Source organism: Anoplophora glabripennis, unplaced genomic scaffold (assembly GCF_000390285.2).
Source record: "Anoplophora glabripennis isolate ALB-LARVAE unplaced genomic scaffold, Agla_2.0 scaffold466, whole genome shotgun sequence".
Taxonomy (NCBI): Eukaryota; Metazoa; Arthropoda; class Insecta; order Coleoptera; family Cerambycidae; genus Anoplophora; species Anoplophora glabripennis.
The window spans coordinates 231246-375424 of NW_019416918.1; the positions used below are offsets into that span (position 1 = coordinate 231246).

The 144179-nt window shown below is 32.5% G+C and overlaps 4 protein-coding genes across 4 annotated transcripts; 3 read left to right on the top strand and 1 right to left on the bottom strand.

The window, feature by feature from the left end:
- The first annotated feature begins 2793 nt into the window (after positions 1–2793).
- LOC108910150 (branched-chain-amino-acid aminotransferase, cytosolic) lies at positions 2794–101061 on the top strand. Its single transcript, XM_018714677.1, has 7 exons — positions 2794–3081; positions 24292–24432; positions 69510–69719; positions 69929–70159; positions 88720–89023; positions 91538–91692; positions 100383–101061. The coding sequence occupies exons 1-7, from the start codon at positions 3058–3060 to the stop codon at positions 100569–100571; spliced, it is 1254 nt and encodes a 417-aa protein (XP_018570193.1). The 5' UTR covers positions 2794–3057; the 3' UTR covers positions 100572–101061.
- A 23848-nt stretch (positions 101062–124909) lies between these two features.
- On the top strand, positions 124910–126109 carry LOC108910151 (cytochrome b561 domain-containing protein 2). The gene is made up of 2 exons (XM_018714678.1): positions 124910–125337; positions 125548–126109. The coding sequence occupies exons 1-2, from the start codon at positions 125044–125046 to the stop codon at positions 126082–126084; spliced, it is 831 nt and encodes a 276-aa protein (XP_018570194.1). The 5' UTR covers positions 124910–125043; the 3' UTR covers positions 126085–126109.
- A 281-nt stretch (positions 126110–126390) lies between these two features.
- LOC108910149 (zinc finger protein 699-like) lies at positions 126391–133563 on the top strand. Its single transcript, XM_018714676.1, has 4 exons — positions 126391–126534; positions 126591–126686; positions 130912–131033; positions 131083–133563. Exons 2-4 carry the CDS (start codon positions 126660–126662, stop codon positions 133196–133198), a joined length of 2265 nt encoding a protein of 754 aa, XP_018570192.1. The 5' UTR covers positions 126391–126534; positions 126591–126659; the 3' UTR covers positions 133199–133563.
- A 5758-nt stretch (positions 133564–139321) lies between these two features.
- LOC108910153 lies at positions 139322–139967 on the bottom strand. Its single transcript, XM_018714680.1, has 2 exons — positions 139624–139967; positions 139322–139570 (listed from the first exon to the last, which is right to left on the bottom strand). Exons 1-2 carry the CDS (start codon positions 139830–139832, stop codon positions 139465–139467), a joined length of 315 nt encoding a protein of 104 aa, XP_018570196.1. The 5' UTR covers positions 139833–139967; the 3' UTR covers positions 139322–139464.
- Between the last annotated feature and the right edge of the window lie 4212 nt (positions 139968–144179).

The following is a 144179-nucleotide window of genomic DNA, read 5'->3' on the forward strand; positions in this document are numbered from 1 at the left end:
TAAAAAAAACCCAAAATACATCCTTTTTCATTCACAATTTTACAAACTTTCTATCCGGGAGATGACAGGAGAAGAACGGAAATTTTTACTCGAAAAAATTCACGAGGATCCACAGTTCTTATCAAAAACCAACTAGACGGATAAGTCTTAAGTTTACCAGAGACGGTGTAATAAATCGAAGGAATATGCACTACTGGGCCCGTCAAAGTCCACACGTTATAAAAGAGGCACACCATCAGGATTCTTTCCGTGTCAACGTATTTGCAATGATTATGGGCGACCAAGTTCATTACGAAATTTATAATGAAAACCTAAATAGCAATATCAAAGATATCTGCAACTCCTGAGAAAGACTGTCGCAAACTTGTTAGACAATTTCCCGTTGAATGTGCTAAATAGTTGTTGGTATCAAATGGATGGAGCTCCAGCACATTCTACCCACGAAGTATGTCGAGAAGTAACAGGAAAGTTTGGCGACCGCTGGATTGCTAGTAACGGACCTTGAAGTTGGCCGCCTGGATCCCCTGATCTGATACCTGTAGACTTTTTCCTGTGAGGACATATAAAAAGTCAAGTTTACTCCAAACCTATTCTCAGCATGGATGATCTCCTAAATAGAATTAGGATTAGTTTCCAAGGGCTCCATTACCTTAGAAGTGCTAGTGTTAACGAAGTGGAGAAAAGAGTGCTAAAGTGCCTAAAACAAAATGAACGTCATATAGAATATTTAAACCTTTAATTAATATTGGCTTATTTAATAATTTGTTTTTAGTCATCATAAGTATAATTTCTGAATGGCAACATTCTTGCTGTTAACTTTCCCAAAACTCAAAAAGTTTGATTCAATCTTCCTATTTTTTTTTGTCATTGCTGGTAAATGAGGATATGTTTCATTAAATGTGCGGCATGTCCTGTTCAGAACGTTGTTACATTCGCCATGAATAAAAGATAAGTTTAAAATATCACTATTCGAATAATTATTCGCTTCATCCATTTTTAGGAACACAGAAACGTCAGTGAGTCTTTTTTTGGTGCTTTGAGCGCCCCGAAAAAAACCCTGATGCGATTTTCGGCTCGTTTACGCGAATTTTACAGGAAAACTCCCAGAGATGACGTCCATGTCCTGGTTCCGATGCACCAGGTGTCCGGGGGGCTCTCGCCGACGCCAGATTAGGAGTCAGCGACCCGAAAAAAAAACCCAAGTCTCGCTGCATTTAAGAGTGAAATTCAGGAGAAGCCTCGGAGATGACGTTCCTTCCTAGGCTCCAGGTCGGCGATGGACCAATTTGAAGATCATATTCGGGATCAGCGACTTCGAAAACTTCCAGGACCCTGATTTGAGTCCATTCCAGGCATTATTAACCGAGTTATGAATTTTTTCTAAGTGACTTTAAAAATGCATTTTTCCAGATGCATTTTGCACTCCACAAATGCAATTTGGCCGAAAAACAGAATACAAAGTTGCTACATTTTTTCCACATAATTTTAGAAAGCGATTGCAAAAATACCCATCTTGATACGACTTGATCGAAAAATTTCGGAGAATTCGGTTCTTTTTGTGCTTTATTTTCTCGATTAAAATTGGACAATGTCATATAATAATAACATAAATATTTAGTTGTTGTTTAGGTTACATTTTGAGTATTAATAATAAATTAATCCGCTTTTTAATTAGCTTGTCTCTAACAATATAGCTGCAACCACTGTACAAGTGTATTAGAATCTAAATCATTATCAAAATTATTTGCCAAAACAGAACCTCACTGGCTAAAGTTAAACTATTATAAACTGCAAGCATTACAATATCGTATGATACTAAAATCGAATTGTCGTCAAAATGACGACATCAAATTGTTTTGATCACAGACCTAGATAATTTCTTCAGATTTATGGTTTTAACGAAATAAATATATTGAAAATTTGATAGTGATAGTGATGCGTTGCTATAGCAGTACCTAAATGGACTAAAAAAAATGAATGAATTGACGTCTGCTACTTTATTGTTGACATGTGCAGGGGAAGGCTGTAGAAAAGGTGTCTCATCTCGTCATTAGTTTGTTTTTTTAACAATTTGGGGTTCAAAATCAGTTTTTCCAATATATTGGAAATACTACTGATTGATTTTAGAGAAAAATGTTTAATAGACGAAAAATGTGCAAAAAAGATCTACAAAATGCCATAGATTAAAATCGGATAAATTATTTAAAAGTTATTGCAAAAAACATAAAAAAAACGTGGAAAAACAGCATTTTTTTAATTATCCATAATTTGGTTGTTATTTGTTGGAATTTTATAAACATGCCTAAAAGTTGTGTTTTATTGTTCTTCAAAACTGTGCGAAAATTTGGCGCTGTGGACCCAATAGTGTTTGCAAAATTCTACTTATTTATCCCGTAAGTCGTTACTTAAATATTACAAATACAGTTTTTTCTAAAATTTCTGGTATGTAGTTGTCAACAAGAAATAAAATGAAAATAATTTGTTTACACCATTTGGAAGCTATGCATTTAACAATGGGCGAGCAGCAAGTCAGTTGCTGTATGCCCATACTACATTCAAAGACACGATGGAAAACATTATTCACGTCTTCAGCAACAGCAGAATCTCACTTCCTAAACTCTTGGTCGAGAATAAATCGAAGACGTTATCGGTCGCGATAAGGAAACCATAGCGCCTTCTAAAGGTCATGATCCTAATTATCATATTTCGACATTAATTACATTTGGTTTAACACACGATAACTTCAATATTGTTATTTTTCTTGTGCTCTAAAAGTTTTGCCATTCTCATTGCATCACTCGCGATTCGTATTTAACGCTATTAGGTTAGATAAGAGCTTTTTCAACAATCAACAAAGATTATAAATTAAAGGAATTAACATATTGTTATTATTATTCATTGACGTTCATAACTGGACAGGCCGAGTATACGCGTAACTCGCGAAGAAATTATAGCAAGGCCAGTTGTGCGTGTTTTTAGCAACAGTATTATAGTGCGCGACTTTCGAAAGTTTCTATTTTTGTGTGCACTTACAGTGATAACCGGTTTCCCCTGAAGATGTCTGTAATTACTTCGAAACAGGTAATACAAAGCATTACAAAGCAGATTATAGAATTAGAAAAAGATATTTAATTTATCCTCATTTTGACTACTGGTATCAAACCATTTAGAATTTGAATATTGATTGTAAGTCATTCATTACAACCAATATCTGGCTGAATGGAAATTAATTTGTAAGACTTTTATTTGGAACTTGGGTTTAACACTTAACAATGCTTGACGCATAGGCCAATAAATAGAGGTTTTGTTTATGACAAATATGCTAGTAGCTAACGGACTGTGGCGTCATATAAAAGACAGTGTAGATATATACAATGTGGTTCACTTAAAGACGGACTACCTTCGTATTTAGGATGGCGTTGGCCGATTTACAAAATTCTTTTATTTTGTGATAGTACTCAAAAAGGCCTACTTTTTGATATTATATTCTTTGGCATGTGGTATTTTCTGCGGCTATCAACACCCTCAAAAATTAAAAAAACATATTAGGCATTTTTTAAGACAAAAATGAAGACAAATGAATAGCATTTTCGATTTGATCACACCTCAAAACTCTAAATACAAAGTTTCATCATTATAGCTTTTACAGGGTGTTCACAAAATAGGTGCAAACTTCGAAAAATTTCACTCATTGCAGAGTGTCCTGTATTAACAGTGGAAAATATTTTGAAGGTATTTTTTCATAACTTTATTAACCGAAGGTATATCCACGCAGTTTCATTAATTTCACTCATACAGGACGCTCACAATAAGACAGCCAAATTATATATATTTTTTATTATACCAGAAATGAGATCTAAATATTACTATTTTCTATTAGTCCACCATCATTTGGTATGCACCCTTCAATTCGTCTCCTCTTATTTTTAATAACTTTCCTCAACTGATGTGGTGTTATATGTCGACATGCTTGTCTAATTCTATTACATAAATCTTAATTAAAAAAATGTATGTGTTTTGTGGGATTTTATGTGATCGTATAATCGGGCCCTTCTTTTTTTACGTTAATCTAAACGCAAAGATTTTTATGAATTTTTGAAATAATGGTTTCTGGACTGAATTCATTTTCTCTTCATGTAAGACAGAACCTCTACCTTCAATTATATGGAGCACCTATTCATAATGCGGTAATAGTACGTCATTGGATTGAATGAGTATTTCCCAAGAACAGTCCGTTAGTTGAGTGGCCGTCAAGAGCTCCAGACTTGAACCCTCTTGATTTCTTTTTATGGGGAACTGTGAAAAAAATAAAACAAGGCCCCAGAACAGGGAAGATTTATGTAATAGACAAGCATGTCGACAAATAACACCAAATCAGTTGAGGAGAGTTATTAGAAATAATAGGAGAAATGTTTATATCCAAAATTAATTAATGGTAGATTGGAGTAAGAAACATACAGTGGGGAACAGCCAACTGGAATAAATTCATTATCTCAATTATTGTGCACATTTATAAAAAATCGTCGATTGTGGATACCAAAATGACCTTGGGACGTAAAAATTTCATCCCCAAATGCAACCCTCTTCAAGTGTCAGTTGCTACTCCTAAATTTTTAAATGAGAAGTAGGACCTTATGATACCTCATTTGAAAGGTATTTTCATTGCCTATTCAAAAATGCTATGGTTTTAATATTTATTGCAAAAATTAATGGTTTGCTTAACGAAATACTATACCAGACCTTCAAAAAATGTGGTGGTGTTGGAATTTGGTGCAAGAAACATTTAGAGGCAAATACGGTTAAAGTTAATATTGAATGCACTGAATCAGATTTTGAGTATTGCGTTGCATCGTTTCTCCATCTGGAGACAAATTTTTTAACAAAATATGTGATCTGTTAGATTATTAATTAAACCTACCACTAATGCAATAGTTTGCGGTGATTTTAATTTTGACGCATTTAACAATGTAGATTTTAAGAATCTGTGTAATGTGTTGTCTAATTTTAATTTAAAACCTACTGTACGATGGCCAACACGAGTAACGAATACGTCTTGTACCTTAATTGATAATATTTTTGTAAATTTTAATAACGAGGGTATTTGTACTGTCTTTGATAATATTATCTCGGATCATAGGTCTGTTTGGTTAGAGATTGATGATCATAATTTGAAACCCCGTAGAAAAAACTTTATGGGACGACTTTTTAAGGAAGATAATATTTCTTTATTTTTAGATAATCTATCCAAAGAAAATTGGCATGATTTGTATCGCTGTACTCAAATGAATGAAGCTTTTTATTGTTTTAATGATTTGTTTATGTATTATTTTAATTTAATTTTTCCTGAGCGTAAATGCTTATAAGGTTCAGAAAAAGATGTGGATAATTAATGAAATTATCGAATCTAGTTGTAATATAAAAGATTTATATTACTTAAAACAAACATATCCCAATTTAGACTCCACTTATAAAGAAAATAAAAAAAGCATACTATATTAATTCGCGAAACAAAGAAACTATTTTATCAAAATAAAATTTCCAATTCCAATAATTCCTCACGCACTGCGTGGAATATCGTTTCCGAATTATCTAATAAAAAAAAAAGAAGAATAGAATATTGTAGTTATCCAAAGTAATAATAAATTAATAGACAATCCTTTAGAAATTGCTTCAACTTTTAATAGTTACTTTACTGGCGCTCCAATGAATGTTGTAAATAAAATTCGTGGTTCTGATCATACTGCAAATTATACAAGTAGAGTAAAAATAAATGATGTATTTTTGGATAATACAATTTTTCTTTTTCCGTTTACTGAGCAGGAATTGTTTAGAGTGCTTAGTCAAAAATTAAAAAATAAAAGGTCAGCTGGAGCGGATGGCATTCCCTTGTTTTTAATAAAACTTGCATTACCGGCTTTAATAGAACCACTAACTTTCTTGATCAACTTATCATTTCAGACTGGAGTTTTTCCGGAGATACTAAAAATAGGGAAAATAATTCCTGTTCTAAAAAAGGGGGATCCACAGTTATTAAATAATTACAGGCCTATTACTGTGCCCTGTGGCTTCTCAAACATTTTTGAATGCGCCTATCTAGATAGATTAATGTCGTTTATAAATAAATATAGTATTTTAACCACTCATCAACATGGATTTCGAGCAGGATTTTCAACTACTACTGCCATACATTCTTTTTACGGTGAATTTGTTAAATGTATTGACATGGGTGAGTGCCCCGTAGGCATCTTTTGTGACCTTAGTAAGGCATTCGACTGCATACAGCATGATAACTTACTACAAAAATATGGTGTCCGGGATTCTGCTTTAAACTGGATTTCTACTTTTTTAAAATATAGGAAACAATATGTGTCTATTACTTCTATAAGTGATGACTTTACTAACGACTTTAAATCTGAATCTAATTCCATTGACATGGGTGTTCCTCAAGGATCAGTCCTAGGCCCTGTACTATTTATTCTTTATATAAATTCAATGGAGCGTTCGATAGGTAATAATTTTTTCACAATGTATGCTGATGATTTATCATTAATTATTTCAAATAAGTCAACAAAAGACCTGACTACTAATCTAGAAAATACATTGTACAATGTGTCTCAGTGGTTCAGTTGCAATAACTTATATTTAAATACCGACAAAACTAAATTAATTAGATTTCACAATAGGCAAAAAAAATGCAGGCCTGTTGCGGCAAATATTAACAACTGCACTATTACCAGTGATGACTGTAACAAATTTTTAGGAGTTACTTTGGATGATATATTAAATTGGAAAATGCATTGCAATAATCTTATATCTACATCAAGTTCAGTAAGCTACTTAATAAAGTGTATGAAAGAAATTTTGCACGAACAACAATTGTTAAATTTATATTATGCGTACGTCGAGTCTAAATTGCGTTACGGAATATGTTTTTGGGGTAACTCTACCTTGTCTCATTCAGTTTTTATCATACAAAAACGTATTTTAAGAATAATTGCTGGCGTGCCACGTCATCGTACATGTAGAGATATATTTAAGAATTTAAATGTTCTTACGTTAGTATCATTGTTTATTTTTGAAATGTCTGTGTATACAGGGTGATTCAAAAAACCGGTGACAGACTTATAGGGTAAGTAATACATGAAAAATTAAGACGAAAACTCTTAATAAACATAGGGTCGCAAACGCCTCCTTAACGAGATACAGGGCGTCAAAGTTTCTGTAAAATTAAAGCGTAAAAATGACGAAAAGAAGCTTATAATCTAGTTTACTTAACTCACTTGTACACATTAACATTAGTGACAGGCGATGTTTAATTTTATTTTGAATAGCACAAGTCTACTATGCGAAACTAAAATGAATGAAAATAAAATTTGATTTACAAATTTTCTACAAAGGCGTTTCTCTTAAAAATGGTTGCTTTAATCCAAATTTTGCAAGGGACCAATTCGATAGACAATTGAACACTTTGCACGAAAATAGTGCCCGTTTGACAAAATTAGCAGTGGCGTAGAAAATATTTTTAAAAAAGGGTCACCCCGTCTCTACGACACTGCTACTCATAAAATTTTGAGCAGTACATCAAACATTGGTCTTAAGGTGCTAACTACGCATAGCAAATTTGAAATAGAAATGTTCAGGCATTTTGGAATTATTGCAGACAATGTTTCATTTTACAGAAACTTTGACGCCCTGTATCTCGTTAAGGAGGCATTAGCGACCCTATGTTTATTAAAACTCTTCGTCTTAATTTTTTATGTATTATCTACCCTAGAAGTCTATTAGCGGTTTTTTTAATCACCCTATATATATAATAATGAGTCTTTAATTCTCAATAAGGATATACATACAATCAATACCAGACAATGCTATGATATCCGAATTCCTTTTGCAAAATATACCATAACAGCTAATTCACCAGATTGTCTGGGATTTAAGATATATAACAATTTACCGAGTGAACTCAAGACTGATAAGATTACAATATCTCAATTTAAACAAAAACTGAAATTATTTTTAGTAGATAAGTGTTTTTATTCTTTATTGGAATTTTTTCTGCTGTTGTGTCTTAGGTTAAGTTATTATATGTTTATTTGACTATTGTTATACAATCCTTTTTTGTCCACAACAAGATAATTAAATAAATAAATAAATAAAAATTTGTTACAACAAACAAAAATATAAAAACAGCGTTTTGTTCTTGCAGGCTAGCAAAAACAATTTCAGTGTTCTTTTTCAACATTTTCAACTAAAAACAAGATATAAAAACTTATCAAGAAAAAAATATTATGGTTGTGATTAAGTCGGTCACGTCTCAGATATTGGAAAACGTTAGAAGACATTTTTATTTACGATTAGGATGCGGTCAAGACGTTCAAGGAACTAATTTTAAACATTTTGAAATTAAGTTTTTTTAGTTTGCTGTAGAGAATTTCGTCAAACTGATGAATAAATTTTTTTATTGCTAACTTTTGCAATAAATATTACAACAATAGTATTTTTGAATAGAGAATGAAAATACCTTTCAAATGAGGTGTCACAAGCCTTTACTTACCATTTAAAAATTGAGGGGTTGTAACTAACTATTCCATTTGGCTGTTCCACACTGTATAAGCATACATCTACGGACTATATGATGGCACAGTCCGTTTACTATTAATATTTTTGCCACAAATAGTAGATAAATAAATAAATAACCTTTATTTTCCTTAGAGACTTTATAATAAAGTATGAGAATAGTTAATAAAACAAAAAAAAGGATAGAAGGGATAAGCCACAATTCTTATACTAAAAGAATTCAGTAATGTTATATGTATATACATTTGTCAATTAAATAATATTTTAACTTACATTTAAACCTTGGGAGATTTTCAATCATTTTTATTTTCAGGGGCAAGTTATTAAAGACCCTGGGTCCAAATACAAAAGGGGACTTTACACACATTATAATTACTATAAAGCACACAAAATGTAATCCATTGTCTAGTTTTATATGACGTATGCAAAGCACATACTTTGTTAAGATGATTTTTGTTGTTGAAAAAGAAAACACATAATAATTCAAAGATGTAAAGACTCGGAAGCGTTAATATTTTATATTCTTACTCAAAAATATTTTTACAATATTGTTGCACCTGCCATATATCTAAGAATACGTTTTTGTGCCACAAATACACTTTTCGCAGTTAACAGAATTTCCCCAAAAAATGATACCACAACTCAGCCTAGAATTGACTTGTGCATGATACAGGCCCATGTCTGTTTCCCACGGTAGTACACGCTTCAAATTTCGAAAAAGATAACACAGTGAATGTAATTTCGATGTTGAATTATTACATTGTTCCTTCCAATTTAGGGATTCGTCTAGTTGCAAACCCAGAAACTTAACATTTTTATATTTAGAAATAACAAAATGCATACTGCTTCTGCCAATTATGAAATGTTATACTATATAGGGTGTTTCAGAATATATGCGCAGGACTTCAGGATGTGATAGCTCGTCCAAAAATTTGAAATAGTTTGTATTAACTTACCCTCTAAAATGCACAATTTTCGAGATACAGGGTGTTGAAATTATAAAAAAAAATTTCGTTTTTTGCGAATATCTCCGGAACCGTTTATCGTACAGAAAACAGCTTTTGTAAGCATTTACTACTCATAATAAGCTATGTTCTGTGCGAGAAAAAATTTTTTTCAAAGTCATAATTGGTGAAGATTTTGAAGGGGAAGTGGGTGTTTTTCTCCCCAACTTCTACGCCACTGGAAAAAGTACGGTTTTGAGACGCCCATTTGAACCGCCAATGTTTTCTACACAAAAAATGTACTCTTGGTCATAAGCTCTAAAGTTGACCGTTTTCGAGAAAAATCTACTTTTATGTTGAAAAACATGGTCAATTTTTTGAAATAAAATTTTTTTACTAATTAAACAAAATTTATTTAATCGTTAGAACAAGTAACAAAACCAAACGTTAACTTCATAGTTGCAAAATTAAAAAAAAAACAAATCGTACACAGTTAAATTAAATGTTGGAAATGTCCTCCGTTAGCTTCAATGCACGCAGCAATTCTTCGACGCATTGACTGTCTAACACGCAAGAAAATTTCCGGAGTGTTCCGAATTATGTCGCAAGATGCAACAATGCGTTCTCTTAATTGATCAACATTTTCAACTGGAGTAGCGTAGACTAGGGTTTTGAGATGGCCCCAAAAGAAAAAATCTAAACAATTAAGTTCGGGAGATCGCGGGGGCCAAGGGTGGGGACCTCCTCGACCGATCCAACGGTCTTGGTATTCGTCGTCCAAGTATTGGCGAGCAACCAAACTAAAGTGGGCCGGAGCTCCATCATGCATAAAGTACATGTTTTGTCTTACTTGAAGCGGTACATCTTCCAGCAGTTCCGGCAGTACTTCTTCTAGAAATTGTCGATAATCTGCACCGTTTAATCTGTTCGGTAAAAAATGTGGGCCTATCAAATGATCACCGACGATGCCAGCCCAAACATTCACGGAAAATTGTTGCTGATGATTGCCTTCTGCAATTTCATGTGGATTTTCTTCAGCCCATATGTGGTTATTGTGAAAATTGAAAATACCATCTCTCGAGAAAGATGCTTCATCGGTAAACATAACTTCGGCTCCAAACTGAGGATTTTGAGCTATTTTGTCTTGCATCCATCTACAAAAAGCCAATCTTGGCGGAAAATCTCTTGGCAATAAGGCTTGTACTCTTTGGATATGGTAGGGATACAAAAGTTGTCTTTTCAAAATTCTCCAAACCGTCGAGTGAGGTATGTTTAAGTTGTGAGCAATTTTTCTGGTACTTGTGATCGGATTTTCTTCAATTTCGTTGAGGACAGCCTCTTCTACTTGGGCATTTGCAGCTTCCATAGGCCGCCCATTATCAGCAGTATTCTTTTTAAAACTTCCATTTTCCCATAGTCGTTGGTGAATGCGTTGAAACAAGTTATGATGTGGTACTTGGCGATCACGATGTCTTTCTTGATACAACCGCCTTGCTTCTGCCGAATTACCGCTCGCCATTCCGTAAAGGTAATGCATTTCGCACATTTCAGCGTTTGTGTAATTCATTTTTACTTTTGTAATACAAATTGACTTTTCGCAGGTACAAACTAATTGTTATTTTGACAGGAGGTAGCTTTCGTTTTAAAATTTAAAGCCTACTTGATAAAAAAAATTATAATACATTTAGTAAAATAAAAATTTTATTTCAAAAAATTGACCATGTTTTTCAACATAAAAGTAGATTTTTCTCGAAAACGGTCAACTTTAGAGCTTATGACCAAGAGTACTTTTTTTGTGTAGAAAACATTGGCGGTTCAAATGGGCGTCTCAAAACCGTACTTTTTCCAGTGGCGTAGAAGTTGGGGAGAAAAACACCCACTTCCCCTTCAAAATCTTCACCAATTATGACTTTGAAAAAAATTTTTTCTCGCACAGAACATAGCTTATTATGAGTAGTAAATGCTTACAAAAGCTGTTTTCTGTACGATAAACGGTTCCGGAGATATTCGCAAAAAACGAATTTTTTTTTACAATTTCAACACCCTGTATCTCGAAAATTGTGCATTTTAGAGGGTAAGTTAATACAAACTTTTTTTCAAATTTTTGGACGAGCTATCACATCCTGAAGTCCTGCGCATATATTATGAATCATCCTGTATAGAAGAACGGTTTCCCATTCAACTGAGATTTTCGGTGAAACGATACACTATACTGATTTTCAACAAGTATATCTTTTTTATGTAGAATTGTCCACGGAATCTAAAACATTAATCCCAAACGATTAGGTCATTGGCGTAGAAGTTGGAGTAAAAAATCCCGCTTTACTACCCATTTCTACGTCACTGACCTACAAAATTTTGTAAATTATGCACATGTGAAAATGTTAACACCACACCAAATTTGAATCAATTTGTTATAAACATACCAAAGATTTCGTAAATAATATGATTTTAACTACCAATACGGTACAGTGAAAACGGTGAGACTTAGACCCTTGCTTTATAAGGCAGTTCTGAATTATTTATTGAGTTCTATTTGTGGTTAAAGTTTGATTCACTCGAACTGAAAACACCCTGTATAATGAGTTTTATTGACCTTAAAATAAAGAGAATTTGCTGCGTACCCATTTGCGGGGTCATTAAGTATATTATTATAGTTGACTTGTAACGACTCATCTATTCATTACAATCATGAGAAATTAATAGAGACGTATTATCAGCATCCATCAAGCGTCATCAACTATTTTCGCGAAATCATTAACATAAATCAAAAACAATATGGGACCCAAAATCGATCTTTGTGGGACACCAAAATTACTAGAAGAACGCTCCGAATTTATTCTATTCGCAGTTCCATTTTTATAATGGGTTATATTAACAAATTGCTCTCTGTTTAATATAAAAGATCTAACCTAATTTAGAGCCAAACCGCGAATAACATACGATGATAATTTTAATAGTAATATTTTATGATCAACGCAGTGATGCTGCTGAGGTCACAAAATACCCTAACAGGGCACTTGCCAGCTTCAATACATTCCAACACTTTCCCGTAAAAATTTGCCGTAGCAGTGGCAGCTATAAACCCATGCTGGTTATCCGAAATTATATTATGTTTCTCAAGAAATGACATGAGACGGTATAAATAACTATTCGAAAATTTTAGAAAATCCCGATGTTAAAGTAACTAAGTCCTTTAGTATGCAACTGGACGATTTAATCTCGTTTGTAACCCAAACTTTTTAACAGGTATTATTAAAAAAAGTTAGAGGAAAATGCCTTTTAAAATAGAATGAATATATTTTAATGAAACAGTCATCCCCAATCAATTAGTCTCTATATAAACCCCTGACCAAGTTTCCGTCCTTAAATCCAAATTAAAATTTAACTTACTACTATAATTATTATAACCTCCTAAAATTTACATTACAGTTTATCTTCTTCAGTTCTTATTATCTGATCTATTATTATAGTTGAACTCTTGTAGGCTATTGGAGTCAAATTATATGCCAACAGTAAACTGCAACATACTAAAATCCCTGCTATTTTTAGCCTTATAAGAACAATAAATTCATATCGCCATTTAAAATAATATCCGTATTTGGTTTAACTAACAAATTAAGTAGGTACAGAAATTATGTTTTCAAAAATATATCTAGATTTCCAGAAGGAGACCTGTAACATGTTAGATCAGATAAGTCTATTTCTAAATTATATATAGTATCCTGGTTTAAACTTTGGGCGTTTAACAATAAAAAATTTGGTTCACATTCAAATATTAAGTTACTATTTGTTGTCTTTTCTGATAGTGAAAAAACTTACTTATATACGCTCCAGAAGGCCATAAACTGGGATCCATTACCTTTCTGAAATTATTTTCAGATAGTCACTTTAAATGAAGAATAGAGTTCAGGGTATTTTGCGGATATTAGTTCACATTTCACTTCTGGAAAATGTGTTTTGCGACATATTTTCCAGTTCTTGTACTATTGTACAACGTCTATCTTATACCTACACATGAAGAGCAGTTAACTTTCTTTTACATTCACATTTACGTTATTCCCGATAATTCTCTGCCTGCCACGATTTTTACTATGTTTTACTTCCTGCCATTCATTGCTCTGCCGAGTTGAAGAATAAGATAGTAGTGCGCATCTTTTGGGTCACTTACTAAATTAATCATTTCCTTACATTTCTACTCCGATTGAACCTTCATAAGATCATCTGATAAATGTTTACTTGTCACTAAGGTACCTTGTTTAATTCGCTTTTTATTGCCTATTTCCTACTGCGGTTTTGTGTCGTTCTGCATTTGCTGATGATTAGTTTTTTCACCTTTCTTATCTTGGGGACTGAATTTGTCTTACTTCTACACTATTTACATCCTTATTGTTATTCGATTCGGCTTTCAAACTATACTCCGCGGTCGAAATTATAGAGAGTGACTTATCGCTAGCTTTTGGACTAGTAAGGGGGATGAAGCGTGCCGGGAACGAAAATCCATTGGCGTGTCTGCGTAAAAGGCAACAAGATATAGAAAATAATGAAAAAAGATAATAAAATATAACATCTGATATTAATTATTACAGCATTTTAAAACGTCCCAGTTGTGTTTTTTTAATTTATAAATTTATTATAGCCATGGAATTAGACCCCTCGTCTACGCTTATGCTATGACGTTTCTCAGGACTGGTAAATCAAGTCCGTTTACACCCACTAAAAAAGCATTTCCCTATTCCATACCAAGTGCAAAAGACAGAGATAGAATATAGATCGACGTTCAGTGTAACACAGTCAGTAAGGCTGATTTTCGAGTAAAACTTAAAAAACGAAATGAAAACATCAGTCCTTAACCCACTGGATGTCTTTTCGTAAGGCACTGTTAAACGGCTGATATAGTCAACAAATTAATACACCTGAGCAGTTAGAAGAAAGAACATGCCATTTAAATAAAAGTTTTAGAAAAAGGCCTCAGATTTTGGACAATATTTACATAAATACATGTTCCCAATTTCAAATTATTAATACCGCAACTTGAAACAGTTGTGAGTACACATGGGTTCGTAAACGCACCGTTTTCGAGATATATTCGGGTGTCAAAAAGAAAGGATTTATTTCAGTTTTTTGACGATATGCGAGAAATCGTTTGAGATGTAGAACTTAAATTTTGTACAAGTATTACCTTTAACATTAGCTACTTTTAAGAGCTAATTCAAGTTTTTTTGTCACTAATTTTTACGACTTTGGGAAAATTGGCATTTTGAAAATCTACTTTAAACTGCCAATATTTTCTACACAAAAAAAGGTACTCATCATTAAAAGCTCTAACGCGAACCGTTTTCAAGATGAATGGCGTTTTATGATGGAAAACATGAAAGAAAGTGTCAACATGATAAAAAAATATATTCCAAAACTAAGCAAATAAATAACAAAAATCACAACAGTTGTTGAAAATGGCCTCCTCCTACAGTAATGCAGGCTTCCAATCCAACCCTGTATATGTAAATTTCAAATACAATTTTAAATCTAACTTAAAATTGATACTCTTATGTGAAATAGAATCAATTCTATTCTTTTTCATTTCTTGATCAAGCTGAGAAATCTACTATATTCGTTTTGCACATACAGTTTAAACCTTGATCAATTTATTGCATCAAAAATTGTAAATATAAAGCGAGTATAAATATATACATTATACACCAGGAAAATTAGCGAAAATAAAAGAGAAACTCGAAAAAAGTCCTATCCGAGAGATTATTGTAAAATTGTCTAAAGAAACAAAATACAAGACACCTCTCATCTCGTGAATCAAAAAATTTTATTAGCTAACTTTTCTATTTAAACAAATAAGTGAGGAAAACAGTTTTTTCACATTGCAGGGAAAACCATCAATTTTAGCGAAAAGTTACTCCCAGACAGCTTATAGGGAGTAAAATTATCTACAAAATGAGACTTGTTAAATTAAAATCGGTTAATAAACAAAAAAGTTATTGCAAGAAAACAAGAAAAGTGCCCATTTTTTATCGCATTTATTGTTAAAATTTTATAAAACCTATGACAAGTTGAGGGTTTTGTCATACTTCAAAAGTGTGCCAAAAGTGGGCGCTGTAGGTGCAATAGTTTTCGCACAATTCTATTTGTTTATAACGGAGGCTCCAAAAGTTATGAACTTTAAGCCTCTGTACAGGCGTTAATTTTCAACCAAACATGGTTCTGAAAGCGTCATTGTAATCTTAAAGACGTAATTAAGCGACCTATTAAAAAATATCACCGGTTTTTTGACATTAACATTCTCAAATTGTGCATTAAAAAACCGTGCGTTTTTCGCTTATAAACAATTTGAATATCATTGTTGCTATTTATGCTATCTCACCAAAAATAGATGCAATGGATAGCTGGCAAAAAATACAGTTTTAAAATAAAAAAGTACCCTCTACGACCAACAGGAGCCAAGATAAGAATTTTTTTTAAATCGTAGCGCAATTGTTTATAAATATTAAGACTTGAATTTTTCGCAAAATACAGTTTACGACGTAAACTACGATTTCCCGTGAATTGCATTGAAAAATGTGGAAAATTAACGACTCACGAGCCCTTTAAAGAGAAAGTACTCGCTAAGTAAATTGTCCGGCGGCCGGCGGCGTGGTGGTGGGGGAAGCTCGTCCAGGCGGTCGCGCGCGCGAGAAAAATTAATTCATCAATAATAAGTTCAAATTGATGCGCGCTGTAAATTTTGCAATGTCTCGGCTTCTATTCATCGTAGAAACTAATTTTTTTTTTACTGGGGTAGCTCGACGAAAAAATAACAATGAGTATATTTACGAATTCGGAGAATAGCCCTGAACCCCTGAAAAAATGCATCTTTTATAACAAATTTTTTTTAATTTACAAAAATGTCAAAAATTATTGTTAAACGAAATATTAATTAAAATTTCAATTTCGGAATTATTTTACTATTATTAAATAAATAAATGAAGCTATCGTTCATTTAAAAAGTTATTTCTTTTACATATTAAGGCAAAGTAAACTGTTTTTTCAATATTTTGTTAGCTATTTAATTACGATTTAAATGTAAAATTAAAGTGAAAATTCATAAATTATTTTCAAATTATTATTTATCATAAGAAAAGAAAAATTTTAAATTTTAAATTGTTGTATTATATTGCATTATATCTATTATTGAAAATGGTTGTGATTAATTTTTTTTAATTAATTTTGATTATGTTGCAAACATTTTTTTGTATAAAATTAGTAATAAACATAATAAAAAAACCTTATATATTAAAATTTCAAGAAGTTAAAATTGTAATTTTATGGAGCGCATTATTTTTATTAATATTTTTTAATTTTGAGAATTTTGTAATAAATTCAAATGCTTTTTATTCTTTTTTAAATCTTTTAACAATAAATAATAATTTGAAAATAATTTGTGAATTTTTACTTTAATTTTACATTTAAATCGTAATATCGTAATTAGATAGCTAACAAAATATTGAAAAAACAGGTTTACTTTGCCTTAATATGTAAAAAAATAACTTTTTAATTGAACGATAGCTTCATTTATTTATTTAATAATAGTAAAATAATACCGAAATTGAAATTTTAATTAATATTTCGTTTAACAATAATTTTTGTGACATTTTTGTAAATTAAAAAAAAATTAAGTATAAAAGATGCATTTTTTCTGTGGTTCAGGGCTATTCTACGAATTCGTAAATATGCCCATTGTTATTTTTTCGTCGAGCTAGCCAGTTTAAAAAAATAAGTTTCTACGATGAATAGAAGCCGAGATATCGCAAAATTTACAGCGTGCGTCAATTTGAACTTTGGAATTAACTTTTCTCGCGCGCGCGACCGCCTGGACGAGCTTCCCCCACCACCACGTCGCCGGCCGCCGGACAGTTTACTTAGCGAGTACCTTCTCTTTAAAGGGCTCGTGAGTCGTTAATTTTCCACATTTTTCAATGCAATTCACGGGAAATCGTAGTTTACGTCGTAAACTGTATTTTGCGAAAAATTCAAGTCTTAATATTTATAAACAATTGCGCTACGATTTAAAAAAAATTCTTATCTTGGCTCCTGTTGGTCGTAGAGGGTACTTTTTTATTTTAAAACTGTATTTTTTTGCCAGCTATCCATTGCATCTATTTTCGGTGAGATAGCATAAATAGCAACAATGTTATTCAAATTGTTTATAAGCGAAAAACGCACGGTTTTTTAATGCACAATTTGAGAATGTTAATGTCAAAAAAACGGTGATATTTTTTAATAGGTCGCTTAATTGCGTCTTTAAGATTACAATGACGCTTTCAGAATCATGTTTGATTGAAAATTAACGTCTGTACAGAGGCTTAAAGTTCATAACTTTTGGAGCCTCCGCTATAAACAAATAGAATTGTGCGAAAACTATTGCACCTACAGCGCCCACTTTTGGCACACTTTTAAAGTATGACAAAACCCTCAACTTGTCATAGGTTTTATAAAATTTTAACAATAAATGCGATAGTTATAAACAAATTAAAAAATGGGCACTTTTCTTGTTTTTTTGCAATAACTTTTTTGTTTATTAACCGATTTTAATTTAACCAGTCTCATTTTGTAGATAATTTTACTCCCTATAAGCTGTCTGTGAGTCACTTTTCGCTAAAATTGATGGTTTTCCCTGCAAAGTGAAAAAACTGTTTTCCTCACTTATTTGTTTAAATAGAAAAGTTAGCTAATAAAAGTTTTTGATTCACGAGATGAGAGATGTCTTGTATTATGTTCCTTTAGACAATTTTACAATAATCTCGCGGATAGGACTTTTTTCGAGTAAAAATTTAATTTGCTTGGTCTATTAGGCTTGTGTAAAGCTGAACATCTAATAAATGAAAATTAAAAAAGTATTTTAAAAACATGCTTTTATTAAAGGAGGAGTTCATAAAACTCATAATGTTGTGTAAACCCCAAACCCACAAAAGGGTTGAATATGGTTGCTCTATAGTGTCAGCTAAAGTATAATAAATAGGCAGGCACTATCTATAATCAGTTCATGGTGATGTTCTTAAGCGATAGTATGATTCATGAAAAAAAAAACAAGTGGATAATATTGTAACAACCTGAGAGATTTTAGTTTAGTTTAGTTTAGTCTTTCAACCCTTATTTTGGAGGTGTCCCGGGGGTCCAGTCGTACTGATTTACATTCCGGATATATATTATGAATACTCAAATCGATCTAAATCCAATAAATAATAAAAAATGTATAATAATTATTTTCAAAAGTGCTCATTTGCATGTTTAGGTTCATGGATATATTCAATTTTTTTAGGCTTTGCGTCCTCGATATCTCGAAAACTGTTCATTTCCGCACTTTGGGCCTATGGACACTTTTGATCAGGAGGGTGTCAAGTACAACATATCAAATAAATAAATTCAGACGAATCGATCGGGAACTCAAACCCATAACGTTTGTGCGGGATCCTTTGTACACAAGACTGTTTAAAACATATACGGAAAATATACAGTGTATCCCAGAAGTAACGCAAAAAATTCGTATTTTATTATGTGTTGCGTTTTCACAAAAACGCTAAAACACGTTAATTAATAAATAGGAATTGTCATTTTGTCACGTTGCTCAAACCATTTTTGCGCTATGCTTCATAAACCCATGACGTCATCGACATTTTTTTAAATAGCACTACCTAATTTTTTATGCATAAATGGATAGTCCTTTTGAAGGGAAATACGTCGATAAAGGGTTTGGCCTACTTTACTTTGACAGGAGCGAAAAAAAGTCAATGATTGGAATGGACATGGTTTAAAATAACAACAAAAGTAGGTATCACAAACTGATGCGAGAACAGTGCCACAGCAAAAAATGGAAATTTGAGGATGTTTTGTGTTTTGGTTGATTGTAGGTATGTTTTTATGTATTGATATGTTGGCGTTTTCGGCGATACAACGACCGGCAGTGTGTGGATTTTCAGTGACAGCTAAACATTTTGCCATTCATTTTCTATCTGTCGTTGGACTTCCAAATCTAGACAGATCTCTAGCATATCCAGCTTTTCAAATCTGCATACTGTAGACGGAGGTATTGGTTGTTCTGGATAGTTGGCATTGAATAATTGACATACTTCATCATAATTACGGATCCTATCTCCGTATCCAACCATAATTAGGATTTCAATTCTTTGTTTCTCATTTAAATGCAACACCATCGTAATATATAGTTATGGTATTTGTAACTGTCACAATGATATGAGGCACTATTGCATTCGCTAACTGTCGTCTTCAAAACAATACCTACATAGCCGCTGTGATCGGGTGTACCTGCCAAATCTACATAAAAACATGTACCTACAATCAACCAAAACACATTTTTTGCTATAGCACTGTTCGTGCATAAGTTTGTGATACCTACTTTTGTTATTAATTCAAACCATGTCCATTCCAATCGTTGGCTTTTTTCGCACCTGTCAAAGTAAAGTAGGCCAAATCCTATATCGACGCATTTCCCTTCAAAAGGACTATCCATTTATGCTTAAAAAAATTGGCAGTGCTATTTAAAAAAAATGTCGATGACGTCATAGGTTTATGAAACAAAGCGCAAAAAAGGTTTAACCAACGTGACTAAACGACAATTCCTATTTACTAATTGACGTATTTTAGCGTTTTTGTGAAAACTCAACACAAAGTAAAATACGAATTTTTTGCGTTACTTCTGGGACGCACTGTATATTTAAAACTCAAATAAGTTGAATATTAAGTATCAATTTCTATTTGCCGTTTTTTTTTTTTCACTTTTCCAGTGAAATACAATTCTATGGTTTCAACATGTTGGATATACTCTTTATCTAATTTTCTTTAAATGCATTACACTTTACTGTTCTCCCAGTTTTTCAATACTTACTATACATATTCTTAATTGAACTTTCCAACTAATTTATCAACAAAGGACAATTGGACTGCACTATACACCATTATATTAATCTAGAGATTCCTCAACACTAATCTAGTTTATCTTATTATAGGTCACAATTTTAAACTGGCATAGTAAATAATGTTCTATGATAAAGCGAGGAGCATATAACTGGTTTTATCTTAACCACTGATTATCTTGACTTTGAGCAAGATTCTAAAAAAATTCAAAACACATACATCACACTAAAAAATGTGTACAAAGGGAGAAACTTAAAATTAACATAAATTTTTCCATAACAGAATGAAATATTCAACAATGGATGTTCCAATTGATTTTACTTTTTATAAAAATATTTCGATTTCTTTAAGCAGTTTATGTTTTTTGGACACTTGAAAGATTTTCTGAAGCAATGCGTCCTCTTTCGCAAAAAATCCCAAGCTACTTTCTCACCTTCCTAAAATAGATACTGACTGACGATTTTGTCAATAAATGAAGCCATTACACACTGATAAACCCTATTAATTGCCAATCGTCCAACACAAACCAGAATAACCGATAAACTTTAACTCGCAGAGATTGAAAGTATGTTGAAATTTGATAAAGTTGCTTATGATACTCGAGATTTTTTCAACTCCTCGATTCTTATTTGTGTTTATACAATTACATAAATATCACTGCGGTTAACTATTACAAGTTATTTCTTAATTTTGTTTTTAGCTTGTTTTTATAATTATGATGAAATGGAAACGTAACTGAAGTAGGAATAATAAGTTTCGCATACTTCTGGCACATGATGTAAGCTGCTTTGCACGCAAATGTAAATCTTTTCACAAAATATCAAATTAAAATGTACTTAATATTGGCAGTCTGCAAACTAATACATTTAATTATCTTTATCATTGAGTTTTGCCAGTAGTTTCTCGTGTGACTCATAAAAAATCATATACAGGGTGGTCCCGAGGTAATGGGCCAAAATTCATGGGTAGATTCCCGAAGCAAATATATTGCAATTTAGCAGAACCTACCTTAGTCCTAGTCCAAAAGTTGATAGTTAAAGAGATATAGGGTGTTAAATGTAAAATATTATTTTAGTTTTTCTTCATTTATTTCTTAATAAATGCAAATATCCACACAAAATTTTGGGATTTAGGGTTCTTTGAGTCAAGGAATTGAAATCTGTCCATATTTTGGTTAAAATCCATAGAGGGCGCTAGCTGCAGTAGACTGAATGTGTTAAAAACGACATAACTTTTTTATACTTTAAGGTATCTCATCTTTGGTATCAAATTCTTATTTACCAACTTTTTTTACACAAAAGTATAGGTACTTTATAGAAGTAGCTGTCTCACACCGTTTTCGAGATATTTGTCTTTGAAACTTCCAATGCTAATAGTTGAAATAATTAAAATAATTTAGAAATGTTAAAAACAAGGGTTCATTTAGAATTTTTGACAATAATTGCTCAAATTGTTCACCACTAACTTAGATTTATCAACGCGTTTATTAAATTATCTGATTGTCTGATTTTAAAGTATAAATCCTTATCGCGAATGACTCCGCAACATTTAAAATCTGCTGCCAAAGTTCTTCCCGGGTGTTTACAGTTTCTCCATAAACAATTGATTTCATGTAACCCCAAAAACAAAAGTCCATGGGGTTGAAATCAGGGCTGAGAAGAGGCCATGACACTCGACTCCCACGACCTATCCAACGATTCGGAAAAGTTTGATCAAGATAGTTCCATGCTTAGACAGAAAAATAAGTGGGAGCCCCATCTTGCATAAAGATTCTGCCGTAAATTTAATGGTAAATCATCCAGGTAATTAACTAAATGATGCTGCAGGAAATGTAAAAATAACACCGTTCAAATTCGAAGGAAGTTCATGTGGACCCAGAAGGTGGTTATAATTCCACACAAAACATTTATCTTGAATTCTCGTTAAAAGTGACGCTCAGTGACTACATAGGGATTTTCATAATCCCATATGTGCTTGTTTCTAAAATTGAAAACGAAATTTCACACTCCACGGAAAAATCTAACTCAAAAACTGAAATATTGAACATGAAACAAAAATTTCACAACTATTTTAATATCGAATTTTATTTTATCTATTTGCGCAGTTCTGGAAATTTTACAAAATAAACATTGTATCTACACGCAAAAATAAACTAATTTGTTTTTGCGTATTTTAGTGTGGACTATCTAGTACATTTTTTTTATAATGTGTATATGCAAATCTTGAAACCTAATGACGAAATTTTGCAATCAAATAGGTTAAGTAATTATTATAATGCATAAATCAAACAAAATTATTTTAGTGTAACCATAGGTCAGGTTTACTGAAAAACAGCAAAATATATTTTTGTAGGAAAATATTTATCCACTGTTTAGAGATAAGAAGTGTCCTATTTTTCAAATAATTAAAAACGCAAATGTTTCAATAAATAGATATGTTTTACACATAGCGTGTGATTCAGTTTGGTATTCGCGGCCTAGTATCTCTTTTATTTTAGTAAATAGCTATAACAAACCCTATATATTTTTAAATAGGCGCTCAAACTTTATCAAAGGACATTATTACATCGTCTTCATGGTAACATATGTCAAAATTGCTATAGTAGTCAACTGTTTTTGTTCGAATGGCACACTATATATTTTTTTATCAATTCTAAAAGATATTTTTTTCTACGTTCAGCTATGTAAGGAAGTCTATAGTTTCATTAGAAATATTGCTAGAAAAATAAGCGCTTTATTCTGAAAAATGATAGCCAGCTGCAGAAACAAGTTACTGTGTTTTTTAAAGTAACATATTTTATTTTTAATACGATAATAATGTAACAATTTAAAACAAATACTTATTTTAAATGTTCAAAATGACCTGCATTTGCTTCCAAACACAGAATAACTCTGTTTATCATTCCCTCTCTACAAACACATTCTAGTGTTCCTTCATTTAATCTCCGGCATTTTACTCTTATTCTGTTTTTAAGGTCGTCAATATCATTTAGGTAAGGGCAATGAAAGAAATCTATAGGTGTGAGATGCGGAGATCTAGCAAGCCATTTAAAATTTTTTCTCTTTTTTGAAAATTTCCATCTGCCGCTAAATTCCTGGTTAATTTTTCGAAAATTTTATCTGTTGGAAGTTATCTCTGCGGAAAACGATGTTGGTACAAATACCTGGCAACTTTTGCGTTTTTTCAGCCCTCTGTATAAATTAAAATCATATCTAGTTTTTCTTGGTTATTGTATTCATGTTATAATTAGTTATATGTAGATAGAATAGGTAGGTACAAAATGTCAATTACTTTGATGTCAAAATTCAGTTGTTTCCGCAGCTGGCTATCATTTTTCAGAATAAAGCTACTGAAGCATCTTTTATGCTGTTTTTCTAGCAATGTTTCTAATGAAACTATAGACTTCCTTACATAGCTGAATGTAGAAAAAAAATGTCTTGATAAAAAAATATGTAGTGTGCCATCTGAACAAAAACAGTTGACTATAGCAATTTTGACATATGTTACCATGAAGACAATCTAATAATGTCATTTGATAGAGTTTAAGCGGCGATTTAAAAATATATAAGGTTTGTTTTAGCTATTTGTTAAAATAAAAGAGATACAGGGCCGCGAATATCAAACTGAATCACCCGGTATACCTAATATTTATATTTATTTGGCCATCTGTCCTTATAGATGTAATACATAAAACATCAACTTACATTACAGATATAACAAAAACAAGAGAAAATTTTAGTAAATAAGAAAGTATTAAATTCCCTACAAGATTCAAATTTCCGGATTAGGTACTTCGATTCTTTAAACTCTGCAAACTTTAACCCATTTCTACAAACACTTATTGTTTCAGTGTGCTTGCAAGTGGGTCCTCAAACACCAACACAAACTGAAACAAGCGGCCAGATCATGTTCCCTGAAAGTTAAGGAGGCTTTGGGAGTGGACGACCGGGCTTACGAACAAGTTGAAACTGACTCCGAATACACATTTCGAGTAAGTAAAAATGAAAATTTAATCATTGTAACATATTTTAACACGTCGTTTAGAAAAAACTCAAAATTGTCTATTTTTGCTAATTTAAATTCATTAAATTGAAAAACTAAATAATAAGTAATCACCACAAATATTGTCTGTATGTATTTTCGCCGTTTTTTGTTACATTTAATTTTATTGAGTATTTCTGCGACACTGAAAAAAAAAGAAATTTCTAAATACCTAAATAACCTCTTGCGCCAAAATCAGTCAAGGAGTTGATTTTATATACAGGGTGTTAGAGGTTCACTGATTTAATTTTACCAAACGATATTATCAAACTCTCCAACTTGTTGTACAAAAGTTCGATTAATTAAAGAATATTGACATATCTGCCATAGAATACCATAAAATACAATTTTTATCACTTTTTGAACTTCTTTATGCTTAATTCTAAAAAATAATTAGTTGTAATAAATTTAAAATTCGATAAAATTCATATCGAGCAATGTGACAATGGCGCGGCGGTTTATTAACACGAGGTACTAAGGTGTCCAGCAATAACCAATTCGCAATTCAGTTGGTATCTGGATTCGGCCGTGTCGGAGTGTTTTTTGCATACCGCTATTTCCTTTTCTTGAGGTGTTTTCCAGCGAGTATACGAAAATTGGATTCGAAGGTGTCGTGCGTACATCGAAAATGGTGATGGACATTTTGAGCATATGTTGTAGTTTGTTTTGTACTTGTACATTTAAAAATTAGTGAATTTTGCTTTTTGGTAAGTACCTAAATTATTTTTAATACGTATGATTATTTGGATGACTTTAATTAAATATTTTTCAAATTCATAATTTGATTAAAAGTCAAGTTCCTGTTTTAAGAGATTCATAATTACTAAAATTAGAAGTAAAATTTAAGCACAACACTATCTTTGTACTACAAAATCGGTACATTTTATTTTATTTATTTTAAAACTAGAAAACAATCGTCTTGAAATTTATTAAATGTTTCACAATAATAGTTGTTTACATTTTTTCCGTAGGTCAAGTCTGCCGCGTGTACACGTGGTGTGCATCAGCAGGTTAAGCTCTGTTGTCACGTTGTGATGAAACTCCCCAATATTGATACTCGCTGTATTTTGAAAACTGTTAATCTTTTTGTTCATTTATGATTACTCTATCTCATGCTGGAGTAATGGCAGTCAAACTTATTACACCCTGTATTTAATTTTCGTAATCAGAAATATATGTCACACTGACTCATATTTTTGATATATTTACAAACTTTCCAAGCAACATAAAAATCAAATCTATGTAAATCTTGCTCATTTCTACGAGATTTGCAATTAACTGATTTTGACCATATTTATACTCTTAGTAATGTGAATGGTTGGATTTTTTAATAAAAATATATTATTTCTATTTGACATGCATATTCCAATAAAAACTGTAAGTATAAGAGGCAACTCAGGCCAAATCGCTGAGGTCGTGACCACCTAACCATTTTTAATTTTCCTGACATTATGGTATAATTTAGTACCCATTTAGAGTAGATTTCATGAATTTCAAATTTTTAATTTTAACCCCTCAAGGAGTTATAAGCATTTGAATATTTTGGGTATAAAATTTTCAAATACCTGTAACTTGACAAAAACTAAAGATGTAAACCCTTTATTGTATTTTGTTCGTTTTGAGATGTGGTTTTATAAAAAAAAATATATAAATAATAGTAATAATAATATTTTTAGTTTTTTGAAGGGTTCTTTAATTTTTAAACAAAAAAGTGTTTTTTGAAAAAGGGTAACGTTTTTTTTCTTCTTCAAATTTATTATATTATTTTCATAATTTAAATGAAGTGAACACAACGATCAATGCACCAATGAGATGTCAATAAATGTGTGTATTTATATACTTATTTGTAAATATAAAGTAGTCGTTATGAGAATTGGCAACAATAGAAGTCAAATCCTTGGAAGTGGCGCTTGAATCACTGGCGGGAATATTTAATGGAATAATACACAAAATAAAATAAAAGAGTTCTAGAATTTCTTTTATTTCTTCGTTTACCTATCTACATACAGATGTTTTTACTAAATACAAATTTTCAAAAATATAACAAGAATTATGGCATCATGCCAAACAAACTTTTTTATATCTATTGAAAAAAAAATCGGAACATTTAGTTAATAATAATTTATACAGTTAATAATGACAATATTAATAGGAAAGGTTTTAACAATAGGTATTTTTAATAATAATAATAATAATATCTCTACTCCTCATTCTAACTACGAGAATTAGCCCAGAAGTCGGAGACTTGTGCGGGAGAGGAGGCGGCATATTATTATTACGCAGGCCGCATTTGCGCCTAGGAACGACTTATGTTGGTAGGCACCATTCAGTGCAGGAATGAGGGAAACCTGGAAAACCTCATTAATTAGGGGGGCGGTCAAATGCCAACCGGTGTCAATCTCTCACATTGACCCAAGCCAACATTTTTCCTCCCTACCAAACCTGCACAGAGGGTGCCAATCCTTCGTACAAGCATAGCTAATCTACGGTCTACCGGCCGCGGGATTCGAAACCCGGGCAAATCGACACATCGATTTAAGTACTGACGCCTTAAACCGTGCGGCTATCGACCGTGTTAATAATAATTAGTCATTAGTCATTACTTCTATAATAAAATTTGGATTAATAGCGGACATTATCTGTAAAAAATAAAAAAAAATTAAAAAAAATGTTTAACTCGAAAAAAATTAAAAAGATCTCACTCTAGAACCTGTCTTATAAAATAGGGGCTACTTATTCATTTTTTTTTTCAATGTGATCATCTAATAAAAAAACCTCATTAAAATTTATAAATTTGACTAACTGAACAAATTCTAAATTCTTAAAAAAATAAGTTTTTTCCAGCACTGAAGTTTATATAAAATAAATAATCAATTTTCGAGAACGATTTGGATCTAAAATTTGAAAGATTATTAAATTATTCTGAAACTCAGGATAATTAAAAATGAGGACAATTCCAAAGATAAAATAGGTACCTAAAAATTAAAAATCTAGATTCAATACTGGCTTATGTTATTTTGTAACTAATTGAAATATTATCAACCCATTGAACCCTGGAGATTAATTTAAGTAAACGATTTTTATTTAATTTCTACAGATATCATAGCCTGTCTAAATTTTGAAAAGATTATCTCGATTCAGGTCAATTAAAAATAAATTATATAAATAAGGTCAAGTAAATTTAAATAATAACAATAATTGCAATTAATGCGTACGAAACAGTCACGTCATTTATCAATTACACACATAGATTTCTCTAATATTTACAAGATTTCAACTAGTTAACATTCAAAATAATAATATACACAAATCTCATCCCCACTACAACAAACCACAGAAGACGATGCCTATATTAGACTACAAGCACATCGGAAATTTTCAAGGGTTCATTTGACCCAACATGAATTACTTATAAATATAACAATAACTTTAGAAACTATGCCGTCAATTCTTGTTGGTACAAGTGAGTACACAGGTAAGCTAAACATGTCCACCAAGGGGGGTGGTTTTCGGCAAAACATTTTTGTACGGCATTCCTAAAGTATATAGGTTATACAAAAAAAATGAACCTCGACCTAATGCCGTACAAAAATAGTAATACCGGAAGCGAGGAACATTTTCCGCAAATTTTGACCCGGGTTTTGGTGATTTATTACAGTACGGCATTTATACTGCAAGTTTCGGATCGATACATAGATAAATTTTTAAGCGACGCCGTACGTACTAGCTGATACAGGGGTTAGGAATACAGGGTGCAACCCTCTATTTGTAAGTAAGTGATTTGAACCAACATCAAATTCACTAATTTTAATTCTATTTTATAAAGTAATGATATTTTTGACCATGCCGTACATTTTTCATGAAACATGTGCTTACTATAGGAAAATTTATTTCCCTCTGAAAAGTAGGATTTCACGGTGAAAAATTTTTGTACGGCATTAATATATTTTGTTAATACTGACAACAATAATCAACAAAAACAAAATGCCGTACAAAAAAAATGGTTCTAAATGGCTTGAAATATATTTTTTCAAATAAGTATTACTTGCAAGAATTGATTTTATTTTTACTACTATTTTTTTCCTTAATACAAATTATTTACTACTGTATGACCTTTTTATAATAACACATTATACAATATACAAATATTTTTCAATGATGCCGTGCATATTTGTCGATACAGGAGTGAGAAACCCCGGATGCAAACCTCTATATTCTGACCCTTCTGGTTTCCGATCATTGAAAAATTGTTGCTAAAACATTATTTAAGACGTAAAATAATTTTTAAGTAATATGCCGTTAAAAAACTATAGGACGATATAAAAATTATTAATTTTATAAATCTGAAAAGCTTACCTATATATTAATTCTTTTTTTTTTCATTCATAAGTAAACATTTTTTCAAAATCCGAAAAATTTTTAAAAAATTTATAAAAAAAATGCATTCGAATATTTTTTTAAAAATTTGGAATTATTTTTATTTTAAAATTAAAATTACCGCTTCGAGATTCTAGCTGGTCATTAAAACATCTTTCTCTGTCTCTTTTTTCTTTTCGGCGTGTAAATTTTTATGTGGCTTTATTCATGTTTATAACTGACAATCTTAAAGTTGTTTTTGTAACAAATGCAGTTTTAAATTATTTTTACTAATTTTAAACATATATTGTATGCCAATGGCTTCATCACAATTTTTGCATAAATAAATTGCTCAAACAATTGTCGTAACAGAAGTTGCAAATATTTGCGAGAGTACTGTTACTTCAAAACATATATTAGGTATATCACTGCTTTAAATGTAAGTATTTATATAGGAATTCTCTTGAATAGCGAGTTAAAATTAATTGTTTATTATTATATTTATTTAAAAATAATACTTTCTTGCACGTCATTAAATTTCTAAATTTCTCAAAATATTTTCTCGATTCTCTATACATATATTTTTTTTAATTTAAGCCATCATACATAATTTCTACGATATAAATTAAATTTCTCTTGAAATTAGGATAAAACACATTTTGGACTTATACAGTTTCGGAGAATTGTTCCAACGAATATGTACGGCATTGCAATTTTCATTCTTTATGTTATATTTCTGATGAAAATTTGTAAATGCCGTATAGTTATTAATGACCTAATAATGTAGTAAAAATTTAATGAAAAATATTATCAGCTATGTAAAATCCACTAGTTAAAAATGTACGGGATTGTTTTTTTTTAATTTTTTTACTTATGAAAAGTCAATTACAGACATAATATTTTGAATATAACATTTTTAGTTTATAACAAGGAATTGTCAAAATATTGTAAATTTTCACAATATATTTTTTTGTTTTTTAATTCGAATTTATAATTTGTACCATTAATAATAATTAATAACCCACCGTAACTTAGTACGATAGTTTTTGGTTATATTTTATCAAAAAACTGGTTGCCGTACAGGAATTAATGATCTTATCGAAAATAAAACTCAATTCCAAAATACAAGTAATTGTTTATAAACTTTTGCATGTTCGACGGCATAGTTCTCTAAGAATTATTTGGAAAGTTAAATAATCATGTCTAATCGATGCCGTATATTTTTCAATGACTTGAAACAATGGGGGCTAAAATAGAGGGTTGCGGCCTGCATTTCTAACTCCTTTATCAGCAGATACGTACGGCGTCACTAAAAAGATATCTACGTATCAATCCGAAACTTGCAGTATAAATGCCGTACTGCAGTAAATCACCAAAAACCAGGCCAAAATTTTCAGAAAATCAAAAATTTTCCGGGCTTCCGGTATTGCTATTTTTGTACGGCATTAGGTCGAGGTTCATTTTTTTTTGTATAACCTATATACTTTAGAAATGCCGTACAAAAATGTTTTGCCGAAAACCACCCCCCTTGGTGGTTTAGCTTACCTGTGGACTCACCTGTACCAACAAGAATTGACGGCAGAGTTACTAAAGTTATTATTATATGTGGTAATATCGATTTATAAGTAATTCATGCTGGGTCAAATGACCCCTTGAAAATTTCCGATGGGCTTGTAGTCTATATGGAAGAAGAGACAGTATATTATTACATTGTAGGACACAATAGCTGCAAGTTATGTAATTTCGTACTATTTCAACTTTTACTTTATGTAAGGTGTAACACAACGGTGTAAAACGTGAGGAAACGTATTATTTGTCTAAATTCTATTATATACAGGGTGTTTCAGTTTGATATGTCACAAACACGTGAGCATATTTTGGGAATAAAAATAAGAATAAAAGTCAGGTAAACTTTTGTTCTAACTTCCTTCGTTATGAAGATAAAGGGGGTTGAATTTTTTCTATAAATTAAAATCTTCTTTCATAACTTTTAAACGAATTAAGATATTTTTATCAAATTTGGAGTACTGTATAAGCCGAGGATATTGCATTTGCTGTCAAAATATGGCTCTTTAAAATTAATCAGTGGCGTAGATACAGGGTGAGTCTGTCACTTTGGGCAAAAATAAATATGTGACGCCACTGGTTAAATTAAAAAAAGTGATCATTTCATAATTTTACAATTCATTTCCAATAAAAATGGTCTCTTTTATTTTCTTCGTGTCTCTCATAGTTTAGTCACAAATTGGATATTCATAGAAGTCTGTTTTTCGACGACTGTGTTAACATGCGACAATGCTTCTGTATTCAGTATGCCGTGAAAACAAAATCCAATTTATTATGTAGTTTTGAATGTGACAGTTAATGTTTATGATAAATAGCGTTTATGCAGTTTATGTATATGTGGTTTTTCAATAATGGCGCAGGTTGCATTCACAAATGAAGAGTATGCAGATATGCATTTGATGTATGGTGCAGCCTGGGGTAATGCTGTTGAAGCTAGACGATTGTACGCAGAAAACTTTCCTGGGAGAAGAATTCCTGACCGAAGGGTATTTCAGGCAGTTGACGCGCGTTTAAGGGAAAGAGGAATTCGTATAGGGGCTATTGAGAGACCGCGACCCCGACAACCAAATTTTGAAGATCAGATTCTTCAAATGGTGGAAAGGGAACCAACGACAAGCACCAGAAAAATTAGCTCTGAACTGGGCGTAAGTCATACAACGGTCTGGCGCACAATTCGTAATCAACAGCTGTATCCATTTCACTTTCAAAAGGTGCAAGCGTTGACTCCAGCAGATTATCCACCTCGACAACAATTTTGTCGCTGGCTGCTGAACCGTTGTGCAGAAGAGCCTAACTTTGTAGCACACATATTATTTACTGATGAAGCCAGTTTTGCAAGAGATGGCATAATGAACTCACACAACATGCATTACTGGGCTGACGAGAACCCTAATTGGACTGTCGCTGGTACGCATCAACAGCAGTTCTCGCTAAATATCTGGTGTGGTATTATTGGCGATATTTTAATCGGGCCACATGTTTTGCCAAACCGTTTAACCGGCCAAGCCTATAGGCATTTTTTAGAGGAAATCCTACCAGGATTGTTGGAAGAGGTTCCACTTGCAACAAGAGTATTGCTCTGGTTTATGCAGGACGGGGCACCTGCCCACTTCAGTTTAGCTGCCAGGAATTATTTGCAGAACACCTATCCAAATAGGTGGATAGCTCGAGGGGGTCATGTAGCTTGGCCAGCAAGGTCGCCTGACCTGAACCCCCTTGACTTCTTTTTGTGGGGTCACTTAAAAAGTTTGGTATACGAAACAGAGGTTCAAAGTATTGAAGATCTACAGCTTCGCATACAAAATAGTTGTAGAGCAATTTTAAATACCCCAGGGATTTTCGAACGAGTTCGGAGATCGTTATTACGTCGAGCTGAAGCGTGCATCCTAGTTCAAGGACGGCACTTCGAACAATTATTGTAAATTTTTATTAGATAGGGGTCTAATATTTAATAATAATAAATTATATTGAAACAAGTTTTGATTTTATCTGACATGAAGTTTTCTTATAATAATTTTGATCATATGTATATTATCTTAATTAAATAAAAAGGACAAATAATGTGTTAAGTACTACTACATACTTCTTCTTAAGATTATGGCAATAGGATACATAAATTATTACTGCGCCAGAAATTTTCAAAATTAAGCAAAATATCATATTACTTATTGTAGTTAATATGTTCAATAGCAGTTAACAATCAAATAGCACAATTTTGCTCCACATAAACATTTCAATTTGTGACTAAACTATGAGAGACACGAAGAAAATGAAAGAGACCATTTTTATTGGAAATGAATAGTAAAATTATGAAATGATCACTTTTTTAAATTTAACCAGTGGCGTCACATATTTATATTGCACAAAGTGACAGACTCACCCTGTATCTACGCCACTGCTTAATTTTAAAGAGCCATATTTTGGCAGCAAATGCAATATCCTCGGCTTACACAGTACCTGAAATTTGATAACAATATCTTAATCCGTTTAAAAGTTATGAAAGAAAAATTTAATTTATAGAAAAAATTCAACCCCCTGTATCTTCATAACGAAGGAAGTTAGAACAAAAGTTTACCTGACTTTTATTCCCAAAATATGCTCACGTGTTTGTGACATATCAAACTGAAACACCCTGTATATTCTTAGATAAATATTGACCTTTCGTTTTTGAAATACAAAATGTTAAGCTTTAAAGAAATTTAATTCATTTTCGAAAAGTGTATTGAGGGAGTTTAATAAATAGTATTTGTTTCTTTCTTCCTTCTTTCTCTGTTTAATTGACACAATTGACAACAGATATCAAAATGTTTCTGTTCACTAAACAACAAATCAGGATTTCTATCCAAATGAACACATCTAAAATAGATTCTTCCTTCCATGACAATTTTTTTGGTTAATTCGACAGGTTCCAGAGTGAATCCCAATAGAACTTCTTATAAATACATGAATAATTAAATGTTCTCAGGAAAACAAGACACATATTTCCTGTTCATATCGAAAACAGTGACCGTTTATAGTTGTCCACCATTAAAAATATCCTTGTTTGGACAAGGTAGCAATCAATATGACCTTTTATCTACGACGTCATCGACATCTGGTTCTTGGAAACAGTGATGTGGCCATTATCAAACAACTCTGCAGTTGTTTTTATGCCTCAAGCAAAAATGTGATTGAATTTTTACTCTGCCGTTTATAGATTACACTTTTTCATTGACATGTAATGCAACATTCATAACAATAAGTACATAAATTTTATTAATTTCTATACTCAAGGAGATTCAAAACCCTATATGGATATTTCAGCCTGTCATAAAAAACAATGGGAAGTTTGACTACACATAAAAATTTTATGTAAAATTACAACAAACAAGTAAAGTTACATTAAGCAAGTAATTTTACACTTTTGTGTAATTCACCCAAAATGTAAATTTACCTCCATTTTGTAATTTTACTAAGATGCGCATAGTATTTTTAAGGAAAAAAAACCTAGGCATTACTACTTTGTAATATTTTTAAAAAGAATATCTTTTTTTGCATACTTATATTTTTCCAAGACGGGTTACGACATACTTAAGTGAAGGAAAAATAACATTAAATAAACTTAAGAAGATTTATTAATGCAGTAAATTTCTAAATTATACCTAAAGATAAATAAGACAGAATATTATTTAAACTAATTAATTAGTTTATTTTATTTTATTGATTCGTGTTATTTCACAAAGTGTTTACACTCGTCAGAAAAGAAACATTGCTATTTTGAAATTACAACACAGTTACAATTACTGCATTACATAATCCTACCATTAAGTAAAAATAAGAATACAGATTCAAATTCGCATTATAACAGAATAAATAAAATCAGATAAAAACAATATTAAAAACAAATACAATAGCTCGGAGCTCACATATGATTAAAGTCACTGCCAAAAATACTGCTCAATATCATAAACTGCATTTCACAAAAGAAATGTTTTTATTCTATTTTTAAATTTATTAAGATTGAGATTCCTTATGTGGATTGGTAGGGCATTGAAAAGACGTATTCCTATAATATATATTTATATAATTAAACAGCTTTCTTAATAGTTCAATGAAAAACTTGGTACCTATTGCAGGTTTAAATTAACAATATATAAAGCAATCTCTGTATAATCTAGAACCCAAATAGTATCGATTTAACCAAACTTGCTTAAACGAAAAATGTCGGAAAAAATATTACAGGGTATTAAAGTTTCTTTTTTATTTCTTGTTTCTCCTTAACTCAGAACCCAGTTAACCGATTTGAGCAAAATTTGCTGTTGCTTAGTTCTTTTCATGAAGTATTAGACAAGGCGAAAACCTCGCACTCGTGGGAGAAATTTTCCGGCTCCATTTTTTTGCATATTCAGATTTGTGAGATGTTCCTTAACATGAATCAAGATGATGCCGGCGGGAAATCTGGTGCCCATATGTTTAAATAATTTTTTTTTAAATAAATTGTAAAAATTGTTTTTTTTACTCCGCCAAAATTTTTTTACACATAAACAAAAAAGTTCCTATGCACTATGCCCCTAAAATTGATAGTTTTAAAGTTATAAACAATTTAATTTGCTACACATGGGAAGATGACGATTTTCAACGGCCGATTTCCGGGTTAAAAATTGTTATTTTTGATGTTGCGAGATACCTAAATTAAAGTTTAAACATCCCCCTACACGATGTTTTTGGGATTCGCATTATTCTAAAGCCTTGTTTTTTAATTGTTATTAAAGCGCTATGAGCCGCGCGATTCATACGCGGATTCGCTATTTTACCTAGCGGCTTCAGCTTATGTTCTTTGAATTTAGCATTCTAAGTACTATTACTACTCATAAAATAATGTAAAAATTGATTATTTAATTTTCATAATTCATAATAATTTTATTTCATTAATTCAAAATTGTACGAATAGAGTGCAAAAAAAATAAAAGGGCAATAGTATCTAATACTATCGATTTTTATTAAAGAACATTTATTTAATACTGCATATTAGTATTAGGTATCACACATTTATTCAATCATAAGAATTCTGTTCTATGTTACAACCACATAAAGGTACACGAGTAACAGTATTTCCTACAAGAACAAGCTTTAGTCTTATAGTTTTTTTGTACGTTTACATTATTTAACTAAGTCTTTGGGTAATTGATCTTTGGTAATAAATTTAGTCCATTGAAATGAAGGCTGAACCTCCATTTTTTCCTCTATCGATCAAACCTGGGCGCAAATATGTTTTCGATCCTCAGGAATCCGAATCCGCAAAAATTTTTGACCTAGGTGGTCAGGAAAGGGGTCAAAAGGTCAAAAAACCGTAAAAAATAAGTTTTTTCGCAAATATCTCGTAAACTACGGCAAGTAGCAAAAAAATAATTGCAGCATCGTGTTCCCAGGGAAATTTTACATCGAATTTATGCTATTACTTATTAAAATTAAATAAATTTATGTCATGTTTTAGACTAAGCAAGAGAGGGGAAGTGTATATCTCCGGCGGAGAAACGTATTTGGGGAGTAGCAGAGCGCGCACGCTCATGTATCGGCTGACTCGCAGTTGACAGCTCTAGCAGGTGTGCTTCTTTGGAATATAATGCGATTTCAAATATATTTAGCCTGCAGTTGTAGTGGATTTTTTTTGCTAATTTAATTTTTAAATGGAAAACAAAAATATTACTAATGATTAATGAATGAACAGAAAAAAAAATTTTAGAACGAAATACTTATTGCAAAAATGAAATATACAGGGCGTCCCAATATTAGGGGGCAATATTTCTACAGGGTGTTCTGTGTCGAAAAAGATTACTTTTTCTTTATATAAACCTGGGTCCAAAAATTCTTCCTAAATTTACCATAACTTTTTTGTGCGTTGACTATTTTTAACTTTTGAAAAGTATGAAATTTCATAATTTTTTATTAAAAAAAGGTACTCTTGGTTCATATTGGTAGAATGTTCCATTTTTGTGTAAAATCCGTTTAAAAATAATGTTACATGTGTTAATCACCGGGAATCGAAATTGTCAATATTTTTATAGTCGCAGATTTTGAATAACAAATATACGTTTGACGTTATTTGCATTGACAGTTCAGTTATTTAGTTTTTGTGAATTGTTATCTTCATAAAAATTCTCGAATCTTTAGTAAATGATTATTTGACAAAGAAAAAAAAAACAAATTATTTGCAGCCAAATAAATGAATCCTCTGTTGTAATTCTTCCAAATGATTTATTTCTGTAGCATAAACTACAGCCTTCAACCTACCCCACAGAAAGTAATCTAGAGGATATAGGTCTAGAGACCGAGGTGGCCATGGAATGGGACCATCTCTACCTATCCACTTGAAAGGAAAATTACCGTTTAACCAATTTATGACATTATGGGTAAAGAGAGGTTGTTGATAGTGTAATGTTAAGCGTACTTTTAACGGTGTATCATCCAATAGTTCTCTTACATCATTTTGCAGAAAGTTTAAGTATCCTTCTGTATTCAGACAAACGGGAAACTGGATTGGTCCAAGTAGCTAGGTCCCCTAAAATTCCTGTTCACAAATTTATTGCAAATCTATTTTGAAAATTTGTGCGCTGTATTGCCTGTATTTAATGGATTTTATACAAAAATGGAACATTCTACCAATATGAAACAAGAGTACCTTTTTTTACTAAAAAACTGAAATTTCATACTTTTCAGTCAAAAGTCAAAAAAGTCAACGCATAAAAAAGTTATGGTAAATTTTACCCCCCTCCCCCCCAGTGTTGGAACGTATGTGATGAAAATTTGTAAATTTCGTTTCAGTAGCGGACTGAACACGTAAGAGTTAAGCTAATTACCAAATTTTATAAATTTATCTCTACTGGTTTCGGAGTTATTTAGAAAAAACCATCATCAGATTGTCCCCTTTAATCGGCTATAACTTCCTTAGGAAGAATTTTTGGGCCCACATTTATATAAAGAAAAAGTATTATTTCTCGACATAGAACGCCCTGTAGAAATGTTGCCCCTAATTTCGGGACACCCTGTAGTTCTCTGAAAAATTGACTAGTAAAGCCAATTCTACAAATACTTGTTCATAAAAAAAGTAAAAATTTGTATAAACAATTCTTCACAGAATGACAACCTTTTATTTCTTAATTTTAAAGATAGTAAACTTTTGAGGAATTGAATAATGAATAAAATAAGCCTAGTAGTCCGGACGAATTAGGTTTTTTTTCAAAAATCGGGCCTACCTCGAATTTTATGGGCTTAAAATTAAGTAAGAAATACACAGAATAAAAGCCTAAATTTGTGTATTTGTAGAGATCGAGCGTCATATTGTTTATTATAACAAAAGAAAATAAAACAATTGCTTTTTTTCAGTTTTTCGTTTATATCTCCGAAAATAAGCCTCTAATCGATATGAAGTATACTTAATTATTTTGTTCCTGAGGAAATTTGATACAACGGTAGGCTTTTGCGAAAGCTCACAACATTTTTTTTATTGCAAAATTAGCGGCGAAAAGAAAAATGTGCTAAATTTCGTAGGCATCAACAGTTAATTTTAAGACAATATTTTATACGTCGACCTCTTCTGAGCACGCAAATAAAGTCGATTAAAAAAAAAGCATATCGGTAGCTGCCTTCTAAATGCCACAATCCATTTGTTAAGGAAGAATTTTGCGAAGATGAGCGCAGCAAGGGCATTACGACGTCACAGCACTCCCCTCTCCTGACTACCGCTCAGCCGCGCGAATCGCGCTGCCTTTAACGAACGTTTACTTGGTCATTTCTTGGTCAAATCGTTTCAAAAAAAAATTCAGGATATAAAGGAGGTCTTCTACTTCACAACGAGCCCAAGTTTATTACAAAATAGTAAATAGAACAGCCAGAATAAAACAAAATATCTCGGCTCCTATTGATTGGATCGAGACGCTTTTTTTTAAGAAATTTATGTTTTTTAAGCACTCTTTCATGCAATTGGTTTAAAATCTGTATATTAAAAAATCGTCGAGAAAAGGATCCTAGTTACCGTTTTTTTAAGTTTTTTGTTAATAACTTTTTTATTTTGCAACTTAAAAATCTGACATTTGCACAGATGCGAGATAATTCGATTCTTTTCTGCCGAATTTCGATATCTTGACTTGGGCAGAAGATATACCCGCTCGCGTTTTCGAATATATAATTTTGCAATACACCGCCATTTTAAAATTGGGGGTCTGTATTCCAGGTATTTGTTGAGCACCCCAGCAGTTATTTTTTCCTGTAGGTTCATCCAACTTCAGTCAAATTAGCTCGATCTCTACAAATTCACAAATTTAGGCTTTTATTCTGTGTATTTTTTACTTAATTTTAAGCCCATAAAAATCGAGGTAGGCCCGATTTTTGAAAAAAAACCTAATTCGTCCGGATTACTAGGCTTATTTTATTCATTATTCAATTCCTCAAAAATTTACTATCTTTAAAATTAAGAAATAAAAGGTTGTCATTCTGTGAAGAATTGTTTATACAAATTTTTACTTTTTTTTATGAACAAGTATTTGTAGAATTGGCTTTACTAGTAAATTTTTCAGAGAACTACAGGGTGTCCCGAAATTAGGGGCAACATTTCTACAGGGTGTTCTATGTCAAGAAAGAATACTTTTTCTTTATATAAACATGGGCCCAAAAATTCTTCCTAAGGAAGTTATAGCCACTTAAAGGGGCCAATCTGATGATGTTTTTTTTTAAATAACTCCGAAACCAGTAGAAATAAATTTATAAAATTTGGTAATTAGCTTAACTCTTACGTGTTCAGTCAGCTAGTGAAACGAAATTTACAAATTTTCATCACATACGTTCCAACACTGTGGGGGAGGGGGGTAAAATTTACCATAACTTTTTTATGCGTTGACTTTTTTGACTTTTGACTGAAAAGTATGAATTTTCAGTTTTTTAGTAAAAAAAGGTACTCTTGGTTCATATTGGTAGAATGTTCCATTTTTGTATAAAATCCATTAAATATAATTTTACACGTGTTAATCACCGGAAATCGAAATTTTCAATATTTTTTATCATCGCAGGTTTTGAACAACAAACATGCGTTTGGCGTCATTTGAATTGACAGTTCAGTTATTTACTCTTTGCGAATTGTTATCAGTCGCAAAGGCAATATTTTACGAATGTAGAGCTAGCAGATATTCATAATACCCATTTCCGGTCAGACGAAAATCCACGGGCAATACAGCGCACAAATTTTCAAAATAGATTTGCAATAAATTTGTGAACAGGAATTTTAGGGGACCTAGCTACTTGGACCAATCCAGTTTCCCGTTTGTCTGAATACAGAAGGATACTTAAACTTTCTGCAAAATGATGTAAGAGAACTATTGGATGATACACCGTTAAAAGTACGCTTAACATTACACTATCAACAACCTCTCTTTACCCATAATGTCATAAATTGGTTAAACGGTAATTTTCCTTTCAAGTGGATAGGTAGAGATGGTCCCATTCCATGGCCACCTCGGTCTCTAGACCTATATCCTCTAGATTACTTTCTGTGGGGTAGGTTGAAGGCTGTAGTTTATGCTACAGAAATAAATCATTTGGAAGAATTACAACAGAGGATTCATTTATTTGGCTGCAAATAATTTGTTTTTTTTTTCTTTGTCAAATAATCATTTACTAAAGATTCGAGAATTTTTATGAAGATAACAATTCACAAAAACTAAATAACTGAACTGTCAATGCAAATAACGTCAAACGCATATTTGTTATTCAAAATCTGCGATATTGACAATTTCAATTCCCGATGATTAACACATATAACATTATTTTTAAACGGATTTTACACAAAAATGGAACATTCTACCAATATGAACCAAGAGTACCTTTTTTTAATAAAAAATCATGAAATTTCATACTTTTCAAAAGTTAAAAAAAGTCAACGCACAAAAAAGTTATGGTAAATTTAGGAAGAATTTTTGGACCCACGTTTATATAAAGAAAAAGTAATCTTTTTCGACACAGAACACCCTGTAGAAATATTACCCCCTAATTTCGGGACACCCTGTATATTTCATTTTTGCAATAAGTATTTCATTCTAAAAATTTTTTTCTGTTCATTCATTAATCATTAGTAATATTTTTGGTTTTTCATTTAAAAATTAAAGTAGCAAAAAAAAATCCACTACAACTGCAGGCTAATTATATTTGAAATCGCATTATATTCCAAACAGGCACACCTGCTAGAGCTGTCGACTGCGAGTCAGCCGATACATGTAGGGTGCGCGCTGTACTACTCCCCACCGCCGGAGATATACACTTCCCCTCTCGTGCTTAGTAATTGTCCAAAAGATGACATAAATTTATTTAATTTTAATAAGCAATAGCATAAAATCGATGTAAAATTTCCCTGGGAACACGATGGTGCAATTATTTTTTTGCTACTTGCCGTAGTTTACGAGATTTTTGCGAAAAACCTTATTTTTTACGGTTTTTTGACCTTTTGACCCCTTTCCTGACCACCTAGGTCAAAAATTTTTGCGGATTCGGATTCCTGAGGGTCGAAAACATATTTGCGCCCAGGTTTGATCGACAGAGGAAAAAATGGAGGTTCAGCCTTCATTTCAATGGACTAAATTTACGTATTAGAGACGCGCGCGCGGCTTATAGCGCATTATACACAATTAAAAAACAAGGCTTTAAAATAATGAGAGTCCCAAAAACTCTTCAGCATCTTGTAGGGGGATGTTTAAACTTTAATTTATGTACCTGGCAACATCAAAAATAACAATTTTTAACCCGGAAATCGGCCGTTGAAAATCGTCATTTTCGCATTTTTAGCAATTTAAATTGTTTATAACTTTAAAACTATCAATTTTAAAGGCATAGTACATAGAAACTTTTTTGTTTATAATGTGCCAAAAAAACCTATAAAAAAATTACCGGAGTTAAAAAACCAATTTATACAATTTGTTTAAAAAAAGTTTGTTAATAAATGGGCACCAGATTTCCCGCCGGCATCATCTTGATTCATGTTAAGGAACATTTCACGAATCTGAATATGCAAAAAAAATTGAGTCGGAAAATTTCTCCCACGAATGCGAGATTTTCGCCTTGTCTATATGCAGTGATTATGCTCCTATTAGGTTATAGAGGACGTTCATTTCACTACAAAGGTGTGAATATTCTTCTGTAACTTTTTTGTACGTTTTAATTTTTACACGGAACTATCAGAAATACGGTACGCGGTAGTGGGGAAAGCAGCGAGCGAGGACTCTGTCTCGAGCGTACTTTCGATCGTTTCGGGCGACATTCAAGGACATTTTTAGCATATTTCCCATCACCCAAGCGAAAATCCGAGATATACAAATTGGAGATTTTGTCGTCTACTTTCAGATGCCGTTATGCAAAAAAGATCCTAATTTGTTTATAATGCAATTGTGCAAAAAAATATGCATCGGACAGAAACCATCTTGCGTACGATTAAACTACATATTATTATCTGTCATTTTCTGCAAGATTATTTTTCCAGCTTCAAATTTGACGGAGTTATGAATTTTTGAAAAAAGTCTATTTTAGAGGTTTTACCGAATTTTCTCTGTAAAAAATTAAACGATCGGGTCGCACAAAAAAACATTTTATAGGTTTTTTTTATTCTCTACAAAAGTCCTATCGAGAGTAAGACGATTCCATCATTACTTTTAGAAATATTTAAAAAACAAAACAAAAAAATGTGATATTTTTGCAGTTTTTATTGTTTAAAAAAAATTATTCACGACTTTGCTGGGGAAATCACTCGAGTTTTCATTTACTAAGTATTTTTCAAAAGGTAATACATGAAATTTGCTGTAATATTTAAGTGTGCCAAAAAATCTCTATTGGTTGGGAAGAACAAGAACAAGACGAAGAACAAATTCTAGAAAGAGTGGAAAATCCCGAAATTAGTATTTGTCAACAGTCACAGGAGTTGGCCGCAAAACCGTTTCAATTATACTCCACACGCAGCAGTTACAATGTTTCCATTTTCACCCCGTACAAAATTTGCTCGAACCAGATCGCTCGCTGAGATTAACATTTTGCTAACGATTTCTCCAGTTACATAAAATCTCCCACGTATGGAGCGAAGAAAATCCACACGCAATAAAAGAGCATCACTCCCAACCCAACACGAATTTTCAGTTAACGTCTGGGTAAGGGATTATAAGAAATTTTATTTTGGGGCCTATCACTCTACCTCCAAGGTTGAACGGCCAAAATTACTTGGTATTCCTTCGGCAAGAACTTTCTGGGGTTCTCGAAGAAGTACCCATTAATACTAGACGACAAATGTGGTTCATGCACGATGGTGCCCCTGCTCATTACAGCCATTTGGTGAGAGATTATTTCAATCAAGCATTTCCAAACCGTTAGATTGGTCGAGGTAGTGACTTTCCTTGGCCTCCTCACTATCTGAATTTGAATCCGTTAGACTTTTACTTTTGGGGTCATTTGAAAGCAATTGTTTACAACTCTGTAACACTTAATACGGGAGCAAAACTTTGGGATAGAATAAAAGGCGCCGTACGACAAGTTAAACGAACGTATAATTCGTTTCCTATCCTCAATAGTTTCTTAAAACGTTTAAGGAAATGTGTGGAAGAGAATGGAGGACATGTAGAACATTTATTATAAATTAGTAGACTTTTTAATACTGTCACCTTACAGTTTATTATGTTATTAATAATGTTATTTATTGTTTATTATGGATACGTTATTTCCAAAAATATTGGGTATGTGTTAATAAATATTTTCTGTAATATCTTCATAACCGAACATAATTTCGACTTTTGATAGGTATACATTTTTTGTGTAGAATAAAATTCTCTACCTATTTCTGTAAGTTGCGTGTAAAAATTTAAAAGTACGAAAAAGGCACAGAAGAATATTCACAAAGGTTTGTAGTAAAATGAACGCCCTATATTATTTAACCTAATAGGATATAATCACTGCATACTTCATGAAGAGAAACTAAGCAATAGCAAATTTGGCTCAAATCGGTTAAATGGGTTCTGAATTAAGAAGAAAACAAGAAATAAAAAAAACTTTAACACCCTGTAACTTTTTTGCGACATTTTTTATTTAAGCCAGTTTGGTTAAATCGATACCATTTTGGTTCTAGATTATACCCTTGAAGTATGTAGTATTCGTTAGGTGACACCCTGTATTTTAAACACTGTGCTATGTTATTACGCCACAAATGAATCTAAACAGAACAACTAGCACAGTTCTTTATATACCGAATGATGACATGATTAATCTGATTGGTTAGGCCTAAATTAGATCATGTGAATTCAAACTTTTATTCATATGTTTACATCAAATATAGTAAAAACACTAGAAGGATTAGGAATAATACATTTTAAAATGTAAAAGTACAACGTAAAATGTATTCATCGCAAAATAGAAATATATGCTCAAATGTGTACACAATGTATCATGTATTCATTCATTTACATTTTTTGTGCATAAAACCCATTACAAATATGTAAAAATCCTATGAGAATTTCCACAATTTTTATCAGTGTAGTTTCTCAAAAAGAAAAAAGTAAACCAACTTTTAACAAGTGAGTGCGACTAATGCTTCTCCTACAACATGTTGTCACAATTATATTATTTTTGTACAGACAATTTTCACGATAAAACTATAAAATCTTCCGAAAATATCAGCTTCGGTTCATAAACTTTACAAAACAGAATCACCTCACACCATTATTCAAATTTTATTATTGTTTATTGCTTACAGTTATCCAGTAATCATAATTTCAAATGACACTGGCGTTATTGACATTGAAAAATTAACGCATGCAGAATTGAATGTTAATACTTTTACTTCAAGGTATTGATTCAAGTAGAAATGTATAAGGAAATGTATTCTTCCAAATTTTTTTACACAAAAAGAATACTTGTTTTCAATGTGGGTGGTATCATTAATAAATAAACGAAAGATGGTTTTAGCTAACTTCTCGAAAAGTTTGAATAGGTTATACAGCCAAAAACTATTAGCCACAGTCATCTCTTAGTAATTTTATTTCCTTCACGGTAGTTTAATTTCGGTAATATTAAAAATTATTAAAATAAGATCAAATTTACATTAAAACACATCTGTTTCACCAGCTGGTCGTTGGCGTTATTTTTCACGAGATTTTATGCAACCAATCAGCGATTGCAGTATCTCGAGCGTCGACGCAACGGTTTGTCATTGATCAATGTTGTAAACGTATCATTAATATTGGTGATGATAAAATTTTGGGACTATTACATGACAGTACCAGCCATACAATGTTGGTTATCTAAGTTCGGTGGTTACGTGGCTTGTAATCATTTATGAAGGCTCTTTACATGGTGTAATATAAAACATTGTAAAATATATTAAAATATACAGAGTGGCCAAATGAAAACCAAACAGAGTCATTTTCAGGAACTGCGTCAAGATTGTAGCAAAACGCTCAGACCCGTCGATTTTAGATTAAAGGGGGACATTCTTTGCTGGTATTTTTGACTCCGCCACTTTCACCCCCAAGCAAGGGTAAGTATCACCCCAAAATATCTAAATGGCATTGGGGATTGAGTAATACTTCTTTTGAAAGCTCTTACAATTCTCTTTACAACAGACTTTAAATTTTAAATTCCGCCCAATACTTTGAAAAAAATATACATTTTAAAATTTAAATTATGTTTAGTTACTTACTTACTACTTAGTTAATTAAATGTTCAAACTGATGACCGCGTTTCGTTTTCATTTGGCCACCCTGTATTTATTTTCTTGGGAATTGGGTTCTGGTGTGATAGTCGGTTAAAAAAAAGTATAAAAGAAACAGCACCGATTTCTTTCTTGACGTTTCGTTCCGGATCAGGAACTTTTTCAAAAGGCTTTTATTGTTAAAATTGTTAGTTAATTAAATAAAACCTAAACAACAACCATTTTCCGTAAAAAATGTTTAAAAAACTATGCATCAATCGTCGTATATTGGACAAATGTTCACACTCTAATATACGATGATTGATGCATAGTTTTTTTTTTTAATTTTTACGGGAACTGGTTGCTGTTTAGGTTTTATTTAATTAACTAACAATTTTAACAATAAAAGCTTTTTGAAAAAGTTCCTGATCAGGAACGAAACGTCAAGAAAGAAATCGGTGCTGTTTCTTTTAATCTTTTTTTTAACCAACTATCACACCAGAACCCAATTCCCAAAAAAATAAATTATATTTTATTATTAAAGAAGAAGATTCCACATTGTAAAATATATTAATTCATTTTTGTTAATCTTTTCAACTAGTCATAGCGCCACACTTCCTTTTTCTTTACAACTTAATTTGTTCTTGAAGTTGTATTCATTCATTCAACATAAAATATTTGGCATTAAGCTACATAACAGTGCCTCATTAGTTCCTCATTGTTTTTAATTAAAATTCATTGAATATTAATGTTTATTTCTATTGACGAATATATTAAATCGGTAGTTCTGACGTCATGTAGTTTTAAGCCCAAGTTCATTAGTCCTAAACCGAGTGAACAACTTCAATTATTCCTGTCAATTTCGCGTTTTCGTCTCAGTAACTGATCTATTTAGTTAGGTTTAAGGTTTCTTTTGGTAGTTTTTCTTCTGACTGAGTACCTTCAATAAATTGTTATGATTAGAGCTGTCATAATTTGCCGCGCACCAAAGGCGTGCAGATCGTCAGCATAAAATAAAGTGAACAATGATTTATGTCATTGTATCATTGTGAAACACGTAAATTGTTATACGCATCGTTGCCATCGGTTTCATAATCTGGATTGGATCCGATATAGATCGCATCATCAGGTATGTTTCTAGCCCTGTTTCAGTGAAACTTATTCGCGGCGGTGACAAAATATCTTAATATGAAGAGAACGACTGTTCGACATCTACTAATGTAATATTTGCATAATTAAATAATCTACTTCCAAGCTGGTCCGACATAGTAAATTCCACTCCGGATTGTATTTATGGCAGTAGGAATGAAATATTTTATTATTTACTATATTAAATGGTAGGATACATGCAATTAGTACTATGAAAATTAAATCAAACATAAATTGAGTCTACTGGTTTTCGCCAGTTTTTTTATACTTGTGTTGTGCACTGCTTAATAATTATTACTTTATGTTTATTCATATTTATTTTAAACGTTTTTATACATATTGTGCAAAACCGTACTTATCTTATCAACTTCGACGTCATCTGTTACATGGGTGTTGTATAACAATGAAAAAGTAATATTAACGGTCGGTAGAAGGAAGCACAAAAAACAAGCTCTTAGGTGGGGCATTTTGGAAGGAAGCCAGAAGAGTTGAAGTGAGAACAGCGCGGAGTGAAAAGTAAGACGATCAGTGTAGTGTGAAAAATATAGTAGTGGAAAATTAAGTGTTTAACCGGTATTAGTTAGCAGGTAATATTCTTTAAGTACTTTGTTGTTAATTGTTCTATGTAATCTTATGATTGTGATGATTATAGATGTTTCATGATAATAATTCTTTGTATGTGTAGCTTCCATTGCTTTATGCTCAAGGGCATATATTTTTCTAAGGTAAAATTGTTATAATTATTATTAACGATTGCTCATAATTTATTTCATGTTAATATATATATATTGTGTTGGCGCCCAGACATTACAATAATGACTCCTTTGTTTCACACCTTACTTGTTTTTGTCATGATTACGTTGTTCGTAAAATATAGAAGTTTCATGATAATAATTCTGTATATGTTTGGCCTTCATTGTCTTACGCTCAGGGGCGTATATTTTTCTAATATAAAATTGTTACAATTATGATTAAAGATTGCTCATTATTTATTACATGTTAAAAAAATATGTATATATTGTCGTGACTGCCCAGATATTACAATAGCAACCCCTTTGTTTCACATTTGACTTGTTTTATCATGATTATGTTGTTCTTTGATTTCTTGTGCTCACTTTATGTCATACGTCTACGAGCCTTGTTGAAGTTACTAACATTTTCGCCCGTGCGGAACGAATCTGGATTAAGCTCGATTGCCTCCCGTATGGGACTCCGGTGTTGAGAAGAATCTTCCGAAATATCAACTTTAGCTGGATTGCCTCCCGTATTATGGGACTCCAGTACCTTCCGGCCCTGCCGGCTAACTAACACCAAACCTCTTCAGTTTTACTTGGCAGTGTGTATGACTAATATCGGTTAACAGATGACATTTAGTGACACATTAAATGAGACAGGTCTTATTTATCATCAGCAAAGGATTTTAATTTATACCTTTGGTTAGCGGTTGTTTTGTATTTATATTTGGGTGGTAAGAGCAACGATCGTGGGTTTCTCTGCCATGCTCTTTCCCCACAGGAGCTCTAGGTGAGCCTGGCACTCTCATTCTATGTTAAATGGTTGTTAATGTTTTTGTTCTATTTGTCACATGTTTGATTTGAAGACTGTTGTACGTAAATAATAAAGTTAGGTGTATTTACTCTGCTTTTGTTTTATAAAATTAAACCATACATCCCCTCAAAAAAAAGTTAGTAGCCAGCGCCTTCCGGTCAATAGAAAAAAAAATAGATACATACAACGTAGGGATTCCTTATGACGATCACATATTTTTGGCCACAACTTTGTATGATTTTTTTGATCGAACCTGGGGTTGTTATACTACAATATACAAGTATGTATAGACTGAATTACATTATTGTTTATATTTTTTAGTAAAAGAAAGTATTGTTCGTTATTTAACTTTCCCTATGACCTTTTGAAATAACACGTGTTGGATGTAGCTTTGTTGAACAAATTTACTACTGGTAAAGCTGTGATGCTGACCTGAGTGCATAATTTATTACTCCTTGCTTTTTTTTTAATAATTTTATAAAAAAAATAAAAAATCAAACATTTAAAAGAAGAGAGTAGCTAAAATAGGTATTTTTAGAACTCATTATTTTCCTTTATTTTCAAAATTCTTTTCTATTTCAAAAAATATGTTTTGTTTTCCACCTGAATAGTTTTTATATGTTAATAATTTTATAGCTACTTACCGGTAAATTTTTTTTTTTTTCCTTAGTATAGTATGAATTTTTTGCTGTAACTACGCTGGATAAAAATCGTAAAAAAAATCGTTTGATTACAGGGAAATCGGCGACTAAACCGACGTTAGGCAGCTCGATTGGCTGATTGACTGCGTCAAGGCTAACGGACCGATTGTAACAGCTCTAGTTATGATTCTATCAAAGTTTCAATACTGGCGTGACAATTTTGTAAATCATGGATGCTATTGAATTATTTTCTTCTAGAATATCTGCACGTTTATTTAGAAGTAGAAGGTATTGTAAGAAAAATAATTCTAGAATTCTTCCAGAAAACTTTCTTTCAATGGTAAATTTTTAAACAAACTCAAGATTTAAGTATTTCCTATACTGTTAAATTTTTAAAACATCAAATAAACCATTTTTATATGATTCATATATATTATTATCAATATTCACAGATTTTATCTTGTTTCAGTTCACTGACTTAAGTTAAGAGACTTTTATCATTAATTTACGACTGTTTATGTTGATCTGAATGAATCTTATGCTATTTTTGGTTTAGTTTTGTAATAATTTTAAAATTACTGAAACATCTGCTGTCGCATTTCAATATGCGTCTCCAATTACAAATAATTATTTAAAAAACTAGTAACATGCCAGGGTTAGCTGAATAGTTTGCATTGATGAAAAAACAAAACTCAATTTAATCACAGGAGCTTGATCAGTTAGGCATAACGACATTCATAGTATAATTGTAACAGCTACTGAGAATCATTTCAGCATGTTTTGTACAGGGATAGTCACATAATATTCTATCACCTTAATCTTTTTTTACTTTTAGTAAATTAACTTGAAATTTCGTAGGTACCCATCTTAAAAACAATTAAATATTACGTTCTGGAAATAAGATGAAATAAGATTGTGTTTTTTAAATAGAAAGTATTTTAATATATTCCGACAGAACGTTTCTTTGGGATTACAGTGACATCAGATTTGATGATGTTCCTCTAGAAAGAGAAATGTGACCAAAATAGTGCCTAGACAACCAACTCTTTGTTTGACACATGGTGTCAGTTGTGTATTCATGGTACACCTTTTTGTTAATATCTCCCTTGTTATTGAAGGTATATCTATTAATCCTATATGGGTGATTTTTACTCGAGTGTGCAAAATCACCAAAATTCCTTAAATCAATCATTCCTTAAATTTCCACCACCCCACAAATGCTTTAATCTTATTCTCTTATTTCTAGTCTGCTGGTTTTCGAGAGGAAAAGTTTCCAATTACGTAAGACAAATAATCTGAAAAAAAAATACATAAATAATTTTTGGCAGTTTCGTTCACAAAATAAATATCCTATTCCATACTTTAAAGTAGGTACGTGTTTCAGCTGGGGATGAAACTGCAAAATACCTGAATATGAATAATATTTAATCAAATTTCATAACACACATTGGAAAACTTCAAATTAAAGATAAAATTGTTGTATTATTAATGAAACGGTTTGAGTCTGTTGTATACAAGATGTCCCATAATAAAGGCACAAAATAAAAGTCCATACCAAAGAGACCCACATATAATTTCCGGAGGGATACGATGCACTGAACATGAATGTTCATGACTTGCCGATGAATTTCGGAGAAAAGTTAAATTTTTTGATGAAAATTAGTCCAAAAATGAGTCAAAAGTGGTTTTTCCTAAATTTTGTCCAAATATACACATAATTTTTGTAGTATTTTGAGGAGCTGAATGCGATACCATTAACAAAATTTACCCATAACCTCGATATTTCTCAGAAAATCCACAATTTGGGTGAACTGACCCAAAAATGGGTCAAAACTGATTTTTTCCTAAATTTTGTCCAAATATATCATTTCCGTAGTATTTTGAGGCGCATAACATTTACCCACAACCTCGATATTTCTCAGAAAATCAACTATTTGGGTGAAAACTTGCCAAATATGGGCCGAAACTGATTTCTTCCTAAATGTTGACCAAATATATCATTTTCGTAGTATTTTGAAGCACTGAATACAATGCCATTAATAAAATATACCCATAACCTCAGAAAATCCACTATTTGGATGAAAACTGGCCAAAATAGGTAGTACGAAAATGATATACAGTGTGTCCCTCTAAGTCCTCTACAAATGGATAACTTTTTTATTTTTTACAAAAAAAGGGAATTCTTTATAAAAAGTTCTACTTTTTGAAACAATGGTATTAAACTTGAGATAGCATATACCTACAAGGTGGCAAAAAATTTAAAAATAAATCAAATTTGACAAGGGAGTACAATTAATTTTTATTTTAGAGAAAAATGTAATGGGATAATGTTACTTGGAATTAAAAAGAAAGTTTAAGTTTAAATTCGTAACTATTTTTTTGTTCATTTAGGTTCTCTACAAATAGGTAACTTTTATTATCAATTTGATAAAAAAAAATATATTCTTTATAAAAAGTTCTGTTTTTTGAAAAAATTTTATTAAATTTTTCACATTTAAGATAGCATATACAGGGTGGTCAAAAATGAAAAGTCAAGCTTAGATCTTTTACGGAGAGATTTTTTAGGATCTCCGCAAAAGATCAGCGAGATTACCAAATAAAGACGACAATTTCAAAAATATTAAAATTGAACAAATTTCGGCCTTACAAACCTTTTATACATAGGTACTTTGAGACCAGGCGATTTTGATCGATGATTCGAATTTACTTCTTTGATACAAGGATAGTTAGAAAATAATCATTTTATGGCCAGAAATATTATTTTTTCCGACGAGGCAACGTTCAGTTCCAATGGGACAATGAATTCTCAAAATTGTCGTTGGTGGAGTGGTGTTAATCCTAATTTTATTATTCGGACTCGTGATCAGTACTCATTCAAAACAAATGTGTCGTGTGGGATTTATAAAGATAGAGTAATGGACCATTCTTTTTTCGTGAAACATTAATTATCTAAATTTCTTAAATACTTTTTTTATACAATTTTATTCATGGAGTCCCCATATATCACAGACGGCAATAATTGTGGTACCAACAGGATGGTGCGCCATGCCACAGTACAAGAGATGTAAGGCAATATCTAAGTAACCTTTTTAATGGAAAAATAATTGATAGATATTCTCACATTTTCTGGCCCGCTGGGTCACCGGATCTGACCCCTCTCGATTATTTTTAAGAGGCTATTTAAAAGGTATACTTGCAAGGGCCTTTTCAAAATATTGACCATTTGGAGTGTAATCAGTAATAGTAGATACAATAACTCCTGTCATTACTTGAAATATTCTAAAAGAATTTTCCACAAGAACGGCCTCTTCATGTAATGTTTACTATTGAAATTGTTATGTGTTTTTGAAAAACAAACATTCACCAATTATTATTGCAATTTATTGGCGGCGTAAATCTATTTATCCAAAGGTATTTTTCTAACCTAAACAGTGACTTGTTCCAGATGGCGAAGCTTGAAAAATATCTTGTTTCAATATTGCCGGAAAACAATGTTTCCACGTTCTAAGCTTGACTTTTCATTTTTGGCCACCCTGTATTTATGCTAATTCAAATGTGAATTTAATACCATTTTTTAAAAAAGGCAGAACTTTTTATTGATATTAAAAAAGTTACCCATTTGTAGAGAACTTAAAGGGACACACTGTACATTTGCAAATTTCGGGAAAATTTCACTTTTCTCTGAAATTCGTTGGCATCGAATTCTTTTGGAAATGATATGTGCATGGATCTCTTGGGTTTGGACTTTTTTTGGTGTGCCTGTGTAATTAGCCTGCCAAATATCGTCACAAGATTTCTACGTGTCAAAATAAGAAAAAAGTTCTAATAAAGAATATGCTTTTTAAGATGCAGCTTCTTAACGGTACGCCTCTAAGGATGGACCCATATTTGGGGAGATAATTTTGATACACCCTGTATAATATAATTATCTACGCACAGTAACTGGTAACAGTATCATAATTTCTGACAAAACATAACTTGCCTTAGTTATGGATTTTAAAACCCCGGTACTGACTATGCATTTTGTGAAAACATATACACAAAATCATAAGCGCCGACTGCGGGAGGCTGAAGGGTTAGAGTTCCCTAAATATTGTTGCATTGCGCCAAAATTGCTTTATGTGTTTATACATTGAAAGGAAGGAATAGTGTGAATCTGAAAAACTATTTTTAAAAATAACATCATTAATACAAATCTTAAGTCTAAAATAATATCCTTAATAAAGAATATCACAAAACAAAAATATTTTTTTTATTTAAAATAAATTTTTAAATATGTATTTTATAAATTTTTTTACAATCTTCATATTTCTATAAAAAAAAACGTCTTAATTAACACAGCATTGCTTCATATGGTACCAACCGTGCATTTGTGTTGTATTTAGGGTTGCCGCCTTTTAGAGATGCCAGCCCGAAAGATTTCTATATTTTGGCTGGATGGAAACTGATGCATTTCTGGTTGCCTAAATTATACCGAAAAATGGTAAAAAACAGCCCTTTTTTTAATCCAATATATCTTTTTAAAGCAATGGAATAAAGCAGTAAAATTTCATATCACATTTGGCAAAGTATAAATGAAGACAGAAAAGCAAAAATTAATTAGGATAGGTAAATAATTCGTGAGAAATTAATTTCTAAATATGAAGGTTTTTTGGACTTTTACAAAGAAACGATTATTTCTTCATAGTATTATAGAATTATGCAATTTTTTATATAGTTGTCTTTAAATAAATAAACTGATTAGACTTTATTTCATAGTTTGTTCATCACTTTATTATTTAAAAAGTTATATTGGAATAAAATTATTAAAAAATATTCATTCATGAATAGCATTATCTCCGACTTTTAATTCGCTTGATTTGTAATAGATGTCGCACTAGTAAAAATTTATTTATGAATGGACTCGGGTTATTTTTAACGAACAGCTGTTGTATGTGGTTAATTTGGTATAACCTGATTCTGAATTGGTAGTCATGGTTTCTGTTAATTGATACGTAAATATTTAAAGAATGTCATGATCATTTTAGATATATTTTTGTATAAAAGTATATAAGTAACAGTGCAAGTCCATACTATTATATAATTTTAGAAAATATGAAATATAAACAATTTTTAGTTTATTTAAAACCATAATTTATAATTAATATACCTATATTAGTATCTACGTTTAGTGGATAAGAGGGAAAACATTTTTATTTTCTATTCTACTAGAAAAAGTAATTCGTGACAAAAAATATTTTGCTTTTTAATTGAATATGTTTGTCATGAAAAACTGTAATTTATATATATACAGGGTGATCAGAAATTTAACAAAATTAATAACGTTGAAGAATAAACTGCTTTTGTTTTTGATAATATAAAAAAATGTTAATAAGAAAAGTTGTTCATAACGGAAAGTTATGTTATAATTACGATTTGTGAATAAAGCGGCTTACTTTGGTATAAACAGAAATGGAAAATATTATATTTTTAATAATTAATATTAAGTAATTCTTGATAAAAAAAATTCGCATATTAATATAAATAGAATTTTAATTGTGAATATACATAATAATGAGAAAATATAAAAAATATGTACGATATACTTATTTTGTCCAAAAAATGTGTAAAGAATTATGTACAAAAGGACGATTTGAGACTAAATTTTTTTTATGAGAAATAGGTATTCAGTTCACTTCACTTGAAAAAATAGTTGTAGGTACTTTAATACCTCCAATATAAACAGAAATTCTGTGGAACAGTGTAGTTTAATAAATATGTAAATAAATGAAAGTAATAAAGAAATAAATAGAATAGGTACAGTAGAACAGGAAAAAATTTAAAAAATCATAAAATAAAATTATTTCTTTTTATTAATTTGAGCTTCTATAATATATTCTGGATCCATACATCTTTTTCCCTGTGGAATATTTTTGTATATTATTTCTGGTAGTATACAATTTTTATAAAATTGTTCCAAATTTGTTGCCATTGATTTTTTCCATAATTCTTCATCTTTCTTAATTTGTTCTACATAGAGCGGGTTGTTTTCACCACTATAGGTATATTACGAAATAACATATAGACTTCTTCCGGTTATATTTAACTGTCTCTGTATCTGAAAGTAAGAAAAGAATTTTACCAGATAATATTTGTTATAAACATAGATAATTATACATTTTTACCTATTATGCTTTTGATTTACCATAATGATATATCTAGTCATATATAGGGTGCCACAATAGTGCGATAAAGGTTAGTATAACTGCCTGTAGTAGTGATACGAAAAAAGTTCATTCACATTTTATTATTATTTCCATTATTTCCATTAATTGCTAAAACTTTGTCCGTTGATGGATGTGTTTTTGGTGTTCTCTAGTTGTATGCGTGTTTCTACGGTGTTTGGTGCTATTTAATATTGATTTTTTTTCTACTGCACAGTGGGACACGGTATTAAGACTTGATATTAATTGAAATAATCCCAGAGTGCTTCTGTTGACTCTTAAAATTGCATTTCTCTAGTTCTGGTTTATCTACTGTGATATGTTTTGTCTTCGCGCGGTGGACGTTTTTCATCATTTTTTGTAAAGACTTTTTATTGGCTGAGGTATAAAACATCCAAAGATTTTTTATTTACTGCATAAATAAGGACTTTTTTGCCTGAATACTATATCCGCATGTAGAAAATTGATTTATACCTATCAGGGGCAACTCGTTCAACATGACGACCTGCTCTAGATGTAAAGTTAATAAAAATGAAGGATTCGTTGGATGCGAAGCTGCTTGCGATAAGTGGTATCACTACTCCTGTATTGGATTGAATAATGCTGAATTTAATATGCTGACCAAAAATAAGAACTTATTTTATATGTGATGACTGTAAACGTAAATGTGATATAGTAGTAAAGTCTAACGTCCAAGATTACAACAGTACTGTCAAGAATTTTAATGAGCGTATTACTGATATCTCTAAAACTGTTCGCAAATCTTTGGATTCTCAGATAAGAGGATTTAGCAAATTACTTGATAATCTGAAAGACAATCATCTCTCTACTATAAAAGCGGATATTGAACTTATTATAACTGAACATCTAAAAAAGTCTACATCTCAGAGGCCGGAGTGCTGCTCGAATAAATCATATGCTGCTGCTGTGGTAAACAACTCTAATGCATCACTACTAGTCACCCCTAGGGCTACGCAGAGTTCTTCAACTACCAAATCAGACATGCTTCAAAACATAGATCCTATAAGTGCGGAAATAAACCTAACTAAAGTTAAACATACCCGTGATGGTGGATTACTTATAAGTTGTTCCAATGACAAGGAATGTACAAAGTTTAGGGAAGTGGCCGCCGAAAAACTGTCCAATAAATATGTCATTAAGGAAGTTAATACACTTTGTCCTAGATTAAGAATTGTTGGTATATCTGATAAACTGTCTGATGATGTCCTCTTAAACTATATACTATCTCAAAATAGGGATGTATTTAATGATAATAGTTTATGTAAGATTATATCCAATATACCTTTAAAGAGGAATAGGAACATATACCAGGTGATTGTTCAAACTGATAAAAGCACGTATAGGAATGTTTTGGAGAAGGGTAAACTGTTTGTGGGCTACGATTATTGCAATGTGTTTGATGCTATTGAGATTCGCCGTTGTTATAAATGCTGCGGATTTCATCATCTATCTAATAAGTGTGTGTCCAAGGTTGTTATATGTCCCCGTTGTGCTGATCACCATACCGTAGCTGACTGTAAATCGGACGTTTTACGTTGCATTAATTGCATTAATTTAAAAAAAAGTAATAATGATTTGGATATTGACGTAGATCATGCCTCTTGGGACTTTAATTGTCATGTATATAGTGTCACTTCGGAAAAATTTAAAAATAATATTCTAGGTTCGGCGTAGCAATTAGAGTCAAATACTTCAACCTCTTCTAAGTTGTGTTTACAGTGTTATTATCAAAATTGTCGGGGAGTCTGTACCAAAGTGAGTGACGTATTTATGAACACTCTTGCTAGTTGTTTTGATGTAATAGCTTTTGGGGAGACATGGCTGCATGATGGAGTTATGGATTCGGAATTATTTGATTCAAAATTATTTAGTGTTTATCGTCGAGATTGTAACTTTGAGGCGACTAATAAAAAGAGGGGTGGCGGTGTTCTGGTGGCGGTAAGCAGTAGGATCGAATCTTCTTCATTTGATGTTAGTGGACTTTACAATAGTTTCCCTGACCTGGATCACATTGATATTTGTGCGGTGAAATTGAAAATAACTAATGAATCTTTTTTCATCTTCAATGTTTATATACCGCCAGGCTCTCGTTATGTTGTGTATGATAGTCTTTTTGAGGCTTTTGCGTCGCTTGAGCCATTGTATAGTTCTAATATTATTATTCTAGGCGATTTTAATATTCCGGGTTTTTCTTCTTACTTGTTGAATGATCAAGCTGACCAAACATTGCTCTCCCTCCACAATTTTATGAATTGTTTTAATCTAAACCAGCATAACTCTGTTCACAACACTAATAACAGAATTTTGGACCTTATTTTAAGTAATGTTCACTGCTCTGTTTCTCAAGCTCAGGGGTCGTTACTACCGGTTGACTTACATCATCCGGCTCTTGTTGTTGACATAGATTTTCCAGCTGCTGACAGTGTTAATATCTTTCCTTTGAACAGAGAAATAGGTTATTTGAATTATAAGAAGGCTGACTTTCATAACTTATATCATGATTTGTCTTTAGTGGATTGGACTATTCTATCTTCATTTACACATGTAGACAATGCTATTGAAACTTTTTATAATATATTGAATGGTATTTTAACGAAACATGTTCCCAAGAGTAAATTTTCAAACTATAATAGGAAATTTCCTAGATGGTTCACAAGAGAAGTTATTTCACTTTGGAAAAGTAAAAACAAGGCATATAAACTGTATAAGTCCACTAGATCTCCTTTTGATTATGAAGAATTCAAAAATATTAGAGCTTCTTTTAAGAGTCGGGCGATCATTGCCTATACTAATTTCATTTCTGATGCTGAGCGTTCGCTGAAAACTAATCCAAATACTTTTTGGTCATACATAAATTCTAAGCGTGGTACTGCATCTATTCCATCTACCATGACACTCAATAATGTTAACATTGATGATCCGCAGGATATTATAAATACGTTTGCTACTTTCTTCTCTAACGCTTTTGATTCCGTAGACAATGTTGATGTGTTGTTTGATGATGCACATATTTCTGTTCTTCATAAACCCAGCATTTCTGAGTCGGATGTACTCGCTGCCATTAAAAGGATTAAGGCTAATATGTGCATGGGACCCGACTTAATCCCAGCCTTTCTTGTAAGAGACTGCTCAGCAGTGTTTTGTAAACCTTTGGCGATTTTGTTTAGACTTATACTAACATCGGGTAACTTTCCCACTATATGGAAATTGTCAAGAATTACACCCATTTATAAAAAAGAAGCTAAAAATGATTTTGCTAATTATAGACCTGTTTCGATTTTAAGTAATTTCTGCAAGGTACTGGAGGTAATCTTGCATTCACATATTACGCATCATGTATCTAATATGATTGTATCTGAACAACATGGTTTTGTTCAGGGTAGATTCACTATTACTAATCTGGTATGTAAAACACAATTTATATCTGAAGTTCTCGATCGAGGGGGTCAGGTGGATGTCATTTATACGGACTTTTCTAAAGCCTTCGATAAGATTAATCATGCGTTGCTCTTGCAGAAGCTTAATCGATTTGGGTTTGGCACAGACTTGTTGAGCGTATTTAGATCATATTTATCTGATCGGTATCAGTTTGTCCAATTTCGAGGTTTCAGATCGAACAAGTTCTCTCAGACGTCTGGTGTTCCTCAGGGTTCGATATTGGGCCCTCTTTTATTTGTGTTGTTCATTAATGACATTGTTGAAGATTTAAATGTGCATTACCTTCTGTATGCTGATGACGTCAAATTATACCGTAGAATTGACAGCCCTAATGATTGTGACGATCTGCAAAACAATCTTTTGACCTTCAGCAATAGGTGTAATAACAATAGATTACCCTTAAATGCATCCAAATGTAGAGTAATGTCTTTTTATCGTTTATTAAATCCAATTTTATTTAATTACATGCTTGACGATTGTGTGCTCGAGAGGCCTGATTTTCTAAAGGATCTGGGAATTATTTTTGATTCAAAACTTAGGTTTGCGCGTCACATGGAGGACTGCATATCTCGGGCCTATAGGAATTTGGGGTTCATTCTGCGCAATGCAAGGGATTTTAAAGAGTCTACATCGCTTAGATTATTGTATATAACTTTCATTAGATCTAAACTTGAATATGGCTCTGTCATATGGAGTCCGATCTATGAATTTCAGATTTCCGCGATGGAAATGGTTCAAAGAAGATTTTTCAAGTCGGCAGCATTTATATTGGACGGTGTTTATCCTGCGCGAGGAACACAACAGGCTATATTTTATAACCGTTTCGAATTGCAAAGCCTAATTTCGAGGCGTCAAATGTGTTGTGTACGGCTTCTCTTTAAGATTGTACATTATTTAGTTGTTTCTGATGCTTTGCTGGCGTATTTGAATTTTAGGGTGCCTAGACTTAACAATCGATTTAGCAATGCATTCCTTCTACCTCAAGCCCGTACCAATGTTTTGTTAAAATCTCCATTGTATCAAATGATATATAATTATCGTGCCGTTGAAAATGTTTTGGACATATTTTCATGCACACTTGCTGATGTGAAGCGCTGTTTTTTGTAGCTTTTCTTGCTTCTTGCGTTTAACATATTCCTTTTTAAGTTTGTATGATTTATACTTTTGTCATATAGGTGTCGAGTTTTTAATGTAGTTATTTATCTTTTTGTTTTGTGTTTTTTATCATAGTTTTACTTATCCTGTAATTGGGCTTTTGTCCCGTTGGATATTTTATTGTAATAAATAAAATAAATAAATAAATAAATAATTCATTATTTTCAGACCGAATTAAACGTTCAGAAAATCTTGTTTTTGGCCTGAAGATTTTGCCCTATACAACTATAACTGAAAATAATTATAAACTTTGTCACACTATTGGAACAGCCTGTATGTGCATTGCAACGACAATATGCCATATTTATATTACGGCTAAGTGAGCGGAAAGTCCATTGTCGCATATGTAATTTTTATTTTCAAATAATCAAATACAATACCTACATATTTATTTTAATATCTATTATTTACTTGAATTTAGTACTAAGTACAACTATGCCTAGCAAATTGTAATACTCTGTTAATGTTTTTTCCTTCATATAAAAAATAGTAAACTCCACAAATAAAATATTTCGCAGCCACAACGCAACAATAAAAGATAACAGCTCAAAGATCCATACAAGAAATAATTACATTCACACCTACTCTAGTCCGAATCCATATAAGTAATAAAATGTAGAAAATAATATTAAATAAAACTTTTAGTTGGCCGCAAATATTATAAATTTGTACAACCACTTGCCATCCTCCTTTTTTGTAAATATGTACATAATAATATGTAGAAGATAGAAAATAGAAATATTTTCATAACAAAAAACCAGCGGCCGCAAATTGGAGTTTTTTTTATTTTATTACCCTTCTCTTTTCATATGCTACTATGAGATAGCAAGAGAGTGGGATGGACGTATAGGCCGGACAACTCATTATCGTGCACGTGTGCGTGCACCTGGCATTTTCTCGTTTTTTTTTAGGTTTGTTTTGCCGGAATTTGAATGAATGAAATAATCGTACTATTTTTACTATAAACGTATTTCCTGTAGCGACATCTATATGAATATTGTAGTACTTTGTTAGATGAAACGGGACTTCAATTTCCGTTCTTAAGCAACATTTAATTTAGGTGAGCCCCTCTAAATTTTAAAAACTCGGGACCTAACTTATGCATATATTGGATCCACGGCAATTTTGAATATATGTGCAGACAGGAAATAACCCAAGATATTGTACAAACTAACAAAGCAAATATATGACATGTAATAAAAAATTACAAATATTACGGATTTCCCATTAAATAAAAACACAAATTTGGTTTATAACTCCAAAATGCAATATTCAATTGCTTAAAGTAGTCAGAATTGAAATCTGAAAATTTGTATACAGGGGTTTATGAAAAAGATCTATTCAATAAAAATAGTGTCAACTTCCTCGCAGTATACCGAAAGTCATCTTATTTCATATGGAACACTGTATATTTATGCATTTTTTAATTCTACGGCAAATTCTAGACTAATTTCATATAAGGTACTATAGGCCAAAATGTGACAGTTTTCAAGTAATTATCAGTTTTTGAAGAAAATTGAGGGATGCAAGCGATTTTTGAAAATAGAATAACTCCGACATTTAGCTTTATTTATTAATGAAGTTTGGTATGGATAATTTAAAAACAATGGAACAATGTCAAATTTTCAAAACTTCATACAGAGTGTTTAAAACGTATAGTCAATATTGTGACGTTCAAATTGAATTTACTCAAAAATTTGAAATGGTACATCCTGTATATTATTACATTAATGGATGCACGATTGAATTTACTTTAAAATAATACTATAGTTCCCTATACCCAAAGTCAACAGTTCTTGTGTAAATAGGAAATCATGGATTTCAACACAGAAAAATGTACGGTGAATTTGATGCACTAAATAAATGAATAATAAACGGTGTCTGATTAATGAAGTGTAATTTATATTATCGTTATACCTTCATCAAAAACAATAATTCAGTATATTAAATAGGCACCGTTTTTTCAATTCCACCGTAGATTTTTCTGTGTTGAAATCAATAATTTACAATTTACACAAGAACTGTTGACTTTGCATCCATTAATGTAATAATATACAGGGTGTACCATTTGAAATTTTTGAGTAAATTCAACTTCAACGTCACAATATTGGCCACACTGTATGAATTTTTGCAAATTTAACATAAACTGGTTGAAGTCCACTGCTTTTAAATTATCCATGCCAAATTTCGTTGATAAATAAAGCTAAATATTGGAGTTAGTTTTCCAAAATCACTTGCATCCCTCAATTTTTTTCGCAAATTGATAACTTAAAAACTGTCACATTTTGGCCTATAGTACCTTATATGAAATTAGTCTAGATTTTACCGAAGAATTAAAAAATACTAAAATATACAGTGTTGCATTTGAAATAACAGACTTGATGATGCCTTCCGGTATAACCGGAACTGCTAGGAAGTTGACACTATTTTCATTGGATAGATCTTTTTGTTAAAGCCCTGTATACAAATTTTCAGATTTCAATTCTGACTATTTTTCGAGATAATCCTACTGGGCCCTCTTCGTGATACACCCTGTATATATTTCTCTGAGACCGCACGAATATTTCCTAAAACTTTGGTTCTAGTTCTTAGGCATAAAGGCAAAAAATATATGTAAAAAGTTCGGCACCAGATTTTAGATTTTTATTAAAATTACACTTTCTCGTAATGTCTTTTTATTATTTTTACACCGTTTATTTATTTACTTAACAACTGCTATACATAGATACCATAATCCACACTTTTTAATTTTAATATATAAACAGGGTGGCCAAATGAAAACGAAACAAAGCCATTTTCAGGAACTGCGTCAAGATTGTAGAAAAACGCACAGACCCATCGATTTTAGATTAAAGGGGGACATTATATGCTGATATTTTTGACTACGCTACTTTCACCCCCAAGCAAGGGTAAGCATCGCCCCAAAATATTTAAATGGCATTGGGGTAGAGTAATATTTCTTTTGAAAGCTCTTACAATCTCTTTACAATAGACTTTAAATTTTATAAATCCGCCCAATACTTATTAAGAATTTTGATTTTAAAGTTGAAACTTATGTACAAACAATTAGTAACGGTAAAAATGTCAGTCATTCGAGTTAAGTACGCCAATGGTATAAATTTAGTAGTAACACAATTGTAAAAAACATAAATTAATGCTATACACACACAATGAACGTAAAATTAGTAAATTCCAAATTATTTTCTAATATTATTTGGAAGCGTTGGTTGGTAGTTTATTTAATTGTGTTCTTGAAAATTAAACACTGGTTTATTATGAACAATAAATGTGCGAATAGAACAGCTCAGCTATTTAATGAACAACATCAAGATCGACATGTGAGGAGGAAGTATGTTCTAGAGTTAGTAAAAATATTTCAAGAGAAAGGGAACGTAGCCAATAAAAAGCGAGAAATTGAAAAACCTGTAGTTAATGAAGCTAGTGAAGTTGCAGTTTTGGGACAAGTTCATCTTGATCCTACATTAAGTATACGAGGCAGCTGGCATCTGTGTCTGGGATCAATCGAACTAGCATACAAACCATTTTGAAGAAGAATAAATTCCATCCATACAAAATTCATGTAGTCCAGGAACTTCATGAGGATGATTATGACCGCCGTTTGCAATTTTGTGAAATAATGAGTGAGCGAGCAGGGAACGATCCACAGTTCCTCTTTAACATCTGCTTTTCTGAAGAACGCAGTTTTTTCTTGAACGGGACGGTAAATCGTCACAATTGCCGCTATTGGTCCGATTCAAACCCACGAGTTTTTCACGAGGTGCATACACAGCAACCGAAAAAATTAAATGTATGGGCTGGAATTTTCGGCTGGTGGGTCCTTTTATTCTACCTGGTAATTTGACTGGCCAAATGTATTTGTAATTACTGGAAGACGCTATTGACCCTGCCTCAACTGATATTATTGCAAATGTTCCAGAGTATGATGAAGATCATTTAATTTTTCAACAGGACGGTGCTCCTCCGCATTATGCGTTAATTGTCCGTCAGTATTTGGACCAACGTTTTCTACGGAATTGGATTGGGAGAAAAGGCACCATTGAGTGGCCTCCATGATCACCGGATTTATCGCCCCTTGATTTCTTTTTGTGGGGATATCTAAAAAGTAAAATCTATAAAACACAGCCAGCGTCGCTGGAAGATTTGCGTCAAAGAATCGTCGACGAATGACGTCGAATCACTCCGGAAATGCTTCGGAATGTGCGCGGACGTTTCGAACAAAATCTTTATTCTTGTATGGAAGCGAGCGGTTGAACATTTAATCAACTAAGTAGTAAGTAAGCAACCAAACATAATTTAAATTTTAAAATGTAAATTTTTTTCAAAGCATTGGGCGGAATTATAAAATTTAAAGTGTTGTAAAGAGAATTGTAAAAGCTTTCAAAAGAAATATTACTCAACCCCAAATGCCATTTAAATATTTTGGGGTGATGCTTACCCTTGCTTGGGGGTCAAAGTGGCGAAGTCAAAAATACCAGCAAAGAATATCCCCCTTTAATCTAAAATCGACGTGTCTGAGCGTTTTTCTATAATCTTGACGCAGTTTCTGAAAATGGATCTGTTTCGTTTTCATTTGGCCACCCTGTATAACAAGACTACTTAGATCAGATATCTAACACCAGATACATGAGTACACAGTTCTTGTGTATTTTTTTATGCTAAATCCGAATCCGCAGACCAGGGCATTTTTTAGTAAAACGCTAAAATATCCCCTAAAATACTCGTAGGGTGAAATAGTGAGGATAAGGTAAAGCTTTATAATGGAAAACGACAGTTTGTAAATATTTTGACAAAATATTTTAAAATAATATTTTGAGCGTTGGAAAGAAATACATATATGTAAATTAAGTCAACATCTACCCCTACGAGGGGGATAATTCCACGCCTAATATCAAATAACTAATATTAGTGCAAAACAATGTGGAAAACCATAACCATGTACTTTACACCACCAAATATATAAATCTAGGTCTTCAAACTTTTACGACTTGCGAAACCCCGCCAACACTTCGATTTTTTTGAGGAACCCCCACAAAAATTTTTCGTACACATTTTTACTGATTATTTAATATACAGTTTATAAATACTACTATTAACAAAATAAATATTCCACTAATTGTAAGAAAAAATTAAAGACTTTAAGGTGGCCATATTCCCGGCCGAGAAATAGTGAAATTTCTGGCGTTTTTAGGTACTGAAATCTTTAAAAGTAAAACGTGTAGAACAAAAGTGAGCACAAAAATAAAATCCTTGATGTTTTGTTTATTCATTGTTACCATTTAAATTTACTCAAATAAAATAATAACTAAAAATAAAGCGTTTGTAAAACATGCGTTTGCCGTTATTCTAACCCCACATTTTAAGAATAATTTTCACGTACTTATAAAGAAAAGTAAACAATTTTATATGTAGGACTAAGCAAGTAAATGTTATAAGAATATTTACATGTGGAATTATATATAAAAAAGTTAGTATTTTCGTAGATTTCAGTACCTAAAACCTTGATGGTTTGATCGATTTTTGCACCTGTTTATTCGTTTTACTGCGGCGTCTTTGAAAATACCCAGATGGCATGACATAACATTCCTATTATTTGATAAGCTTGATATTATTCAGTTATTAAATGTTTGAAATTATTTGTCTTTGTGGAAAACACTATTTAAAGAATATGGGGCCCTTAAAGTTTAAAGTAAATATTTTTTGAGTAATTAAAAAAAGAGTAAATGTAATCAAAGACTATGGGATGTGCTTGAATATTTTTACATAATATAGTATAATCAGGTGCTATTGTCGCAAGTTGCAATCGCATTAAACGCATTGCGATACTTTGTTTTTGTCGCTACGTACGTGGAAAATAATTTTTCGCACAGGTACGTAGTTACAAAAGGCATTAATACATTTATTGCCTGGTCAGCAATTTCAGGATATTCCTTATAAATCTCTAGCAAAAATCAAGGGAAAGGCGACGTAACCAACGCGAAGAACGCTGCGCCAGCTTATACGTTATAAGCCGACTTACTTGCACTTGCATAAATAGATAAAGCTCGTATAGTATCTTATACGCGTGTACTTATAATAATAAAAAGTTTGAACAGTATACATTTTTTTGAATTTTGTAATTAATCCAGAGAGGTTGTGCGGAACCCCAGGGTTCCGCAGAACACAGTTTGAATACCGCTGATCTAGGTTAATAGACAACATATCAAAAAAATATAATACTCTCTAAGGGTTGGAAACCAGCTACAGACCAGGGTCCCACTTACGCTTTTAAGTCGCACGTATTTTTATTCAATATTTTTGCCTGAAATTTGTAACGCGGGTTTCTGGGGTCGCTGATTACGAATCTGAAGCCCAAATTCGGAAATTCCTGAATAAAAGATGGCGGACCCAATATGGCGGATATAAAAATCGGAAAAGCAATCAAAATTTGAAGATTATGGCTGAAAATCAAGAATATAAGGTTCGAAAATTCTTAAATCCAAAATAACGGACCCATTATGGAGGATTGAAAAGTACTGTAGAAATTGGTATTTACCCAAACAAACGCATTATGAATTGAGTCATTGAATAAAAATACGCAAATGTCTAAAAATGAGAAACAAATCAAAATTATATTTTTAGCTCTAAAATCTTACTCATTTTGCGCGTCTTATATTTCTCATTTAAGCGTATAATATTATCACTCTCTGCTGGGATTGGTAGGAGTTGTTGAAAGGAACATACTTCAAATCGAATCTATATTCTTTGTTTCACATTTTTAGATTTTTGCGTATTTTTACTCAAATGACTCAATTTCTTAAACATTAATAACGCGTTTATTTGGGTGGTAAATACCAATTTCACATTCGGACTTCAGATTCGTAATCAGCGACCCCAAAAGCCCTCGGTAACAAAATTCACGCTAAAATATTGAATAAAAATGTGTAAGCGAGATCCTGGTCTGTAAGTGGTTTTCAATCCTTTGAGGGCTAAGTTATATTCTATTTTTTGGTATATAAAATATAAAGCCATGATTTTTCACATTGTTTGGAACTAACAATCGTTACTTGATCTCAGTTGTGGAAATAATTTGCATATACAGGGTATTAAAAAAAGAGTGTAAAATATTTAAGGAGGTAATAGTATGAACCAAAATAAGCAGAAAAGTATCATTAAACATGGGTCCGCAAAGTAACGGTTCCGGGGATATGGAATGTTTTATGTTTTTATCCCCTTTTTTTATTTTGCAAAAACGTTGTGTATTTTCTTATAATAGTTGGTTGATGTTGTGCACAAGTTTTCTTTCGCTATGGCTGGTTACTTTAACGCAGAATTAACAGACATGCATTTCATGTATGGTCGTGCTAATGGGAACGCCACCGAAGCGCGACGTCTTTATGTTGACGCTTATCCAAATCGCCAGATTCCTTCACAACGCATGTTTGGAAGAATTCACCAAAGATTGCGTGATACCGGTTCCTTGAGCAAACAGTGCCATTTATCCGGAAGACCAAGGTCGGTATCCACTCCTAGAGCAGAAGAAGAAATTCTAGCACTGGTAGAGCAGAATCCAGGTACGAGTGTGCGGAGAATATCAGCCGAGGTAGGAATTAGTGGTCCTCTTGTTTGGAGAATCCTTCACGAGCAACTGCTTTATCCATACCATGTGCAACGAGTACAGGCCTTAAATCCAATAAATGATCATCAAGCACGTTTGGTTTTTTGCCGCTGGTTTCTACGTCATGATGCTGAAGACCCTCGTTTTCTTGCAAACATTCTTTTTACTGATGAGGCCGGGTTCACAAGAAATGGAGTGTTTAATTTTCACAATACGCATATTTGGGCCGACGAAAATCCTCATGCTCTAATAGAATCTGGACATCAGGCACGTTTTTCATTAAACATTTGGATGGGTATTGTAGGTGACAGGTTTCTAGGTCCTGTTGTTTTACCAAACCGATTAACAGGCGCTGCTTACCTCAACTTTCTGCAGAACACACTGTATGAGTTTTTGGAAGACATTCCTTTGAATCAGAGGCAACAAATGTGGTTCCAGCATGATGGTGCTCCAGCTCATTTTTCCATGGCCGTTAGAGAGCATTTACACCAAACTTTTCCACATAGATGGGTAGGAAGGGCCGGACCTGTTTTATGGCCTCCAAGATCGCCTGATCTGAACCCTCTAGATTTCTTTGTTTGGGGATATTTGAAGACATTAGTGTATGGTACTCCTGTAAATAGCCTGGAAGAGCTGCAGCTACGGATTAATCAAAAGTGTCAAGAAATCCAAACCAAGGAGGGTGTTTTCGAAAGAGTTCGAATATCGTTGAGACGAAGATGTCGTGCCTGCTTGGAAATGGACGGAGGGCACTTTGAACATCTTCTGTAACTTTGTTTTTTGTTTGTTAAAAGCTTCCTTTGTCGGTTTATTCCTAATAAAATAAAATGTTTGAAAAACGAATAGTGGTCCATATCTCCACAACCGTTACTTTGCGGACCCATGTTTATTAAGACTTTTCTGCTTATTTTTAACACCCTGTATTTCTTTCCAATGCTCAAAATATTATTTTAAAATACTTTCTTAAAGTATTTACAAATTGTTACATTTCATTATAACGCTTAACATCTGTATTTTACCCTATTTCAGGGGATATTTTAGCGTTCTAACGAGCGTTCAAATAAAAACGTGGTCGAAGTTGGCTCTGACACATTGGACGTAGGAAGTAGCTTATAGCGACCAACTTAACCTCATTTCTCAACGAGCTGTATAGCAGCTGTCAGTTTCAATAACGTTAATGACTATATAACTTTATTTTAAAGAATAATCGTGATAACAATAACAAACAATTAAAGGAGCTGCGGAAAGTGTCCCCCTCCTTGTTATAACAATAAATTAAAGCAGCTGCTGAAAGTGTCCCCCTCCTTGTTCCAAGCACTTTTCACACCTGTTCCTCAAAGAATTAAAGACATTTTCTAAGATGCTCGGGGTATTGTTAATTTCACGAATCTTGTCTATAAGTCGAGCCTGCAGATGGTTTAAATCAGGAATAGGCAGTTCAAAAATAGTGTTTTTAAGGTAAGGCCACAAAAAGAAATCACACGGCGTAATATCACATGACCTCGGTGGAAATTCATGTTCAGCATTGAGACTTATTAGTCGATTTTGGAAAACTTCCCTCAACATATTCATCGTCTCGCCTGCCGTATGTGCCCTTGCGCCATCTTGTTGAAAGTAAAAGTTTGTAATTTCGTTTTCTTCCAGCTGGTTAACAAAAGGAGCGATAATTTCTTCTCTATACCTTTGCGCAGTAAGAGTACCATTAAAAAAAATAGGTCCATAAATCCTCCTTCGATTGAGAGCACACCAAACTCCAATTTTTTGAGCGTGTAGAGGGCCCTCGACAAAAAAGTTATCTGGTTTTTCAGAAGACCACATTCTCATATTCTGTGAGTTTACGTAACCACTTAAATGAAACCAGGCTTCATCAGAAAAAAAGGTGATATTATGAAGTTCACCGTAGTTGTTTAAAAACCATTCACAAAATACAGCCCGTCGCGGAAAATCAACTTCATGAAGTTCTTGCTGACAAGTTAAACGATAGGAGAACAAACGCAAATCTTTTTTTAACACTGTGTGGCAGGTACCGACTGATACTCCCACCATTTGTGATAAAACACGTACAGAAGTTCTTGGCGCATTTTCCATTATTTGTTGGACATTTTCTTTTAATTCTTCAGTCCGCTTTTTAGGTCGGCCGCTTCCTTCTTTTCTTGTTACACTGCCCGTTTCACGAAAAACATTAACACAACGCTGAACTGCACTTTGAAAAATTTTGTACTCAACAACGCCGGGAAATTGATTTTGAAATTCTATGAAACATTCCTCAATAGAATACTTCCATATTCCATCAATCTTGCGTCCATTTCTAAAGTAGGACTCTATGATAAACACTTTTTGTTCTTGAGAAAACACCATTTTAAACGCTTTTTAAAACGAAAATATTCAAATTGATAGCGGCGATATAGCGCTTTGACAGATGACGTTTAAGTTCATTTGCTATACGCTACGCCCTACGTCCAAATTTTCAGAACCAACTTGACCACGTTTTTATTTGAACGCTCGTTATTAAAAAGTGCCCGAATAAATCGGTTTTTAGGCTTTGGGTTCGGATTCATCATCGAAAAATATACAAAATCTATGTACTCATATCTCTGGTACAGAACTTGCTTTTTGTGTGACTGTAGGTAATTAATTACATCTATATTTCAGTACCGAGATTTAACGACAAAACTGGCAGATCCCAACCGTTTACGTAGCAAACCAGAAGTGACTGAGCTAAAGTTCGGACAGTTCTTCACAGACCACATGCTAAAAATCTTCTACCACAAACAGCTGGCAGGCTGGCAGAAACCTATAATAATTCCCTTCGAGAATATTTCTCTCCATCCAGCAGCGAAGGTCCTACACTATGCCATAGAGGTAAAACCTACTCAATATCTAGCAAGATATACATCATATTTTGAGCTTGTACAATTAGCAGATTTTCCAACAAAAAATTTTTTAAGAATGCAATAAAGCATTTATTTTAACTATCTTAATGTAAATTAGGTATCTACTGTCATTTTGCAATATAAAATATTACATTTAAATCCTTAATTTTCGTAGTAATAGTTTCATATTAATTTTAGCTTTTTGAAGGTCTGAAGGCCTACAGAGGCGTAGACGATAAGATTCGAATATTCCGGCCAGAACAGAACATGGTCCGCATGAACAAATCGGCATTTAGTTCAGGTCTGCCAACGTTCGATGGGTACGAACTGATCAGATGTCTCAACAGACTGATCCAAGTCGACCAAGAATGGGTTCCGCATGGAGAGGGCAGCAGTCTTTATATTCGACCTACCCTGATAGGCATTGATGTAAGTTTCTTATATGACCTTCTTTAAAAGCAACAAATGACGATTCGGTACCTATACTTACAACGGGGTCGCTTTCTTATTTTTACATAGTTTATATTTAATAGATTGATAATAACAAATTAGCAGGGCATTAAACGGTGAAGGCATAACGGGTGTTATAGGATAACAAGTCGACGTACAGATCTCAGGACAAATACACTGTTGACCTCGGCATATTACTATCCATGTAATTCTAGACATCTTAATTATTCTATTGAAATGGAGGCACATCTTAAGAGATGAAGTAAAAGTAAAAGTCGAAGAAGTCTGTAGTATTTCCGATGATATTATTAAGTTCTCGGGGGGACATGCAAGGGTGTTTACTTACTGCATTACTTACTACATTAAAATTAAATTAAATGTTTGGTTCGATACCGTCGAAGATCACCTTCTCGGACCTTTTGAACTTCCAGCAACATTGAATGGACATGACTTAAACTTCCTCCAGTAGAACTTAGTCGATCTGCTAGATAATGTTCCTCTAAATATTAGGGCTAGTATGTGGCATTTATACAGGATGCGCCCCTGTTCATTCTACTTTAGCAGTAAGAAATCATTTAAATAACGTATTCCCCCGTATCGATGGATTGGACGAGGTTGTGAACGAGCCTCCACGAAGTCCAAATTTGAATCCTCTGAATTTCTACTTGTGGGAATATATTAAAACTCATTCTGGTCCTACTATTAGTACCAAAAATGGCTTATGGCAAAGAATAGTGGCAGCAGCAAATGTTATTAGGCATATCCTTCCGACATTCTTAACAGTTGGAAGAAACTTAAAGAAATGTCAAAAATGAATTGAAGTAAAAGGCGGACATTTCGAAAATCAAATATAAAAGAAAAATTGTTTTTGCTGTTACATTTAGGTTTAAATGGTTATTTTTTATTTTGTTATTTTTAAATGTGCTCTTTCATGTTATCATATTTTTCTGTGTTTGGTTCCATGTTTACGTTTTCAGTTGTTATAAGAACCACATTACTAACTGTGACAACCTTTTGAATTAATAACACAGCCACACAGAAAAAAAAAGTTTTGTATACTTTTTATGCGACATATATTTTTCGTAGTAATTTGGCCTCCTAAACACGAATCTGGGGTCAGAATTGGCCCATCACGTCACAATTTTTTCCTAACCTCAAAAAACTTGTGAAAAATAGTGAAAATTGATGAAAATTTACTGGGAAAATTTGGAAAAAAATTTATTTCCACATCAAATAGTACATTTTTATGTAAAAGACTCTGCTGAATTCAAATCCACTGTCAGAATTGAGCTAGAACGTGTGGTTTTTTTTCTAACCTCAAAAAACCGAGCAGGAATCGCTATTTTCAAATTCTGAGCGGATTTTGACCAGATTTTGTATAAAGGGGTTTTTTGGGTCGCTGATTACGAATATGAATTCACATTGTAAAAATTCAAGATGGCTGATCCAATATGGCGGGTGTACTTTTTTGAAATCCACCGATTTCAGTAAAATTTGGCATCATAAGGATTGCTGGTTGATCTCACCTTCATTAATCACACATCTGGAGCCAGATTTTCATAAATCAAGGTAAAAGATTCCACTCCGTCTAAAAATGTGACTTCGCTTAAAAAAATGACTTAAGGACTCTACACATGTAATGATGTGTAGTGTGATGTGCTTGTTTCCATGGGACAAGACAAAAAAGTTTCTACTTTATTCTTTCATTTATTTAGTCGTGCATGGGCTTATGGTTTTCCAATCAGATTTTTTTAACTACTATGCAGTTTTCCTATGGCATTTAGATGCTTTTATTTCTTAATAATTTTAAAGTTCAAGGAAAAGGACACATTACTGCCACACAGCACATCACTGCATCTGCTTATGCCTTCAATCTAAAAATGTGACTTTGCCGAAAAAATGCCGCCTACTCGGCCTAAAATTATGACTCTGCCTACAAATTTTACCTTGATTTATGAAAATCTGGCTCCAGATGTGTGATTAATGAAGGTGAGATCAACCAGCAATCCTTATGATGCCAAATTTTACTGAAATCGGTGGATTTCAAAAAAGTACACCCGCAATATTGGATCAGCCATCTTGAATTTTTACAATGTGAATTCATATTCGTAATCAGCGACCCAAAAAACCCCTTTATACAAAATCTGGTCAAAATCCGCTCAGAATTTGAAAATAGCGATTCCTGCTCGGTTTTTTGAGGTTAGAAAAAAAACCACACGTTCTAGCTCAATTCTGACAGTGGATTTGAATTCAGCAGAGTCTTTTACATAAAAATGTACTATTTTCTGTGTGGCTGTGTAATTTATTGTAATTTACGTATTATTTTCAAACTTATTTTATTATGTACCTATTTTAAACATTATTTTCTCTAAAACGGATAGCTTTTTTAAAGCAAATCGAATGCTGTTTTAAAATAACTAATCATTTTCAAAAATATCGATTCTTAAAAAAAATCTGAAGGAAACAATGTAGTGGCAAAGACGCTAGAACGCCTTGTATATTTATCGCAAAAAAACAAGCAGATATTCGTATTTATAACGCCCTGTAGAATTTTACTTGTGGAAGAAAAATATTATACGCTTGAAATGAAGTCCTAAGTTGTTTAATGCTGTGAAGAAAAAAATATTTCAAGCTACCCATGTACTTATACATACAGGGTGTCCGCAAATTTCACCGACAACATTTGACTGCATATTCACGACGATAAATAAATACGATATACGAAAAAAAAGTTAAATTTTTGGTTTTTGAGTTACAAGCCTTCAAAGTTGTCAAAAATAAAACTAATTTAATTAATAACACCCTTACCGATCTCGTTAAAATTTGACACATTTATTTGGACTATTAAGACGTATTATTTCTTAAAGCTTTAGTCAAATCGATATACTGGGTGATAGTTTTCTCCCGTTACCTTTCCCTTTTCCCGGTGGTCGTATTTTTTAAAACGGGCAACATTGAAAAAGTCGTTTTATTTGCTAGTCCATATATTTCAGTTTGCGTAGCAGTGTAAAGGTAAGTTCATGCAGTAGCGATTTGCGAGTTGCGATTAACGATTTTACGATTCATGCGACAAAAATTTAACATTCGTTCATGCACACCTACGCGAAAACTAGTTACTTAAATTAAATTTCTTGTGTTACTTGCCTTGCCATGCCATGCCACAGGCCACAGTCAAGAATTTTAGATATTCTTGGTCCACAGCAAACAAAATTAAATAACATAAAACGTAACATAACCTAAACTCACAAAATATTTTTGTGATTACATACGCAGGATATAAAACAGGACCAAGACATTCATAAATAAACATTCTGCAACGATGAATGTGATAAATAACAGTGATTATCATTATGTTATTTATTGTCAATAGCGTAGAAGATTGTTAATCGCTTGGTATTTTATAAATAAAAAAAAAGTCAGAAAAGTTCTTGTGCCGTGAGAGCGTTATTTTAAAAAAGGAAAGACCAGAGCACTTTTTTTGTAAGTGACAACTGTTTTTTGTATATTTATTTTGAAAACAGAAAATATCCAGAAAAGTGAAAAGTTGAAAAAACAGGCCCCAGAGCGCTTATTATAATTTGGTATTCAAACGAGATTACATAACACTAATAAGTATTTTAATTACTTGCGAATGACGGAACTGGACGGATTGCACATGCGCAGTTTGTCAAAATTATTGCGATAATTGTCAAAAATTATAACCGTTTGTATTTTCCCACCTCCTATACCTATTTAAATTATACGATTCTCCCAATATATTGAAATGAAGAAATTGATATCAATAATATGTATTTTATTTCGACCGATCACATTGAAATCCGCAAATCGCAATTCGCAAATCGCTACTGCACGAACTTACCTTTTAGCCCAGTAAATGAAAAAAATTTGTACAAAAATTCGTTTGAGATTGAAACTTGGTTTAATGGTTAGTTTAGGCAAAATGAAATAATATTTCCCAGAAAGTATCGGTTTAAAACAACAAGATCATTGTTTAAACAATGATTATAATGTAAAAATGATCAAAAATGGAGTTTTTTAGCTGTATTAAAAAGCGCACTCCAACCGGAGTTTTTGCTTTTGTCTATACTTATAGATTTTCAAAAAACGCTTCATTTGAGACTTGCTACATTAAAATCCATTAATAATTTGTTTAAATAATTGCAAAAAAACAGCGAAATTTGAATTTGCTATAAATAGAAGAAAAGAGCATAAATCGTCTCTAAACTGCAGTAAAAGTTTAAACCAAGCAAATTAAATTTTTACACGAAAAAAGTCCTATCCGCTAGATTATTGTAAAATTGTCTAAAGGAACATAATACAAGACATCTCTCATCTCTTGAGTCGAGAACTTTTATTAATTAACTTTTCTATTTAAACAAATAAGTGAGAAATATATAGTTTTTTTTATTATATTTATTACTAATTTTATAAACATAATCAAAATTAATTCAAAAAATATTAATAACATCCATTTTCAATAATAGATATAAATAATGCAATATAATACAATTTAAAATTTTAAATTTTTTCTATTTTTATGAGAAATAATAATTTGAAAATAATTTATGAATTTTTACTTTAATTTTACATATAAATCGTAATTAAATAGCTAACAAAATATTGAAAAAACAAGTTTACTTTGCCTTAATATGTAAAAGAAATAACTTTTTAAATGAACGATAGCTTCATTTATTTATTTAATAATAGTAAAATAATTCCGAAATTGAAATTTTAATTAATATTTCGTTTAACAATAATTTTTGTGACATTTTTGTAAATTAAAAAAAATTAATTATAAAAGATGCATTTTTTCTGGGGTTCAGGGCTATTCTACGAATTCGTAAATATGCCCATTGTTATTTTTTCGTCGAGCTACCCCAGTTTAAAAAAAAAAAAAGTTTCTACGATGAATAGAAGCCGAGATATTGCAAAATTTACAGCGCGCACTTATTTGAACTTTGCATTTAACTTTTCTCGCCCGCGGGATCGCTTGGACGAGCTTCCCCCACCACTACGCCGCCGGCCGCCGGACAGTTTACTTAGCGAGTCGTGAGTCGTTAATTTTCCACATTTTTCAATGCAATTCACGGGAAATCATAGTTTACGTCGTAAACTTTATTTTGCGAAATATTCAAGTTTTAATATTTATAAACGATTGCGCTACGATTTAAAAAAAAATCTTATCTTGGCTCCTGTCGGTCGTAGGGGGTACTTTTTTTATTTTAAAACTGTATTTTTTTGCCAGCTATCCATTGCATCTATTTTCGGTGAAATAGCATAAATAGCAACAATGGTATTCAAATTGTTTATAAGCGAAAAACGCACGGTTTCTTAATGCACAATTTGAGAATGTTAATGTCAAAAAAACCGTGATATTTTTTAATAGGTCGCTTAATTGCGTCTTTAAGATTACAATGACGCTTTCAGAATCATGTTTGATTGAAAATTAACGTTTGTACAGAGGCTTAAAGTTCATAACTTTTGGAGCCTCCGCTATAAACAAATAGAATTGTGCGAAAACTATTGCACCTACAGCGCCCACTTTTGGCACACTTTTATAGTATGACAAAACCCTCAAATTGTCATAGGTTTTATAAAATTTTAACAACAAATCCGATAGTTATTGATGCTTTTCCCTGCAAAGTGAAAAAACTGTTTTCCTCACTTATTTGTTTAAATAAAAAAGTTAGCTAAAGAAAGTGATTCACGAGACGAGAGATGTCTTGTATTATGTTCCTTTAGACAATTTTACAATAATCTCGCGGATAAGACTTTTTTCGAGTTTCTCTTTTATTTTCGCTAATTTTCCTGGTGTAGTTGTACTTTTGTTACGCTTAAGAAACCCTGAAAATTTGGTAAAAAAATATTGATTTGTTTACGAGTTTTTGCATTTGTTTATTAGAAATAGCATTTTTTCAATTGCAAAAACGCTGTTGTTAGCGTTAAAGGGCCTTATGAGGGCTCATTTGTTTCGTCTTGACTTAGGTATATTTTCAAGATACGCAATTGGAATTTGTAATTTCATAGGCTAACCTCCTCAAAACGGCGTATAAACAAATAGTGTAATTTGTCTATAAGGTTTTTCGTTAATAACTTTGCGAAGAATGAATATTTTTAAAAGCCGCTTTGATATTCGCAATCCTGGTAATTTTTCACGAATTTAAAAAAAATTGTCCTAGGACCATTTTTAGCCAAGATAGCGTTTTTTTAATCATAACTTGTTTATTTATAAACATTAAAACTTGAAATTTCGGGAATAAATCAATCAGCCCTTAAACTTCATAATAACCGTTAAAGATATCGAAAAAATGCATTTTATAGTAATTTTTAACCCTTTAAAAAACGTCCTCGATTACATTTTTACACCTGGAATGTGGCGGGGGAAATAAAAAAAAATCTTAACTGCCCGAAAATTTTGCGGTATCTCAGGTAATTGTGACCAATTTTAACGTTTTTTTTAATCTGGAGTAGCGCATGAAAATAATAACAACTACACGGTTCATATTGCAATAATTAATTATTAATTTGTTATAAACTATTAATTCTGTAAAAAAAAAATTCGCATTTTTTCGAGAAATAATTTTTCACAATGGTACTAATAAACAATTTTCTTAAAAAACAATATTTTTATGTAAAAAAATCAGGAAATAATATATATAGGTATTATTCAAATCTAAAGAATAAAACTTTTAGAAAATTATCAAATCTGTCACAAAATATTCGATACATTATCTGCAAAGCTATTTTGAATTCTTTGGAGCAATGATATACAATATTTTGCACAACATTTGTAATAATTGCAATTATTGCAAATGTAGTGCAAGATATTGCGTCAAGATTACTTTATTGTTTTCCACTGCCAAATTCCTGTATTCACCAAATACGAATTCCATTTTTAATAATTAGTTATCTCAATTTTATTGATAAAGGCATGCCTATTTTTCAACTCTTCAACTGATTAGTTTTTTTAAAAATATATTCTATTACCAGTTCGTTTGTATTTTTAATTTGTTGTATTTGAAACAAATTCAAAACTTTTTTTAATCTTATCAAATAAAGTGAAACAATGTTTTTCGACACCAGACACCTATGCAAAATATATTCAATTTAAATTACATTATTAAAAGATAATAAAAACTTTAGGAATTCATTAAATCATTCACAAGGACAATATATTTACATTACTTGCAAAATAGTTTTGGATTATTTGACGTTATCGTTAGTTCAAATCTACTGCGCAATATTACGTTAACATTACTAATTTTGCTGTTTCAAGGTGAAATTCCAATACTAAACACGTGCAATAAAGATAATTCTATTTTTAATAATCAGTTATCTCAATTATAAAGACAAGCATGTATCTCGACATTGTTTCGACTCGACCAAAGATAAGAGATAAATTAAAAAATCTTTGTTTTCACGATTTGCTAGAAAATTTATACCCGCCTTTAGGTATACATACATAATTCCAAAACAAAAACTCATTATTCTCTTTTATGCCTGCTTTTTTAAACTGATTTTTCACAGGTTCAGCTTTCATTCAGTAGATATTTATAATAAACTTTCAGAATTTATTCATCCCGTCAAATGAATTAATTAAAACTCAGTTTTTGGTCAGTTACATACAATCCATGGAAAATACAGACTTACGTACATAATTATAGAAAAATTGACTATATTTCTTTCAAATAAGTATGAACTTGTATAAACTTCTTTCTCATGGATGTTTTTTTTATTTTTTATTCGCTTTTATTTCTGCTTATTCTTGTTGGTTGTTGGACATTCTGTTTTGAATTTTATTTAAAATTACACATTAGATCATTGGTTATTTTAGCGGAAGATGTAAAATTACATAATACATGCAAAGTTACATTAAGCATGTAAGTTTATACTTTTTTTGTAATTCACCCTAAATGTTCACCCCTAAAGTGTAATTTTACTAAAAAACAGGAAAATTGCGTAGTATTTTGAAGAAAAAAAAATTGAGGCATTATTATTTTGTAATATTTTTAGAAAGAATATCGTTTTTCACATACTTTAATATTTTTCCAAGACATTAAATAAAGTTATAAAGATTTATTAATGCAGGAAATGACAGAGAATATACAGGCTATTACAAATTCGCTTCTCATTACAGGGATCTCGAAAACGGTAATAGAGATACGAAACAGCTTAAATGGGGCCAATGTTGCGTAATCAGGAGACCAACATTATGCCTCTGAAAAAGGCTAGCATGAATAGTTTTCGAAATATTTGAAAAAAAAAAACGTAATTTTGTTTCATTTTAGCGTTGTTTGAGGTGATATTGAAAAAAAGAACACTTTCGCTTGGGAATTTTTGGTTCTCTATCGAATGGCATAATCAATTTTTATATGTAACGTTTCGTCTTTTCAGGACCATCATCAACTTCCTTTTTTTAATACGGCCCTGGAAATATTATTATGTTTTTGCAAGCCTTCATGACCTCCAATACTGTACTGCCTCAGCCTGAACCAGATTCAGACGTTTTGTCTCGAAAAATTCATCTTCAATGTACTCGTTCCAAATTTATCTAAATTTTTTAATTAGATTTCTATGTTTATTGAATTATCGTACACTCTAAGTGTCGTTAGGGCCTGTGAAATCAACCTAGTTATTTAAACTACATATTACCATCACGCCTTACAATAAAACTAGAGTTTTAATCCCGTGCCCATAGTTATTTCTAAGTTTCTCGAGTGCTCAAAATTGAAACAAATTTCGATCTAATTTTTTTCAGGATATTCATACAAATATATATGAATGCTCTTTCACAGTTGCGGTTACAAGTATGAGGGCAAATATTTTGAATGGATTTAACTGAGAAGACGAGATATTCAAAGGGCAGTAAACAGAGGCTGCCTTAGGTGGTGGCGAACTTTATTTTATACTTAGTATAAGTTATCGAGGTATATAACAATAAAATAAAATTGGTTAATTCATAGTAAATACGAGTATATTAATACTTAACAAGTAGTGATAGGTGACTAAATAAAATTTCTCATGAATAAATCTTTTTAATGATCGATATCAAAACCAGTTAATTTATCAGTGGATAATAATGTTTTTTGTAATTTGACTGTAAAACATAATTGAAAAATATGTTTCAATATTGTACCTTATTTTATCATTATCAAAAATGTGTCGTCTTTGTATTTGTTAACTTTTATAAATACTTTATATAATATTTGAAAACTCAAAATTTATAACTTTTGCATTTCTCTTATATCATCAGAAATATCTACTTTCGATTTTCGTACATTTCACAAAGAGCAAGGACCTGGCAAAGATCTGCCACCCAGAGCCTCGCAAGGGTTAAGGCCGCCCCTGGCACTACAAAATACTGCGAGATAGATAAATTTCCGTGTAGAAGAAAACGGAAATGTTTTTGAACATTTACTGTAATTTTTTGAAGTATAATATTCATATGGAGTTTTGATTATTCGTATTCATTTTTATAAAAATTAATTTGTCATAATAAAATTCAAATTGTAATAATGTTTTAATTTTGACGCAAAAACTTATCGAGTTATGTATGACCAGGTGATGGTAATAGTTTAAATAGGTTAGCTTATTACATTATTAAAATGTAATGAAAATTTTAGGAATTTATTAAATCAGTCACATTATTTGCAAAATCGTTTTGAATTATTTCAAGCTATAATATTACGTTATCGTTAGTTGAAATCTGTTGCACAATATTACGTTAACATTAGTAATTTTACTGTTTTTCAAGGCCAAATTCCGATACTTAACACATTAAATAAAGATAATTCTATTTTTAATAATCAGTTATCTCAATTTGGTAGAGACAATAATATCTCTCAACATTGTTTCGACTCGAATCAGATAAGAGATAAATTAAAATATCTTTGCTTTTAAGTTTTGCTAGAGAATGTATGCCCGTCTTTGAGTATACAAAATTCCAAAATAAAAATACATTCTCTTTTATGCCTGCCTTTTAAACTGATTTTTCATAAAGGTTTAGCTTTGATTCAGTAAATATTTGCCATAAACTTTCAGGGTTTATTTATCCCGACAAAACAAACATAAAAAAGTATACAGGATGTATCACGAAGAGGCCCAGTAGGATTATCTCAAAAAGTAGTCAGAATTGAAATCTGAAAATTTATATACAGGGGTTTATTAAAAAGATCTATTCAATGAAAATAGTGTCAACTTCCTCGCACTTCCGGTTATGCCGGAACTCCAACATTATGCTTTATTTAATACTGAAATTTGACATGGATAATTTAAAAGCAATGGAATTCAACCAGATAATGTCAAATTTGCAAAAAAAACATACAGACTGTTTAAAAACGTGTGGCCAATATTGTGACGTTGAAGTTGAATTAACTCAAAAATTGCAAATGGTAGACCCTGCATATTATTACATTAATGGATGCAGAATTAAATTTGCGTTAAAATGATACTATAGTTCCCAATACCCAAAGTTAACAGTTCTTGTGTAAATTGGAAATTATTGATTTCAACACAGAAAAATGTACGAGTATGGTGGGTTTATTTAAAACATCGCCCTTTTTAATTTAATATACTGAATTATTGTTTTTGATGAAGGTATAAGGATAATAAAAATTACAGTTCATTAATATTATTACTCAATTCTTTAGTGCATCAAATCCACGGTACGTTTTTGGGTGTTGAAATCAATAATGTCCAATTTACACAAGAACTGTTAACTTTGCATCCATTAACGTAATAATATACAGGGTGTACCATTTGAAATTTTTGAGTAAATTCATTTTCAACGTCACAATATTAGTCAAACGTTCTTAAACATTCTGTATAAATTTTTGCAAATTTGACATAAACTGGTTGAATCCCTTTGCTTTTAAATTACCCATGCCAAATTTCATTAATAAATAAAGCTAAATGTCGGAGTTATTCTGTTTTCTAAAATCACTTGCATCCCTCAATTTTTGTCGAAAATTGATAACTTGAAAACTGTCACATTTTTGCCTAAGGTACCTTATATGAAATTAGTCTAGATTTTACCGTAGAATTAAAAAATGCAAAAAGTATGTTCCGTTTGAAATAACAGAGTTGATGATGACTTCCGGTATAACAGGAAGTGCTAGAAAGTTGACACTATTTTCATTGAATAGATTCTTTTGATAAACCACTGTATACAAATTTTCAGATTGCAATTGTGACTACTTTTTGAGATAATCCTACTGGGCTCTCTTCGTGATACATCCTGTATATTTTTTAAAACGATTCTTTAAGTGATCCATGTTCCTTTAAATTAATTAATTAAAACTCAGTTTTTGGTCTATTACTTAATAATAATAAAAAAAATAAAGACGTACATAATCATAGAAAAATTGACTAAGTACCTTAGGTATTTCTTTCAAATGAGTATGAACTACAATTTAAACTTTTTCATGAATGTTTTTTATTTTTTATTCGCTTTTATTTCTGCTTATTCATGTTGGTTGTTTTACGTTCTGTTTTGACTTATTTAAGAAGTACCTCTTATCTTATAAAGCAGTCAATGTGGACCTCATATTTTAAGTGTTTGGTACACTGAGAAAAATTTTATTTAAAATTACACATTTATTTTGGCGGATGATGTAAAATTACATTAAGCATGTAATTTAACACTTTTTTGTAATTCACCCTAAATGTTCACCCTTACAATGTAATTTTACTAAGAAACAGGAAAACTACATAGCATTTTTAAGAAAAAAAAATCTAGGCAATATTATTTTGAATATTTTTAGAAAGAATATAATTTTCCAAGACAGGTTACGACATATTTAAGTGAAGGAAAAATAAATAACATTAAATAAACTGATGAAGATTAATGCAGTAAATGACAGAGTAAAATATAAATTACTGAATTATACCACAGACAAAATAGCTATCGCCACAGACCGCTACTCGAATAGGCCAGCAGTTTTAAATTTCCGAATTGCCGGTATAGTACACCACCAGCAGAATTTTAGGAAGAATCAAATGCAGCGGCCCGCATACCTACGCGTATCCTAGCAATATATAAACAAGAGTTTGGTAATGTTGCCAGGCGTACTTACGGATTTCTTTTGTACACTTTTTTATCAATATCTGTTTTTGCGTTACTGTATTTACTTAAATGCATGATGTAGGTATTGATAAAAATGTTTTTAAATAATCTACGAATATCTATGTAGTTTCATATGATATTCTGCAGCGGTGTTACAATTAAGTAAATTAATCATAATTTCGTTAATTAGCTACCTACTATTTTTATTTTTTGGTATTGAAATACTGCAGAAAACATATTTCCAAATAAACAAAATTCGTAATGATATTTTAAACAGCTTGTAATATATTTTTTTTAATATTTGATGATCATAATAAATTTATTTAATATACAAGGTGGGTTATTAGTACGTCGCGGAACGTAGGTACAGGTTTTTTTTTGTATTTTGCCATCTACTTATGATTTTAATAATTAAAGATAGAAATAAACTTTAAATACAAATGTACGCCTTTTCCTTTATTTCTTTTGACATCAAAATTTGCTGGCATAAAATATATAAATATACGTTTAAAATAAAAATAATTAAAATTCTTCCTTATGAAAATAACAAACAACGATTTTTATAACTAACCTTTACAACAACATAAGGAGAATACCTAAAAACGAAATAACATTAAAATACCTACAATTTTTACAAATCAACATGCAAGTAATTGTGATGGTACAGTTGAAAATATGTTTTAATTTACTATTAATTGCTTCAAAAACAAATTCAAAATTATCAAACATTTCGTCCTGCATTCTTCTTTCAATACTTGTAAATTTTCAGGTCTTTAATAATATATTTTGTTGAAGTGTCCTCACAAAAATGTGTCTAAAGGACTGATATCGGGGCTGTTTTCTGGCCACCTAAGGTTTCTAATAATATTTTTTAGTGTTCGTTGACGGGATTCTTCCTCCAAAATAAATTTGCAAATATTCCTGAAGAACTTTTGCACATTATTGTTATTTAAACAATACAGTTAATTATGTTTTATTTTTCATCATCAAAATAACCCATTGTAATTTTTTAAATTTTTTAAATTAAAATGGATTATTCTAATAATGATAAATCCCATGTATTTTTAAAAGAAGGTTCGTTTCTGTCGTTTTTGTCTGATTGTGTGCGAGAGAGATAGAGTTATAGTGTGCGATAGAGACAGAGTGACTCTGTCCTCATAGAGGGCTTCTATCTCTCTCTCTCTTTCTCTCTCTCTCTCTACTGTCTTCAGGAGTCTCTGCCAGCAATTTTAGGACACCTAGGGAGGGAGCGTGGGGTAGAGCGCGTAGCCTTTCGTTCGATCTATGATGTAACACAGTACGAGAAAAAAAACAGTTTTTGCTCGTAACTCGGAAATGGCTGGAAATATAAACAAATCTCTCATTGGTTCTGAGTAGAGCACTCGGTGGGTGACGCAGAGCGGGGTGTCACAGTATATGAAAAAAAAACAGTATTTGCTTGCACTCTAAGTATCAAAAAATCTCCCATGGTTCTGATTGGTGATCGAGTGAAAAACGTCAAAACCCGCAGTCAAAAAAAAAAATAAAAATCGGGACCAACGGTGTGTGACATCATAGGATAAAAAAGTGTTTATAACTCGGAAACGGTGCGTTGAATCGAAAAAATAATTGAAAAAATCTCCCTACACCCCCAGTTCTGTATGTCAGTTCTGCGTTGAATGCAAAAGGTCCGAAGCCCTTATGTCGAAAATAAATTTTGAAAACAAGAGGTGTGTGACGTCATAGAGTGAAAGGCCGTTGAATCGAAATAATAATTAAAAAAATCTCCTCACACCCGTGGTTCTGATTGTCCTTTCTGCGTTGAATGGAAAAGGTTCGAAGTCCGTAGGTATGGGGAAAATACATTTCGGAAAGAAGAGGTATGCGAGGTGATACAGTAAAAAAGGTCTTATAATTCGGAAACGGTGCGTTGAATCGAAAAAATAATTAAAAAAATCTCCCCACTCCTCTGGTTCTGATTGTCCGTCCTGCGTTGAATGGAAAAGGTGCGAAATCAGTATGTCGAAAAACAAAAAAGTTAGTCAAAAATTGCAACAGCAGTAGCGAACACATTATCTTATCTCTGTATTGATTGATGATTAGTTGTTTTTTTTTTTAATAAATTTCGTATTCAACTACTCCTTGAGGTTCCCGCAATTTTACATTGTGTTAATTTTTTTGAACACCTTGTGTCACAAATATGAGCACTACCAATGGCATCCATGATATGCAACACTTGTGTCAATAATTATTTTACCTATCTAAAGAAATCAACAATAAGAGAGCAGTACCCATCTAAGGATACACAACCTGTATAATGCATTTTTTTTAAACGTAGGTGTTAATATTGTATCAAATTGGAAATCGACGCACAAATTTAAAAACATTAATTTCAAGTTTTTGAATTCTTCCATTGCAAGGTGACATACAATAAATAATTAATTAAGTAAATTCATATAGTTTTAATTCTAACTTGATTTATTTTATTTAGCATTTAAGGCAAATGTGATTTCCAAATAGAAGAAAAGTTCCATATCTCTTTAATTACATAATTGAAAGCATTAAATTTATTTAGCAGTTATTATTTGGCAACAAAGCCACCGCTGGAACTGCCGCCTATTACCAAGTAGAAGAGTTACCACGGTAAATTTCATTGATGGATGCCGGCTAACAAAAGCCTGCATCCATTTCGGGTTGCCAATTTCCAGCATTTAAGAAGCAGTCTGTGGCGAAAAACTATATTGTCTGTGATTATACTTAAAGATAAATAACACATAATATTATTTAAACAGTGTTCTTAAAATAATGATACAATGAAACATTGGTATAGCAGGTTTAAATTACGGATCATTAAAAATTAAAAATATATCCCTGTAAAAAGGACAAAGTTTTATTTGACACATCTTTTTTTAGTGGCGTATTTATTTACATTCAAAAATGAACTACCAATTTCATTTTTCATGCTCTCGAAAACCGTATAGAGCTTGCATTTGTCTAAGACTTCGTTAACTGTGAGAACTAATTAAATAAACAATATGTACTTATCTAAGGCAAATGAGACATTTTCTTCCACAAAATTGACCTCTAAAATAATTAAGTATAAGGAATGTTTCATGTATTTCTGGTTTTACTGTGGTTTTCATTTATGTGAAGACTTTTTCTGTTGGATATGTTAATTTTGAAATTCATATTCTCCTTGGTTCTTGAGTAAATGATCGAAAATTGTGTACTTTTAATTACTCCAATCGAATTAGAGTTTGAACTTGAAAAGATTATTAGTAGACATTTTATTGCACTTTATGACTGGGAAGGGTATGTAGAATAATAATATCAAAAAAGTAACTCGAAAGAAGTAACAAATTGCAAATAAATGGCAAATTTACGTTTTTTTTCACTTTTTTTACTGCCCACGAAAATCTAGACGGCCTATCAGAAAATTATTCATTTTATGTTGTGGGCAATTAAATTCCCTACAATTTAAGGTATCTATTTCACCAATTTGTTAACTGTAAAATAAAAATTGAACGCGGAAATATCAGTTTTCGAAAATTGTGCATTGTTATTGCAAAAAGCGATGAATGTTGATGAATTTTATGGAATAGACGGTCAATTCAATGACCAAAGTACATCCAATGTACCAAAGGCCGATTCCCGAACGGCTTTTGCCTGACCCTGAGAGAATTTGTTTATAACGCTGTTTTGCAGGTCCTACTTTGTTGGGCTACTTAATTTCAACTTTTTGAAATTTTTCTTTTTCGATACGTTTCTTCGGATCAATTCGGAATCTACATCTACGATATTAACTTCTAAATTAAAGCTTAGTAATTAAACGATTAGTTGCAAAGAAATGAACGAAATCAATTAATAAATACCTGGAGCAACAATTTCATCAACGTCAATCGAATCGACCTTTGGCACACATGTTGGTCGTTGCATTGACCGTCTTTTCTATAAATTTCATCAACATCCATCGCTTTTTGCAATAATAATGCGTAATTTTCGAAAACTGATTTTTCCGCGTTCAACCTTTATTTTACAACTAGCGGCCCGTCCCGGCTTCGCACGGGTAGACATTTATTTTAAACATTTTGGGATATAAAAAATATAGCTTATGTTACTCAGGGATAATGTAGCATTCTAATGGTGAAAGAATTATCAAAATCCGTCCAGTAGTTTTTGAGTTTATTCGTAACAAACATACATACATACAAAAATACAAGTCTTTCCTCTTTATAATATTAGTATAGAAGTATAGATATAGATTAACAAATTGGTGAAGTATGACTTTAAATACCTTTAATAGTGGGTAATTTTATTGCCTACAACATAAAATAATTCATTATCCGATAGGTCGTCTAGATTTTGATGGGCAGTAATAAAAGTAAATAAATTAAAAGTAAAAAAACCTTTTTCAAAAACAAGCTTTTATTTAAATGCGCTAAAAAGAAAAAAATAAACTTTAACTTTAAAACTTTTACTATCAACTTATAACGTCATTACACAATTTATATGTTATAAAAGCTTGTCGCGAGATTTAAGTACTCGTATTTACTTAGTTTGAAAATTGTTATAGTTAAAATCAATCACATCAAGTTATTTAATCGACTTGTTTATCTACACAAGCAAGTCTCTCTTAAAGTTAAATTTATTTTTTTCTTCTTAGCGCATTTAAATAAAAGCTTGTTTTTTAAAAAGGCTTTTTTACTTTTAATTTATTTTTTACTTTTTAGTTATCGCTGGACACGTTCCTCAGTCTGTTCATCTCAATCAACGCATCATTATTGCAAGGTCGTTTGCCGGTTAATTTCGAACAGTCTAGCTCTTAAATAAGGAGACCTTCTAATGATTTCACCCTATCTCACCAAATTACACAAGTCAAAGTTAACTAACCGTTCCTACAGACTTGAACAATTCGACCTCAATATCATAATCGAGGATTCCAATAACCCCAGTACACCAAAATTTCAGACGGATTGAATAACGGAATTTATGTTCAGCATTTTATTTTTTTTAAACTCGCATTCGTATTTTCTGTAAGTCCTTTCATTTGATACCCACATTGTAGGCAAGCATTAAAAATAATTAGTCCGCCATCTTGGGCGTTCCACCATGTTGGATTTAGAATAACGTCACACAGCTAATCATGTATTGTCATCCAAACCGAATGTGTATACAAAATTTTAGCTCAATCGGTTGAAGATATCTGCTTTAAAATTGAGTTTCAAGCTTTAGAAGTCCGCCATACTGGATTTAGAGTGACGTCACTTTATTTTTCGAGTTATTCTTTGCAAGCCCTTTCATTTGATACCCATATTGTAGGAGTGCATTAAAAAAATAATTAGTCCGACATCTTGCATGTGCCGCCATGTTGGATTTAGAATAACGTAACACAGTTAACCATGCATTGTCATCCAAACTGAACGTGTATACAAAATTTCAGCTCAATCGGTTGAGGATATGTGCTTCAAAATTGAGTTGCAAGATTCCACCCGAAAAAACGTACATTGCAAGTTAAATAAAAGCTTGTAAAAATACGTAAATTTGCAACTTATTTGCAATTTGCCAACTTAGCGTCACTTCTTTCGTGTTACTTTTTTGATATTATCATTCTACATACCCTTCCCCATCATAAATAAAGTGCAATAAAATGTCTACCAATAATTTTTTCAAGGTTTCGGGTTTTATGATCTAGTTCGACTGGAGTAATGTTATCGTCATCAATCCAAATTTAATATTGCATTAGTGTTACCATTGTATAAACTTATACAATGGTGTTACTGATTTTTCAGTTTTACAAGAGTAGGTTAACTAAAGACATTATTTAAAGATAATTCTATTTTTAACAATTAGTTATCTTAATTTCGTTGATACAAGTAAGACTATCTTTCAACATTGTCACATTTCTAATCACGATAACGAATAAATTCAAATATTTAATTTTTTTTATCGGTACTTTGCCATAAACCATAATATATATGCAGTGTACTTTTCTTGACTTATCTCTTACATTTCGTCAAAAAATTTAAATTCATCTTGAAGTATAATTGCAAAATAAAATGCGTAATACATATTTTTATTTTAACCCTTTTCTAACAGCTAATTTGTTAGAAAGCACATTGATTTATTTTGCAAGATTCATTCATTATGTGTGCAACAACGACCTAAAAACTTTCAGCGCTGATTTCTTTCGTCAAAACAAACAAAATAAGAATAAATATTTTTCCTAAACTGAATAATAGCTTACTGTTCTTGTTGTACAAGTCAAATGTAACAATGCTACGTCTATGAATGGTCACCGCTACCCAATATCTACCTAGGCCATCAAATGGCTAAACTGACAAAGAGCGACCTGCTATTTCACACATACTAACGATATTCCTGGAAACAACTACTCTGCGGACTAATGTCCCAATCGGATGGTCGACATTAATCCGCAGAGCAGTTGTTCCCCGCAGTATCACCAGTTTAAAAATGTTCTTCTCTTATTTGAATGTAGGGTGCACTTGGAGTAGGTCCATCCGATTCCGCCCTCCTTTACACGATACTATGCCCCGTTGGCAACTACTTCCAAGGGACCGAAGACTCTATCTCTCTGCTGGCCGATCCCAGATACATCAGGGCCTGGCCAGGGGGTTGCGGCGATCAGAAGATGGGGTCGAATTACGGACCCACCTTCAGAGTACAACGCCTAGCGGTGTCGAAAGGTCGCCAGCAAGTCTTGTGGTTGTACGGGGCTGATCACCAGATTACAGAAGTGGGACAAATGAACATATTTATCTTTTACATAGACGATAATGGAGGTAGGCTGTTGTCGCTATTTATTATTATTGCGTGATTTTTTATAAGGCTTGTCTTTCCATTAAAATAAAAAGAAAAATTTTTTCCTTTGAAATATCAATTGATATTAAATTCACTTATTCATGTTCTTCATGACGGTATTTCTCAGTATAGAACTTCTTCAAAATCGTGAAAAATTATGATAATTCGAGTTAAGGGATGGTTGAGGGCTCATTCAACTCGGGATGACGTCTAGAAAAATGTGCATAAAAATCGTATTTGCTCATAAACAATTGCAAAAGTTATACAAAAAAACAAAGATTAAAAAATAAGGTGCTGATTTTTTTGCAAACAACTCGAAAAATATAAGCGTTAGCGTCAATTTGAAAGATGATCCTAAAAGAAGAGGATATTTCCTATAAAAGTGTCCCAACTCCCGAATCTCTTAGTCCAAGAGCTGACGATGAATTTAGGGAATGTATTTTAGGCAAGTTGAAATAATAAAAAAAATAGTACTTATATAAAGTATCACCCGACTCCCCGAATATATTTAATTAATATACGCAAAAAATATACTTTAGGCTTTCTAAAATTTGTATAGCATGTTTATTAATTAATACTGAAAATAGTGTAAATTGCCAGACGAATTGAACGGTTTTTAATAACTCCCTGAAGGAAACAAAGATTTTAAATGAATGCGACAAAAAATTCTTGTGTGTAGCCACAGGTATAAGAGAGATAGTTTATCGAGACATGACAGCAGCTGATGGGGCCCTGGCTCCTCGGGCTGTGATTGGTTGCTGAAAGACCACCTGACTCGAGTTTACCACATGGCTCAGGCTCTGTATACACCAACAGAGTATTTTGGAGTAGTTTATTTTTTTTGAATAAATTAATAAATAATAATATTTACAACAAATTTTATTATTTAAAAAAATAAAAATGTGTTATGAAAATCCTTTGAAAAATTAGATATTCTAAACAAAGCATTTGCACTAGGTGTTGCGAGTATAATTCAATGCCGGTAGGGGCAAATAGCTCTCGGAGTAGTTGTTTCTCGCAACACTGACAATTCAAACATTGTGTTACGCCTTCATATAATGAATGACACAGTTGGGAGTTCGTACGACAGATGGAGCCATTTGCGCTCCCGCGTACAATGTATTTTCCTTTCGTGATGATACGACGAAGAACAGCTGGGTCGTTTATCGGTTGTCGCACCTATAACACTGATGAGGACTAATAAGTCCGAAACTGGTCTGTTCCTAGTGGGTTAAACTGATGACAAACGATCCTAGCTGTTGCAATAGGTGTTGCGAGTATAATTCAATGCCGGTAGGGGCAAATAGCTCTCGGAGTAGTTGTTTCTCGCAACACTGACAACTCAAACTACTCAAACATTGTGTTACGCCCTCTGTGGGTGGCAGTCGTGCAACAAAGTACCTGCAGTCAGCAGGTCGCTTCCTACTGTAGCCATTTGAATGGCACAGTTGGGAGTCCGCACGACAGATGGAGCCATTTGCGCTCCCGCGTACAAAGCATTTTGTATTTTAACAGGAACAATAATTTAAAGACTTAAAATAATATTAATTCCTACAATTGAAGTAAATTTTTAACGTCAATTAATTGACGTCAGGTTAATAGAAAATATCGATACAAATATATTAGTTTCATAATAAGGAAAGGCTTTGTTGATTAAATTATTTAAAATTTTTAATATGATATTCAAACGACCTTGAAGTCAAGGTCATTTTCAAGGTCATGTAAAAATAGCCCCCCTTTCACCCTACAAGTTTTGTATGAATTTTTTTTTAACGTGATCCCAACAAGGTACTCCGTTGTTTCAAGATTCTTGTTTTTTTTTGTTTTTTTATGGCGCAAAAATATGGGTTAAATAAATAAAAATAATAAGAACAAAAAGTAACTCATTTTCGTTTTTCAATCGAAATCCGTGGTAAAAAAATAGGTTTCCATAAAAAAATCAACTTCCGGTCTAGACCGGAAGTCGTAATATCGACCTCGGTGCCCTATAATTTTCGTCTGAAACTTTTTTCGAAATAATCGAGTCCAACCGAGATATTATCTCAAGATATATGCCTCACCCGGTATATCTGTGTACTCAACAAACTTTTTCGTATAAATGGTTCAATATTTAGTTCAAATTTCATTAATCTACTTCAAACTTCTTAAAAATTATTCAAATCAATGCGATATTTTTTATTTCAATATCCTTTATTTGAAGAAAAATTCATTTGTGACGTAGAAATCGTAGAATCCACCACTGAAGTTCAGAACAGATTATCTGTAATTCTGTATATTGATTTGGGTAGCTAACAAAATAGTAATACAAATTTCTTTCTATAAACACTAGTAAAAGTAGGACTTTTTAAAGTTTGCTTTGATTTTAACCAGTGTTGAAAGTAAATCACTTTTCACACTAAAACTGGCAACAGTATGTTATTGTTAAACAATAAAATAAACAAGTGAAGCATTTTGAGCAATATTTATTTTAATGCCTCAACCATCTATTTTTACAGAAAGAGTATTAACAACCCCTCCCTTGAATGGTCTTATCCTACCCGGAGTAATCCGGCAGTCTGTAATACAACTATGCGAGGAATGGAAAGAATTTAGAGTGGAACAGAGGACTATAACTATGAAGGAGGTGATCAAATTGGAGAAGACTGAAAGAGTAAGTAAAATCATAATTCACAGTTCTTAATATTTGGCCAAAAAATATTTTCTCTAACATAATTTTTTTTTTGACATCCACTGAAAATATTGAATTATTATATATTTTAGTCTTGGATCAAATTATTATCAACAATAATATAAAAAGGTCAAATATGGCCTAGTGAAAATAAGTTCAAAGCTCAAAATTAATTCGTATGGCTTTTTTCAATTACTATAGTCGATTATTATTTTCTTTTTCTTGTAGAGGTAAAAATTTAAAAAAATATCCAATTGAATTGGCGGAGCCAGTCCTAAAAAAACACAATCTTGCAGATACTAAGACCAGAAAATCAAGTGGTTGAGGTGACGATAAAGAACAAGAAAAAAGTCCAAATGAAAAAAATCCTGACTTGTTTCTTATGTTAAACTGAGGAATTGTTCTATTTTTCTACGAGAATAATTTAACACGTCATAGATTTTGAGGAAGACAATAAAAATGATCAAAACGTGGATATACGAGAAATTCAGAATACAAAAGTAAAGAAATCAACTGTACTAAATGATTTCACCTCAAATTATCTGATCAATATGAAGGGCGAATATTTATGTATGTTCATCTAAGCAGGAGGTGTGTGAAATTAATGTCAGTTTTCTGACGTCACTTGACCTCTTATTGTTTTATCTTGCATAAAACGGCCGCTGCTCCTATTAATATACAACATTGTTTCAAGGATTTTTAAAAATATTCTTATCAGCGGGGCGGGCTACGCAATGAAGAAAACATGTTTTTGTTTAATAAGAATGTTCATTTTTATAAATCCATACAAATAACATTAGTTATTTATTATATTAGTACAGATCAGAAATGTTAGGACGGCGACAATTTGGTACAGGGTTGGCTGTAGACCGGGTTCTTTTTTATGTAGTTTTCTTCAGATAGAGAGTGACACAACCGTTGCCTTATTATAATTGCACTCTTTACATTATAAGAATAATATACAGGGTGTTACCTAACGTTACCATACAGGGCGTTCATTTTACTACAACCCTTTGTGAATATTCTTCTGTAACGTTGTACGTTTAAATTTTTACACGCAACAAAAGTCGAAATTATGCTCGGTTATGAAGATATTACAGAAAATATTTATTAACACATACCCCATATTTTTTAGAAATAACTACGTATCCATAACAACATGCCAATTTCGGTAAGTCACTGTCAAGTTTGTATTTTGCAAAAGTTTACTTCTGAAAATGCCTCGTCACAATGAACTTACGAATTATGAAATGAGAGACATGGTAGTTGTCGTGTCTCACCGTTAGAACACTACCCGTAGTTCCCGGCCTAGACGGTTCGTAAAAATAGGGAATAATAACTATAAAACTTCAATATCACTTTTATTCTCCAGTGACAAACTTCGGCACACATATATACATAAAACAATATTGGTAACTATTTTCCAATAAAAACAAAATATCAACTATCCTTTTTTTACAGACAAAGTCGTTATTAATTAACCATAACATTTCTTTTTTTTGACAACAATCTTTTTACATTTGACGTGAAGGTTAATACATAGATGCGACAGTAGCGGTACAGGAACATTTTAGTGGATGCGTCGCTAAGAGAACATATGAAGAACTTTATTCGAATCGCAGACAATCTTCTCATACATTCTTTGCTTCTTTATTCAGCAGATTAGGAGAAACTGGAAACTTTCGGTCAAAATCACAAAATGGAAGGTGCGTTCATAGAAGGGTACAAGATGAAGTACAAATTCTAGAAAGAGTAGAATAAAATCCGAAATTAGTAATCGTCGTTTGTCAGCAGTCGTAGGTCCTTGGAATTCCTTCGGCAAGAACTCCTGGGGCTCTCGAAGAAGTACCCATTAATACTAGACGACAAATGTGGTTCATGCATGATGGTCCCCTGCTCATTGCAGCCATATGGTGAGATCATTTATATCCAAAATTTCCAAACCGTTGGATTGGTCGAGGTAGTGACTTTCCTTGGCCTTCTCGCTGTCCGGATTTTAATCCGTTAGACTTTTATTTTTGTGGTCATTTGAAAGGAATTGTTTACAACTCTGTAACACCTAATACGGAAGAAGAACTTTGGGATAGAATAAAAGATATCGTACTGCAAGTTAGACGAACGTATAATTCGTTTCCTATTCTCTATAGTTTTATAAAACGTTTAAGGGAATATGTGGAAGCGAATGGGGGACACGTACGACATTTATTATAAATTAGTAGACTTTTTATTACTGCCACCTTTCAGTTTATTATGTTATTATTTATGTTATTTATTATGTTTATTATGAATACATAGTTATTTCAAAAAAATACGGGGTATAAATATTTTCTGTAATATCTTCATAATCGAGCATAATTTCGACTTTTGATAAGCATACATTTTTAGTGTAGAATGTCCTATTTCTGATAAATAGTTGTTGCGTGTAAAAATTTAAACGTACAAAAAGTTACTGATGAATATTCACAAAAGGTTGTAGTAAAATGAACGCCCTGTATGATTTAACCTAATAGGATCATAATTACTGCATACTTCATGAGGAGAAACTAAGCAACAGTAAAGTTTGCTCAAATCGGTTAACTGGATTCTTTGTAGAGTTATCTTGAATTTATTGAAGTGCTTTGATAATAGTAATTGAACTTACAATTAAAGTCCGTTTTTACAATAAAGAGATATTTTTTATTAGAAACGCCAACAGGAGTTATATAAAAGCAGTGATCTAATTTCTAAATTATTCAGTGGCGTTCCTGGAACTCTTACCATTAGTAATAATAACTTCCTGTATCTTCGCTAGTGGCTTGATGGAATTATTAATGGGAGGGGGGTAATACGGTCATTTTCTTTATAAAATAAGTACATTAAAACTTCCTTTGTATGTTCTCCAATTTATTTATGTGAACTGTATATAGCGGATTCCACACAATACATGCATATTTCAATCTAGACCAAGAAATCTTTACCATTTCGAATAACGAACCCTAAATTTTTGTATGAGGTCTTCAAAATCCTATCAATATGTTCAACAAACGAAAGCTTACAATCAAATACAATCCCTAAATCTTTGATGATGGTAGGCCGATCTAAATATACATCATTACTGTGGTAACCAAAGCTCAATGAGTGCATTTGTCTACTAAATGACATTACATTTTTTAGAATTCAGTGGCAGATTATTATTAGCTATACACTAGATTTAAAGCATTTTGTATCCGTTCACAGTTCTTAGAGGACTCAATCCTCGTATACAACTTTATATCATCTGCGTACATTAAAAAATTGACATCAATGGAATTTATTATGTCATCCAAGAAGATGTTGAACAGTAGAGGTCCCAGGACTGAACCCAGAGGTACTCCTGACAGTACTCTTATTACTTGTGATTTGAACCCCCGTTGTTGTACATATTGCGTTCTATCAGCCAGGTATGACACAAACAAAGCAACTAAATTCTCAGACAATCCGTAACCACCCAGTCTTTCAATCAAAATTTTGTGATCCAGTCTATCGAAGGGCTTCGAGAAATATGTGTATATAATCTCAATCTGCCCCCGATTGTCCAGAACATCCGCGACATATTGAGAAACACACACGAGATTCGTTGTAGTAGATTCCCGTTCATAAAACCATGATTTATGGTTACAATATTTTTGACATGGTTATAGACATAATGATACAAAATATTCTCAAAGACCTTACAGAAACCACAGATTAGTGCATTGGGTCGATAATTAGTTATATCACTCCTGTCACCATTCTTAAAAATAAAGCATAAACGTGAAACTTTCCATATATTAGGAAACTTCCTGGATTTCAATATTAAATTAAATACGATAGTGAGAGGGCGAATAAAGGTGCTACCACAGTCCTTTATCACAAACGCAGGGATTTCATCCGGTCTCATGGGCATTTTTGGCTTCAGTTTGCGCAAACCTCGTTTGACATCATACTCTGTAATGCTTTCCATGATAAGCACGTTGTTCGACTTAATGTTAGGCACATTAACTTGTATGTTGTGAGTTTGAGACATTACATAGGAAGATTGAAAATACGACGCATAAGCATTCACTATCATTTGGCCGTCAGTTAATGTCTGATTGTTATAACTCATCTTACTGGATGTGGTAGAATCATTCCTATTACTGGATATACAGGGTGTTAACGAATAGGTGTTACAAACGGATATGGTATGTAAAAAATCCAAAAATAAGTGCAGTTTACTTAATAAACATATGTCCTAAAGCGGCTCATTTTCGAGATACAGGACGTTGAAATTTAAAAATAATAAACTATTTTTTCCTGTAGCTCCGGTATTAGTCAATATTTCTTTATCAAACTCAACAGACAGATTTACTAGCTTAAAGGATGCATAAATATGGCAGAAACCATTTATTGGCTTCTTCTAGTGGCGTGCGATAGGTGTCGTTTCACCTTTTATCCCCCCTAAATTGTGCGGCACTGTACAAATATTAGTTTTTCGTATGTTTTTGAATTTGCTAGTATTTTTTACGTAAATAATGTATACTTGTTAGACTTCCATAAAATGAGTAATAATCAAGTTATTAACATTTACATTACTGAGGTCACCTTATGCTCCAAAAACTAAAAAGTTTTAAAAAGTGACATGTTGAGTAAATTTTTCACGAAATTGTTTAGTAAATGCATACATATGTCGCTTTTTCCTTTTGAGATACAAAACATTCAAAGTTTCCGTATTCCTCAAGCAAGTTTAAAATGTTGGAAAAAAAAACATTTGCCGGTGACATTACTATGTATTTTAATGTCAAATTATTTTCGGTTGTGAAACGAGGCAGTTTTTAATTATTATTGTTATTTTAGTGTAAAGTTTAGTTTGTAAGTTTTAATTATTAGATAGATATCTTTATCCATTCGTTTAAAACATTCATACATCATGAATGAATATACTTCTGCTGATTATGCAAACATGATATTAATGTACGGTCAAGCGCGTTGTAATGGCAGGGCTGCCCGTCGGTTATACTCAATCCGATTTCCAAATCGTCCAACCCCTTCACATAAGATATTTGGAAGAGTGTTTCGCAGGTTGCAGGAAACAGGAACTTTTACAACAAATAGGGTTAACTGCGGGGTAAGGAGAAACCGCAGAACGATAAGGTTCGAAGAAGAAGTTCTTAATAGGATAGAAGAAAACCAATCCACCAGCAGTCGAAGTATTGCTCAGAATATGCATGTAAACCATGTAAGCGTTTGGCAAGTTTTACGCGAGCAACAGCTTCACGCTTATCATATACAAAAGGTTCAAGCTTTAACTCCCGCCGACTTTCAGCCACGACTAAACTTTTGCCATTGGTTTCTTCAACAGTGTCAGTTGCAAGCAAATTTTCCGCGGTTTGTGCTTTTTACAGACGAAGCATCCTTCACACGAGAAGGGATCTTTAATTCTCGCAACAACCATGTCTGGGCTGAAGAAAACCCTCACACCATTCGCTCCACTAGATTTCAGCAGAAGTTTGGCGTCAATGTCTGGGCTGGTATAATTGACGGGCGCTTAATTGGTCCGCACCTTCTTCCAAATCGTCTTACAGGTCCTATTTATTTAACGTTCCTACAACAAGTACTTCCAGAATTATTAGAAAATGTGCCATTAAACATTCGACAGGAAATGTGGCTGCAGCATGATGGTGCGCCAGCGCACTTTTCGCTTGTTGTCCGAGATCACCTTAATCAACAATTCGGTGTAAGATGGATTGGCCGTGGATTACCTATGGCGTGGCCACCACGTTCCCCAGACATGACCCCGCTTGACTTTTATTTGTGGGGCCATATGAAGAGTCTAGTTTATGAAACTCCTGTTGAGTCAGAAGAAGATTTGGTAGCACGCATTCTAGCTGCAGCGCAGGAGATCGAAACGACGCCTGGCACTTTTGACCGAATGTACACAAATATGCTTCGAAGAATTAACGCTTGTATCGCTACTGGTGGCCGTAATTTTGAGCATTTACTGTAATTTTTTTGTGCAAAATAAAAATACCTTTTAAACAACTTTAACTTTTTGTATCTCGAAAACTAGCATAGCATAGAAAAACATAGTTTTTGGAGCATAAGGTGACCTCAGTAATGTAAATGTTAATAACTTGATAATACTCATTTTATGGAAGTCTAACAAGTATACATTATTTACGTAAAAAATACTAGCAAATTCAAAAACATACGAAAAACTAATATTTGTACAGTGCCGCACAATTTAGGGGGGATAAAAGGTGAAACGACACCTATCGCACGCCACTAGAAGAAGCCAATAAATGGTTTCTGCCATATTTATGCATCCTTTAAGTTAGTAAATCTGTCTGTTGAGTTTGATAAAGAAATATTAAATTCCGGAGCTACAGGAAAAAATAGTTTATTATTTTTAAATTTCAACGCTCTGTATCTCGAAAATGAGCCGCTTTAGGACACATATTTATTAAGTAAACCACTTATTTTTGGATTTTTTACATAGCATATCCGTTTGTAACACCTATTCATTAACACCCTGTATATACCCAAAATTTATTGGGGTTATTTTTAATATTATCTTCAATTGTTTTTAAGCATTCCCTATATGACCTACCAACGTCTCTCTTTATTTTGCATCTAAGGTCTCTAAAATAATTATGAAATCTAATATCACCTGATAGTTTAAATTGACGCAATAACTTGGATTTCTTTTTTATATATTTATTAATGGATCGAGTATACCATTTAGGATACTTGCTATTACTGAGTTTAGTTTTGGGAACACAAACATCCATCAGATCATGTACCTATACGATCATACATAAATTTACATGCATCATCGATTTCTGAATAATTTGTAAGAGGCGATATCACTAAGATTTTCATAAAGTGAAGGAAAATTCGCGCGCTGAAAATTATAGAATGTAATTACTATTACATGAAAATGTCGAATTATTAGTATGTTTAATGCGAGTTTTAATTTATAAATCAAGAGCAACATGATATCTGTCTTCATTGACTTAATCATCTTACATGGATTAGGTATATCTAGAATTACTCGTTGTAAACAACGTGTTTTATTGTATTCAGTGATGAAAAATTAATATCACTGTAATTACAGATTTTATTAAAATGATAACATGCATTATAAACAGGTGCTTTAAGTAAAATATTAGTTCTAGGCCTATCACAGTAAAAAGTTTGGTTATATCTTGAACCAGCACGCGGTACTAAAAATTGTATCTTACTAAGGAGACTACTACAATTTACGTTATTATGTATTAAATTATACAAAAATTATATAATTGAACATATCCGTCGCCGATTAAGAGAAACAGTATCAAATCTGTCCAATAATATTTGATTAGCAATACACCTGGCGGGATAGATGCCATCTTCCTTAAAATAAATGTATTTTAAAAACCGTCTCTGAACAGATTCTATACTATCGATGTGACACTGATAAATTGGGAACCACATAATTGATACGTACTCAAGCTTACTCCTAATCAAGGTATAATACAAAATTTTTAAGGTACTAATATTTCTAAAATCTTTGCAGTTCCTTAATATAAAACCTAAAGTCCTTTTGGCATTACTAACTAAATGATTAATTTGTGTAACAAAGGTAAGATTAGAGTCAAAGAAGATGCCTAAATCTTTTATACAATCACTTCTTGAGATTGTAATATCATTAAGTGAATCTACAGATATAAAACAAAAATCGATTATATCAGCGACTATTATCTTTAAACGACCGTAGCTTCCTTATGATTAATTTAGGAACCATGTTTATATGCACTATTTTTTAAAAGTAACTCCAAAAAAGTGACGCTAAGTTGGCAAATTGCAAATAAGTATGTTGCAAAATTACATGTTTTACCACTTGTTTGTTGTAAATGATCTAGACGACCTGTTGGAAAATTAGTTATTTTGTGTTGCAAGGAATTAAATTATCTATAATTTAAGGTATCTAAAGTATCACCAATTTGTTAACCGCAAAATAAAGGTCGAACGGGGAAAAATCAGTTTTCGAAAAGTGCACATTACTATTGCAAAAAGCGATGGATGTTGATGAAATACATACATGGAAAAGACGGGCAATCTAAAGACCAACATATGTGCCAAAGGCTGATTCGATTGACCGTAAAATTGTTGCTCCAAGAATTTGTTAATTAATTTCATTTGTTTTTTTGCGACTTATTGTTCAACGTTAATTTTAGAAGTTAATATCGTAGATATAGGTTCTAATTGATCCCAAGAAGCGTATCGAAAAAGAAAAATTTCAAAAAGTTGAAATTAAGTACCAAGCTCTTTACAATTAACAAAATACGATGTGCAAAACAGCCTTATAAACAAATTGTCCCAGGGTCAGACAAAGGCCGCTCGGAAATTTGCTCTTTTGCATTAAATAGAGCTTATTTTTTTGACACCTCTTTGTTCCCAAATCTCAACTAAAGGGCCGTAGTGTTATTCCTGCAAATGGCAGTTAGAATTTAGTTGCGACAGTTTGTGGGGCTGTGTAATTATATATCATTAGCTCAAATTTACATACACTTTTTTCATATTTCAACATTCTTTACCTCGAAAGCGAAACGTTGCCTATATTTCTTTGTAGAACTTTATTAACCTTGAAATATCGTGTACTTCATAGTTGTGCCTGTAAGCCTGTATCTTTTTTACACGATGTCTTTTTTCAGCTTTTGGAGATATTCGGATCGGGAACTGCTGGCGTCATCAGTCCAGTGTCCTCGATAGAATACCTAGGCGATGTGATAGAAATACCCACTACCCAGCACAGTTTTCCCATCCACAAGAAGATCAAAGAACACCTCACTGCCATCCAGTACGGCCACATCGATCACCCGTGGGCCCAACCCATCGAATAGTAGCGCGTTTCGCGGTACTTTACTTCTATCTGTGGTATATTTTTTGGACATAGTAGATTTTATTAATTTAATGTGGAACCTTTGTACAATTTATTTATGCTAGTAGTGGTCTGGGTCGAGTTTTACGATATAGAGGGTGCGAATGGAATTGATATTGCACATGGTGGCTACGAAAAGAAAAAGGAAAAAGCAAACCGACTTGGCTTTTACACAGACAACAAAAAATCAAATTTGAGTTAAAGAATTTCTTGAAGTTGCCTGAATGTATGTAACTTCTTAAAGTTGCCTGAATGTATGAATATACAGGGGCTGAGTGTTATCTCATTTCGAGTTTGATGGGAAATAATACCGTAAAATGGAGCAACTTTATTTATAATTATTTATATGATGTTTTATGATCGGTAATACATATTATTCAATATTATGTCTTGAACAGGAAAAACTTTTTTTGTAAATTATGAAAAAATGTAGTTCATTATAAAAATTTCTGTTTCTGCTCAACTCTTAAAAATATTGCAACTTTCCTGATTTTATATACAGGGTGATAAATTTTTCGATTTAGATTTTCTTTCGATTCTTTCGATTTCTGTGATTAAAATACCCATTTTTTTTTAAATATAGAGCGTCGTTAAGAGATATTGTTAGGAAATATAAGAAAGTCGTACGTAAATGTTCAATTATTTTGAAAAAAAAATATAACCTCATACCATATCAGCTAGATGGCTTTGAAACACCTATGATTCCCTTAATTAACTCAGAAACTGATTACCAACTGATAATTATTTAAAATCCATTGAATCTAGATAAAAAATTTGTCCGCATTTTGTTGTTTTATTGCCACATAATGGATGAGTTATTCTGAATTCTAAAATACCTACTACTTGGTACATTACCTTAGCGAAAATCGCAACACCCTGTAAGAAATATCAAGAAAACAATAGCATTTCTACCTAAGTTATCTAAGTGATATGAAATAAGATAACTTTTTTATAGTCTTTCCGAAGTCAGTGGAACATACAGGCTGTTACAAATTCGCTTCTCACTAAAAGGATCTCGGAAACGGTAAGAGGTACGAAGTAGCTTATATGGGGGCAAAGTTGCGTAATCAGGGGACCAACATTATGCCTCTAAAAAATCAAGGCTAACATGATTAGTTTTCGAAATATTTGAAAATAACCGAAATTTTGGAAATCCGTTTTTGTTTAATTTCAGCCTTGTTTGAGGTGATATTGAAAAGAGAAGAACACTTTCTCATGGCCACTTTTTATCCTCTATCGAATGGCATAATCAATTTTTATATGTAACGTTTCGTCTCTCCAGGACCATCATCAACTTCATTTTTTTTAAATACGGCCCTGGAAATTTTATTACATTTTTTGCAAGCCTTCATGACCCCCAATACTGTATTTGGAACGAATACATTGAAGATGAATTTTTCGAGACAAAACGTCTGAATCTGGTTCGGGCTGAGGCAGTATAGTATTGGGGGTCATGAAGGCTTGCAAAAAATGTAATAAAATTTCCAGGGTCGTATTTAAAAAAATGAAGTTGATGATGGTCCTGGTGAGACGAAACGTTACATATAAAAATTGATTATGCCATTCGATAGAGGGCAAAAAGTGGCCATGAGAAAGTGTTCTTCTTTTTTCAATGTCACCTCAAACAAGGCTGAAATGAAACAAACACGGATTTCCAAATTTTCGTTTTTTTTCAAATATTTCGAAAACTAATCATGTTAGCTTTGATTTTTTAGAGGAATAATGTTGGTCTCCTGATTACGCGACTTTGCCCCCATTTAAGCCAGTTTGTATCTCTTACCATTTTCGAGATCCCTGTAGTGAGAAGCGAAGTTGTAACAGCCTGTATATAAAAACGCCTAGTAATAAAATTTAATTAGTTTCATAGGCGTCCCTAAAAAGTTTTCTGCTAAAGGTAAAAAATTATAATGATTTGTATATAATGTGTAAAAAATTCCCGTTATATGTTCATTGGACCAACAACATATTTTAATTATTTATTTCCAGAAAACAATTTTATTATATTGATGGTAAATTTCGTTTTTTATCGTTTGAAAAGTTCTCCAAAATGCCATGTTGTAATAATATTAGTAAACCAGATATCCCTCTTATTTCTCCCTTTCGCAATTGCAATATGAATTACTAATAGAAGGTGCCTATAATAATTAAAATTACCTTCACTGAATCACACCAAATTCCACATTACTGCACTGCACTGCTAGGCCATTTGTTGACAACTAAATTTGTGGCCAGGTTGCTCAGTGTGGCTGTGTTTGTGCCGCGTTTGCGCGCGCGTTCATTCTTCAACTAGACCAGTATATGGGTATGGCTAAATGAATATGGGAACAAATTTTTCAGATGTTTCAATGCCGAGTTGCAGCGTCAGCGACCGAACCTGGTACATACTACCATCTCTTGGTTCTTCAATTGAGATCGGAAAGACTATACGAGACAACTGAAAATTTATATTCACAATCTTCCTGGAATTACTAACAATATCTTTTAATGGCACTTTTCGATATTTCGTAAAACTAAGGTACTTTGCTTGGGGGTCACTTTAAAATTTTTCAGCAAATTTTAAACACTGTATATAAAAACAAGAAAGTAGTAACAAATTTGAGAGTTTAAGGACAAGCAAAATTTATTATAAAATATGGGATTACAAATTTACAATTACAAAAGAAAATCCTGTTCAGGACAATAACGGACACAACAAAACTTAAATAAAAATAAAGGGAAAGCCTGATAGTCCTAATTCTGTTTTTATTGCATTTTCATACATTTATAAAATAACGTACTTATATTAAAAAAGTAATGTCATAATTTAGCACTTAGCATTGGAGTTACTTTGTGATACCGACAAATTTCTATGAAAACTTCGATGTGAATTGTTTGTGAATATGATGACATTGGAAATATGTTTTTTCCATCACGCTATTCAAACAAAATGCGATTTAGTAGTTCTCACTTGTATTTTTTTTTGTCGTCAGAAATATTCCAAAATTAATAGCATTATCTTAGAGTAGCCCCATTTTTTTGCTAACAAAAAAGTTGCTTCACATATAAACGTATGTCAATCATAAAAATATTACGTATTCTACTTATTCAGTCCATAAAAAGTTTGTAGGTAATTACTTTTTCGAAAATGTATGCAAAAAAGTAATTGTTGGCGAAAAATAGACAACCAGTTTGGGAGAAATACATGTTCTGTATTAATTAATTAAATTATTGTAAATACTACCAATTAATTAGGTAAATATTTTGTGTGAAACAAATTAATATCAATTCAAAACTTCGAAAAAAAATATTAGGATATTAAATTCTAATAACTAACTAATAAAGTGGCCGGGTGCGTTACAAGGTGAAGACAGAGAAAACTGCGCGAGAGATAACTACTATAAATGTACTTGCTACCTCTCTTTTACCGCGCGTGGCGATCCCACGTGGCAGGAAGAGCCAATCACATCCAGTGAGAGAGATAGTTTATACCTTCATAGCAGCTTATCTCTTTCTTCGCCTTGTAATGCTCGAAGGATATTGTGAATTGTTGACAAAGAAAACATCACTTATATTTCAGATTGCATTAAATTATTTCAGTTATTAACTGGGTTTATTAATTATAAGTGACAATTATCAACTGATTGATTGTATATACAGGGTGTATCACAAAGAGGGCCCAGTGGGGGTATCTCAAAATTTAGTCAAAATTGAAATCTGAAAATTTGTATACAGGGGTGTATCAAAAAAATCTATTCAATGAACTCGGTTATACCGAAAGTCATAATCAACTCTGTTATTTCAAATGCAACACTCTGTATATTTTAGTATTTTTTAATTCTTCGGTAAAATTTAGACTAATTTCATATAAGGTACTATAGGCCAAAATGTGAGAGTTTTCAACTTATCAATTTTCGTAAAAAATTAAGGGATGCAAGTAATTTTTGAAAACAGAATAACTCCAACATTTAGCTTTATTTATTAATGAAATTTGGCACGGATCATTTAAAAGCAATGGGATTCAACCAGTTTATGTCAAATTCGCAAAAATTTATACAGACTGTTTAAGAACGTATGACCAATATTTTGACGTTGAAGTTGAATTTACTAATATATTTCAAATGGTACACCCTGTATATTATTACATTAATGGATGCACGATTGAATTTACTTTAAAATAATACTATAGTTCCCTATACCCAAAGTTAACAGTTCTTGTGTAAATTGGAAATTATTTCAACACAGAAATACATACGGTGGATTTGATGTACTAAGAATCGAATAATAAACGGTGTCTTATTAATGAACTGTAATTTTTATTATCGTTATACCTTCATCAAAAACAAAAATTCAGTATATTAAATTAAAAAGGGCGATGCTTTAAATAAACCCACTATACTCGTAGATTTTTTTGTGTTGAAATCAATAATTTCCAATTTACACAAGAACTGTTAACTTTGGGTATAGATTAGAGTATATCCATTAATGACATTAATAACTCTGTATGAAAATTTGCAAATTTGACATAAACTGGATGAATTCCACTGCTTTTAAATTATCCATGCCAAATTTCATTAATAAATAAAGCTAAATGTTGGGGTTATTCTATTTTCAAAAATCATTTACATCCCTCAATTTTTTCGAAAATTAATAATAACTTGAAAACTGTCACATTTTGGCCCATAGTACTTATATGAAAATAGTCTAGAATTTGCCGTAGAATTAAAAAATGCATAAATATACATAGTGTTCCGTTTGAAATAACAGAGCTGACAATGACTTCCGGTATAACCAGAAGTGCGAGGAAGTTGACACTATTTTCATTGAATAGATTTTTTTTGATAAACCCCTGTATACAAATTTTCAGATTTCAATTCTGACTACTTTTTGAGATAATCCTACTGGGCCCTCTTCGTGATACACCCTGTATACAACCATAATAATCTGGTCCGAGGAAATTAGTTTACTTTAGTGTAGCATGTCTGGTTCACTAGTCGAAGAAATGTCATAAAAATTATATGTTAAAAGAGTGAATCATATAATAATAACAATATACTTAAAGTAAATCTATAACGGAATGAAATACGATACAATGGATACAGTCTAGTGCATAGAAAACTAAATAATGAAATGCGAGTACGAAACTGCGGAACAGTGAAGCCTGGAACATTAGTTTAAAGTAACAGGTAATTGATATACACAAAAAAAAATGATTAAGACGGCCATAACGAAGCACCGTACGCGGAACCACGAGAACTTGGAACTAGAGCCTCGCACAGCGCTCGATGGACGAAGAAAAGCTAATAATAAGCAATAAAAAACGGTGATTATATTTTCTTACATATTTATAAATATGTTCCAACTATGAAGATAAAAACTCATGTTAAACATGCTAAATGTTCCGTAATTAAAAATATACTGACATTATTGGGTACGCGAGGCTATAATATGCGATGCTAAGAGACCAGTGTATGCATCTACAAAAACCTTGCCAGATAACCGCATCGAATAACGATTCCCTGATACGAATTTTTTTATGTTGATATTTGTGCTGTCTATTAATGTTGCGTAACTTGATACACTTTTGATAAATTGTGAAATGCGATGATAGATTTTCTAAACTAAAATTCATTACTTTGAAATACGACTGATTCTTTCTGTAATACCTACATGTATGTATAAATAATCTGGAATTCAAATTATGGTTTCTAAAAATAAAATTAAATAATCAGAAGTATGCTTCGCTTTGATTTTGATCTTTTTTTTTAATGTAGATTTATTTTTCAGTAGCAACGCTAATGCATAATTTTTTATTGCAATTTTAGTCTTCCGTAAGGACATGATACAAAAGAAACTTCTTTGCCCAAAATTTGAAACATCCTTTAGCGCGAGCCAGCTATTTTGAGGCATATTAAGGCATTAAGGAAGTCTATTTTACATCAAATTGTAGTGTTATCTTTTATAAACAGTTTGTTTAATGATCACGTTCTTATGTCATTTATTAATTGAGAAACACGCTTTGCACAGTAAAGTAAGAGTGGATATGCCTCTAGGCTGGCCTGAACGCAGTCCAGATCACAATCCTATAGAGTATTTATAGGAAAATATTGATAAACAACTTAAAAACCCTTGACGCATTTAGTAATATATCCTGAAGATATTGAAAATATGTTCAGAGAAAGAATATACAATTTGCTTTAAGTAGACACTCACAACTGAAAAAAACGTATCCCCTCTTGCACCTTTTATATTAAATCTAAAAATTCATTAAAAGTTTCTACCTTAGTGTCGTTACTCAAGAATAAATTTACAATAAAAAAAATCATTAAAACCAGAATAGCTGCTTGCCATAGAATTACACTTAAATGACGCTTCTAGTAAATTCATTCTGAAAACAATAATAAGAATAGAAATATTTGAATTCTTCTTGTTTTTCTTTCGTTCTACAAATACTGATGGCCTCATTAAATCGGATTGATAATGTAGTTACGAAAAAGGAGATGCACAAACAGTAATGCCCGGGAAACGTTGATGAGAATGTCCAACGTATTAGAGCGAAAACTTTTTTTTCAAAGGTTTGTAACGTCAATTTTTTAAAACAGATTTCGGACAAAGTTACAGGCGGAATCAATATTTTTTTTGTCCACACTGTATGGGAATGTAAAAGTTGCAAGTTCATGATCACGCTTAAAATCCTTATAGAAGTAGAAGGTGAATATTTTTTTAATATATTTAAACAACTTAAAGGTTATTTATAATCTGTTAAATACAATTTGTTTAATATTACTTTATACCTCTACATACATGCTCTCTTTTTTGTCCATGTTTACCACTTTTGTACATTGTATATAGCTAAAAAATAATTAGTAACTAAGCTTGTAATAAATAATTAATATTATAATAGTTGTAATGGATTATTTAATTAAATAAATAACTCGGCTTTTTCTTTGTAAGTGCATACTGCGTACCTATTTCTTAAGTAGTTGTTTTAAAATTTAATTTTGTGATATTGGAAACGAGTATATATACCAATAAAATTAAAATATGTACCTACGTAATTCTGTAAATAGAAAAATGTTAAATAAATTATGATTTTCCATGGTGTATTTAATTTAATATATGTTCGATTTATCGAAAAGTTAAAATGTAATTCATAGAGATACAGGATGTGTAAAATGTAATAAGATGATACGAACTGAGAAAGAAAATTTATTTTCTGCTTTCACTTACATATAATATTCTATATATCTCATCCAGCAATAACGTTTCGTTATTTAATTATAAAAAAGTAACGTTTTTGACGCCTTACTTATGTTTTCGTGTTAATAAATTTTTATTCTATTACCTTACACCTGATATCTAATTGCCGAATTAAAACCTTTATATTGGAAAAAAAAGAAGAAAATGACAAGGTTTGAATTTAATAATTAAACTTCCAATATCATTCGCTGGTCCAGCAAAAAAGTAAATAACTTATTTTAATATTTTTTTATTCTAGCAATTTTAGTAAAAAGTAGATATTAAAACAGATAAATAATACAGGGTGTGACCTAACGAATATTACATACTTCAAGGGTATAATCTAGAACCCAAATGGTGTCGATTTAACCAAACTTGCTTAAACGAAATATGTTGCAAAAAAAAATTAGTGTTAAAAGTTTATTTTTTTATTTCTTGTTTTGTCCTTAACTCAGAACCCAGTTAACCGATTTGAGCAAATTTTGCTGTTGCTTACTTTCTCTTCATGAAGTATGCAATGATTATGTTCCTATTAGATTAAATTAGGTACAGGGCGTTCATTTTACTACAACTCTTTGTGAATATTCTTCTGTGACTTTTTTGTACGTTTAAATTTTTACCTACGACCGCTACTGTAAGTAACGAGCGTTCAAATAAAAACGTGGTCAAGTTGGTTCTGAAAATTTGGACGTAGGGCGTAGCGTATAGCAAATGCAAAAGAGTTTAAAATGGTGTTTTCTCAAGAACAAAAAGTGTTTATCATAGAGTCCTACTTTAGAAATGGACGCAAGATTGATGGAATATGGAAGTATTCTATTTATCATAGAGTCCTACTTTAGAAATGGACGCAAGATTGATGGAATATGGAAGTATTCTATTGAGGAATGTTTCATAGAATTTCAAAATCAATTTCCCGGCGTTGTTGAGTACAAAATTTTTCAAAGTGCAGTTCAGCGTTGTGTTAATGTTTTTCGTGAAACGGGCAGTGTAACAAGAAAAGAAGGAAGCGGCCGACCTAAAAAGCGGACTGAAGAATTAAAAGAAAATGTCCAACAAATAATGGAAAATGCGCCAAGAACTTCTGTACGTGTTTTATCACAAATGGTGGGAGTATCAGTCGGTACCTGCCACACAGTGTTAAAAAAAGATTTGCGTTTGTTCTCCTATCGTTTAACTTGTCAGCAAGAACTTCATGAAGTTGATTTTCCGCGACGGGCTGTATTTTGTGAATGGTTTTTAAACAACTACGGTGAACTTCATAATATCACCTTTTTTTCTGATGAAGCCTGGTTTCATTTAAGTGGTTACGTAAACTCACAGAATATGAGAATGTGGTCTTCTGAAAAACCAGATAACTTTTTTGTCGAGGGCCCTCTACACGCTCAAAAAATTGGAGTTTGGTGTGCTCTCAATCGAAGGAGGATTTATGGACCTATTTTTTTTAATGGTACTCTTACTGCGCAAAGGTATAGAGAAGAAATTATCGCTCCTTTTGTTAACCAGCTGGAAGAAAACGAAATTACAAACTTTTACTTTCAACAAGATGGCGCAAGGGCACATACGGCAGGCGAGACGATGAATATGTTGAGGGAAGTTTTCCAAAATCGACTAATAAGTCTCAATGCTGAACATGAATTTCCACCGAGGTCATGTGATATTACGCCGTGTGATTTCTTTTTGTGGCCTTACCTTAAAAACACTATTTTTGAACTGCCTATTCCTGATTTAAACCATCTGCAGGCTCGACTTATAGACAAGATTCGTGAAATTAACAATACCCCGAGCATCTTAGAAAATGTCTTTAATTCTTTGAGGAACAGGTGTGAAAAGTGCTTGGAACAAGGAGGGGGACACTTTCAGCAGCTGCTTTAATTTATTGTTATAACAAGGAGGGGGACACTTTCCGCAGCTCCTTTAATTGTTTGTTATTGTTATCACGATTATTCTTTAAAATAAAGTTATATAGTCATTAACGTTATTGAAACTGACAGCTGCTATACAGCTCGTTGAGAAATGAAGTTAAGTTGGTCGCTATAAGCTACTCCCTACGTCCAATGTGTCAGAGCCAACTTCGACCACGTTTTTATTTGAACGCTCGTTACTTAAAAACACACCGTCTGCGATCAATGTAAGATTCCTATTATGTACGGTAAAAAAATCGCACAACTTGGTAAAAAAATCGTACAGTTTCCCTAGCAACCGCCTAGCAACGGTCAATACAATACTGTTTGTATTGACCGTTCTTCTCCCGTATTAAGCGTTACAGAATTGTAAACAATTCCTTTCAAATGACCCCGAAAGTAAAAGTCTAACGGATTAAAAACCGGACAGGGAGAAGGCCAAGGAGAGTCACTACCTCGACCAATCCAACGATTTGGAAATGCTTGATTTAAATAATCTCTTGCCAAATGGCTGTAATGAGCAGGGGCACCATAGTGCATGAACCATTTGTCATCTAATATTAATGGGTACTTCTTCGAAAGCCCCAGGAAGTTCTTGCCGAAGGAATTCCAAATAATTTTGGCCGTTCAATCTTGCAGATAGAGCTATAATCCCGCACCAGACGTTAACTGAAAATTCGTGTTGGAAATGATAGACTTTTATTGCATGGGGATTTTCTTCGCTCCACATATGAGAACTTTTCCAATTAAAAACAATTCTATGGGTAAAAACAACTTCATCTGTAAAGGCAATTCTCCCGAGAAAAGTGTGATCCCTGTTATGTAACCGGAGAAATCGTTCGCAAAGTGTTATCTCAACGGGCGGTCTGGTTCAAGCAAATTTTGTGCAAGGTGAAAATGGAAAATGGTAGAGCAGTCAGAAACTATCAGCAACTGTGTGACACATGCGTGATAGGTCAAAAGCGTTCGCACAGCGATAATCCGTGACTCCTGACTAAAAATTTGATGTTCGCAGAACAAAACTTATGAGTTGTGGATTGGTTTCCAACCATCAAAATAATCCGCTAACTCCCAACAAATTTTCAGTTTCGGACATGCGCACTATGCGCAGTCTTGAACTAGCACTGTTCTATGCTGTCGAGTACAAGAGAATAACACAATTAATCATTTTAATACGTTTAATTATAATATAAAAACGAAGTGACAAACAAACGATGAATCTGTTCAAAATAAGTCGTCAACATAAATTTGAAATAAATAAATATTTATAGGTTATAGCCATTCAGTCACGATTCACTCCAGCATTTTTAATCTGTTCGCACAGCACAAAATTTGAAATGGGTCGGAAATCAATTTGACGCCGCACATGCGCAGTGAAAAAAATTGACAATCGGTTGGAAATTGCATTCTGCGAACAAACCTATTGTAACTGCTGCGTGTGGAGTATAGTTGAAACGGTTTTGCAGCCAACTCCTGTGATTGCTGACAAACGACGAATACTATTTCGGGAATTTCTTCTACGCGACGAGGCATTTTTCAGAAACACACTTTTGCAAAATACAAACTTGACAGTGGCTTATCGAAATTGTCATGTTGTTATGGATACGTAGTTATTTCCAAAAAATATTAATAAATATTTTCTGTAATATCTTCATAACCGAGCATAATTTCGACTTTTGTTGCATGTAAAAATTTAAACGTACGAAAAAGTTACAGAAGAATATTCTCAAAGGGTTGTAGTAAAATACACGCCCTGTATGACTTAACCTAGTAGGAACATAATCACTGGATACTTCATGAAGAGATATTTAATGCACTGACCTCTTAATCAGTCTTTCTCATTTTTTGTAATAGTTCAGTTAACAAACTGTCATGACGTAGGTATTTAAAATGACCTACTTTCGCATTTTAACATTTCTTGTGACTGACCTTACCTAATTATTAGATAATAAGTTCTACATTATCTTTAAAGGTATTCATATTTTGTTTAAGAGCACAACTCAGTTGGACAGGTAGGTTATACAAGGTTTGATCAAAAACTAACGGGAATTTTCAATTTGTGCCTGTTGTATATTGTTGTATACAGGGTGTTAAAAAAAGAGTGTAAAATATTTAAGGAGGTAATAGTATGAAAAAAAATAAGCAGAAAAGTCTCAATAAACATGGGTCCGCAAAGTAACGGTTGCGGAGATATGGAATGTTTTATGTTTTTTAGCCCTTTTTTTATTTTGCAAAAACGTTGTGTATTTTCTTATTGGTTGATGTTTAGTGAAATAAACAGTACGTATTTGACAGTTGTTCTCAGTGCCCAAGTTTTCTTTCGCTATGGCTGGTTACTCTAACGCAGAATTAACAGACATGCATTTCATGTATGGTCGTGCTAATGGGAACGCCACCGAAGCGCGACGTCTTTATGTTGACGCTTATCCAAATCGCCAGATTCCTTCACAACGCATGTTTGGAAGAATTCACCAAAGATTGCGTGATACAGTGGCATTTATCCGGAAGACCAAGGTCCGTATCCACTCCTAGAGCAGAAGAAGAAATTCTAGCACTGGTAGAGCAGAATCCAGGTACGAGTTTGCGGATAATATCAGCCGAGGTAGGAATTAGTGGTCTTCTTGTTTGGAGAATCCTTCACGAGTAACTGCTTTATCCATACCATGTGCAACGAGTACAGGCCTTAAATCCAATAAATGATCATCAAGCACGTTTGGTTTTTTGCCGCTGGTTTCTACGTCATGATGCTGAAGACCCTCGTTTTCTTGCAAACATTCTTTTTACTGATGAGGCCGGGTTCACAAGAAATGGAGTGTTTAATTTTCACAATACGCATATTTGGACCGACGAAAATCCTCATTCTCTAATAGAATCTGGACATCAGGCACGTTTTTCATTAAACATTTGGATGGGTATTGTAGGTGACAGGTTTCTAGGTCCTGTTGTTTTACCAAACCGATTAACAGGCGCTGCTTACCTCAACTTTCTGCAGAACACACTGTATGAGTTTTTGGAAGACATTCCTTTGAATCAGAGGCAACAAATGTGGTACCAGCATGATGGTGCTCCAGCTCATTTTTCCATGGCCGTTAGAAAGCATTTACACCAAACTTTTCCACATAGATGGGTAGGAAGGGCCGGACCTGTTTTATGGCCTCCATGATTGCCTGATCTGAACCCACTAGATTACTTTGTTTGGGGATATTTGAAGACATTAGTGTATGGTACTCCCGTAAATAGCCTGGAAGGAGCTGCAGCTACGGATTAATCAAAAGTGTCAAGAAATCCAAACCAAGGAGGGTGTTTTCGAAAGAGTTCGAATATCGTTGAGACGAAGATGTGCCTGCTTGGAAATGGACGGAGGGCACTTTGAACATCTTCTGTAACTTTGTTTTTTGTTTGTTAAAAGCTTACTTTGTCGGTTTGTTCCTAATAAAATAAAATGTTTGAAAAACGAATAGTGGTCCATTTCTCCGCAACCGTTACTTTGCGGACCCATGTTTATTGAGACTTTTCTGCTTATTTTGGTTCATACTATTACCTTCTGAAATATTTTACACTCTTTTTTTAACACCCTGTATATGTTGTTGTCTATCGAGTTGATTCTTATTTTTTGTCTATTATACATATTGAACCTTGACCATATTTGACCCTGGGTGTTCACCCAGGGTCAAAAAGTTGGTGTCTAGGTCTTTTGTGTTTGTCGGTCACGTCGGGTATGTAGTCAACGGCTTGCCTGAGGAGGGGATTGTCATGTCTAGCGGCTACGTCAAATCGTTTCTCCGCGTTTTGTCTTATTGTCTGTGTAGCGTTTGTGTATTGTAAGTCTCGTAATATGTCAGTGTTTCTTACGTACCAGGGCGCGTCGGTGGCCGTGCAATCTTGTAACCGTTTTCTTCGACTACAATAGTATAGTTCATCACGAAGTTTTACTGCCGAGTCGTACAGTTAACAAGGAAGACTAACATGGGCGTAGCCAGAGAGGCAGGGGAGTCTACGTCCCCCCCCCCTCTCCTAGTTGCTGCTGCATGCTGCAAGTCTCAAAAAGTGTTTAGGTTTTGAAATTTTACATCCGTAGGTTGTTGATTACGTGACCTTCATTTAGGATGAAATGAAAAAATGTTTAGGTTTTGAGGTGTGTGCGGTTTTATTAGAGGTCTCCGTAGAGCTTGCAGCCCTGGGCCCACCACTAGCAAAAATCCTAGATACGCCTATCAAGACTACATCCAAGTTTTGCGCTGGCATAAGTATACAGGGTGGTACGAATTTTATGCAGGAAACTTCGAGGGCAGATAGATTTGTTTAAAATAATATGTGTTTGCCTTATAAACATAGGTCTGGAACGGCACCGTTTTAGAGATACAGGGTGTTGAAGTTGTTAAAAAAGTTGATTTTTTGTTTATATTTCAGGAATCTATTAATCGATCTCAATAAAATTTGGTACAGATAGTCTATGATAGTAGACCTTACATTCCCTAAAATTTGAGTTTTAAAAAACCAGTGGTGTGCAAATGAACAGGAGTCACCCCTTTTTTACAAAAAAACATACGCCACTGCATTTTTTACAAGTCATTTTAACTTATTTATATTCTAAAGCACAAAATACGTAAAAAAGGTAACTTTAATTTTTTTCCTAAGATTCGCCGTTACCAATACAATCCCCTTGTGCCTTGTGAGAGACACTTCATACCATAATTTTACTATGTTTATGCTTAAGAGTAAGTGCAATTTGTAAGCACCATCAACAAAGTTATTTACACTCCTTTCTACACCACCTGTGAGGTAGCGTACCTGGCGTGTTTTAGTTTTCCCTGGAGGCCTAATAGTCCTAATACTCTACAAATAAGAACAATTTAAATCAAAACAATAATAAAAATATATTTACCAAGCAAAAGCAATTAAACAAGAAACAAAATTAACGTTACGTATTTATAACAATTGTTTAAAATGCGAACCACCTACATCGATGCATTTCTGACATCTTCTATTAATGGAATTAATTGAAGCTAATATCATGTGGTAATTTTCTTTTAATTCATTACACCCGTCTTCTATTCATTGCAGTAGTTGTGGTCTTGTATCTGTTGGAGTGGAATAAACTTTACTTTTCAGATAGCCCCAGACATAGAAGGGGGTTTTAGATATGGCAATCTGGCTGGCCAAGACACTGGACCCTTTGCACCATTAAGGTTGACATTGGCATTTGATCTTTTAATTTTTATATTATTCTTCCAGATTGCGCAGAAACATTGCATCCAGCTATTTTGTCGTATATACAGGGTGTCCCGAAATTAATGGGATACAGAGCAAGAGTAGATTCCTTACATCAAAATAATGCGATTAAGCCAAACTTACCTTGGTCCATTTGTGATTAATAAAAAAGTTGCAGGGCGTTAAAGTTGAAATTTTGAATTCGAAATCCTTAAAATTCTTAGAAAGTTTTCAAAGGATTCTTTTGAAAATTTGAATTAGGGGGTTTTCTGGGACGAGAAAAACGAATCCGTACTTAATTTTGCTGTAGACGCTAGAGGGCACTACAAAATGTACTCTTGGTTGATAAAAACTGGTTTTAACTTTTTTATCAGTGTGTGTACGGAAGTTTTAATAGAAAAATATTGTTCACCTATTTATTTTTCACAAATAAGGGATACCTGTTTTATGTCGATAAATTTAACCGTTTTCGATTTATTTCTTGTTTTTCTATTGGATGCAATAAAATAAAATACATAATTTATTAAAACTACTGAGCTACTGAAGTGGTCACTTCTGCTAATTGATAAACAGGATAAATGTTGTATCTTTTACTGATTGTTTTAAATTGAAAATGTGTTTTTTTTTTAGTAAAAATATAATCTTTTTCATCAAAAAATGTTAAATAACGAAAAAAAGAAAAAAGTGAAAGGAATATTTTTTTAATTATAAAAATTTAATGTAGCCACCTGAATGTAATTAAATTATTATTAAAAATAATCTTTAGTTTTTTACGTAAGTAACTTAAATAAATCCAATAGAAAAACAAGAAATAAATCGAAAACGGTTAAATTTATCGACATAAAACAAGTATTCTTTATTTGTGAAGAATAGATAGAACAATATTTTTCTATTAAAACTTTCGTACACATACTGATAAAAAAGTTATAACCAGTTTTTATCAACCAAGAGTACATTTCGTAGCGTCTACAGCAAAATTAAGTACGGATTCGTTTTTCACGCCCCAGAAAACCCCTAGTCCAAATTTTCAAAAGAATCCTTTGAAAACTTTCTAAGAATTTTAAGAATTTCGAATTCAAAATTTCAACTTTAACGCCCTGTAACTTTTTTATTAGCCACAAATGGACCAAGGTAAGTTTGGCTTAATCGCATTATTTTGATGTAAGGTAAATATACATTTATTATTAATTGATTTAAGTTGTTCTTATTTGTAAAGATAGTGGTTTAGGCTTCCAGGGGAAACTAAAACGCGTAAGGAACTCTACCTCACAGGTGGTATGGAAACGAGTGTAAAGAATTTTGTTGATGTGCTTACAAATTCCACTTACTTTTAAGGATAAACATAAATATTCTTATAATATTAGGGTTAGAAATGTCTGCACAAGGGGATTGTATTGGTGTGAGTAACTTGAAAACGGCGAATCTTAGGGAAAAAATTAAAGTTACCTTTTTTACATATTATTTTGTACATTAGAATATAAATCCGTTACAATAATTTGTAAAAAATGTAGTGGCGTAGTTTCTGGTTGTGCCTTTAGAGCTCACATTTTTGGGAATGCAAGGCCTACTATAATAGATTATCTGTATCAAATTCTACTGAGATCGATTAATAGATTCCTGAGATATACACAAAACATCAAATTTTTTTAACAACTTTGACACCCTGTATCTCTAAAACGGGGCCGTTCCAGATCTATGTTCATAAGGCAAACACATATTGTATAATATCACAGGGGGACTATTTGGAAGGGGATAGGATAAAAATTAAAAATTAAATAAATACTTTTACCTACGACCACTACTGCAAATACTTAAAAACACACCGTCCGCGATCAATGTAAGATTCCTATTGCGTACGGTAAATAATCTTGGGAAAAAAATCGTACAGTTTTCCTAGCAACCGCCTAGCAACGGTCAATACAAACAGTATTGTATATACGTGGTGTACCTAATGCAATTACGCACCGTAGAATTACACACTCGCCGCTACGCGGCGTCGTGCGTAACTTTTCCATTCGTGCGTAAAATGCTTTTTACAACACTTATTTATTTATAAAGGTCGTTTTATTTAAAAAAAATATTGTCTCTTGGGAAAATAGCCTACAGAAAGCCATTCTTGAGAAAAATGGCATTATTTGCAGGTCATGTTTCGGTTTGCGTAACAATGTCACGGATTTAAAACTTTGAGTTCAGTAGACGATGAAAACAAGATGTTGATTGCTGTGGCTCATTATTATGTCGTGTTTCTTTAGGATTCTCATCGCTCCACACATGCAAATTATGAAAATTTACAACTCCGTTCCTTGTAAAACAAGATTTGTCGGTACAAAACTATTTTTGAAGCAAATTATTATCTTCTGCGAACCCATACCAACCAAAATTGTAAACGTGCGTTGGGATCTAAATTTTCATGTTGAGCAGGAGTCAAATAAAATGTCCGCAGAAGTTGCTTCTTGTTTTACATAATTTAATTCTCTTGATACACTGCGGACACTTCATAATTTGCATGTGTGGAGTGATGAGAATCCTAAAGAAACACGACAATAATAACATTAACTGATACACACAGCAATCAACAACTTGTTTTCATCGTCTACTGAACTCAAAGACACTGCTACGCAAACCGAAACGCACAGACCTGCAAATAATGCCATTTTTCTCAAGAATGGCTTTCTGCAGGCGATTTCCTCAAGGGACAATATTTTTTTTAATGAAACGACCTTTTCAACGTTGCTGCCAGTTTTATAAAAATACAACCACTGTAAAAGTTTTGGCCGCTAAAAGGGAGAGGTAACCGGAGAAAACTATCACCCAGTATATCGATTTGACTAAAGCTTTAAGAGATAATACGCTATAATAGTCCAAATAAATGTGCCAAATTTGAACGCGATCGGCAAAAGGGTTATGAAGTTATTAATTAAATTGGTTTTATTTTTGACAACTTTGAAGGCCTGTAACTCAAAAACCAAAAAGTTTTTATTTAACTTTTTTTTCGTAAATCGTATTTTTTATTGTCCTGAATATGCAGTCAAACGTCGATGAAATTTGCGGACACCCTGTATAATAAGGTACAGAATGAATATTCCGTAATCGAATTAAAATTATTTTCAGATAAGTTTTAATGTAAATAAAATCGAGTGAATCAGATATAGAATTTGATAATACTCCACTTGAAATTACAAATTATGCAAATAATATAAGCGAGAACCTGCAGCCGCAAAAATCGAGACATGAATATGAAAAAAGTATTATGCATTTTTAAGGGATAGCAACAAGAAACGAAAACAGCTCCTTTTCCGAAAATGTTTTCATTGCATTTTTCGGTGACTTATTTTAAAAAATGGAAATCTTCGACTCTGGAAAATATATTATACTGGTATATATATATGGCGTCATTCCGGTTATATCGGAAGTTGACGTCATCTTTGTTATTTTAAATGGCACATCCTGTATATTCTTCCATAAAGGCTTCCTATTCTTAAAGTTAACCGTTTTTGACATATTTAGTTTTTTTCAAAAAAAATAAAAATAAAAAAGCACTGTCTAATTCAGAAAGATATGTATTTTACAATAATAAAGTTAGAGCGATAAAATTTAAAGGGGACATAACTAAAACTCTAAGCTTCCCTGCCATAATTTCAAAATGATGATTTAAAAATTTAATGCCGAATTTAGTCAACTTTAAACCATCTTAACTTATTTTTTTTAATGGAAAACCCTGTATATTTTTGCGCAACTTGATGAACAATTTTGTTCTTTTTCGAATGGTGTAATGGTACCCTATACCTATACCTCTTCTGGTTTTTAAATTTACTATTTTTCGTGCAGAAAACGGATATCGCATAATTTCTTGCAAAGATGGCTATGAAATTTTTAGTGGAACTTTAAAACGCACCTATATCGGTCACCAGTTTATTGTTGTCAATTTAACACATACAGTGAATGTTTATTTGAGTATTATTTATTGTCAAAGAATGGAAATCGTTAATATTTATTCAAATGCTGACATTCTAAATTTATTATTTATTCATGGAGAGTGTCACAAGATAATAAATACAACTTGTAGAGTAGGTATCTAATGAGAGATGCACTGATTGACTATTAATCAGCAGAACTGAGTAATTCCTGGTGAAAAAGTAAATAGCAATTACAATTCCCTTTTTTTCCCTGTAATTGTAATTGTATTTAAGTACTTTTTTTTATTAAAGTAATTTGGAATTGTAATTGCAGTAAAATTGTTTTATGAATTGTAATTTGTAATTATATTATTTGAACTATCGAATTACAAATTACTTCTATAAGTACAAATACTTTTTCCAATTACAGTTACTTTTTCTAATAATTATAATTACTTTTAAGATCATGCGTATAGCGTAATTGCGCACAGACTTGCAGACTTCTATTATTTCATTTGAGGAAAGCCTTGTGTCGCGTGAACAATAAAAAGTGATTTGGTGAATTAACCTCAGAATTAACAGAGTACATTTTATTTTATTATCATTATTATTAATTTAGAAAATATACGAAGTAAAAACATGTTGTCTATAGCATCAAGTTTTATAAAAATATATATTATGTGTCTATGTGTTACTGCTCTTATTTTGAGTTGAGAAAACTTCTGGTTCGGTTACTCAGCCTTTCACTCGTACTTGTTCGATTCGTAATTTTTTTAATAATAATTATTGCTTTACAGTCTACCTAAAACTACTGTATTCTATATTTTGCAAATGTACTAACAACCAACAAAAAGAGCATCGGGTTGAATTAATTACCTGACCAATAATATAAAATTATAGTATGAACTGAACTAGTTTAAATTATTAGATTAGTAATAAAAATATAAAAATTCTATATCAAAAAATGAATAAGAATAATATTTTCATTTTAGTATCAATTCTAATAGATAATAAAATGCAATATTACACAACACTTTTAATTTAAATTTTTAACTTAACTTTTTCCTTTTTCTCTGTTTGGTCACTATAATTTACTTTATCGTAAAAGTAATTAGAAAAGTAATTAGAATAGTAATTGCTAAATCCATTTTCCATGTAACTGTAATTAAATTAATATAATTCCTTTTTTAAAGAATATACTTTGTAAGTGTAATTAGTTCCTTTTTTAAAAAAAGTAATTTGTAATTGTAACTATTTTTAAATTACAAGTAATTACCCAGCTCTGTTAATCAGTAGGGATAAATGAAAAATAATTTAAATAAGGTAACAGAATTAAACTACATAATACGAATAATTATTATTTTCAGAAATTTAATTAATTTGCTCGAAGTAACCGCCATCTACTTGTAAACAGTCACCTATGTGTCCTTCTTGTTACCCCATATGTAATAGCTCTGGATATTTGGGTAGCAGGTAAAGCTTCAAAGGCTTCTCTTACACGGGCAACTAGGTTTTCTTTGGAATAAACTTTCTCCTTTATTGCACCCCAGACATAAAAATCTGGTGGCGACAGATCTGGAGATCTTGGTGGCCAATCCTAGGGTCCTAGACGTATAATCCACCTGTCTTCAAACATTTCATTTAATAGGCGGCATACTTTCTACAATGAGGTGGAGCACCGTCTAGCTGATACCAGCAGCTTCTTAGTTGATCTAGGGGTAGATCCTCTAAGAAATCTGTTACAACGGTTCTCAAAACATGGAGGTATTTTTCTGATGCCCAAAAGTGTGGATTGTGTCTATTAAAAATACCTTCGCTACTAAGTTTTGACCATCTATCCAAATGATTTTGCATAAAAACTCTGGATCTTCTTATGTTCGCGTTAAAATCATTTTAATGAATTATTGAGTTCGTCTTTCAGCAACCCCACACTTCGAACGAATTTATTACAGTTTTCACCGTTGTATACAATGGTTGAAAATCACTCTCGAATGCAGAATCTTGCGGATATTTTTCTTGAGGATATATCCTATATTAAGAGAGTTTTTTCTAGTCGTAACTTGCAATGTAATTTTTAATCATTCTTTATATTATGACCTGCTTTAGGATATTATATTGTGTACTAGTTTTAATTGAATTTTAAAATGTTTTCTTGGTATTTATGTTAGCATTTATTTTAACTTTGTTAACTGTTTTTTTTTTAATTGGTCCTATATACGTAGTGGTTATTTTTTATAATTTTTTATAACCTTTATATTTTATGTTATTGTTAACTGTTTTTTTTTTACTTTTGTACTTTATTGATATCTGATTTTGTTAATGCATCTATTTTTATTAGCTATTTCTCCCACCTATTAACTGGTTTTAACTGTTAGGTTAATAATAAATAAATAAATAAATAATAAATTAATAAATAAATTGAAGTTAAATGAATGCTGACCATTAGTTTTTAAAATCTTTTGGATGGAGGTTTTTGAAATGCCTAAATTCTATTTAGCAACACGAATTGATGAGTCAGGGTAAGCATGAAAATATGCCAAAACATTGACGATGTTACCTTCATCTAAAGTTATCGGCTTTGGCAAAATTCTATGTGCAGAAATTCGACCATGTTCTAATTGATTTTTTAAAATTCTTCGTAAAATGTGTCTGCTCATTGGTGGTACATGAGGATATCTCTCATTAAATACCATTCAAATCCTATTTATTATCTTGTGATACTCCATGAATAAATAATAAATTTAAAATGTCAGCATTTGAATAAATGTTAACGATTTCCATTCTTTAACAATAAATAATACTCAAATAAACATTCACTGTATGTGTTAATTTGACAACAATAAACTGGTCATAGATTAGGTGCTTGTATTGAAGCTCCACCAAAAATTTCCTCGCAAGAAATTATGCGATATCCGTTGACTGCACGAAAAACAGTAAATATCTTAAAAACCAGAAGAGATCGGTATAGGGAATCATTATACCATCCAAAAGACAACAAAATTGTTCATCAGGTTGCGCAAAAATATACAGGGTATTCCATTAAAAAAAAGTTAAGATGGTTTAAAGATGACTAAATTCGGCATTAAATTTCTACCACCCTGTATGAAATTAAGTCATTTTCAAATTATGGCAGGGAAGCTTAGAGTTTTAGTTATGTCCCCTATAAATTTTATCGTTCTAACTTTATTATTGTAAAATACACATCTTTTTTAATTAGGCAGTGCTTTTTTAATTTTTTTTTTTTTTTTTGAAAAAAATTAATAGATCAAAAACGGTTAACTTTATGAAAGTTTATCTAAAAATTTACGTAGAAATCAAAATTGCAATAATATACAGTGTTCTATTTAAAATTACGAAGATGACGTCAACTTCCGGTATAACCGGAAACGTTAGGTGAACACCATTATTTTACTTGAGAAGGGCATGCCCGAAAATACTATTGCCCAAATTTTCAAAATTAAAATCGAAGTAGTCTCTGAAATATGTCTAATGTCTTCTCACCGTGGGACACCCTGTATAAATATTAATACAGTGTAATACAAATGTCTCAATAAATAACTTATTCATTGTTTTTGATTCATACTTTTTGGCCGAGGAGAAAATATAGTATGTTACTCGGTTGTAATGAAAAAATTCGATACTTGTGGTTCTTCCACTAGTATCGAATTTTTTCATTCTGACCTTGCTACAAAATACACTTTTCTATTATTATACATTTGTATTCACTAGTTAACTGGTCCACAGCAATATTTAATTTTTCGTTTCCGATTCTGATTCTGCCTGCGGCCACATTGGAAAAACCCATTTATGAGTGAGTATTTAATATGTGGGTTAGTAACCATGAAATCCGATTGTCCTCAAAAATGGTAAATCCCGAATCAACAAGAACTTTATCAAATGATAGTTTACATCTAAGAAACCATATATTTTGCAATAACTGGTAGGTTATCAACGCGTGGCACACGGACACGCATATGATAAGTTATTACCAGGGCCGACCAAATTGAACTTGAAACTAAATGAAAATATTTACTAATGCGATTCAATTATTTAAAATTCAAAATTATTTTATTGTTGTTTTCGGAGTAAATCAAAACAGTTTTTAAACTTGTCAGTGTCACAGAAAACATTTAGATATAGTTTTTTGCACTGGCCATGAATGAATACAACTATTCAAAGTGCAGAACACGAAATAATTATAATCAGAATCATTTTACAATTATTGCCATAGAGTTTTTTAAGCTTTTTATAATCTAAATAAGGTTACGAAATGCGCAAGGTATAAGTTATACAGGATGTTTCGATAAAAATTGAAACTGGACAAATATTAATGGAAGATTACTGAATATACAGGATGGTCCAGTTTCCGATGCGGAAACTTCAGTGATCGATAGAGATTTAAAAAATAATACGAGAAATGCTTCGTTAAGCAAATACAAGGTGTTCAAGATTGGTTAAAAAAAATTAAATTTATTAATTGTTGCCAAACAGCTGAGGATATTTCAATGAAATTTTGTATTACCATCGAGGGAGCATGTTTTGCAATGAAAAACATTATTTGTAGTTTTGTCAGTGGCGTTCGTACTAGCACGTTACTGGATATTTCTAAAGAAAATATTAGTACTTACGCCACTGCTGTTTCATAAAATAAAAATCAGTTTTGGATTCTTCATTCAATTTGAAAGAAGAAAGCTCGATTTCAATTTTCAAAGTATATCTGAAAAACATAATATCAATGTTTGGGCACACGATCCTTGAGAAATTTGGTCAATTTTCCGTAAATGTTTGGTAGGGAGTTTTTGATAATAATGTTTGTGGTTCACATTTTCTATTCCCTAGGTTAAAGCCGGAACTATTTCTTGAATTTCTTACTAATAACTAATAACCTGCATCGAGGATATACCCGTTAACTCAAGACATGAAATACAACTGATGGAGCCCCACCAGCATTTTGGATTTTTGGAATAGCTGTAAGAGAATTGAATGTATATTTACAACCATATATGTAATGTTGATATTGCAAACTTGCAGTAAGTTTGAAAGAAACATATTTCTGGGTTTGACATATATCCAGATGGAAAGTGACATTTACCAGGGTGGAAAGTGATTACTTTCCACCCAGATAAATGTCAGTTTTAACCCAGGTAAATGTCAACGTTCATTAAATAACGAAAATATTTGTTTCAAAAAATCTTGCACGACTCTTCTTAGGTAACAAATCTTTTTCCAAATGTTCAGCGGCTTCTCTCAGTTGAGGAAGAGTACAAATAATTTCTTCTAAATCGCTCATTGTCTTCGAAATCACTTTTTTGATGACAATCTATCAACAATACACTTTCTTAGTGCCATACTAACCATTATCAAAATGCATTTTTTTATCTGAAATCTGGATATACAGGGATCTTACTTTGTTAATTTCTCACGTAATTATTTCCTTTCAAAAACCGTCACTTTTATTAAAAGGTATATGGTTGTAAATAAAATAGTACCTACACAAACCTCGGTGAAGTTTCATTCTTGTCTCGAGATTTTTTTTTCCTCTCGACAAGAATGAAACACTTTCCACCTCGGTAATATACGAACTATTTTCTCCCTCGATGGTAATAACATCTACAAAATTTCATTGAAATATCGTTAGCCGTTTGGCAACAATTAATAAATTAGATTTTTTAAAACCAATCTTGAACACCTTGCATTTCTCGAATATAGTTTATATAGCAACCTCATATTATTTTTTGAATCTCTATCGGTCCTTGAATTTCCCGCATCAGAAACTGGACCACCCTGTATATACATCAAATACCCAGGTACACGACACAGGTGCTTCATAAAATGTGTTTCGTTTTTTTTAGAAACTCGACTAGAAAGTTGACAATTGTCATTTTTTATTACAAACGTGAACTTAATAAAGGTTCATATTCACATTAAGTTCACATTTGTGTTTAAAAAAACAATTGAAAATGTCAAGTCCCTACACGAGTTTCAAAAAAAAAAACTCAACTATGGAGCACCCTCGTAGAAGGTATTTGAAAAATTTAAAATGAGATAAGTGAATAGTGATAATGCTTGTACTTATTTGAGTATGAAGTAATAAATGTTTAATGCTACTTTAGAACACTTCAAATACTGAATAAATAATAGGTGTAATTAATTACCTACTTACGTTTAATCTGCAAACAAAACTAAAAACCCCTCTTCGTCACCAAACGCAATGAGTGGAACGATAGCGCATTTATCTGCATCTGGAAGCGATCAGTCCTTAAATGTTATTGTTGCTGACACAACCATGAGCACAGAACCAATGATGGGCGAAAAATCAAAAAAGCAAGGTGCTGCTGGGAAAATTAAACATAAAAATTATCAGGAAGAGTCCGCGCCAGTTAAAGAAGGGCTGACAACTGTGGCGCACTGTTGTATTTTAGCTTTTGTTTCGCTTATTTTGTACTTGTGCTTCAAAGAGCCCTTCGATTTTTTTACGTGGCACCCATTATTGCTGTCTTTAGGGGTAAGTACCTACTTACTTTTTTTAATTGATTTTTCATTTGTCCAAAAGGGATCAATACCAAAATTCCATTGTTCAATTTTTAATTGTTATGTGAGTTTTAGGTTAGAAGTAAATTTATGTTGATCAACATAGTTAAAACTTGAACTTTAAAATTGTTTTTTACATTAAATGATAATTGAAATCAATAAGTTTAATAATTTGTATTTTCAGTGGATGTTCCTGATGAGTGAAGGCATATTGGCTCTTTCAAAGGAAAGTATACTGAGAAAGAAATTCAAAATAAGTGGCTCTTTAAAAATATTTTTGCACTGGACCTCCCTCACTGCTGCAGCTATATTAATCCTCATAGGTTTTCTGGTAATCACGATAAATAAAAACAGACTCAATAAATACCATTATACCAGTTGGCACGGGTTGCTGGGACTCATCGCTGTGATAACTTACATTCCACCATGCATCAACGGTGTGGCTACGCTCTATGGTAAAGACTTGAAGGCCTACTTGAACCCAAAAATCGTGAAGTTAGTTCACGTTGTCACCGGAACATTGTGTTTTGCTTGCGGGGGAATATCTCTTATTTTAAGTGTGTACACGAAATGGTTTGCAAGGAGAACGAATAGTAACCTATTCGTATTTTTACTTGGACTTGTTATTACCATATTTCCTGTCATTTGGGTTGTACAACGACCCTTAATTAAGTCCGTAACAAATATTTCCAAGATGTTTTCCAAACAAGATAAAGATTAAATATATATTTGTGATATTTTTAAAATACTTATTTTAGAAAAAAAAAAGTATGTGTCGAATAAATGTGACCGAGTTAGATAAATTATATAATATAGTGATATTAAAATATTTTTCTCATATGATTATTGTTTTATTGCTTTGTATGTCCACTACCACAAGTTTATTATTTGGCAAGTTATGTAACCTTGCAAATTTGAAAATATTGGTGCATACAGTGTTGCCTACCAGTCTTAGCACTAAATATGGTTACATAAAGTAGGGACATTTTGTCTGTTAGGATTTTTTTTTTCTTAAAATCAGATGGTAGTTAATTGTTTAATGTACTGCAATTTGGATAAAAAAGGAAGTTGTATATTAGACACATTCTAGTTAGTTTTACCATTTTAACACTAAATAAAGTGAGCACACACACCCAGTCTGGTGACAACTGACAAGTGATTCAGTTCTGAGGTATGTTTGTTTTATCCATTAACTGTTATAACTAACCCAGTTTTATTTTTTTTTAGAAATAAATTATCTCTAATATCAGCAAGCAGTCGACTGTAATACATAGATTTTTGGACATTAGCAGAAATATGTCACTGGATAATTCTACACTTTTGGTAGGTTATAGAGCATAAAAATTTCTTAATTTTAATCATTTAGAATAACTGCAATGCTATCATTTAAAAACTTGTATTAGAATTGTAATTCTACCGAATTGTCTTATTGTAGATAAAAAAACTGTCGTTATCACAGTTTTGCACGATCTAATCATAAATTTACACCTAACTATATCGTTTAGTGTTGTATTTCAAATATGTATAATGCAAAAGTTGTATGTTCCAATTATATAAATTGAATTATAAATAATAAAAATAATTATCTGAAGTATTTTGACAAGATTAAAATACTTGTAATGTCACTTGTCACTTTCAAAACCAAACAAGAAAGCTATTTTTTTGTTTTTAATAACTAGTAGGTTGAAGTAGATATTACTTTCATATTTTCAAACTTTTGAGGTTAATGCTTCTAGCATATACTCCTGCTCGAAGGGTTAATGTAATGACTTTGTCGCTGATTTTAAATCAGGACTTCTACAGGATGATGAAATTTTATTCAATTTTTCTATTCCGTTGTTGGATTATGAATATATGTAGTCATTCTACATTCTGAAATCACTTACAAAGTATCTAATTGTTTAACATTAAAATACCAAGTAAAATTACATAATTCAAAATTACTACAATATACACTGTGTCCCAGACCTGCAAGATATCTAGATTAATAGTGAGTTCTAGGTAAAGTTCAGATTTTACTGTTTTATTATTTTAATTATTTTATATTGTAAATCGACTCTTACGTGGTTCTGTGCGCGATATTTTGGTTCTCCTTTTGTTCCTATTTTGTTAATCTGCCTGTTTGTTTTCTTTTCTTTTCCTCAATTCTGACTTGTGTAAATACTTTTGTATGATTAACACCAATAAACAATGTCTAATGTCTATACTTTAGAAAATACATTCCTTTTGTCATTTTTGACGTGTAAACAAATATTTACATATACCCCCCTACCCGCCACAAGATTCCCCCATTTTTTTTAACTGCACAGTATGGCTTGTGATACGTAATTTGAAAGATAATATCATTCTCTTTACCGTAATGTAAAGTTTTCTGGAAAATTTTGGAAAACAAAGGAGTTAGCTATTTTTTCTTGAATACACAACTTTATTAAAAAAAATACAAACGAAAAAATAACACAATTATGTGATTATATGAATAAAAAATTTTAATAAATGTTCAAACTGTCTCCCACCCTCAATTTGGCAATATCCCAACCTAGAGTAGAACGACGTCACAACCTTTATTAAAGTTTCTCTAGTAATTTGTTGCGATTCCTCAAGTATTCTATTCCTCAAGTATTCTGTTCCTCAAGTCATAGCTTTGTTTTATAAACATTTTTTCCCCAAAAGAAGTAACCTAGGGGTGTTATATCAGAAGAACATGCTGGCCATTCAATAGCACCTCTCTCCCAATCCATCTGTTCAGAAACATTTAATCCAGGAATTGCCAAACTCGAATAGCAAATTGAGGTGTTGTACCATCCTACTGGAACCATATTCTGTCAAAATTAATGTAGTAAGTTTTGTAAAGCAGGTACAATTTGACTACGTAACATTTGTTCGTACTTTCGGCAATTTAAGTTACCTTCAATTACAAATGGACCAATAATGGTAGTACCAATAATACCAGCCCAGTATTTATTTTTTGAGATCTCTGGGTGTGTTCTTCTCTCATCCAGTGAGGATTTTGATCAGTCCAGTAACTAAAATTGTGATGATTGACATTCGTCGGAAAAACAAATATTAAATATAAAGTTACGGTCTTAGTCAACTTTTGCCATTGTTGTTTCACAGAAATCGAGTCTTCGATCATAATCATCTTGCAGTAAATCTATTTTGTAAGGTTTATAGGAGTTTATTTTTAAAATTCGGCAAATAAATGATCTACTACTTGCATCATGTTCTCTAGCAGCCTTACACACAGAAGTATGAGGATCTTCCACAAAACCCTGCAATACTTCAAAAACGTTATCGTTATTAGTTGCAGTTCTTGGGAGTCCTGATCGGGGCTTTTCTTTCACAGTTCCAGTTTCTTCAAATCTTTGTATTGTTCTGCACGCAGTTGATTTAGATACTGGTGTTTGGTGTTCTGTTTGGAAATGTATCATTAAATAAATGAACCACTTGATCAAATGACCTTTTGAGATCGCCATATCCTCTCATCATCAAAATCGTTATTCTTTCTCTTTCATTTAGTGCCACATTTGATTCAATATTTAATGAACAAATTTGACAAATCGAACATTTTTTTGACAAAGTTACTTTATTATAAAATGATAAATGCTGTTTCCATGATTATTAGCCAACAAACTTTATTATTATTATTAAATAACTTTTTGATTTGGGGTTTAATGTTGGTTCAGTTAAAAAATAGCTGTAACTCCTCTGTTTTCTAAAATTTTCCAGAAAACTTTACATTAGGTACCTACAGTAAAAAGAATGAAATTATCTTTCAAATGACGTATCACAAGCCATGCTGTGCAATTTAAAAAAAATTGGGGTAACCTTGTGGCGGGTAGGTGGGGGTAAAGGTAAACATTTGTTTACACGTCGAAAAATGACAGAAGCAATGTATTCTCTGAAGTATATCTGAACTTTACCTAAAACTCCATATTTTGCTGTTCCGGGACTTTTTAGGACGCAGTGTATACAGGATGTCCCGGTACTTGATACAAAAAAGTCGAGTACAAATAGATGAGGTCAAAATAATATCAGTTTTTCATATAAATTTTTTTCATACAGGCCTTCGTTAACAAGTTACGAGCCCTCAAAAATGAAAATTAATAGTTATTTTTATTTACAGTCTCGAAACTATTAACTTAAGCATGGTGCAAATTTGGTGATTGTAACAAATGCGTACAGTGTGTTTTTGATGTTGTAAGTGAAACTACATCATGCCAGGGACGGATTATGCCCAATGGTAAAAACTCAGAATTTTGGCACAGATACGATCTCAATCTGCCTGTATCAAAAGTAAGTTCCCTGAAGAATTTACCTATGATAATACCCTCTTGGTTCAACTCGGTAAAATTAGCAGTTTAGGACAAATTTGCGATTTTATGTCACTGTATACATATTGAGTGGCGCCTCCACCATTTTTTGTTTTTAATTTTTATTTGGACATAATTACTATGTTAGAACCGTACATGTTTTTAAAATAAGAGCCTAGAAAATCTTACTATCTGCTAATGAAATTTTCGCTAACAAAATTTGACAAACACACTTTATATGTAACACAAAATATAAAAACAAAACAAGAATAAGTTAGAGTAAGTTAAAAAAATAATTTAAAAGAGAAAAAACTATCAAAATACATTTTCATTATATGTATACACCTTCCACCTGTACAAGTCTACGAATCTTATTTGTTTGTACACGAAAAAGCATTTCTGGGGTATATCTAATGGAAATTAATTCTTTCCAATGGAAGAAGTCCATCGGGTTAAAGTCTGGAGAATGTGGTGGCCATGAAATTGGGCCTCCTCTCTCAATCCATTTATTATTAAACACAATGGATAAATAATTTCGTACATCAATATTGAAATGAACCATGAACCAAACGTTTTTTCGGGTGTCTAATCGAACATTGTCTAATAGTCGCTGCAAATTATTTTGCAAAAACTCCAAATATCGATGTCCATTCAGACGTTCCTCGAAAACGTATGGACCTATAAAATTATTACCCTTTTTTGTCTACAAACAAATAATATTCATAGCCTTAGGATGTATGTGGAGGTGGAAGGTGTCCATATTGAAAATGTATTTGGATAGTTTTCTTTCTTTTAAATTATTTTTTTAACTTTAACTTATTCTTGTTTTGTTTTTCTATTTTGTATTATATGTAGTGTTTGTCAAATTTTGTTAATGAAAATTACATTAGCAGACAGTAAGATTTTCTTGGCTCTTATTTTAAAAATATGTATGCTTCTAGCATAGTAATTAAGTGCAATTAAAAATTATAAACAAAAAATGGTGGAGACGCCGCTCGATGTACATTGTGACAAATATTTCCTAAACTTTTAATTTTACTGAGTTGAACCAAGGGGGTATTATCGTTGGCAAATTCTTCAGGGAACTTATTTTTTATGCAGGTATAAGGAATGCATCTCTCTAATAGATGTTTTATAAAATAATGTAAAATTTTAGGAAATGTACCAATAAATATTGCACATAATATAAAATTCTACACTTACCTTTAACTTTACGATTATATTCTGTTGTCTTGCAGCAACGCAAAAACACATTAACTTCAAAATGGGACATTGTCTTTGACGAAGCCCCCAAGGAATGGATCGGATTCAAGCCAGCTTTGGGAGACCACATATACACCTGTTATGCTTGTCGCCATATGTGAGTTACCAGATTAATAACAATGATTTATAAAGAAAATCGGTTTTAGGTTTTCTTGTTTGAGGTCACTCCAGGATCATGTTAATCGAAGAATAATAGTCATACAATACAACTGCTCGGGCTGTTTAAACCAAATATTGACATTTTACAATCGTTGCTCCTTTTTATTGCACACTCGAAAGCACTACAGTTTAAACCAAGGCAAAATTAATCTCTGCGAGATTGACATCTTTACTCTACCAGTTTCATTGGCAGGTTTCTTACCTCACCCAAACATTCCGATACTTTATGCCACAGAGGAAGAAACGATACCAGAAAACGTATACATTAACACACAGTTTTACAGTCCGGACATCAGCGAGAGGGGTAAGCAAATAATAACGTTAAAACCCAACGATATTGTATTTAGACAGGCTGAAAAATCTTTGGCCTTGAAGCAGATTTGTGCCAATATTCCTAAATGTGAATTCGTCACTCTGGAATACCAAGAAGTGTTTAGACAGCAAAATTTACTAACAGAAGAAAACAATAATACAAATAACAATTTGGAAACCGTGGACATAAAGCAAGAACCTCCAGAGGAAGAGCCTGTACAACCAGTCATCATGCCTGTGATATCAAAAGTAGAATCGGTTAGAGAAAAGAAGTTTCGACTGCCCAGGTGCTTGGATTGCAAAACTTTCCAAAAGGATACCATGGCGGAGCACTACCTAGGCACGAATAAACCATTCGACAGTTCTCTGAAGTGTTCAATTTGTAAATTCATCGCTGCCACTAGTTGTTCCCTAAAAGCACACATAAGAATCCATGAAAACGTACCCCCATTTGTCTGTCCTGACTGTGGGAAGGACTTCCCGACTTGGGCCATGCTACGAAAACATATGGATGATGTTTGCTTCCACTTAGCCAAACACGTGAGATTCCGTTGCCCCGGTAAGAGATGTGGGAAACTTTTTGCTGTCAGTGCGACATTTGCTTTACATTTCCAAACACACCTCAAGTGTTATTTTGCCTGCTCAATTTGCGGGACCACCGTCTTTAAGGCTGAAGATGCCGAAGCTCACAAACGTTCACACGAAGAATTCTGTACATTAAATAAAATATATGAGTGTCCGCTTTGCCCCCATATAGGTACCCTAACTGAAGACAGTTACAAAGCGCACGTTAATATACATGCGACTGACATTAAGAGATGCATGTACGTCTATATGTGCAAGCATTGTCGCAGCTACTTCCGTTCGACGACAACTTATGCAACTCACTTGCTGAAGTGTAGCTCTAAACAGACCGTGCACGTAAGGAAGTACGACGTCCCCAGATACGTGACGAGAGAGTGCGAAAAATGTACCAACAAGATAATCTTCAACGAACAAAAGCCCACTAAGTTTTGCAATAAGTGTAGACAGCAAAACGAGAGTCCTAAACCCGTCTTAAGCAAGAGGTACTTCTGTATTTTGTGTAACAAGCAAATACTGCCTCAGGAGAAGAGTTATCATAGAAAGCAGTGCAAATACGGAAGGCCTTACATTGTCATTCAGAAGCTGACAATGGAAGACGTAGAGAACTTGACATTAAGCTCGAGTGGAAGCGATTTTGATTCGTCTTCTACCCCTAGATCTGGGAAAAGCAACAGGCGCAGGTCTAGCGATTCGTGGAAAACGGACGATAGTACGAAGAAAAAACGTAAACGTACTTATAATCCGAGCGTTACCAAGCAGAGAAAGACAGAAAAAGAGGTTGAACTAGACTTAACTGCCGAGGAACCTATGCAGTTCGATGGAACATACCGTTGCAAGTTATGCGACTATGAAAATATAGATCGGGCTGAATTTCATGCACATGTCAAGAGGCACAGGGATATTTCCACGGCCTACCAGTGTATGGAATGTGCCGAATGTTTTGTCGTAAAACCATCTCTCATAAAACACCTTTTGCATTTTCACAACATTTCAGACCACGAGTCGTATTTGAAAGAAAATGACTGTTTCGATGTAGACGCCGTAAAAGAACTGGAGAGTGTCATGAGATTGGCGCCTGGGGAATCCAAAGAGCCGGTTAAGGAGAATCAGTGCAGGGTGTGCCGTCAAGAATTCAAGGATGCTCTGTCGTTGAACAAACATTTCAGAATTCACGGCATGGCATTTTTGTTAAGGAACAGCAAATAGTTTGTTGTTCTTCATTTTGTTAACTACTTAAGTTAAATGTGATGTTCCTTGATTGTTTTACATTTGTTCAAATTATTTGGGTTAATATTTTACGAATGTTGTCCGAGTGATTATTGATTCTATTGAATCATAACAATTACAAACTATTTTCTAAATTTATAGCCCAGATTCTTAGGACTTAAAATTTGTTCTCCGTCAACTCAACTTTTTTATCTCGGATGTTTAACAACATATCAAAAAATAAATGTCTTTAAGAAAGTTAGTTTATAATAAATAATGGGTACCATTTTTTAATGAGTAGGATTTTCTGGCTCCATGAAAATATTTTTTATAATTGCTAGAATACCTTTTTTCAATAAATAATACTTGGAAAATAATTTTTGAATTTTAATTTCTTGTGGGAAACTAAATAAAATATCTTTTTCGTCTTTAAAATATTAATTATGCAAATTCCTCATTTATTATTAATGAAAAACAAATTATAGCACTTGCAGCGGTTTTTTAATTTATTCTAGAAAGTAAGTTAGAAATAAATGAGTTCTGAGAACTTGAATTACTGACAAAATTAAGTTTTAGCGAGTGTCATAATAGTTTTGTCAGAATATGGATTGCTATTATTGTACTTACCGTTTTAAAAAGTTTACATAAATTTCATATAGGAAGGCAGCATTTGATTCTATGCATTTAATAATAAATACAAATAACTTTGTACAAAAGTATCTAAACAAGGTGTTCCAATTAGAACTTCCCACCTAGAAAATATTGAAAAAAAACCCGACACGTCGCTTTTCTTTTCAAGGGCATTTAAGCAGGGCATAAAATACTCTTAAATTTAAAATGGCACCCTTTGTTGAGTTAAACCTCATTTTAAAGGTTTTTCAATTCTGCTAATGACGACATAGGACTTTTAAACACCGTGGCACAAAAAAGTTTTGGCAGTTTAAATTCGTCCTAATGGACACTTGTGGCGCCCTCTAAAAGATACAACGAAATCATCGATAAATTCGAATTTCTCATCCCAAAAAACACCCGATACGAAATTTCACGAAATTAGCTCGAAGTAGTTGAAAAATATTAAAGAAAATGTTATTTATTTTTTCAACTTTAACACCCTGTATCGAAAACTAAGCGTTTATGAGCAACATTATATATGACTTTTCCTCATTACTTTTCGTCGTAGAATCTAGTGGTAAGCTTTGGTACATTCTTTAACGGACACCCTGTATAAGCATTTAAAACAGAAATACATCAAATTCTTAGTGACTAAACAAAAAGAAACCTTTTAAAATGAGCTTTAATTAAATTTCATAAAAACAATCTTAAACACTAGCTCAGAAAAATTTGTGAATCTTCTGAATCCAGAGCAACATTATGCTCTTGGTTATCCTGAACTTATTCAAAATATTTATATTCAAAAATTGTAGGCTATTATTTAAAATAATTTATATTCTACAGGGGAAGTTTGACTGCCTTAATTTTAACAGATGATAGAATATATTAAAATAAACAAAAACACTTTTTGGAACTTCTTTATGCTTAATTCTAAAAAATAATTAACCTAATAAATTTAAAATTCCATAAAAATCGGTTTAACACGAGGTACTAAGGTGTCCAGCAACCACCAAAACGCAATTCAGTTGGTATCTGGATTCGACTCTGTCGGAGTGTTTCTTTCATACCACTATTTCCTTTTCTTGAGGTGTGCATTGAAAATGGTGGTGGACATTTTGAGCATATGCTGTAGTTTGTTTTGTACTTGTGCGTTTAAAAATTACTGAACTTTGCTTTTTGGTAAGCACCTAAATTATTTTTAATACATATGATTATTTGGGCGAAGTGAATCTTTGGGTACTTAAATTACATATTTTTCAAATACGTAATTTGATTAAAAGTTCAGTTTCTGTTTTAAGAGATTCAAAATTACTAAAATTCAAGCTATTTAAGTACTACAAAATCGATACATTTTATTTTATTTATTTAAAAACTGGAAAACTATTATCTTGAAATTTACTAAATGTTTCACAATAATAGCTGTTTACATTTTTTCCATAGGACGTCTGCTGCGTGTACACGTGGTGTGCATCAGCAGGTTAAACGCTGTTGTTACGTTGTGATGAAACTCACCAATATTAATACTCGCTGTATTTTGAAAACTGTTAATCTAACGCTCCTGTAATATACAACTTTTTTCTCATTTATGATTACTCTATCTCATGCTGAAGTACCTAGTAGCAGTCAAACTTCTTGTACCCTATATATTGGCAATAAGAAAAGTGGCTAGAACTCTTTACATCCTAGATTGTAAAAAGTCTGCGATTTTCCAATTTTTTTAATTATATTTATCCACTTTTTCCATGAACTTTACATTTCTGGTAGACATTCACAATTCCATGTTAGTGAGCCTAGATGACAATCTGACTATGCATGTTTTGGATATCTCGGAAATTATAAAAAAAAAATATTTAAATGAGGAGAGTATTAGATATTCTGTTAACTTATAGATCTCATAGACTAACTCTAGCACTACAAGTTTTCAAGTTATTTAGGAAAAAAAATTATTGTCTCTCACAATTTTTTCAAAAAATATCGCTCTAGACAGGTTTTTCTTTCAAAATCTGAGAAACCATTATCATTTTCATGTCAACTTTATTTCTTATTAAGAGCGCCATGTAGAGTTAATTGCTATTAGTGATGTCAAATACAGTTACTTTTTAGTACTCAGAGTATTCGTTACTTTTATCTTGGGTACTTGTTACTTTGTATTCGTAAACTGAGCACAGTTATAAGTATAGTCCGGCCGGCATGATATGCAGCTTTTTTTCTCGCCGACTTCCCGCAAAAGTCAACCACACGCTCGAAATACCCTACACTGTCAATATTAGCAAATAAACTTTTATCCATCCTGGCTACATCTGTTCCAGTTCCAAGTGAACGTATATTCTCTAAGGCAGGTCAAATAAAACAGAACGGCGCAATATTAAAATCCAAGTATGTAAGCAAAATCATTTTTCTAAACTGCAATGATTTTATGTTTATTCATAAAAATTTGTAGTAGTAGGCATTCACACAAAACAGTAAACAGTTTTGAATTGATAAATTACGTTATTTGTAATTTTTATAAGACAAAAGTAGAATATATATTTTTTTGTGTTTACAATAAATAAATTTAGAAAATAATTATTTATTTATTTAAATGTTAATAAATATATAAATAATTTAAGTTTTGTTTTTATATATTATTTACGTTCTTCAGGTGCATAGGTATCTACTATACTGCAGCAAACTACGAATTAAATAATTACATTGATTAATTACTGATTAAATATATTTTACGGCTGTTTAATTAAATGTCAACAAAAAGGTATTTCATCTTAAGTAACAATCCTATAGGTTGACGACTACGCGACTACTTTTTTCTTACGATATTCGTCGAACGAGTACATGATATATATTCCGAGACCCGATACAAAATATTGTATCTGTGAGCCAAATCTGAAATCCACGTGTTCAGTAAATATTCCGAACCGAATCCGAGTATCGTGATTACATGTATCGAAACTTGGAGAAGAATCTCTACTTAAAAAGTATCAGTATCGAATACTTTTCTCATCGATTACTCAGTATTCGTTACTTATTCAAGTAACGGATAAAAAGTAATGAATAATTACAATATTGACATCACTAATTGCTATTGTTGAAAAAAGCATTTTTTGAAGCATCTTCCGCAATGTCATAAGTACTCAAAAATTTATTGTGGAGGCTGTAAGAAAGTATACACTTATCTTTTGATGTATTATCTGTCCTGAAAATATTAGGAGACAATTTAGAACCATCTTGTTTATATACAACGTAAAAACACCCTGTACAAAATTTTGTTGTATCACGTGATACTCCTAAATGACAGCAATTTTTTTTCAAACTTAAAAATCAGAGAGTTAAGATGGAGCGACATTTATAATCAATAACATTTGATTGTACAGCAATGAATAAAAAACTAGTCAAACCATTGCTGTATAGGTTTCTGATATATGGCTAAAACAAATTTCATTTTAACTTCAATTAATTTTCCATTGTAAAACTAATGAAATTTGGCTCATCCTTCAGCAGACGTTCTATATATATAGTTAGTCTGTTTTCTTCTCATATAACTCACTTAACCATTTTTGGACACTCTGTAAAGTATATTTTTATGGGATGTTATTTTCTTTATACTGACGCAGAATTTTTTTTTTTTTTCATCACACTATAGATAAGTGGTGACGTATGTGGTTGTATAAATTTTTTGCACGTTTTAATTGATTTTTTTATTCCCTTTCCAACCATATGACCTTTGTATGTGTTTGCATAACGAAATTTTTGAGAAAAAATGAGAAAACTTTCAGCCTTTGACTTTAGTTTACGGTACTCGCTTTCTAAATCAAATCAAATAGAAGGCGCTGGAAAAACAATTTTGCATACCACTATCTGTCACATATTAGTTGCTGTCACCTTTCAACTTATAACAAAATGAATGATTTTAATGAATTAGTTGATATACTGCAGGTTTATTATGAATGTAGAAAAAACAGTGTGAGTGTAGTGACTTTACATTTATATCGACGTGATCCTAATAGAATTTTTCCTAACAGAAGAAAGTTTCGTAAACTTGAAGCAAATCTAAGACAGTTAAGGTATAGGAAAAATATGTATGTAACAATAACTTAGTAATATTAATAAACAAAAAAATTGCACAATACAATATTAAAAATACAAACAAAAAATGTAAAATGAAGAGTGCAATTTAAAAGTACCGTTCAAACTGTTGTTCATTTCTAAATGCATTTAATTTAACGTTATGTGGAATATTATTTTTAATTGCGGTACTAATTCTGTCTTTCAACTAGGTAGGGTTAGATAAACTTCATTTTTAATAAACCCCAGAGAAAGAATGGATCTTGGGAAATAATATGGACATACTCATTAACTGTTAATTCTTCTAAATACTCTTGTAACTGATCTCTCAAATAATTGTTACACCGTTCACCAAAGAAGTATGGCCCTAATATTTTTTAACCAAGCATACCACACCACATTAATATGAAATCGATTTTGAAAATTTCTTTCTGTAATAATTCTAGGATTATCATATCTCCAATGGCATGATGTATCGCGGTTAAACATGCCGTTGTTAGAAAAATTACTTTTATCTGTCCATAAAATCATTTTTGGGGAGTTGGGATTATTATTTGCATTATTTAAGTAGCAGCGACAAAACTGTATTCTTTGTTCAAAGTCAGTTTCATGAAGATGTTGAATCAAATTCACCTTGTAAGGAAACAATTTATGTTTATGTAGTTTTAGACACAACGTACTCGGTTAAATTATGATTCCTGGCTAATTTCCTCATGATTCCTATTCCTATTAGGATTTTCTTGCACACTTAATAGTAAATCTAATTCTTGATTTTCATTGCAAGCATATCCTAAAGAAACACTTTTCTTCTTTAGCATTCCACACTGTCTTAGATTTGCTTCAAGTTTACTAAACTTTCTTCTGTTAAGGAAAATTCTATTAAAATAACATTGTCGATGTAATTGTAAAGTTGCGACACTGTTTTTTCTATATTTATAATAAATCTGCAAATTCTTCATTAAAATCATTCATTTTGTTATAAGTTAAACTTGAAAAGTGACAACAATTACAAACTGATATGTGACAAAACAGCCGTATACAAAATTGTTTTTCCAGCGCCTTCCATTTGATATGATTTAGAAAGCGAACACCGTAAACTAAAGTCAAAGGCCGAAAGTTTTCTCATTTTTTCTCAAAAATATTATTACGCAAAAACATATAAATTTTATATTATTGGAATGAAAATAAAAAAAAATCTATGAAAACGTAGAAAAAAAATTATACAATGCCATTTAATCGAGCTGTACAGTTTTGGAAAATATGTACAGTTACCTAAATGTCCTATCTAAGACATTTCTATGTGAAAAAAATAAAATTTTATTTGAAATAAATGTCTCAATAAAAATCATTTTGTTTAATTAATAAAAGTGTATGAAACATTTTTAAACAGTAAAATGTAATCTTTGGGATGTACGTATGGTTTGTGTTAATTGAAAAATAAAACAATTTAAATTCAGCTCAAACCGTATCTTCAATAAAATACTTATCTTTAATGTCTCTCTAATTTTCTCTGTATAAATAAATACTTTTTCTTAAGTTCGATCTCTGATTTATTCTGAATTTTATATGTAATAATCATAGCCGAGTCATTAAAATTACACTCTTCTCACATATTCCTCACAATCAAAAGAAGCAATTAAGTCCCGATATCGAGAGGATAGAATATTCCGGTCAGCAGCCATATTTTGCAGATTATTCTCACTGAAATAAAATGTATTATGTATCCATATTGTGAATTCATTTCGCTAACTTACGATTTGAACTTATTTATCTTTTCTAAAGTTTCTGTTATATGCATTTTCCACTTTTCAATTTCGGTCTTAACGTTTTCAACGTATTTTGTACGGTAGCTTAACTTAGTTTTCTTTTCAATTTTAAGCTTGCTTTCGTTCTCGCGTCCTTCAACTATCGACCTCCTACGAGTCCTACGTACTTTATCTATAGGTAAATTATTTCGGGGCATACTTTTTGTATAAACCTTTTTAATCTCCAATACTTGTAATGAATTAGTTAATGTCTTAAGTGTCGTGTTTTTTGTAGTTTTGTTCGTTTTGTTAACATTTGTAGGTTACGTTATGACGTTTACTAACCACTGAATAGAGTTCTATTCTGTGACCATACTATAGGCTATATTTCGCGACTGAATATTGGTGAATATCTGACATGTACTTACTACAGAGACTCTTGTATAGATAGAAATAGTAATTATTACAATGACTCTATCTCTTTTGATCTTAGTTATCAAATGGTAGTTTAAATCTCTTCATTTACTCATACTACTTATACTACAACATATGATTTCACTCGCCTTATCTAGTTAGTTCTAGTTACATGATGTCATAATTACAACTTGACAGAGTTTAGCGTGAGCCGTTATTTTTGGCGATATCGGTGGCCTAAATGATTTGGGTCCGAGGGGGACTATTCGTCTACCCTGCCTCATTGTTGTAGGCCTGGACAGTGGACAGCCTCGTGAAGATAGGCCCCATCCGTCGTCGACCCCGACCACAAGCGTAGGCGGTGTAAGCGCCCTAGATTATATGTAAGCGCTTTGTGGCACCTCTTCTTGTCCTGGCTAACTCCCGCCGGCAGGGGTCCTCTTCTTGTCTTTTCTCTTCTTTCTTCGCCGGCTTGTCTAACCCCCCGGGGGGTAGTCATCGTCGCGAGCGCCTGTGGCGGTGCCATTCGCGCTCAGAGGATGGGTTTTTGGGAGTAACGTTGTAGCGTGGGATGCACGCGTCCCTCGAACCAAATAAAACCCCATTCACAATCAATTCGCGAGCGAAGTCGGACTTGGCCACGCGTGCTTACCTTTCGCATTTCAATGTAGCCGTTCAGAATAAAATCTCGAGCTGGCAAACGAGTTAAAGTGCGCGTGAAACCTCGCAAGCTGCAAACTTTGACGTCCGTGCCGACTTCCGTGCCGATTACGGGATATGCGCAATATGATTGTTTTAATAAAATGTCAACATAATTTTAATTTGATGGAATTTTGAAATTAGTTTAACCATTTTGTTGATTAACCACGATGGAAGAATGGGAAGAATGGAAAATTTGTTATCCCCTCTTTTACTGGTAGCAATGCTGTTGTTGTTACTAAAAAAAGACAGTTATTATAGCAATTCGAGCAAAAAAACTCCATTAAAAAACTTCTGGGTTTTGGGGGAGTAAGACCAATTCTAATGGCCCGGAGAAATCATGAATTTTATGAAAATTTTCTTCGTGAAGCTCGTTTCAGTGAGCCCAACATTTTTTTTTTCAATTTTATAATCTGTTAGATTTATCATAGTGGTCTGTAATTGGAGATACACTGTAATAAAAATTCGTCGCTAAACTCGGGAGCAGCTTGGAATTGGCTCATTTTAATTATTATTATGGATTATTATTGTACATTTTAGTTTAAAATTTTGAAAACAAACAAAATATAAATATAACCTAAAATATACAGCTAAAACAGCTGATTTAAGTTGAAGCCAACGCGCATGCACCAAGTGTCGCCTGAATTTTATTCTGAAGGGTCAAATCCGTGCAGACTTTCGTGTCGAAGTGTAAGTTGGCTGGCAAATTGATTCTGAATGCACCTTGACTCGGTGGACTGGTCCGTGGAAGGGTACGTTATTGTAGCGCAGAGTTGTTCCGCGGCTAACGGACGTGACTTCACGGGAACAGGTTTTTGTCATTTATCTCTTCTTATATTCTTGGTCCTGACTGTTCCTGAAACTTAAGGGGTTAGCGTGAGAGGAGGGAGATATGGGTATTGGGAAGGTCATCCCGGCAAAGAATATTAACTATTCTTTGATCCCGGGTCGAATAGATGGTGTCTAGGTCGTTTGTGTTTGTCTGTTGCGCCTGAGGCAGGGATTGTCGTGTCTCGTGGCCTCATCAAAGCACTTTTCGTTTCGTTTATTCGTAGTTTGGGTGGCGTTCGTGTATTGTAAGTCGCATAAAATATCTGCATTTTTTACGTACCAGGGCGAGGCGGTGGCCGAGCGTAGGGCAATGTTCTCCACACCCTGGATTGACTTTAAATGCCTTTTGCCGCGTGTACCTACACTGCAAAAGCCAGCTGCGGTTATTTCAACCACCTTGATAAGCGTTCGCTTATTCCTTAAACCTCTCGATGGAGCCGGCACAATCGGAATCAAAGTCTTCGTCGGAGGTTCGCAGCCTCGGACGGTATGCAGGTCTCTGGAGGAGCCTGAAGGTATCGCTGTTTCGACGCAGGGGGCGATCGAACAGGATCTTCGCCTTAGGTTGGGCTACCTCGGGCGGTACGCAGGTCTCTGGAGGAGCCTGGAGTATCGCTGTGTCGATGCAAGAGGCTATCGCACAAGATCTTCGTCGGAGGTGGTCAGTCTCGGATGGTATCGCAGATCTCAAGTGGATCCTGGAAATTTACAGCTGTTTTCGATGCAGGGGGCTATCGAACAGGGTCTTCACCTCAGGCTAGACTACCTCGGGTGGTATATCTCGTAAAGCGAGTAGTGGTTGCTAGGCACAATTAATATCAGGTCGAGGAATGGCAGCCTCGACGGAAGCCTCGTGAAGCGAGCCTGTGAGCTTGAGCTCCAAAGTTCTTGAGCTTGATGACAGGGTTTTTTCAATCAAACCGTGGAAGATATGTTAACAGTTTTATTGAATAGAATTAACAGACAAGAATTCCTATTAACATATACAAGACATTTACCATAGATATCGTTTGTTACAATTCGATTTACATCGCTATCTTCGCGCTATGCACTCCCACTAATAGACTGCAAACGTCGCAAGTAGACGTTCGTTCGCTTTCTGGGGATTTCCATACTTTTGGCGGACTGGGCTTGAATTGTCCGCCAAAATTTCCAACTAAATTTATCCATCGTCCCCGTCAACGTCGGGACTCGTTCCCCTCTGGCCTCTCCGGCTAGTCGATGTAGGCGTCGGGGATTTTGGAGTTTATTCCGGGTTTGGGAAAAATCTCTACCCGCGGTCTCGGCTTGGGCTGCCGAGCATCGCATCCAACCGCCAGAGCGGTGGGACCTTCGGAAGACGGTCCTTTCGGCCCAAAGACGGGGAAATTGGAAACATCGGTGAAATTTTCCCCGTCTTCGTAAAAGGGCTTACGGAGGTCTTATTACTGGATGGATCGTATTGAAATTTTGTGAGTAGATGCACGGCATGACATAGTGCCGGGGTTGGAGGGTTCGGCCGAGATCGCGCGGATACTTTCGGCGGCAGCTATAAGGACGTGAAAACCTATTATGGCTTAACTGGCCGTTAGTAGTAGCACGATTCGGCTCGAATTTGGATATGACAACCACCTAGGGATACTCTAGTGTGGTTGGAGGGTTCGGCCGAGATCGAATGAGCGGAACGGCTGAAAACGCGGAAAACGTGAATTCCGCGTTTCCCCGTATAACGGCGTTTTGGCTCATTCGATTCGGACGAAAATTTAGTAAGATAATGCTAGCGACTTGAGGAGTGCTGCATTAAATTTTGACACCGATCGCTCAATAACTTTTAGAGTTATTGGCGATAGCGTCCTTAACCATTTCGAAAGAGTGGTGGAATTTCTGATGACTGTTGCCAAATATCGCCTTGAAGCGTCCCGGGGTTCGACTGCAGTTTGCGAGAGTAGCGGCAGTGGACACTGCGCGCCGGGATGGCAGACCCAGGCGAGATCGGTCGCGATGCTACGTAATTCTGCCTACGATTTATAATGTAATCCTTATAACTCACAATGTTGGTACAAATATTACAGACGGAGAACTATAACAAATTAATTAAATCTGAAGACTCTCATAGAGGCTTTTTCATTTTGCCCGGCAGACGGCGATTGAATTTGCAACCGTGACGGGTTTTTAGTTTGGATTGGAAAGATAGGTGAATATGCTTATTTCGCCTCCTTCCCAATTCAGCGGTCCCCGGCATATCCGTAGGTACAAGGCTACCTCTATGAATATACTGGGTGTTCTGAAATCCTGAAGCTCGCTCGAAGGGTGGAGTACGACAATATAGACTTCTACTACTACGTTCACTGCGGTTTATAAGTGCACTATTCATTTCAATATTTTTAATCACAAAAACACAACAAAAAAAGCAGAATATACGTTAACATGAATTAATTTCAGGAGTTTATTAATTTATTAAAGGAATGAATTAAATAAAAATGATTCAGAGATATTATTCTTATTAACCTCAAAACTAACATAAGGATCGATTTTCAACAATTATTATTTAACTATCTTGTATTTTTTATGTGAACTTCAATGTAAAAGCAACAATTTTTAAATGAATTTACGTTTACTTTCCTCATTTAGAAATGCGAATA

What these genes read in the sequence shown, in the direction of transcription:
- LOC108910150 (XM_018714677.1), top strand. Translation starts at nt 3,058, where the DNA reads ATGTCTGTAATTACTTCGAAACAG. An exon ending in TTACATAGACGATAATGGAG is followed by an intron (nt 89,024 to 91,537) that starts GTAGGCTGTTGT and finishes CTATTTTTACAG; the next exon opens with AAAGAGTATTAACAACCCCT. An exon ending in AATTGGAGAAGACTGAAAGA is followed by an intron (nt 91,693 to 100,382) that starts GTAAGTAAAATC and finishes GTCTTTTTTCAG; the next exon opens with CTTTTGGAGATATTCGGATC.
- LOC108910151 (XM_018714678.1), top strand. Translation starts at nt 125,044, where the DNA reads ATGAGTGGAACGATAGCGCATTTATCTGCATCTGGAAGCGATCAGTCC. An exon ending in CATTATTGCTGTCTTTAGGG is followed by an intron (nt 125,338 to 125,547) that starts GTAAGTACCTAC and finishes TTGTATTTTCAG; the next exon opens with TGGATGTTCCTGATGAGTGA.
- LOC108910149 (XM_018714676.1), top strand. Translation starts at nt 126,660, where the DNA reads ATGTCACTGGATAATTCTACACTTTTG. An exon ending in TGGATAATTCTACACTTTTG is followed by an intron (nt 126,687 to 130,911) that starts GTAGGTTATAGA and finishes GTTGTCTTGCAG; the next exon opens with CAACGCAAAAACACATTAAC. An exon ending in TGTTATGCTTGTCGCCATAT is followed by an intron (nt 131,034 to 131,082) that starts GTGAGTTACCAG and finishes AATCGGTTTTAG; the next exon opens with GTTTTCTTGTTTGAGGTCAC.
- LOC108910153 (XM_018714680.1), bottom strand. Translation starts at nt 139,832, where the DNA reads ATGCCCCGAAATAATTTACCTATAGATAAAGTACGTAGGACTCGTAGG. An exon ending in AAGATAAATAAGTTCAAATC is followed by an intron (nt 139,571 to 139,623) that starts GTAAGTTAGCGA and finishes ATTTTATTTCAG; the next exon opens with TGAGAATAATCTGCAAAATA.